At 50.1% G+C, this 102,406-nt stretch overlaps 5 protein-coding genes and 1 long non-coding RNA gene across 22 annotated transcripts; all 6 read right to left on the reverse strand.

Annotated features, from left to right (window-relative positions):
* Positions 1–4,585: 4,585 nt before the first annotated feature.
* LOC311633546 (leukocyte immunoglobulin-like receptor subfamily B member 3) lies at positions 4,586–14,723 on the reverse strand. 3 transcript variants are annotated; one of them, XM_084906308.1, is made up of 14 exons: positions 14,584–14,723; positions 14,218–14,385; positions 14,064–14,099; positions 13,609–13,896; positions 13,167–13,466; positions 12,089–12,391; positions 10,413–10,700; positions 9,954–10,259; positions 9,466–9,747; positions 8,877–9,176; positions 7,109–7,225; positions 6,526–6,581; positions 5,623–5,787; positions 4,586–5,498 (listed from the first exon to the last, which is right to left on the reverse strand). In XM_084906308.1, exons 2-14 carry the CDS (start codon positions 14,249–14,251, stop codon positions 5,355–5,357), a joined length of 2,619 nt encoding a protein of 872 aa, XP_084762434.1. In that variant the 5' UTR covers positions 14,252–14,385; positions 14,584–14,723; the 3' UTR covers positions 4,586–5,354. The 3 variants fall into 3 exon arrangements, with proteins under 3 accessions (XP_084762434.1, XP_084762435.1, XP_084762436.1); XM_084906309.1 differs by lacking the exon at positions 14,218–14,385 and having other exon boundaries at positions 14,584–14,712; XM_084906310.1 differs by lacking the exon at positions 14,218–14,385 and having other exon boundaries at positions 14,675–14,697.
* A 5,346-nt stretch (positions 14,724–20,069) lies between these two features.
* LOC311633636 (leukocyte immunoglobulin-like receptor subfamily A member 5) lies at positions 20,070–24,559 on the reverse strand. 3 transcript variants are annotated; one of them, XM_084906599.1, is made up of 7 exons: positions 24,512–24,559; positions 24,275–24,360; positions 23,762–23,975; positions 23,511–23,546; positions 23,001–23,327; positions 22,557–22,859; positions 20,070–21,154 (listed from the first exon to the last, which is right to left on the reverse strand). In XM_084906599.1, exons 3-7 carry the CDS (start codon positions 23,808–23,810, stop codon positions 21,033–21,035), a joined length of 837 nt encoding a protein of 278 aa, XP_084762725.1. In that variant the 5' UTR covers positions 23,811–23,975; positions 24,275–24,360; positions 24,512–24,559; the 3' UTR covers positions 20,070–21,032. The 3 variants fall into 3 exon arrangements, with proteins under 3 accessions (XP_084762725.1, XP_084762724.1, XP_084762723.1); XM_084906598.1 differs by having other exon boundaries at positions 23,762–23,950; positions 24,512–24,531; XM_084906597.1 differs by lacking the exon at positions 24,512–24,559 and having other exon boundaries at positions 24,275–24,417.
* Positions 24,560–29,650: 5,091 nt separating this feature from the next.
* On the reverse strand, positions 29,651–97,519 carry LOC311633911 (immunoglobulin superfamily member 1-like). Its single transcript, XM_084906917.1, has 29 exons — positions 97,391–97,519; positions 97,034–97,169; positions 96,879–96,914; positions 96,414–96,698; positions 95,966–96,268; positions 95,462–95,758; positions 94,942–95,244; positions 84,542–84,829; positions 84,097–84,396; positions 83,584–83,880; positions 83,016–83,318; positions 47,210–47,536; positions 46,766–47,068; positions 45,245–45,362; positions 42,272–42,327; positions 39,325–39,444; positions 39,138–39,173; positions 38,688–38,972; positions 38,241–38,543; positions 37,730–38,026; positions 37,173–37,475; positions 35,418–35,705; positions 34,961–35,266; positions 34,467–34,748; positions 33,867–34,166; positions 32,044–32,160; positions 31,515–31,570; positions 30,613–30,777; positions 29,651–30,476 (listed from the first exon to the last, which is right to left on the reverse strand). Exons 1-29 carry the CDS (start codon positions 97,391–97,393, stop codon positions 30,345–30,347), a joined length of 6,345 nt encoding a protein of 2,114 aa, XP_084763043.1. The 5' UTR covers positions 97,394–97,519; the 3' UTR covers positions 29,651–30,344.
* On the reverse strand, positions 47,788–48,804 carry LOC311633680. The gene is made up of 3 exons (XR_014796997.1): positions 48,741–48,804; positions 48,484–48,568; positions 47,788–48,159 (listed from the first exon to the last, which is right to left on the reverse strand). It is a non-coding gene; the product is annotated as an uncharacterized lncRNA (long non-coding RNA).
* Positions 54,239–69,040, reverse strand: LOC311633634 (leukocyte immunoglobulin-like receptor subfamily A member 5). Of its 12 annotated transcripts, none has more exons than XM_084906585.1 (6): positions 68,902–69,040; positions 68,397–68,585; positions 57,935–57,970; positions 57,464–57,751; positions 57,020–57,322; positions 54,239–55,616 (listed from the first exon to the last, which is right to left on the reverse strand). In XM_084906585.1, exons 2-6 carry the CDS (start codon positions 68,443–68,445, stop codon positions 55,495–55,497), a joined length of 798 nt encoding a protein of 265 aa, XP_084762711.1. In that variant the 5' UTR covers positions 68,446–68,585; positions 68,902–69,040; the 3' UTR covers positions 54,239–55,494. The 12 variants fall into 12 exon arrangements, with proteins under 12 accessions (XP_084762711.1, XP_084762712.1, XP_084762715.1 ...); XM_084906586.1 differs by lacking the exon at positions 57,935–57,970 and adding an exon at positions 68,160–68,195; XM_084906589.1 differs by lacking the exons at positions 68,397–68,585; positions 68,902–69,040 and adding exons at positions 58,698–58,782; positions 59,197–59,214 and having other exon boundaries at positions 54,240–55,616; positions 57,935–58,399.
* LOC311633656 (leukocyte immunoglobulin-like receptor subfamily B member 5) lies at positions 77,444–83,206 on the reverse strand. 2 transcript variants are annotated; one of them, XM_084906632.1, is made up of 7 exons: positions 83,090–83,206; positions 80,938–81,054; positions 80,525–80,567; positions 80,397–80,434; positions 80,113–80,165; positions 79,206–79,349; positions 77,444–79,120 (listed from the first exon to the last, which is right to left on the reverse strand). In XM_084906632.1, the coding sequence occupies exons 2-7, from the start codon at positions 81,038–81,040 to the stop codon at positions 78,974–78,976; spliced, it is 528 nt and encodes a 175-aa protein (XP_084762758.1). In that variant the 5' UTR covers positions 81,041–81,054; positions 83,090–83,206; the 3' UTR covers positions 77,444–78,973. The 2 variants fall into 2 exon arrangements, with proteins under 2 accessions (XP_084762758.1, XP_084762757.1); XM_084906631.1 differs by lacking the exon at positions 83,090–83,206 and having other exon boundaries at positions 80,938–82,980.
* Positions 97,520–102,406: the final 4,887 nt, after the last annotated feature.

Here is a 102,406-nt window from a genome sequence, read left to right on the forward strand (position 1 = left end):
CCGTGCATGAATTTCATGCACTGGGCCTCTAGTTGATAATAAAACTCCAACGTTCCCCTGACTGCACAGAATTTCTAAACAACTCCGTTTCTGAGTGTGGTTTGGTGTGGAGGGGAGTGTGGGTTACTGGGTGAGTTGGGTTGTGGAGGGAGAGTCGTGTTTGCTGGGGCTGGAGAGTTTAGCTCAACCTGACCATTCACAGCCTTGAATATCAGATGTGCAACTTGGATCTCTTTTGAAGGTGAAAACTGGTGAAGGGGTGCAGCAAGCAGGCTCAGACCAGATGGGGCTATAGGAAGGGTCCTCAGGAGGTGGGCAGAGGAGAGGAGTGGAGAAGGAGTGGTGCCTGGGTTGGAGGACCAGAAAGGAGGCTGATTGAATGACACAGATGAGACATCTTGAATCTGTGGTGGGTGGAGGCACTGCTCAGAAGGGCTCAGTGGGTCCATGGAGTGAGTTGATGGTCTCTGTTAAGTGCTCCAATGAGGAAGTGAAGACTGCTCTACTCTCATTGGTGTCTGGAGGTGTCAGGGAGGACACCACCCCAGGGGAGAGGGAGGCCTGTGAGGTGCTGAGAAGACTGATTTCCATTTCTCAGAGGAAAGCGGGGCCCCACTGAGACTGTGGACTTTCCACACACACACTTCCCTTCTCTGACTTCCTGTTTCTGTAGGTCAGCACCAGCTGTTTCTTCATGGCTCTTCTTTGAAACCTCTGAGTTATTGCTGCCTCTTCTGGGCCCCTCCTCCCCTGAGCAGAGCTTCTCCCTCACACACTGGGAAATCTGTCTCCAGCACTGGGCAAGCACCCACATGAACGGCAACCCAGATTTCAACATGGACACAGACAGACTCGGGGACCTGCCACAATTTATGTTATTGATCTCCCAGCAAAGGACAATGATGTCAATGAAGAAAAAACAGATTTGAACAATTAGATAGTGACCATTTCACTAATTTGTTGAGTCATACATTTACACAGTCAAGGTACTCAGCTATAAATATTTGAAGCCCAGTCGGTGTGGTTCAGTGGTTGAGTTGACCTATAAACCAGGAGGTCATGGTTCCATTCCTGGTGTGGGCTTGATCTCCAGTGTGGAGCATGCAGGAGGCAGCTGATCAATGATTCTCTCATCATGGATGTTTCTCTCACCCTCTTTCTTCATCTCCGAAATCAATAAGAATGTCTTTTAAAAGTTTCTCTCTTTGTCTTTAACCTTTGCCTTTTTAATTATGATGTGTCTTGGTGTGGGCATCTTTGGGTTTTTCTTGTTTGGGACTTCTGTGTCTTTTTTCGTCACTAGTTTAAGGACATTTTTGGTCATTATTTCTTCAAATAAGTTCTCAATCCCTTGCTCTCTCTCTTCTCCTTCTGGAACCCCAATGATGCTGATGTTGTTCTACTTCATGTTGTCCCAAAGGTCCCTTTAAGCTATCCTCATTCTTTTCATTGTTTGCTGTTCTGATTGTTTTTTCCTACCGTGTCACTCATTTGATCTTTTATTTAACCTATGGTTTATTCCTTCCAGTGTATTCTGTTTTCAAAATTCTCAACTGAGGATATGCTTTTTAAAAGTTTATTTATTTTATTTTTGTTAATCCTGCCCAGAGGATATGTTTTCCATTGCTTTTCAGAGAGAGTGGAATGGAGGTGGGGGCAGGGAGGGGCTTGTGGAAGAGAGAAACAGTGCCCTGATTGGGGAATCAAACCTGCAACTCAGGTACGTGTTGAACCTGAGACTCTGTGGTGCAGGGGCCTATGCTCTACTCACTGAGAAACACCTGCCAAGGCTAAAAGTGAGTTTTGGGAGAGGAAGGGAATGAGAGAGGGAGAGAGAGAGACATTGATTGTTTGCAGCCTGTATGTGCTCTAACCAGGGACCAAACCCACAATTAGGTATGTTCCCCAAGTAGAAATTGAACCCACAGCCTTTGGTATATGTGACAACGCTCTAGTTGAATGAACCACCCAGCCCCGGCCAGCGTATTCATGATGTCACGTATTGTATTCTTCATTTCTGACTTCAAAAAAATTTTTTGTGTGTGCTATTATAACTTTTCCTAAGTTCCTGGAACATCTTTACAACCATTACTTTGAACTCTATATCTGATAAACTGTTTGGTTCTATTGGTTTAACTGTTTGTTTATTTTTTTAGATTTCTACTGTTTTTTTTTTTTTTTCTTCATTTGGGGCCTGTTTCTCTGTCTTCCTATTTTGGTTGCCTCTTTGTGTTTCTGTGTATGAGCTAGTCTGCCATGACTCCCAGCTTGGTGGGGTGGCCTAATGTGGTAGGTGTCCTGTGGGACCAAGTGCTGTAGTCTCTTTGATCACCTAAGCTGGGTGCTCTAGGAATGTCCCTTGCGTGGATTATGTGGGCCCTCCTCTTGTAATTGAGTCTGTAAATATATATATATATTCTGTCAACATTTATTAGTCTCGGCCCGACCTCTCCCCGCCCCCGCCCCTGGCTTCACCTCCGTCCCTGACTCCACTCCTGGCTCCCAGCATGCCCCTTCCCCACATTCCGATACCTCCCCCACCCCCCCCCATCACCAGTCCCTCATCTTCAATCTCTCATCTGCACAGACAACTAGTTAACTCACTCCCAGAAAGAAAATTTGGGCTGGCCATCTGGTTGACCCAGTCTCTTATGGTCCCCAGTGCTGCTTGAGACTAAATCCAGGCCGGCCATCTGGTTGACCCCATCTCTCACAATCTCTACTGCTGCTCAAGACTGTCGCGGCCCGGCCATCTGGTCGACTGGAGGTGCGCAAAGATCCATCCCCGCGGCCGCTTTGCAGCAGCAGTTTTGGGAGTGCTGGTTGACAGGGTTCCTCGGAGGAGGAGGAAAATATGGGGAGGAGGGAGCCGGACCTCGGCCCCCCTGGGAAAGGGGCCATGTTCGCCGCCACCCATACCCACTTCCCTGTCCCAGTCCGGAGCCAGAAGGCCCTGGCGGGGACACAAGAGGAGGCGATGGTCGCTGTGCCAGGAGGGAAAGGAAGGAAAGGAAGGGGACCCCGCCTTCGGCTCCGCGTGTGCGTGGTTTCCCGACCTCCCCTGTCCCTACCTCAACCTCCCACTCACTGCCCTGGGGAAGGAGAGAGGCCAGAACTAGACAAACCCTGTGTCCAGGTCTGACTTTCAGTAGATTGCAGCGAGGGACCTGCTCTGCTAAGTGTGAAACCCGGACCCATAATGGCTCAGCACCAGGTTCCCCAGGAACCTTCATTGTGAGAAGGGTGTGGGGGCGGCCCCCTTTCCTCGATGAAGGGCTGTCCACATGGGACCCCGTGTAATTGAGTCTTGATGGCTACTGTGTTTGTGCGGGGGACCGACCCTCAGGCAGGCTGACTGGGAGGCTCAGCCCCAAACATGGCCTGCAAGCCGCTGAGCAGATGTTGACTACACGAAGTGACATTCGCCTCAGCAGGGTCTGCTGTCTGGAGATCTCCCTTTGGATGTGCTGCTTGTGAGGCTAGTTGGGTCCTGCTCTGATGTCCTCTGAGGCTGGCCATGGTGGGTTGGTTCTGGGCCTCTTGGGAGGCACTCTGGTGCAGGCCAAGGTCAGCCACTGCCTGTGAGACAGGGCGGCCCTTTTCCTGTGCCTGCCCCACCTGCTATGGATCCTCGGCTCTGTGACTCCTCCTCAGCCAGTTTCCAGGTGGTCATTCAGGGTGATTGCTCCTTCATTTAGTTGTGATTCCAGGTTGGTCCTGGGCGGAGGTGCTTCCACATACTCCGCCTCCACCTGGAAATCTGCATCTGCAGTTCACACGGGAGGCCCCATGGAAGGACTGCAGGAAGAGGAGCACAGCAGCGTGGCGCACACCTGGTCAGCCTCAGCCTTGTAGGGCTTTCTATGCTACTGGGGGCCTGCAGGCGGGTCAGTGAGGCCAGAGGCGGGGAGGGGGAGGGGAGGAGAGCTGCGGTAGGGCCGTCCTGGCAGCTGCTGCCCATCACTCAAAGCGTCCTCTTGCTTCTGTGTTGTTCTAAGTTCACACATTGATTATTGAGAAGTCTTGCTTTGATTTAAAAATGTAGGCATATGGTTATAGAACCAGTGACTCCCAGAGGGTGCCAGGAGCAGCCAGGTCCACGTCTGGTCTCCAGGCTGCTGTGGTCAGGAGCCTCACCCTACAGCTCTGGCTCTAAGCCAGGCGTGGGCTTCTGTTTGTCGTATGTGCAATGACCAGTGGTTTTTGCTGTGCTGTCTGGGGGTGAGGAAGACATGGTTCTGCTTCCCCTTGGTCTAAAACGGGAAGTTTGAAGTGCCATTGGCTTTTAGATGTTGATGATGTATCTTGTGACATTGGAATCATTCTTTTCAAATTAGAATAATAGATCTTTATACTATTTTAGATATTGTGTGTGTGTTTGTGTGTATGTTGGTGTATATGTCCATGTGCACCCATGTATATGTCTGTACATGTTTGTGTATATGTCCGTGTGTGCCCATGTGTATGTCCAAGTATATATGTGTATGTATTTCATACATGCATGTGTATATATGTGTGTATTTCATACATACATAAGTGTTAAGAAGCATTTAGCAGTGAAACTTTCTGAACTTTAGTCACTTTGCAGGAAAGATTAAAAAAGATATATTTTTTATTGATTTCAGAGAGGAAGGGAGAGGGAGAGAGAGAGAGATACAAACATCAATGATGAGAATCACCTCTGGAGATCGTGCCCGAAATCCAGACCTGTGCCCTTGACTGGAATCGAACCTGAGACCCTTCAGTCCACAGTCCAATGCTCTTTCCACTGAGACACACCAGCCAGGGCTGCAGGAAAGTTTTTCCTTACAGCTTCAATGTATTTAACATACATGACAGTTCCAAGTTTCATACATCACCCACATGAGTGAAATCATGCGGTTCTTATCGTTTTCTGTATGATTTTCCTCACTTAGCGGGATGCTCTCCAGATCCATCCATGTTGTGGCAAATGGCAGTATTTCATGTTTTATGCTGAGAAATATTATGTTTGTATAGTTACCACGTCTTTACCCCATTATCAGTTCAAGGACACGTAGGTTGTTTCTCTGTTCCATTTCATAGGTTTGATGTATGATATTTACATTGTCATTCACTTAAAGCATTCTCTCACTTTCGTTTTGTGCTAAATTCACACATTGATTATTGAGAAGTCTTGCTTTGATTCCAAAATGCAGGCATATTGCTTATAGAACCAGGTGACTCCCAGAGGGTGCCAGGAGCGGCCAGGGGAGCACATCTGGACTCCAAGCTGGCTGGGGTCACTAGCCGAGTATCCCTGGAGGAAGTACCCATGGCTTCTGGGGTCCTACAGGCCCCTCCCCCTGGAGTATGGGGTCTGGGTCTTTCCTGAGCTAGTGGAAGGCTAGAGCAGCGTACAAGCTGGGCTCTCCTGGGGGCTCCTCTGATGGGGAGGATGAGGGTGCAGTTGTCTGCTGTCTAAGGTTCAAGAGGTTCAGCTGGGCGTAGGTCACATCCTGGGAGTCATCAGGTGCAGCCTGTAGCAGGGGGGGGGGGAGAGAGAGAGAGAAAGAGAGAGAGAGAGAGAGAGAGAGAGAGAGAGAGAAATGACACTTGGTTGGGGTTGGGGAAACCTGGAGGTCTGCAGAGAATGGGACTCACCGGACTGTCCATCTGTCTGTCCTCTTTTGCTTGTCTGCCCTTTGTGTCCAGCACTTCCTTTGACTGGGAGGAAGGAGAGGCAGCCGTTCCCTGCGTGGGTCTTGGTCTTGAGCGGTTCACCTGGGCATACGTCACTCCCTGGGGGTCTTCATCCTGCCTGTTCTGCTGGAGACAGTGCCTCCTGTCAATCATCCTCATGTTGCCAGGGAGATGGCTTACACTTTAAATAGACCAAGTCCTTCTCCTGGTGGAACCTGCAGGGCCTTCCTAAGACCTGGGGCCTCTGGTTCTGACTCTCATCCTAACGCGCTCTCTCTTGCTCACTGGGCTCCAGCCTCATGGCCCTCCTCCTGAAGAAGCAGGCCCTGCCTCAGGACCTCTGCACCCCACTCTTTTCCTGTCCCCCACCATGCACTCTATCCCCTCCTCTTGCTGTATGTTCCTTCAAGCACTGTGCTCTCTGGGACACTGTCTGCTTGTTTGCATATTGTCTCCCTCGTCCACAGGTGAGCTCGAGGCACGTGGAGACAGCGTGGCTCAGGACGGCACCGTGGCCCCTAAATGAAGCCGGTAAACAGGGAGCCCCTCACATCTGCTGGGTGAATGAATGAAGGGGTCCTGGGGACCTGTGGTGAGTCACTCACTCCTGCCTCCTCCTGAGACTTGGGGCTGCACAAGGTCAGACAGGGGACGAGGGGCCAGCAAAGGGGGCCCCGTAGGAGGGGCTATGGGGTCACAAGGAACCCAGGAGGAGTGAGTCACAGCAGGACAACCTGAGGGCCCAGAGGGGAGGTCAGTATGGAAGCTGCTGAGAACCAGGTGAGGTGGGACAGGGAAGGGTCCAATGGATTAAACTGGGCAACAGAAGGTCCTTGGTGGCCTGGGCAGGAGCAGGGGTCTCACCCGAGGGTCCAGCTCCACTTTCTCTCCAGGCTGCTGGTTCTTCACAGAAGCATCTGCTGGGGAAGAACAGGGGGTGTCTCCTGGCAGGTCTCAGGGCTGCAGACCCCGCCTGCTCCCAGATGGGCCACTAACCCAGGGTGAGGTGAGGCACCAGGTCACACAGTGTGGGTCTCAGTCCTTCTCACCCAGACTCCCATTCTCCCAGCCTAACCCTCTCCATCCCCTCCTGAAATCCCTGTGCTCCTCCCTCAGGGCAGCTGTCTCTTCCTCTCACAGAGGGGTTCCTGCTGGGTGTCAACAGCAGGGCTGCAGCTGGGGGTGGAGCCAGGAGAGTTGAGTGTGTGTGTGTGTGTGTGTGTGTGTGGGGGGGGGGGGGTGGGGTGGGGGGTGGGGGTAAGGTTAGGGAAAGCCTGGGGTCCTTGGAGCAGGCTGACACTTTATCTGAGCCAAACCAGCTAGGGCTCCACATTTCCTGATTTGAGGTTCGAGAGAAATCCACTCAGCTTACCTTCCCCAGCTGTTTGGCTTTCCTGTGGCAGGTGCTCTGAGGCCCCCTCCTGTGACCCAGGTCATCCCTACTCACCAGATGTCCTGCCTCTGCTCTGACGCCGGAATCGGAGGAAGAGGAAGAGAAGGAGGGAGAGCAGCAGGACCAGGGCCACCGAGACCCCGATCAGGATGATCAGTTTCCAGTTGAAATCTTGAACACAAGTGATGTAATGAATGAGCCAATGAGGTAATAAATGAGCACCTACTGTGTGTGAGGCCCATGCTGGGTCTGTCATTCATTTCTTCTAACCTCACAGCAGTCAGGTGACAGGGATTGCTGACCCTACCACCTACTCACTGAGGCTCAGAAAGGTTAATCACGTGCCTCATGTCACCCAGCCTGGGCGGGGCAGCCTGGGACTGGAACCCGGGACAGGGGGATCCCTGTGTGTTGTTGTTACTATTATTATTGATTTAATCCTAACCCAAGGATATTATTTCCATTGATCTTTAGAGAGACAGTAGAAGTCAGGGGCTGGGGGAAGAGAGAGAGAAAGAGAGAGAGAGAGAAACATTGATGTAAGACAGACAAATTGACTGGTTGCCTCCCACATGTGCCCTGACCAGGGTGGGAGATCAAATCTTCAACTAAAGTTTGTGCCTTTGACCAGGGTCCAAGCCTGACACGCGTTAGTCTGAGGGCTGATGTTCTAATGGGAGGAGCAAAACTGGTCAGGGTATTATTACTATTGTTGTTATTGTTATTATTATCAGTATTATTCATGCTGTCCTCGTACCTGCAGGTAGACCCACCCTCTCCATATCAGCCCAGATCCTTGTCCCACTCTGCAGCCTGATTGCGCCCCCCTCACCCCCGCCACCCACAGGGGGGCCTGTGCACATGGGATGCCTCTGGAGAGGGCAGGAGGGAGGAGGGAAGGCTGGTCCTTCCTGAGCTCTAACTGGGCCGGGCTGCGTGCTGAGGGCCTTCCCTTTGGGGGAAGTGGGGCCTGACCCACAGCCCATGGACCAGGACTCGGAGGAACAGACGTGTCCAAGGCCCCACAGGCGGGCGGGAGCAGAGCTGGGACTTGGACCAGGGCTGAGGCTTCTCCTCCTGACTTCACGGCTGTGGAGGAGGCTCAGACACCACCTGAGTCCGCAACACACACACACACACACACCACACACACACATATACATGCACACACAGACGCGAGCACACTAAGTGTTCAGCCTTTGGAGAACTTGGTCCCAGTGAGAAGGAGGAAGTCTCCTCAGGCCATTACCCAGGAAGTGGCTGAGCCAAGACCAACACTGAGCTCCTCCCACCCACCACCTCCCCCCAGACCTTCACTTAGTCCTCTGAGGCCTGACCTCCCATTGGGGACCCATCCCCAGAGGCTGCTAAAGCAGGAAGGGAGGAGGGGGTGGGGGCTGCTCCTCCCTGGAGGTCCCCCAGCATCTCCATCCCCCCAACCCCTCTGGGAGACGGGCCGAGCCCAGCAGGGGTCCTGCTCTCTGTGGGGATCCGGTCTCTGCAGGTCACACTCCTGTCTTGGTCTCTGGCTGAGGCCACAGGACTGGGGACGAGGGTCGGGATGGGCGCCCCTGGCTTTTCCTTCTGGTCAGCCCATCCTCGCCAGCCTACCTCCGCCCACAGGGGCATGTCTGGGCCTCAGGGAGGAGGAGGAGGAGGAGGCAGGGATGGGAGTGGCTCTGGCTCTTTCCATCCCCTGGAGGTGAGAGTCCCCTCTGGGTGGCCCTCCACCTGGTACTCACTCAGCCCATTGCAGCCCAAGGTCCTCTGGGGACAGGGCCTGACTGACTGAGGACACAGGGGCGGAGCTGGGGCTCCTCACCTGAGACCACCAGCTCCAGGGGGTCGCTGGGGTGTGACAGCAGGTAGGGGGCGGAGCTGTTGGAGCCATAGCACCTGTAGGTCCCCTCGTGGTCTGAGGTCACAGGACTGAGGGTGAGGGTGGCCTGGGAGGGCACAGACGTGTTCTGTAGACGAAGGTGCTGGGGAGGATCCAGTGACTTCTCCTTGTGCAGGTAGAAGGTGTCCAACAAGCTCTCAGCCCCACACTGCAGGGTCACGGTCGCTCCCGTGACCACTGAGGGTCCCGGCTGGGCTGAGAGGGAGGGTTTCCTGTACAATCCTGGGGAGAGGAAGGCTGTGATGTACAGAGAGCCACCCCTCCCTCACGCCCTTGACCCTGAGCTGAGGGACCTTGTCTTTCTCTAGAGACTGTGTCTGTGACCCCTCCCAACTCCTGTCAGTCATTCTTGGGGGTGTCCTTTATTTTCATGAGCTCACCCCCATTCTCCCTCCCTCCCCTAGGCGTCTGCCCAGCTCAGCCTCTGCTCCAGGCCCCTCTCCTGGACCCCATCACCCCCAGGTGACCCTGGGCCCAGAGCCCTGAGCACAGGGGCAGGCTGGCTCCTCACCTGCCACCAGGATGTCCAGGGGGGCACTGGGGGCCGACCACAAAGAGGAGAGGTGGTGTCCACTGTAGCATCTGTACCGGCCCGCGTGGGTGCGGTTCACGTGGCCCAGGAGGAAGTCGGGGCTGAGCTGCCCATCGAGGTGCTGGGGGTGTGTGTGGCCCTCGTCCTTGGTCAGCGCGAACCTGTCAAAGCCGGCCTCCGCGTGGCACTGGAGGGTCAGGCTGTGTCCAGACAGCACCAGCGTGCCTGGCTGGGCCGTGAGGGCGGGCTCCTTGTGCACACCTGAGAGGAGGGGACAGTGGCACCAGGGGGCACCCCACATTGCCCACTGGGCTGCAGTGAGCGGTCTCCCATGTCCCTCCCTGAGCCTCCCGCCAGTGGATCTGTTCCCAAGAGGCCAGTGTCACTGACCCCATGAGCCCAGGGCCACAATGGACAGTCATTTTGGGCCCAGGAAACAGATGGGGATGCACCCGGTTTGTCCTCACCTGTGACCTCGATGTGCAGAGGGGCACTGGGCTGTGACCACACGTTGGGGTTGAAGTTGGAAGTACGATAGCATCTGTAGGTGCCCCCATGGGTGGTGTTCACGGGGCCCAGAGGGAAGATGGCTTGCCACCTCCCAGCATGGTTCCTCCATTCAGATTTCATGCTTCGGGTTGGGTCAGCCCCTCCCTCCTTCAGCAGATGGAAAGTGCCCAATGTGACATTAGAGCTACAGGAGAGGGTCACGTTCCCTCCTGAGGCCACCACAGGGCCTGGCTGGGCTGAGAGGGAGGGTGCATCACCCACTCCTGAGGGAGGAGAAAGAGTCTGTGTTAAAGGGACCGTCACCCTCAGGCCGCAGGTGTGTGCTGTGAGAGGTGGGGTCCCCTGAGGCCACACTTTATTCTCTCTGCCTGTGACCTGGAGCCCACAGAGGAGAGGGGACATTTTGTCTCCCTTACCTGTCACCACCAGGAGCAGGGGGTCACTCCAATGTGACAGTATGTCCTCAGCGGTGTAATATACGCACTGGTACAGCCCTGCGAGGTGTGAGGTGGTGGCTTCAATGAGGAAACCTGCCTTGTTGCTGGAGTCCTGTGGGATCCTCGTTTTCCAGGGCTCAGAGCCCCCCTCTTTATACAGAGCGTAGGCACTAGCCTGCAGAGCCCCCTGACACCAGATGGTCACAGAGCTCCCGTTGGTGACGATGGGGCCTGGGTCAGCCCAGATGGAGGGTTTGGGGATGTCTCCTGGAAAGGAATCAGACATGAAAGGTCCTGGGAGCCCTCCTTCCCCCTCATGATGTCATGAATGAGCCAGTCATGCACCAGGGATTGCTGACCCCACCACCCACCTCACTGAGGCTCAGAGAGGTTAACCACATGCCCCAGGTCACCCAGCCTGAATGGGGCAGAGCTGGGACTGGAACCAGGACTGTGGGTTCCCTGTGCCGTCCTCACATTGCCCCCAGGGAGACACCAGCTTCATGTCCACGCCTGATCTGAAGGTGAGGGTATTTCCTCATTATGTGCCCCCAGCACAGCAGGGACAGGGAGGGGCAGGGTGTGGGCTGGATTCTGTGTCTTTCCTGGGTCCCTCTCCACCCTGCATGCCCTGTTGCTCCTTGGGAAGGTGGGGCTGGGCTGGGGGCTCTGCCTTCCTGAGCTCTGTGAGGCCCTTCTGTCACCTCATCTCCCAGCAGCCTGTGAGCAGGATGGGACCAGGGATGAGCAGACAGGCACCTGACACTCAGAGAAGAGAAGGGACCCCCAGCCCCACAGCAGGAGTAGCAGAGCCAGGAGCTGAGCCATGGCTGATCTACCCTGTTCCCTCCTCTGAGCTGAGCCTAATCAGGGGGGTGGGGGAGTTAGGGGAGAACTGGGGACCTGGACCCTTGTCCTGGTGCCCTTCCCTGTACAGAGGGGACAGGCCCCATAACATCACGTCCAGAGGGCTTCCCTGTGAGGTCAGGGCCAGAACTGATAGGAAATGTAAGCTCAGGACAGGATTTCTCTCCTTTTACACCTGCAGACACTGAGACCCAGACAGGGAATGGAGAGATTTCAGAGGGTCTATGTTAAAGGGACCGGAACCCTATTATGGCTAAGCCCCTGCCTCCATAGAGTCACCTGCCACCTCCTCACAGAGGTCCCCAGTTCCGCTATGAGGGCCTGACTTTCTTGGTTGGGGAGACCAATCTTCTGAGCCCCTGGGGACCAGCGTTCCCTGAAATCTGTCCCAGCTCCTAGCAGCCTTAGGACAGCCTGCCCCTAGTGCATGGGCGGCATTAGATCCTCAGACTCAGAAATGCCCAGGGTGCTGATTCCCTCTGAGGAAAGAGCAATCACTGGGTGAGGTCCTGCGTCCCTTGGTCCTGAGAAGGACAGGAGGAGGGGAGAGTTTGGGGCTGACCCTGGAGTCCCCCCGTTCCCCGAGTCCTCACTAAGTCACTCCCACTGCTCACCTGGCACCTTCTGGACCAGGTGTGGGATTGGGGTGGAGACGGGGAAGGGAGTTCCCGAGGGTCTGATCTCCTCTGGGTGACCATCCTTGAGCCCCTCCCTCCCTTTCAGCCCATGATTGTTCTGGAGACGGGACCCTGAGCTGACAGCTCAGCAGACAGGGTCAGGGCCCTCACCTGAGACCAGGAGCTCCAGGGGCTTACTGGGGTGTGACAGCAGGAAGGGGGAGGAGCTGAGTGAGCTGTAGCAACTGTAGGTGCCCCTGTGGGCTGAGGTCACAGAATTCATGGAGAACTTCGCCTGGTAATTCCAAGCTTGTTGCTCCAATCTCATCCGCAGCGGGGGGTCAGCTGCCCCCTCCTTGGACAGAAGGAACGTGTCCCTCTGGCTCCATGACTGACACAGCAGGGTCACGTTCTCCCCTGAGGCCACCCTGGGGCCTGGATGCACTGAGAGGGAGGGTGTGTCAGACAGGTGTCCTAGAGAGAGAGAGAGAGAGAGAGAGAGAGAGAGAGAGGGCTGCCTGTGCACCTTGTTCTGTCCTGAGAGTCACCAGGCCTCTCTCTGAGGACCCTCCTCTCTGTCTGTCTCTGTTTCTGTGTCTCCCCCTCGCCCCTAACACCTCCATTTCTCTGCCTCCCTCCCTCCCTGGGGCTCTACACTTTCATTCTGGCCTGACCACTAGAGACCCCCAGCAGGGCCTGTGCAGAGTCTGGGTTGATGACTGAGCCCACTGGCTCCTCACCTGCCACCAGGATGTCCAGGGGGTCGCTGGGGGCTGACCACTCAGAGGAGAGGTTGTATCCACCATAGCATCGGTACTGGCCCTTGTAGGAACTACTCACAGTGCCCAGGGGGAAGTGGGCCTGAGAGACCCCAGCCTGGGGCTGCAGGACAAGGCTCTGGGGGAGGTCCTGTCTCCCCTCCTTGTGCAGAGCGAATCTGTCATAGCTGACATCAGAGCGACACTGGAGGGTCAGGCTCTGTCCAGAGGCCACGATGGGGCCCTGCTAGCTCAGGAGGGAGGGCTTCCCAGACTCACCTGGGGACAGCAGACATGAATGACAGGGGCTGCTCCTCCCATAAACTCCTCTCCTGGCCTGGCTCCCAGCTGTCACTGTCTCTCTGTGTCCCTAACCCAGGAGCTCCTGTGCTCCCCTCACCACACCCCCTCACATGGGCTCCCCTCACAGCAAAGATGCCAATAATGTGTCTGGTGTCTCAATCCATGGATGAGACAATAATGGGACTCACCTGAGACCAGCAGCTCCAGGGCATCACTGGGGTGTGAGCACACCTGGGGCTTGTTCTTGTAGCAGCCATAACATCTGAACGTCCCCCTGTGGCTGGGGATCACGGGGCCCACCGAGAACAGGGCCTGGGACTGCCCACTGGTGTGTTGTGAGTCCAGGGCCCAGAAGAACCTGTGATCTCCTTCCTCAGTCAGAATGAACCTGCCAAATCCCTGCCCTGAGCCACACTGGAGGGTCACGTTCCCTCCTGAGGTTACCACAGGGCTGGGCAGGGCTGAGAGGCTGGGTTTGCTGTAGAATCCTAGGAGAGGAGGAGGCAGCGTGTAAATGGGCTCATCCTTCCCTCATGTCCCCCAGGGCTGGGCTGTGAGAGGGAACACCATGAGAGCAGACCCCCTTCCTGAGGGCAGAGCCTTAGACTGGGACCCTGAGTGTCCTCTCACCTGTGGTCACCACCAGCTCCAGGGGGTCACTGGGCACTGACCAGCCAGTGGGGCTGAGATAGTAACAACGATATATCCCCGCATCATTGTCTGTCATGTGTTTGATGGAGAACTTGGCCTTGTCCCCAGGATGCTGTGGCTTCTGACTATCCCATGATGATGGGCTTTTCTCTTTCTCAAAACGGTACTCCTCAGCCCCTGGGGTCCCCTGACACCAGATGGTCACAGGGCTCCCCCGGGGGTTCACAGGGCCTGGCTCAGCCCAGAGGGTGGGCTTGGGGAGAGGCTCTGGAAGGAATCAGAGGTGGGTCACAGGACATTCCCACCCCTGGTCCAACAGTCGGTCCCAGATGCACCCCATCTATCAGACAGATCAGTACCCCTTCCCCTACTGCCGTGAGGGCAGTCCTTGTCCCAAGGGAGGAGCGGGACCCGGGACGCCTGGGGAGACTCACCTGCCTGCACTGGGGTCCTGAGGCCCACGCTCAGCCCTGGAAGAGAGTCCCTGTGAGAGATTTGCCCTGAACCCTAAACAGCTCACTCCTCCCCATGAGCCTCTCGAGTCCTGGGACCTGACAGACCAGGGCTCCCCTCCCCCTTCCATCTCACCGAGGCAGAGCAGGACCCTGAGGGCGAGGGTCATGGAGTCTTCTCCCAGAGTCCTCAGTTGAGCAGATGAAGGAGACCACAGGGCCCACAGGATGGACAGACAGATACACTGGTAAGTGGTCACTGGGAGGCAGGCCTTGCCCGTCACGAGGTTGTTATGTCAGCAGCCTATAGGTGAGGGCACAGCCTCTCTAGCAGCCTGGCTCTCATATTCATGGTGAAGCAGGAAATATTGATAGACCCAGAGCCTTCTTAGCCGCCCCTTGTAGCCGAGGTGACCCAGACACGTCCTTCCCTGTCAGAGCCTCCCCAACGGAGGCTCCTTCCTCCTCAGCCTGTCCATCAGCACCTCCCTGGGGTCCTCACTATGGACAGTGCCACCCGGGCCCTGGAGACGCTTTAGGAAGACGTGGGCCCCTGTGGCCTGCAGAGCTCAGATCAGCAGGGACACGCTCACCCTCTCCGTGTGCAGCTCAGGGCGATGTCCCTGTGACAGTGAGCACAGAGGGAAATGCAGGGCAATAAGGGAAGGAAACAGGTCCCTTCAGTGGCCCCAGAATCTGTTTTTTTTTCTTTCACATGTTTTGTCATGAACTTCCCTTTTCTCAGCCACAGCCTCCAGCCCCTCCTTCCTGGGAACACGCCTCAGGGTCACTTTCCCCTGAGGGCCCCTCATTCCTCAGGCAGAGCTGTCCCCCTGGGGCCATGGCTTGTCCTAGACATTAAGAAGGTGTCTTCTGGGCTAGAGCTTTGATTTGTTGATTAAACCCCCTTTATTTAAATACTTGTGTCCCACCTGCTTCCTGTGTGCACTGAGCAGCAATGTCTCAATCAGGTGTTTTCTTTTCTCTTATTCTTTTTTACAAGAGAATGTTCATTGTCATTTACTTGCTTTTCAATGAGTTTAACTACTGGAGGGTCACAGCATTACAGGAACTCAGGACCCAATGGTCTTAGTAGGATGGTTGCTCTGGAATTTGGCAGGAACCATCCACTGTCCCCATGAGCACCAGTTCCCTCTCCCCAGGTGCCTGTGTGTTTGTGGGGTTTGCCACCAGGAGTCACTGTGCTGCTCTTTGCTTTGTACCTGGAGCTCATCTCTTACCCAGAGTTCAGATTCAACTCTGGCACCAACACCTTCAGCTTTAAGGGCAGCTGTGAGCTCCCTCTGCCCCAAGATCCTGCCTGCAACCTGTAGAGCTGGTCTGAACCACAGCTCCCACACATATTTGTGCACATAACAGTCCTGCTCCCAGCGGGCCCCACGTCCAGCGGCGGGAGCACCACTCACACACTGTTCTTTATTCTCCCCGCCCCTCCCCCCCAACAAGTTTGAAAATATATATACATATCTTTATTGAATTCAGAGAGGAAATGAGAGGGCTAGAGAAAAGTGAATGGTGAGAGAAAATGACTCATAGGCTTTCTAGTGCAAGCCCCAAAAGAGGGATCTGGCCCAGCACCTGGCACGTGCACTGACCAGGAATGGAACCCTGACCTCCTGGTTGACAGATCATGTACAACAACTGAGCCAGGCCGGCTGGGCTGATTCTTAAGTAAAGAGTCCTCCATTGTCCATCAGGTGTGTGACCTTCACCCTCAACATACAATCCCTTGAGTCTCAGTTTCCTCTCGTGAAGCAGGTCGTCAAGAATTCAACTCCTTAGAGTGGTTGTGGGGCTGGTGCCCTGGGACCTAGTGGCAGCCATCCTGGTTTGTTTCCACACCCGACTACGCCTGTGTTGTGAGCCCTGAGCGGTGTTATTTAGAACTCTGCAAGAATGGGATGATTGCTAAACCCACGTACACATCCCCAACTGCTCCTGATGCTGAGAAAGGCCATGCACACTGTTTCTGAAACATGTGGCCATCTTCAATGCCCAAAAGGGGAAGTGGAAGTTCCCTAGATGGAGAGGGAAGCAGAATAGACAACCACTGTTGAGTGGCTACTGGGCCTGGGTTCAGCCAGAAGTCACCAGCGTGGAGTTTCTCACCCCTGTGTGGACAAGAGAGGGACCCAGGGAGGCCCCACACAGGGAGGGGATCTCGACTCAAGGTGAAAGTTGGAGCAGGGTTGCCCCCTCCACATGCTTTGGATATGGGCACTGGACTGTCTCTTCCCACAGACCAAGCCCATGGTCAGCACGGAGCCAGGTCCCCTTTGTGTGTGTGAAATGGATTCAATCCATTCTAGCTGTTCATGGGCGTCTGTCCAGGTGTGAGCGTGAGGCTCACCATTGGGGTTGGCCCTGCTGGACATATCACCGTCAGTTCCTAACTTAGGGCGAGAGGATGCCACAGGGCAGGCCAGATTCCACTGTCAACCTCTTTGTTTTGGGAACATCATACAGCTCTGGGAGGGACTCTCTGTGGAGAAGCAGGGGTGTAGGTGGGGAGCGTCTGATAGAAATGGATTGCAAAGGGAATCCCAGAGTGGTAGAGGCCAGGAAGAGCTTTTTTACTCTTCACCATCCCCTTTCTCTCTGCTCCAGTCCCTGTCTGCCTGTCCTACCTTCCCCTCCCTTGCAGGATGGGAGCACCAGGGTATTGACTGGGAAAGGTTTGGGCTTTAGCTGACCAGAACTGTAAGGTGTCCTGAGGAAAGGGGAATTGTTCATTGCTTTGTGTCTTGTGCATATACCCAGAATGCATTGTAGGTATCTCTGAGGAACTTGAACGTGGCTGTTTCTTCTCCAATGCTTCACCACACCCATAGTGCTTTGCTGGACAGCAGGACCTGTGCAATAGGGTCCTGTGGGCTATAAAATCTGAAGACAAGGACAGACATGGTGCATTTTAAAAAAATCATTTTAAGCCCAGTACATGGATTCCTTTCTGTGGTAAAGGGAAACCAGCATTATTCACCTCAAACCTGCCTGAGGCTGCCCTTGGAAGCATTTGGAAGCTGAGTGGTTTGGGCCCTAGTTCGATGCTCACAGAGATGAATCTGCAGGTGCCATGTGCTTGGTGGAGGGCACAATGAATAAAGCACCTGTGCCCATCTCCTGGCCTCCAGCCTTGTGCCACCTGCTTAAGAGGAAAGCGTGGGTTGGATCCCCTGCAGAAAAGCTAAAGAGGATGGCATATTTCTGGACACTGTTAAGGACATGGATGGGTTTGTGTCTGGATTGGAAATTTGTAAAATCTTTCTGGAAACACGTTTAGCTTCTACCTGACTAGCCTACCTTTGGGTGTTATGTGATCCTGTGGGAAGCTTTCAAAGGATATGTTTGCCTTTGGTTTTCACTAAGTCAATCAGAAGTTAATAAGGGCATTGATCCTCCTCACATTTTTACTTTTGAGATGCTCCCACCACCCGGCAGAGCCCGTTTAGGAAAGAGCACCATAGGATCCAGTCCTGCTACAGATTTCTCTGCTCTTAAGGAGCTAGATGCTCTCAACAATGACACTGTTGACCTAAAGAGGGAAAAGATAATGTGCAAGATGACTTAAAGGAGAAAGAAGGTACTCTATTTAAAAAAAAAATTCTCACCCGAGGACATTCTTAGAGAGATTGGGAAAGAGGGAGGCAGAGAAACATGGATGTGACAGGGAAGCATTGATAAGTTGCCTTCTGCATGCACTCTGACCAGGGATTGAACCCTCAACCCAGGTGTGAGTTCTGATCGGGAATTTAACAAGCACTCTTTCGGTGCACAGGATAATGCTCAAACAAATGTGTACCTCCAACTGGGTGAAAGTTGTACTCTTCATCAGAGAACGGCAAGGGTCTTCAGAATGAAATTCAAAGGGCAAATGCTAATCTGCAAAGACTACAGGCCCAGACACGGCAAGGACAGGGTCTCCTTAATGGGCTGGATCAGCAGGAAGCCCAGCTGCAGGAGCAACTCAGAAAGGTGCTGAGGAGGCCCAGCTGGTCACATCCCGGGCAGCTGAAAAGATTTGTTAAGAGTCACCAATCTGCACTTCTGAGGAAGAGCTGGCCACACTAGGGAAGAGTGGAGTGGCCTACAGCAAGGAACAGCAGGATTAGTGGACAGTGTAGAGTCAAGGAAGGACCAGCTGGGACTTCCTCACGGGCACATGTATGGTTCATAGCAGGAAATCAGTTCAATGCACATGGATGAAAAGGAAAGGGATAGAAAGGAAAGAGCTGGAAACCCGTAGTCATCAATGAAATTGGTACAGTCACTGCTCATCAGAGAGACACAAAATAAAACACAGTGAGGTATCTATCACCCCTCCTGTCAGAATGGCTATCACCAACAAATCAACAATTGACACTTGTGGGTGAGGATGTGGAGGAAAGGGGAACTCTGGCCCACTGCTGGTGGGAATGCAGATTGGTAAAGTCATTATGGAAAACTGTATGAAATTTCCTCAAATAATTGAAAATGGGATTTCCATTTGGCATAGTGATGCCACACCTGGAATATATCCAAAGAACCCTGAAACAGCAATCAGAGAGAACATGTAAACTCCTATGTTCATAGAAGCCCAATTCACAATAGCTAAGATCTGGAAACAGCCCAATGGCCCATCAGTAGATGAGTGGGTAAAAAGGCTGGTACATTCACATGATGAAATGCTATGCAGCTGTAGAAAAGGATTTCTTACCCTTTTGAGACAGCATGGAGGGACCTGGAGAGTATTATGCTAAGTGAAATAAGCCAGTTAGAGAAAGGTAAGTATGACATGATCTCACTTGTATGTGGATTCCAAGGAACAATATAAACTGAAGAACAAAACAGATCAAGAGACATAGAAGCATGGAACAGACAGTGGAATCTCTGAGGGAAAGAGGAGGTGACTGGGTTAGTGAGGAGAAATTTACTGGTGGACTTATATGCATATACGCACAGCTCAGGAACACAAACATTACTGTGGGGAACCTTGGCTCATGAGAATGGAAAGGAGATGAAGTTGCCAAGAAAAAGTTTGTCCTGAATTCAACAGTGAGGAAGACCAATCTGTGGAGAGCGCTTACAGCATTCAGATAGCTTCAAGCCTGGGACTAATGAGAGGGCATTATCCTCTCCTGGCAAAGCCGTGTGCAAGTCCCAGCACAACTATAGCCAAACCTTATGGTCTGAACCTGTGGGCTGAACCACATGGCTGAGTCATATGGGCTGCAGGAGGTGCAGCAAGTAAGCAAAGCTTGATCAGGTGCATGTAATTGAGTAAATTCCAAGCCCAAGGTACTACTGTAAACATCTTGACTATGGCCTTATTTTGTCTCCTGGAATTTGGCTATAAAATAAAGACATGGCTTACAGGCCTTGGTGCTATCTCTCCATCAGAGAGAGCAGCATCCCACCTAGCCCCAGTTTTATTCCCCTGTATCTTTTGTACATCCTTTACTGCTCCCTCTTAGTTTCACCCATGGCCATGGTGGCTCTGCACACCCATCAACTGTAGAATCAAGGTCACTGGCAGATCCTGGTGCTGCTGCAGATTAGGATTTTTTTTTTCCAGTTTGATTTTTTTTGGGGGGAGGAGGGAGGGCAGTGATCATTGCAAGGCCTATCCTTTTGGGGAAATTGGTCTATGTAAAGGTGGACTTTTCAAAGATTCATATCTACGTTCATTCGGCAACTATCTCAAGTAATCTTCTCCTGACCTGTGGCCATGTCTGCTGTAGAGCCTTTCTTACAGCTGGCATCAGCAGTGACCCTTTGGTAGAAACACTGAGGCACAGTGATTTTATTGCTCCAGGTGGAAGATTGTTATTGCAGATAGTGATTGACACACAGACCCATTTACCATATTAACAATGGTGGGAACTATTCCTATTGGGAATGCTTGTGTGACTTCCAAACTGATTGATGTAAACATATAAACCAAAAAAATCTGAATCAATTTAAAACACGTCTTGAAAGTGTTTAAAAAGCCACTTAAAACAAACCTTATGTATTACTTAAATAAAATGATGCCAACAATTCAAAATTACTTATTTATTATCAAAATATTATGACTTCTGCTCAAGATAGCAGAGGAAGTAAAGGAAGTACTAAAATCCCCCCCATGATAACAGTAAAATCCCAACTAAACTACTGAGCAACCAGCATTAAGAACCAGCATTGGAATCTAGGTGAACAGAAAGGCCCAGGTAAGGATACAAAGAAGAAGCCGCATGGAGATGGTAGAAGGGGTGGAGATGTGCAATGAGCTGGACCACCTGGAGCAGGTTTCAGGGCTTTTTTTTTCTTCTTCTTCTTTTTCCTACTTAGTTCTTCTTGGTTTAAAAATAATCCCACAGCCCAGCAAGTGAGGCTCAGTGGGTGAACATCGACCTCTGAGTCAGGAGGTCACTAGTTGAAATCCCTGTCTGGGCACATGCCTGCATGGTAGGCTCCATCCTTCAAAGGGGTAGTGCAAGAGGCAGCTAATATTTTTCTCTCCTCAATGTTTCTATTGTCTATCACTCCTTTCTTCTCTCTCTAAAATTAATAAAAACATAGTTAAAAAGGTAAAAGTGAAATAAAATTAAAAAAAAAAAAACTATCCCAGGGTTATGAAGATACCATATTTTGTTGTTGTTGGGATGGATGTGGCCCAGCATGAAGGGGTGTATAGATGCTAATCCAAACCAGCCATGTGGGATGGACACTCATGTCACAGGGTGAGAACAGAGGGCGATGGAGGAGAGTCAGCAAGGTCAGGGAGGGAGGAAGAGCAGGGACGTGGCCCATGTTCTCCAGCACCCAAACGTTTCCTACTATGTCTTCTGCCCTGAACGTTCTCAGGAGACAGTTGCTCCAATTATGGTCCATATTGTCTTTGAGCACCTTCTGTGGTCATCAGATGGGCTCTCAGGTACCCCCACTCTGAATGGTGCGCTGTTTCCTGTGTGTTCACATCCTGGCTGCTTGGAGGGCCATGTGGGTGTCATTTCGAGCCTGAAATAGCAGCACCCCGAGCACCACCAGGACCAAACCAGCCACGCCCATCCGGATGAGATTCTCCACTGCGTAGCCTTGGGGAGGGGAAAATAAGAGTTGTAGTTAAGGAAGTCTAAGAGGTCAGGCAGACCCAAATCTCTGGGATTCTAGTGTCTTCCCTAGGCTCCCACTTCCCCTTCACATCAGCATCCCAGTGGCTCCTGAACTCTGCACCTGCTCTGAGTCACCTTGTAAGAGCTGTCTCCAGGAACTGAGGATGAGAAAGGATGTGATGAAAATTCAGATATAACTAAGAGCTGTGTGTTCTGTGTTCAGCCTGAGCCTCAAGGCCCCATGAGCTTATTCCCCTACAGCTGAGAGATCCCCATTCTCAACAGCTGGGGCCCCAGGGTCCATGGAGGAGGGATGGTGTGAGGGGCTCCTGAGTCTCAGGAGCATGAAGGGGTGAAAGTCTTGGCCGGATATTCTTCACCACCCCACCTAGGCCCCCCTTCTCAGAGGTCTGCATTTTCATCCTCAACTGGAATTGTTGATCTATTTATTCTCCTATTGACATATTTATTTATTTGTTAAAATATTTTAATTGATCTCAAAGAGGAAGAGAGAGGCAGAGATAGATAGAAACATCCATGATGAGAGAGAGCCATTGATTGGCTGCCTCCTGCTCACCCCCTACTGGGGACTGAGCCTGCAACCCTATTATGTGCCCTTGGCCAAAATATTGGGCCCTGTATTCTATAGGCATAAGTTGTTTTATTAGGGGATGCTGTGGCCCATTTAGTCGGTCATTCCATCCTGTGGGATGTGGAGGGAGAAAAACAGGTATGCCATCAGGAATAAAGAAGTGGCATTCCCATTTCTGCTGGGGATTATCATTTTATATCAGAGGATCAACTGAAAAGCAGCCCACAGGGGGAGAGCCTTTGGGAGGCTAACAGGCCAAGACATAAGTGTGTCCAAACAAGAGCTTTCCTATGTGCACTCACTACCATTTAGAAAACCTACAGGAATCACACCGCTTACTCACAAATTACAATGTTAGGTGTGCAATTCTCTAAGTGGGCTGCACATTGACTCAATTGTACAAATAGTTGTCACATGCTTCTAAGGTTCATGAATAAAGCTAATTTGAAAATGTGTGTGAGAAGAAGCCTATAGAAATAAGAAGTTATTCTCCATAACAAATATCTGGTACTAATCCTCTCCCAACGAAAAGTGTAATGGAATGTTCATATTTCTATCTGGGCTCCATATAATGTAAGTTAAATTGTGAGCTCATAGACTGAAGTATGGCCTGATGGTTCCCTAAAAGGAGCCATAATAAACCCATGTGCCCAGAAACCCTGAGCAGAGGTGGATGAACAGAGTCTGGGCAAGAGGCCCCAGGTCCCATGACCTCAGGGCCCCCAATGGACACCTAGCACAGCCATTTTGGGGCCCAAAAACAGATGGGGATACGCAGGGGTCAGTCCTCACCTGTGACCTGGATGTGCAGAGGGGCACTGGGCTGTGACCACAGGCTATGGGACGAGCTGGAACGATAGCACCTGTAGGTCCCCCCATGGGAGGGGCTCACGGGGCCCAGAGGGAAGATGGCCCGCCACCTCCCAGCATCCCGCTTCGGTTCTGCTTCCATGTGTCGGGTTGGGTCAGCCTTTCCCTCCTTCAGCAGATGGAAGGGGCCCGATATGAGGTTCGAGCTACAGGAGAGGGACACGTTCTCTCCTGAGGCCACCACAGGGCCTAGCTGGGCTGAGAGGGAGGGTGCATCACCCACTCCTGAGGGAGGAGAAAAGGGACAGTCACCCTCAGGCCCCAGGTGTGTGCTGTGAGAGGTGGGGTCCCACTAAGGCCACACTTCATTCCCTCTGCCTGTGACCTGGAGCCCACAGTGAAGAGAGGACCCGGTGTCTCCCTTACCTGTCACCACCAGGAGCAGGGGGTTACTCCGCTCTGAGAGTGTGTCCCCAGTGGTGGAATATGCACTCCGCTCTGAGAGTATGTTCCCAGCAGTGTCATATGCACACTGGTACAGCCCTGCATGGGATGAGGTCGTGGCTCCAATGAGGAAACTGGCCGTGTTGCTGGAGTCCTGTGCGATCCTCGTTTCCCAGGGCTCAGAGCCCCTCTCTTTGTACAGAACGTAGGCACTAGCCTGCAGAGCCCCCTGACACCAGATGGTCACAGAGCTCCCGTTGGTGACGATGGGGCCTGGGTCAGCCCAGATGGAGGGTTTGGGGATGTCTCCTGGAAAGGAATCAGACATGAAATGTCTGGGACGTCCTTCTCCCCACTTTTCCCAGCTGTCACTCCCAGCCCCCCCACTACCCCCAGTTTGGTCACCATTATTCCAAACCTAGTGTTTCCCCAGCTGCCCAGGAAAGTTTTTGCTGAAGCAAGAGTTTGGAAGTGTGGGATGGGGGTACTCACCTGCCTGTACCTCATTCCAGGGGCCCTGACATAGTCCTGGAAGAGAAACCCTGTGAGAACCGTCCCCAAGCACACACAGAAGCTCCAGGCCTGGTGTGGGCCCCTGAGCACTGGGGACAGACCTGGGGCTGAGCACATTTCCTCCCCCCGAAGTCCAGTCCCCACTGAGCCTCCTGGGTCCTGAGGTCTCACAAGACCAGGACCTGAGAGAGGAAAGGACCCCATCCCCCCTCCTTTCCCCACCAACTCACCAAGACCCAGGAGGACAATGAAGGTGAAGGCTGTGGTGCTGTCTGCCATGGTCCCCAGTGGCACTGATGATGGATAAAGACTACAGAGCTCAGCAGGACAAACAGATGCAGGGATGTGACAGGGTTCCAGCTCCAGGTGACAGGTCCCTGTTTCCTCATCAACCTCACTCTGCTCTTCCTGAAGGATGACTGAGGACACAGCAGGTCCAGGGACCTTCATGACCAGAACTGAGTCTCAGCAGAACCCCCATACTCTGCTTCCACCTCCTGTCTAACCCCAATCCAGAAGGTGACCCTGGTCCTAGTACTGATGGTGCAGGGCCCAAGCCAGAGCAAAAGGAATCACCACTTGCTGCCTCTCACAGAGTCTATGTGATCTTGGGAGTTCCCTTCTCTTTGCAGAGACTCCACCCATGCTCCGTTTTCTCCCTTCCCTTCACCATTCCCTCAGCCCAGTGATGGCTACCTAGCTGTTAATCCCAGCTCCCAACCCATCCTTTCCCCAAAGCTCACCGAGGCCCAGAAGGGCAAGTAGGTTCTGGATCAGGGTGCTTTCTCACATGCTCCCCAGTGTGCAGACCACATAAACTCCACAGAGCCTGGGGAACAAAGGCAAGAATGGGCTGTGACAAGATCCAGTCCCTATGTGATACATCACAGGTTCCTCATCAGTGGCCTCACAGGAAGGAAGTAGTCCCTCCCTGAAGGATGGGCTTAGGGGACAGCAAACTGTGGACTTCTGAGACTGACCTGAGTCTCACCAGACCCTACAGGCTCTGCCTCCATCTCGTGTCAAATCCAAATCCAAACCCAAATCCAGAGGGTGACAGTCATCCAAGGTGAGGAGTGTGGAGTAACAGGGCAGGAGAGGATTCTGGGCCAATTCTGACTCTGCCTTTTCTAGAACTTCTGTGAGCTTATGTAGGACACTTCCCTTTCCTGAGCCTCTGTCAGTGCAGTTCTCTTTCCTTTTCTCACTGGTTAGGCAATCAGGCAGTACTTACTGAGCAGTAATCCGCTCCATCATTGGCCAGGCCATCAGGCAGTATGTACTGAGCAGTAACCCATGCTGTCATTGGCCAATTTCTGGAAAGTCATAGCTGAAGCTCAGGGATCCCTTCCATGGACTCATGGGGCTAGGGTGAATGAAGCAGATGTTACAGATATTTAGGCGGCAGACAATTCAGTTACCGTCTCAGATACCCATTGGGATAGTAAAGGAAATGAGAAAATGAGGTTCAATAACTGGTAGATGTCATGCAACCAGGGTCCTGGATGAGGGGGTCCTTCTCAGGAAAGGACTTACTCAAGGCATGAGCAGGGACCAGCCCAGAGGATGGGACCAGAAAGATCTGGAGCTGTCTTCAGAAATGAGAGCACTCAGGCGAAGCCGCAGGCTGGTCACACAAGCGCTAGTGCACCATGCAAATATTTGGAATATATTCTTGAAGTCTTGTGCATGTACCCAGAATGCATTGCAGGTATCTCCGAGGAACTTGATCCTGGCTGTTCCTTCACCAACACTTCTCCACACCCATAGTCCCTTGATCGACTTTTGGGCCTCTGCATCAGGGTCCCTTGGGCTGTAAAATCTGAAGAAAAACGTCAAAAAATGGTGCCATTTTTTTTTTTTATTGTTTTATGCCCTGTACATGGATTTCTGTCTCTGATAAAGGGAAACCAGTGTTGCTCACCGCAAAGCTGCTTGAGGCTACTCTTGGAAGCATTTGAGAGCTGAGTGCTGTTGGCCCTGGCATGAAGCTCACAGATATGAGACTGCAGGTGCCATGTACTTTGTGAAGGGCACATTGGAAAAAGCCCCTGTGCCTTTGTCCTGGCCTCCAGCCTTGTGCCACCTGCTAATAGGAAAGTGTGGGTTGCTTCCCCTACAGAAAAGCTAAAGAGGATGGCATCTTCCTGGGCACTGATAAGGACATGGATGAGTTTGTGATTGGATTGGAAATTTGTAAAATCTTCTGAAGACAGATTTAGCTTCTACCTGACTAGCCTACTTTTGGGTTTTTATGTGACCCTGTGGGAAGCATTGAAAGGACATATTTGCCTTGGCTTTTAACTCAGTCAATCAGATGATAATAAGGGCATTGGTCCTCCTCACATTTTTACTCCTGATCTGCTCCCACCATCAGACAGAGCCCGTTTAGGAAAGAGCACCATAGAATTCAGTCCTGCTACAGATTTCTCTGCTATTAAGGAGCTAGATGCCCTGAACAATGAAATGATTGACTCAAGGAGGGACAAGAATAATGCGCAAGATGACCTTAAGGAGAAAGACGGTACTCCATTTTATTTTTGTTTATCCTCACCGGAGGATATTTTTTCCATTGCTTTTCAGAGAGAGTGGAGGGGAGGGGAGAGAAGGAGGATGGGTAAGAGAGAAACATCAGTGTGAGAAAGACACATGGACTGGTATCCTTCCTCCCATGCCCTAACTGGGGTTGGGGATCAAACCTGCTACCCAGGTATGTGCCATTGACCTGGAATTGAACCTGAGACTCTGTGGTGCAGGGACCTATGCTTTACCCATTGAGAAATACCAGCCAAGGCTAAAATTGATTTTTGAGACAAAAAGGGAAGAAGAGAGGGAGAGAGAAACATTGGTTGGCTGTTTCCCACATGCACCCTATCCAAGGACCTAACCCACACCTAGGTATGTTCCCCGAAGAGGAATGAAACCCAGAGTCTTTGGTGTATGTGACAATGCTCCAACTGAACGAGCCACCCAGCCCTGCCTAGTGTATTATTCATGATGTCATATATTGTATTTTTCATTTCTGTCTTTTAAAAAAGTGTTTTCTTCGTGCTGTTATAACTTTCCCTAAATTCCTGGAACATCTTTATAATCATTACTTTGAACTCTATATTTGATAAACTGCTTGCTTCTATTTGATTTAATTGTTGTTGTTTTTTGGAGATTTCTACTGTTCCCCCCCCCCCCCCCCCCCCCCCACACACACACACACTTGGGGCCTGTTTCTCTGTCTCCCTATTTTGGTTGCCTCTTTTGTTTGTTTCCGTGTATGAGCTAGGTCTGCCATGACTCCCAGCTTGGTGGGGTGGCATAATGTGGTAGGTGTCCTGTGAGACCAAGTGGCATAGTGTCATTGATCACCTAAGCTGGGTGCTCTAGGGATGTCCCTTGCATGGATTATGTGGGCCCTGCTTTTGTAATTGAGTTTTTTTTTAAATATATATATATACCCTGTCAACATTTATTTTCTTTTAGTCCCAGGCCTGGCCATACCCTGTTACTGCCCCTGGCCCTGCCCCTGCCCCTGCCCCTGACCCCGGCCCGTCTCTGCCCTGCCCCTTATCCGGCTCCCAGCCTACCCCTCTCCTTTCTCTTCCCCCGCCCCAATCACCAGTCCTTTGTCTTCCATCTCTTATTTGCACAGATAACTGGTCAACTCGATCACTCATACCCACTCCCAGAGAGAAAGTCTGGTCCAGGCCATCTGGTTGACCCTGTCTCTTATGGTCCCTACAGCTTTGAGACTGGCTGGCTATCTGGTTGACCCAGCCTCTTATGATCTCCACTGCTGCTCAAGACTAAGTCCTGGCTGGCCGTCTGGTCAACCCTAATCTCATAGTCTCTTCCATTGTCCAAGACTAAGTCCGGGCCAGCCAACTGGTAAACCCCAATCTCACAATCTTCATGCTGCTCAAGACTAAGTCCAGGCCAGCCATCTGGTCGACCTCGATCTCATAGTCTACACAATTGCCCAAGACTAAGTCCGGGCCGGCCGTCTGGTCGACCCCGATCTCATGATCTCTACTGCTGCCCAAGACTAAGTCCGGGCTGGCCATCTAGTCATCTAGTACACTGGAGCCACGGCGCAACCTTAGGTTCCTGAGGCTGCCCTGTGCATACAGTTTTGGGAGTGCTGGTAGACCCGGTTTCTAGGAGGGGGAGGAAAATATGGTGGAGGGAGCCACATGTATATTTACCTGGGAAATGAGCCATGTTTACCCACCCCCACTTCCCAGTCCCAACCCAGAGCCCAAGGCCCTGGCAGGGTCAGGAGAGGACGCTGAGGTCCCCAAGGGACCCCACCTTCAGCTCCACATGTGCGCGGTTTCCCGCCCTCCCCCTTCCTTACCTCAACCACCCACCACACTGCCCTGGGGAAGGAGAGAGGCCAGAACTAGACAAACCCTGTGTCCAGGGCTGACTTTCAATAGATCGAAGCGAGGAACTTGTTTTGCTAAGTGCGAAACCCGGACTCAGAAGCAAGTTGTCTGCCAATCGTTCAGCACCAGGTTCCCCAGGATCCTGCATTGCGTGAATGGCAAGGGGGTGGACCCCTTTCCAGCCATGCCCCCTTTCTGGCCACACCCCATTTCCCTGGATGAAGGGCTCTCCCCATGGACCCGTGTAATTGAGTCTTGATGGCTGTAGTGTTTGTGTGTGGAATGGACCCTGAGGCAGGCTGACTGGGAGGCTCAGCCCTAAACATGGCCTGCAAGCTGCTGGGCAGACACTGACCACAGGAAGTGGCATTCGCCTCAGCCAGGTCTGCTGTCTGGAGATCTCCCTTTGGATGTGCTGCTTGTGAGGCTAGTTGGGTCCTGCTCTGATGTCCTCTGAGGCTGGCCATGGTGGGTTGGTTCTGGGTCTCTTGGGAGGCACTCTGGTGCTGGCCAAGGTCAGCCACTGCCTGTGAGACAGGGCGGCCCTTTTCCTGTGCCTGCCCCTCCTGCCAGTCGCCATGTGGCTTCTTCTGTGAATCCTCGGCTCTGTGACTCCTCCTCAGCCAGTCTCCAGGTGGTCATTCAGGGTGATTGCTCCTTCATTTAGTTGTGATTCCAGGTTCTTCCTGGGCGGAGGTGCTTCCACATACTCCGCCTCCACCTGGAAATCTGCATCTGCAGTTCACATGGGAGTTGTCAGGAGGCCCCATGGAAGGACTGCAGGAAGAGGAGCACAGCAGCGTGGCACACACCTGGCCAGCCTCAGCCTTGTAGGGCTTTCTAGGCTCCTGGGGGCCTGCAGGAGGGTCAGTGAGGCCAGAGGTGGGGAGTGGGGAGGGAGGAGAGCTACTGTTAAGGCCGCCCTGGTAGCTGCTGCCCAACACTCACTTAAAGCGTGCTCTTCAATGTGTGAACTTAGAACACTGTTTTGTTCTAAGTTCACACATTGATTATTGAGAAGTCTTGCTTTGATTTAAAAATGTAGGCATATGGTTATAGAACCAGTGACTCTCAGAGGGTGCCAGGAGCAGCCGGGTCCACATCTGGTCTCCAGGCTGCTGTGGTCAGGAGCCTCACCCTATAGCTCTGGCCCTAAGCCAGGCATGGGCTTCTGTTTGATGTATGTGCAATGACCAGGGGTTTTGCCGTGCTGTCAGGGGGGTGAGGAAGACATCGTTCTGCTTCCCCTTGGTCTAAAACGGAAAGTCTGAAATGCAATTGGTTTGTAGATATTAATGGTATATCTAGTAGCATTGGATACATTCCTTTCAAATTAGAATAATAGATATTTATACTTTTTAGATTTTGTGTGTATGTATATGTCCGTGTATGTATGTGTGTGTTTGTTGGTGTATATGTCCATGTGCACCCAATGTATATGTCTGTATATGTTTGTGTATATGTCCATGTGTGCCCATGTGTATGTCCAGGTATATATGTGTATGTATTTCATACATGCATGTATATATATATATATATATATATATATATATATATATATATGTGTGTGTGTGTGTGTGTGTGTGTGTGTGTGTGTGTGTGTGTATTTCATACACATAAGTGTTCAGAAGCATTTAGCAGAGAAATGTTCTCAACTATAGTCACTTTGAAGGAAAGTTTATATATATATATATATAAATTTATTGATTGATTTCAGAGAGAAAGGAAGCGAGAGAGAGAGAGAGAGAGAGATACAGACATCAATGATGAGAATCACCACTGGAGATTGTGTCCAAAACCCAGGCCTGTGCCCTTGACTGGAAGAGAACCTGAGACCCTTCAATCCACAGCCCAATGCTCTTTCCACTGAGACACACCAGCCAGGGCTGCAGGAAAATTTTTAATTACAGCTTCAATGTATTTAACATACATGACAGTTCCAAGTTTCATACATCACCCACATGAGTGAAATCATGCGGTTCTTGTCCATTTCTGTGTGAGTTTCCTCACTTAGCGTGATGCTCTCCAGATCCATCCATGTTGTGGCAAATTGCAGTATTTCATGTTTTATGACTGAGAAATATTCTGTTTGTATAGTTACCACGTCTTTACCCCATTATCAGTTCAAGGACACGTAGGTTGTTTCTCTGTTCCACTTCATAGGTTTGATGATGATATTTACATCGTCATTCACTTAAATCACTTGTGTTTTGTGCTAAGTTCAGGCATTGATTATTGAGAAGTCTTGCTTTGATTCCAAAATGCAGGCATATTGCTTATAGAACCAGGTGACTCCCAGAGGGTGCCAGGAGCTGTCGGGGGAGCACATATGGACTCCAAGCTGGCTGCGGTCACTAGCCGAGTATCCCTGGAGGAAGTACCCATGGCTTCTGGGGTCCCACAGGCCCCTACCTGGAGTGTGCAGTTTGGGTCCTTATTGGAAGGCTAGAGCAGCGTACAAGCTGGGCTCCTCTGATGTGGAGGATGAGGGTGCAGTTGTCTGCCGTCTAAGGGCCAAGAGGTTCAGCTGGGCGTAGGTCACATCCTGGGAGTTGTCAGGTGCAGCCTGCAGCAGGGGAAGAGAGAGAGAGAGAGAGAGAGAGAGAGAGAGAGAGAGAGAGAGAGAGAGAGAGAGAGAGAGAGAGAAATGACACTTGGTTGGGGTTGGGGAAACCTGGAGGTCTGTAGAGAATGGGACTCACCGGACTGTCCATCTGTCTGTCCTCTTCTGCTTGTCTGCCCTTTGTGTCCAGCACTTCCCCTGACAGGGAAGAAGGAGAGGCAGCCGTTCCCTGCGTGGGTCTTGGTCTTGAGCGGTTCACCTGGGCATACGTCACTCCCTGGGTGTCTTCATCCTGCCTGTTCTGCTGGAGACAGTGCCTCCTGTCAATCAACCTCATGTTGCCAGGGAGATGGCTTACACTTTAAATAGACCAAGTCCTTCTCCTGGTGGAACCTGCAGGGCCTTCCTAAGACCTGGGGCCTCTGGTTCTGACTCTCATCCTAATGCACTCTCTCTTGCTCACTGGGCTCCAGCCTCATGGTCCCTCCTCCTGAAGAAGCAGGCCCTGCCCCAGGACCTCTGCACCCGCTCGTTCCCTGTCCCCCCACCATGCACTCTATCCCTCCTCTTGCTGTATGTTCCTTCACAGCACTGTGCTCTCTGGGACACTGTCTGCTTGTTTGCATATTGTCTCCTTCGCCCACAGGTGAGCTCGAGGCGTGTGGACACAGTGTGGCTCAGGGCGGCACCATGGCCCCTAAATGGAGCCGGTACAGTGAGCCCCTCACATCTGCTGGGTGAATGAATGAAGGGGTCCTGGGGACCTGTGGTGAGTCACTCACTCCTGCCTCCTCCTGAGACCTGGGGCTGCACAAGGTGAGACAGAGGACGAGAGGCCAGGCAAAAGAAACCCGTAGGAGGGACCATGAGATCACAAGGAACCCAGGATGAGTGAGTCACAGCAGGACGACCTGGGGGCCCAGAGGGAAGGTCAGTGTGGATGCTGCTGAGAAGCAGGTGAGGTGGGACAGGGAAGGGTCCATTGGATTAAACTGGAAAACAAGAGGTCCTTGGTGGCCTGGACAGGCGCAGGGGTCTCACCCGAGGGTCCAGCTCCACGCTCTCCCCAGGCTGCGGGTCCTTCACAGATGCATCTGCTGGGGCAGAACAGGGGTTGTCTCCTGGCAGGTCCCTGAGACCTCAGGGCTGCAGACCCCGCCTGCTCCCAGATGGGCCACTAACCCAGGGTGAGGTGAGGCACCAGGTGACACAGTGTGCATCTTAGTTCTTCTCACCCCTGACTCCCAGCCTCCCAGCCTAACCCTCCCCATTGCCTCCTGAAATTCCTGTGCCTCCTCCCCCCACTCAGCAGCTGGACTGCAGCTGGGGGAGGAGCCAGGAGAGTTAGGTGTGTGTGTGGGGGGAGGTGGGGTTGGGGGAGGGAGGTTAGGGAAAGCCTGGGGTCCTTGGGGCAGGCTGACACTCTATCTGAGCCAAACCAGCTAGGGCTCCACATTTCCTGATTTTCGGTTCTGGAGAAATCCACTCAGCTGACCTTCCTCAGCTGTTTGGCTTTCCTGAGGCAGGTGCTCTGAGGCCCCCTCCTGTGACCCAGGTCATCCCTACTCACCAGATGTCCTGCCTCTGTTCTGACGCCGGAATCGGAGGAAGAGGAAGAGAAAGAGGGAGAGCAGCAGGACGAGGGCCACTGAGACCCCGATCAGGACAATCTGATTCATGTCGATATCTTGAACACAAGTGATGTCATGAATGAGCCAATGAGGTAATAAATGAGCACCTACTGTGTGAGAGGCACATGCTGGGTCTGTCATTCATCTCTTCTAACTTCACAGCAGACATACGACAGGGATTGCGGACCCCATCACCTACTTCACTGAGGCTCAGAGAGGTTAATCACGTGCCTCATGTCACCCAGCCTGGTGGTGGTGGTGGGGAGGCAGGGCTTTGACTGGAACCAGGGATAAGGCTATCCCTGTGTCTTATTGTTATTATTATTATTATTATTATCATTTTAATCCTCACCTAAGAATATTTTTTCCATTGATCTTTAGAGAGACATTGGAGTCAGGGAGGGAGGCAGGAGAGAGAGAGAGACAGAGAGAGAGAGAGAGAGAGAGAGAGAGAGAGAGAGAGAGAGAGAGAGAGAGAGAGAGAAACATTGACGTGAGACAGACAAATTGACTGGTTGCCTCCCGCATGTGTCCTGACCAGGGTGGGGGATCGAATCTGTAACTTGACTGGGGACCAATACTGCAACGCTATTATTCTAAAGTTGATGCTCTAACTGATGGAGCAAAATTGGTCAGGGCATTATGACTATTGTTGTTGTTATTAGTATTGTTAATATTCATGCTGTCCCTGTACTTGTAGGTAGACCCACCCTCTCCATCCCAGCCAGATCCCTGTCCCACTCTGCAGTCTGACTGCCCCCCCGTCACCCACAGGGTGGCCTGTGCACATGGGACGCCTCTGGAGAGGGCAGGAGGGAGGGCTGGTCCTTCCTGAGCTCTAACCGGGCCAGGCTGCGTGCTGAGGGCCTTCCCTTTGGGGGAGGTGGGGCCTGACCCATAGCTCATGGACCAGGACTCAGAAGAACAGACGTGTCCCAGGTCCCACAGGAGGGCGCAGACAGAGCGGGGACTTGGACCAGGGCTGAGGCTTCTCCTCCTGATTCCACGGCTGCTCCTTGGAAGGCTGTGGAGGAGGCTCAGGCACCACCTGAGTCCGCAACACACACACACACACACACACACCACACACACACATATACATGCACACACAGACGCGAGCACACTAAGTGTTCAGCCTTTGGAGAACTTGGTCCCAGTGAGAAGGAGGAAGTCTCCTCAGGCCATTACCCAGGAAGTGGCTGAGCCAAGACCAACACTGAGCTCCTCCCACCCACCACCTCCCCCGAGACCCTCACTTAGTCCTCTGAGGCCTGACCTCCCATCAGGGACCCATCCCCAGAGGCTGCTAAAGCAGGAAGGGAGGAGGGGTTGGGGGCTGCTTCTCCCTGGAGGTCCCCCAGCATCTCCATCCCCCCAACCCCTCTGGGAGACAGGCCGAGCCCAGCAGGGGTCCTGCTCTCTGTGGGGATCCGGTCTCTGCAGGTCACACTCCTGTCTTGGTCCCTGGCTGAGGCCACAGGACTGTGGACGAGGGTCGGGATGGGCGCCCCTGGCTTTTCCTTCTGGTCAGCCCATCCTCGCCAGCCTACCTCTGCCCACAGGGGCATGTCTGGGCCTCAGGGAGGAGGAGGAGGAGGAGGCAGGGATGGGAGTGGCTCTGGCTCTTTCCATCCCTCTGGAGGTGAGAGTCCCCTCTGGGTGGCCCTCCACCTGGTACTCCCTCAGCCCATTGCAGCCCAAGGTCCTCTGGGGACAGGGCCTGACTGACTGAGGACACAGGGGCGGAGCTGGGGCTCCTCACCTGAGACCACCAGCTTCAGGGAGTCGCTGGGGTGTGACAGCAGGTAGGGGGCGGAGCTGTTGGAGCCATAGCACCTGTAGGTCCCCTCGTGGTCTGAGGTCACAGGACTGAGGGTGAGGGTGGCCTGGGAGGGCGCAGACGTGTTCTGTAGACGAAGGTGCTGGGGAGGGTCCAGTGACCCCTCCCTGTGCAGGTGGAAGGTGTCCAACAAGCTCTCAGCCCCACACTGCAGGGTCATGGTCGCTCCCCTGACCACTGAGGGTCCTGGCTGCGCTGAGAGGGAGGGTTTCCTGTACATTCCTGGGGAGAGGAAGGCTGTGATGTACAGAGAGCCACCCCTCCCTCACGCCCTTGACCCTGAGCTGAGGGACCTTGTCTTTCTCTAGAGACTGTGTCTGTGACCCCTACCAGCTCCTGTCAGTCATTCTTGGGAGTGTCCTTTATTTTCATGAGCTCACCCCCATTCTCCCTCCCTCCCCTAGGCATCTGCCCAGCTCAGCCTCTGCTCCAGGCCCCTCTCCTGGACCCCATCACCCCCAGGTGACCCTGGGCCCAGAGCCCTGAGCAGACCCTCAGCACGGGGGCAGGCTGGCTCCTAACCTGCCACCAGGATGTCCAGGGGGGCACTGGGGGCTGACCACACAGAGGAGAGGTGGTGTCCACTGTAGCATCTGTACCGGCCCCCGTGGGTGCGGTTCACATGGCTCAGGAGGAAGTTGGGGCTGCGCTGCCCATGGAGGCGCTGGGGGTGTGTGAGCCCCTCGTCCTTGGTCAGCGCAAACCTGTCAAAGCCGGCCTCCGCGTAGCACTGGAGGGTCAGGCTGTGTCCAGGCAGCACCAGCGCACCTGGCTGGGCCGTGAGGGCGGGCTCCTTGTACACACCTAGGAGGAGGGGGCAGTGGCACCAGGGGGCACCCCACATCGCCCACTGGGCTGCAGTGTGAGTCTCTCATGTCCCTTCCTGAGCCTCCCGCCTGTGGATCTGTCTCCAAGTGGCCAGTGTCACTGGCCCCATGAGCCCAGCTGAGCTTCCAGCTTAGATCAGGTCTTTGGGTCCAGGGAACAGATGGGGATGCACCTGGGTCTGTCCTCACCTGTGACCTCGATGTGCAGAGGGGCACTGGGCTGTGACCACACGTTGCGGTAGGAGCTACGAGCACCATAGCATCTGTAGGTGCCCCCATGGGTGGTGTTGACGGGCCCCAGAGGGAAGATGGCCTGCCACCTCTGAGCAAATGTACTCCATTCAGATTTCATGCTTCGGGGTGGGTCAGCCCCTCCCTCCTTCAGCAGATGGAAAGGGCCCGATGTGATCTTAGAGCTACAGGAGAGGGTCACGTTCCCTCCTGAGGCCACCACAGGGCCTGGCTGGGCTGAGAGGGAGGGTGCAATGTACTCTCCTGAGGGAGGAGAAAGGGCTGTGTTAAAGGATGGTCACCCTCACGTCCCAGGTGTGTTCTGTGAGGGTTGGGGTCCCCTTGAGGATACACTTTACTCTCTCTGCCTGTGAACTGGAGCCCACAGTGAGGAGGGACCCGGTGTCTCCCTTACCTGTCACCACCAGGAGCAGGGGGTCACTCCAATGTGACAGTATGTCCTCAGAGGTGTAATATGCACACTGGTATCGCCCTGCGAGGTGTGAGTTCTTGGCTTCAAAAAGGAAACCGGCCTTGTTGCTGGAGTTCTGTGGGATATCCGTGTCCAAGAGCTCAGAGCCCCCCTTTTTATACAGAACGTAGGCACTAGCCTGCAGAGACCCCTGACACCAGATGGTCACAGAGCTCCCCTTGGTGACAATGGGGCCTGGGTCAGCCCAGATGGAGGGTTTGGGGAAGTCACCTGGAAAGGAATCAGATATGAAAGGTTCTGGGGGGCTCTTCTTCCCCCTCATGATGTCATGAATGAGCCAGGGATGCCATTTAATGAACACCTACTGTGTGTGAGGTACATGCTGGGGTCTGTCACTCATCTCCTCTCACCTCACAGCAGTCATGCACCAGGGATTGCTGACCCCACCACCCACCTCACTGAGGCTCAGAGGGGTTAACCACGTGCCACAGGTCACCCAGCCTGGACGGGGCAGGGCTGGGACTGGAACCCAGGACTGAGGGTTCCCTGTGCTGTCCTCATGCTGCTCCCCAGGGGGACGCCAGCTTCATGTCCATGCCTCATCTGAAGGTGAGGGTCTTTCCTCATTATGTGCCCCCAGCACAGCAGGGACAGGGAGGGGCAGGGTTTGGGCTGGACTCTGTGTCTCTCCAGAATCTGTCCACACTCTGCAGCCACTGATGCCCCTTGGAAAGGTGGGGCTGGGCTGGGGGCTCTGCCTTTCTGAGCTCTGTGAGGCCCTTATGTCACCTCATCACCCAGCAGCCTGTGAGCAGGAAGGGAACAGGGATGAGCAGACAGGAACCCGACACTCAGAGGAGAGAAGCGACCCCCAGCCCCACAGCAGGAGCAGCAGAGCCAGGGCTGATCCACCCTGTTCCCTCCTCTGCGCTGAGCCTGAGCTGAGGGGACCACTGGGGGCCCATACCCTTGTCCTGTCCATCCCTCCCTGTACAGTGTCACCGGCACTGAGACAGAGGGGACAGGCCCCGTAACATCATGTCCTGGGGGCTTCCCTGTGAGGCCCTCTCCCAGGAGGTCAGGGCCAGAAGCGACAGGAAATGTAAGCTCTGGACAGGATTTCTCTCCTTTTACACCTGCAGACATTGAGGCCCAGGCCGGGAACGGAGAGATTTCAGAGGGGCCTGAACCCTATTATGGCTAAGCCCCTGCCTCCATAGAGTCACCTGCCACCTCCTCACAGAACTTCCCAGTTCCCTCTATGACGGCCTGACTCCCTGACTTGGGGAGACCGATCCTCTGAGCCCCTGGGGCCCAGCGTTCCCTGAAATCTGTCCCAGCTCCTAGCAGCCTTAGGACAGCCTGCCCCTAGTGCATGGGCGGCATTAGATTCTCAGAAACTGAGAACTGCCCAGGGTGCTGTGTCCCTTTGAGGAAAGAGCACTCACTGAGTGAGTTCCTGAGTCCCTTGGTCCTGAGAAGGACAGGAGGAGGGGAGAGTTTGGGGCTGACCCTGGAGTCTCCCTGCTCCTCGAGTCCTCACTAAGTCACTCCCACTGCTCACCTGGCACCTTCTGGACCAGGTGAGGGGGTGGGGTGGAGATGGGAAGGGGAATTCCTGAGGGTCTGATCTCCTCTGGGTGACCATCCTTGAGCCCCTCCCCCCTTTCATCCCATGATTGTTCTGGGGACGGGACCCTGAGTTGATAGCTCAGCAGACAGGGTCAGGGCCCTCACCTGAGACCAGGAGCTCCAGGGGCTCACTGGGGTGTGACAGCAGGAAGGGGGAGGAGCTGTGTGAGCTGTAGCACCTGTAGGTGCCCCTGTGGGCTGAGGTCACAGGGCTCAGGGAGAACTCTGCCTGGTTCTGCTGAGCTCGGTGCTCTGATCTCAGACGCAGTGGGGGATCGGCTGCCCCTGCCTTGGACAGAAGGAACGTGTCTCTCTGGCTCCGTGACTGACACAGCAGGGTCACGTTCTCTCCTGAGGCCACCCTGCGGCCTGGCTGCACTGAGAGCGAGGGTCTCTCATTCAGGTATCCTAGAGAGAGGGAGGGAGGGTGAGGGCTGCCTGTCTACCTGTTCTGCCCTGAGAGTCAGCAGGCCTGTCTCTGAAAAACCTCCTCTCTGTCTCTGTTTCTCTGATTCTCCGCCTCCTCCCATTTCTCTCTCTCCTTTCCTCCATGAGGCCTGCATTTTCATTCTTTCCTTACCCCCACCCCCCTTCCCCAGCCGAGACTCCCAGCAGGACTTGTGCAAATTCTGGGTCCCTGATTGAGCCCATGGGGTCCTCACCTGCCACCAAGATGTCCAGGGGGTCACTAGGGGCCGACCACTCAGAGGAGAGGTTGTATCCACCGTAGCATCTGTACCGGCCCCCGAGGGAGCTGCTCACAGTGCCCAGGGGGAAGTGGGCCTGAGAGAGCCCAGCCTGGGGCTGCAGGACAGGGCTCTGGGGGAGGTCCCGTCCCCCCTCCTTGTGCAGAGCGAATCTGTCATAGCCGACATCAGAGCGACACTGGAGGGTCAGGCTCTGTCCTGAAACCACGATGGGGCCCTGCTGGCTCAGGAGGGAGGGCTTCCCAGACTCACCTGGGGAGAGCAGACATGAATGACAGGGGCTGCTCCTCCCATAAACCCCTTCTCCTGGTCTGGCCCCCAGGTCTCACTGTCTCTCTCTGTGTCCCTAACCCAGGAGTCTCTGTTGTCCCCTCACCTCACCCTGTCTCATGGGGCTCCCCTCAGCAAATAAGCCAACAATGTGTATGGTGCCTCAATCCATGGATGGGACAATAATGGGACTCACCTGGGACCAGCAGCTCCAGGGAATCACTGGGATGTGAGCACACCAGGGGTCTGTCCCTGTAGCAGCCATAGCATCTGAACATCCACCTGTGTTTGGGGGTCACAGGGCCCAAAGGGAAGAGGTCCCGGGACTGCCTACTGGGCTGTGGCTGTGAATCCAGGGTCCAGGAGAGATTATGATCTCCTTCCTTAGTCAGAATGAACCTGCCAAATCCCTGCTGGGATCTACACTGGAGGGTCACGTTCTTTCCTGAGGGGACGACAGGGCTGGGCAGGGCTGAGAGGCTGGGTCTGCTGTAGGATCCTAGGAGAGGAGGAGGCAGTGTGTTAAATGGGCTCACACCTCCCCCATGTCCCCCAGGGCTGGGCTGTGAGAGGGAGAGTCCCTGAGAGCAGACTCCCTTCCTGAGGGCAGAGCCTGAGGCTGGGACCCTGAGTGTCCTCTCACCTGTCACCACCAGCTCCAGGGGGTCACTGCGCTCTGACCAGCCACCATGGCTGTGATAGTGACAGCGATATTTCCCTGCATCACGCTCTGTCATTTGTGTGATGGAAAACTTGGCCTCGTCCCCGGGCTTCAGTGGCTTCTGTGTTTTCCATGGTGTTTGGCTTCCCTCTTTCTCCATACGGTACTCCTTTGCCCCTGAGGTCCCCTGACAACAGATGGTCACAGGGCTCCCCAAAGGAATCACAGGGCCTGGCTCAGCCCAGACAGTGGGTTTCGGGAGGGCCCCTGGAAGGAATTAGAGGTGGGTCATAGGACATTCCCACCCCTAGTTTCAACTCTCCTTCCCAGAAGCCCCATCTGTCACATAAATCTGCACCCTTTCCCACATGCCTGGGTGTGGCTCCTTGTCCCCAGTAAAGAGGTGGATCTGGTATACCTGGGGAGACTCACCTGCCTGCACTGGGGTCCTGAGGCCCACACTCAGCCCTGAAAGAGATTCTTTGTGAGAGATTTGCCCTGAACCCTGAGCAGCTCCCTGCTCCCTCCTTCCTCCTCCTTCCTCCCTCCTCCCTCCCTCATGAGCCTCCTGAGTCCTGGGGTCCTCACAGACCAGGGAACCCTCCCCCTCCCATCTCACCGAGGCAGAGCAGGGCCCTGAGGGCGAGGGTCATGGAGTCTTCTCCCTGTGGTCTCAGCTGAGAAGATGAAGGAGATGGCAGGCCAGCAGGATGGACAGACAGACCCACGGGTGTGCTCACTTAGAGGCCGATCCTCTCTGTGTCACATCAGCAGCCTATAGGCGAGGGCACAGCCTCTCTAGTAGCCTGGTTCTCATTTTCATGGTGAAGCAGGAAACAGACCCGGAGCCTCCTGATATGCCCCTTTCAGGTGAGGCGGCCCAGGGCACGTCCTTCTCCGTCAGAGCCTCCCCTATGAAGCCTCCTCCCTCTTCAGCCCATCCATCAGCACCGCCCTGGGGTCCTCACCATGGACAGTGCCACCCGGGCCCTGGACACACTTCATGAAGACGTGGGTCCCTGTGGCCTGCAGAGCTCAGACCAGCAGGGACACGCTCACCCTCTCCGTGTGCAGCTCAGGGCGATGTCCCTGTGACAGTGAGCACAGAGGGGAATGCAGGGCAATAAGGGGAGGAAGCAGGTCCCTTCAGTGGCCCCGGAATCTTTTTTTTTTCTTTCACATGTTTCTTCATGAACTTCCCTTTTTGTCAGCCACAGCCTCCAGCCCCTCCTTCTTGGGAACACGCCTCAGGGTCACTTTCCCATGAGGGCCCCTCATTCCTCAGGCAGAGCTGTCCCCCCTGGGGCCATGGCTTGTCCTAGACATCAAGAAGGTGTCTTCTGGGATAGAACTTTGATTTGTTGATTCAACCCTCTTTATTTAAATACTGTGTTCCACTTGCTTCCTGTGTGAACTGAGCAGTAATGTCTCAATCAGGTGTTTTCTCTTATTCTTTTTTACAAGAGAACAAACCTCTGTCATTTACTTACTCTTCAATGAGTTTAACTCCTGAGGGGTCACAGCAGTACACGGATTCAGGACCCAGTGGTCTTAGCAGGACAGTTGCTCTGGAATTTTGCAGGAACCATCCACTGTCCCCATGAGCACCAGTTCCCTCTCCCAGGTGACTGTGGGTTTGTGGGGTTTGCCTCCAGGAGTCACTGTGCTGCTCTTTGCTTTGTACCTGGAGCCCATCTCTTTCCCAGAGTTCAGTTTTAATTCAGGCACCCACACCTTCAGCTTTAATGGCAGCTGTGAACTCCCTCTGCCCCTACAACCCACCTGCAACCCGCAGAGCTGGTCTGAACCACAGCTCCCACACATATCTGTGCGCATAGCCGTCCTGCTCCCAGCGGGCCCCACGTCCAGCGGCGGGAGCACCACTCACACACTGTTCTTTATTCCCCCAACCACCCCAACAAGTTTGAAAATATATATACATATCTTTATTGATTTCAGAGAGGAAATGAGAGGGCTAGAGAAAAGTGAATGGTGAGAGAAAATGACTCATAGGCTGTCTCATGCAAGCCCCACACTGGGGATCTGGCCCAGCACCCGGCACGTGCACTGACCAGGAATGGAACCCTGACCTCCTGGTTGACAGATCATGTACAACAACTGAGCCAGGCCGGCTGGGCTGATTCTTAAGTAAAGAGTCCTCCATTGTCCATCAGGTGTGTGACCTTCACCCTCAAGGTACAATCCCTTGAGTCTCAGTTTCCTCTCGTGAAGCAGGTCGTCAAGAATTCAACTCCTTAGAGTGGTTGTGGGGTTGGTGCCCTGGGACCTAGTGGCAGCCATCCTGGTTTGTTTCCACACCCGACTACACCTGTGAGGTGAGCCCTGAGTGGGGTTGTTTAGAACTTGGCAAGAATGGGATGATTGTTAAACCCACGTAGACATCCCCAACTGCTCCTGATACTGAGAAAGGCCATGCTCACTGTTTTTGAAGCATGTGACCATCCTCAATGCCCAAAAAGGGAAGTGGAAGTTCCCCAGATGGAGAGGGAAGCAGAATAGACAACCGCTATTGAGTGGCTACTGGGCCTGGGTTTAGCCAGAAGTCACCAGCGTGGAGTTTCTCACCCCTGTGTGGACAAGAGAGGGACCCAGGGAGGCCCCACACAGGGAGGGGATCTGGACTCAAGGTTATATTTGGGACAGGGTTGTCCCATTCACATGCTTTGGATATGGGCACTGGAGTGTCTCTGCCCAAGGACCCCGCCCATGGTCAGCACAGAGCCATGTCCCCTTTGTGTGTGAAATGAACTCAATCTATTCTAACCGGGCATGGGCATCTGTGCAGGTGTGAGCATGAGGTTCACCATTGCTGTAGGCAATTCTGGGCACATCACATTAAGATGCTAAATTAGGGAGAGAGGACTCCATGGGGAGGGCAGATCCCACTGTCCACCTCTTTGCGTCCTGGATAGCTCTGGGAGGGACTCTGTGTGGAGAAGTCACCATATGGGAGGGGAGCATCCTATAGGAATGGATGTGAAGGATAAATCCTGTTGGGTGGGTGGAGGGAGGGGCTTGCCTCCCATGCACCCTCTCCTTCCTCCCTGCTCCTGCCTGCCTGCCTGTCCTTCCTTTCCCTCCCACACAGGATGGGAGCACTATGTCTGTGCAGACCTAGGTCTCCCTGAAACAGTCAAGTGGGACCCCTTCATGTGAAAAATGCTACAGAAAGGGTGGTGCAGGCCATCCCTCAGGGTATTGGCTGCTGATGCTGCTGCTTTCCTGAACATTTCAGACTCCCAGATCTGACACTGGGAAGGTTTGGGCTTTAGCTGACCCAGAAGGCAAAGGTGAATTGTTCATTGCTCTATGCCTTGTGCATGTACCCAGAATGCATTGCAGGTATTCTGAGGAAATTGAACCTGGCTCTTCTTCCACCAATACTTCACCACACCCTTAATCCCTTGCCGGGCAGCGGGACCTCTGCAACAGCCACCCATGGGTTGTAACATCTGAAGACAAAGACAGACATGGTGCCATTTGTATCCTTTTAAGCCCCATTCCTGGATATTTGTCTGTGATAGACGTAAAACAGTGTCGCTCACCTCGCAGCTGCCTGAGGCTGCCCTTGGAAGCATTTGGGAGCTCAGTGGTCTTGGCCCTGGTGTGAGGCTCACAGAGATGAGTCTACAGGTGCCATGTGCTCGGTGAAGGGCACATTGGAGAAAGCCCCTGTGCCCATGTCCTGGCCTCCAGCCTTGTGCCACCTGCTAAGAGGAAAGCGTGGGTTGGATCCCCTGCAGAAAAGCTAAAGAGGATGGCACCTTCCTGGAAACTGAGGAGGACAGGGATGAGTTTGTGTCTTGATTAGACGTTTGTGAGATTTTCCTGAAGACAGTTTAGATTCTATCTGACTAGAGTACCTTTGGGTGTTATGTGACCCCGTGGGAAGTTTTCAAAGGATATGTTTTCCTTGGCTTTTCACACAGTCAATCAGATGTTAATAAAGGGCATTGATCCTCCTTTCATTAAAAAATTTTTTTAAATAAATATTTTATTGATTTTTTACAGAGATGAAGGGAGAGAGATAGAGAGCTAGAAATGTCGATTAGACAGAAACATCCACTAGCTGCCTCTTGCACACCCCCTACTGGGGATGTGCCCGCAACCAATGTACATGCCCTTGATCGGAATCGAACCTAGGACCTTTCAGTCCGCAGACCGACGCTCTACCACTGAGCCAAACAGGTTTCGGCTTTTTAAAATTTTTATTAAATTATTATATGTGTACATATCTTATCATTGCCCTCCTGAGATGCTTTTACCACCAGACAGAGCCGATTTACCAAAGAGCATCATAGGACCCAGTCCTGCTCTCAAATTTCTCTGCTATTAAGCAGCTAGATGCCCTTAATAATGACACCATTGACCTAAAAAGGGACAAGAATAATGTGCAAGAGGACCTTAAGAAGAAAGAGGTTAATCTGTTTCTAAAAGGAACAATGTAAACAGAAACATAAAACAGAGACATGTAAGCATGGAACAGACTGTAGAATCTCCCAGAGAAGGAGGAGGTGGCTGGGTTGGTGAGGAGAAATTCACTGGGGACTTATATGCATATGTGCAAAACTGAGGGAAACAGACATTATTGTGGGGAACATTAGCTCATGAGAATGGACTGGTCATGCAGTTACCAATAAAAAGCTTGTCCTGTGAGGAAGTGAGGAAGACCTATCTGTGGAGAGCGGCTACAGCATTCGGACAGGTTCCAGCCTAGAACTAATGAGAGGGCAAAGCCACATGCAAGTCCCAGCACAATTATAGCCAAAGGCTATTGTTGTAAGCTTGACCTTATGGTCTGAACCTGTGGGCCCATGTGGCTGAGTGATATGGGCTACAGGAGGTGCATGTAATTGAGTAGATTCCAAACTCATGAGAACACTATAAACATCTTGACCAAGCCGTTACTCTGTCTGGTAGAATCTGGCTATAAAATAAACACGTGGCCTGCTGGCCTTTGTGTTGTCTCTTCATCAGAGTGAGCAGTATCCCACCTAGCCCCAGCTTTATGCCCCTGTCCCTTTTCACCATCCTTCACCACCCCCTCTCAGGTTCACCCATGGCCGTGCTGGCTCAGCACACCCATCAACTGTACCATAAGGTCACTGGCAGATCCAGTTGTTGATATAGATTAGAATTTTTTTCCAGTTTGATTTTTTTTCTTGCGGGGGGGCAGTGACCCTTTCAAGCCCTATCCTTTTGGGGAAATTGGTCTATGTAAAGGTGGACCTTTCAAAAGTTCATATCCACATTCATTGGACAACTTTCTCAAGTAATCTTCTCCTGACCCTGTGGCCATGTCTGCTGTAGAGCCTTTCTTACAGCTGGCATCAGCAGTGACCCTTGAGTAGAAACACTGAGGCACAGTGTTATTATTGCTCCAGGTGGAAGATTGTTATTGCAGCTAGTGATTGACACACAGACCCATTTAACATATTAACAATGGTGGGAACTATTCCTATTGGGAATGCTTGTGTGACTTCCAAACTGATTGATGTAAACGTACAAACCAAAAAAAATCTGAATCAATTTAAAACATGTCTTGAAAGTGTTTAAAAAGCCACTTAAAACAAACCTTATGTATTACTTAAATAAAATGATGCCAACAATTCAAAATGACTTATTTATTATCAAAATATTATGACTTCTGCTCAAGATAGCAGAGGAAGTAAAGGAAGTACTAAAATCCCCCCCCCCATGATAACAGCAAAATCCCAACTAAACTACTGAGCAACCAGCATTAAGAACCAGCATTGGAATCTAGGTGAACAGAAGGTTTCCGGTAAGGATACAAAGAAGAAGCCGCATGGAGATGGTAGAAGGGGTGGAGATGTGCAATGAGCTGGACCACCTGGAGCAGGTTTCAGGGTTTTTTTTTCTTCTTCTTCTTCTTCTTTTTTTTTCTCCTTAGTTCTTCTTGGTTTAAAAATAATCCCACAGCCCAGCAAGTGAGGCTCAGTGGGTGAACATCGACCTCTGAGTCAGGAGGTCACTGGTTGAAATCCCTGTCTGGGCACATGCCTGCATGGCAAGCTCCATCCTCCAAAGGGGCAATGCAAGAGGCAGCTAATGTTTTTCTCTCCTCAATGTTTCTATTGTCTATCACCCTCCTTTCCTCTCTCTCTAAAATTAATAAAAACATAGTTAAAAAGGTAAAAGTGAAATAAAATTAAAAAAAACAATTCCAGGGTTATGAAGATGCCATATTTTGTTGTTGTTGGGATGGATGTGGCCCAGAATGAATCTAAACCAGCCATGTGGGATGGACACTCATGTTACAGGTGAGAACAGAAGGGCAATGGAGCAGAGTCAGCGAGGTCAGGGAGGGAGGAAGAGCAGGGACGTGGCTCATGTTCTCCAGCACCCAAATGTTGCCTACTATGTCTTCTGCCCTGAACGTTCTCAGGAGACAGTTTCTCCAATTATGATCCATATTGTCTTTGAGCACCTTCTGTGATCATCAGATGGGCTCTCAGGTACCCCCACTCTGAATGGTGCGCTGTTTCCTGTGTGTTCACATCCTGGCTGCTTGGAGGGCCATGTGGGTGTCATTTCGAGCCTGAAATAGCAGCACCCCGAGCACCACCAGGACCAAACCAGCCACGCCCATCCGGATGAGATTCTGCACTGTGTAGTCTTGGGGAGGGGAAAATAAGAGTTGTAGTTCAGGAAGTCTAAGAGGTCAGGCAGACCCAAATCTCTGGGATTCTAGTGTCTTCCCTAGGCTCCCACTTCCCCTTCACATCAGCATCCCAGTGGCTCCTGAACTCTGCACCTGCTCTGAGTCACCTTTTAAGAGCTGTCCCCAGGAACTGAGGATGAGAAAGGATGTGATGAAAATTCAGATATAACTAAGAGCTGTGTGTTCTGTGTTCAGCCTGAGCCTCAAGGCCCCATGAGCTTATTCCCCTACAGCTGAGAGATCCCCATTCTCAACAGCTGGGACCCCAGGGTCCATGGAGGACGGATAGTGTCAGGGGCTCCTGAGTCTCAGGAGCATGAAGGGGTGAAAATCTTGGCCGGATATTCTTCACCACCCCACCCAGGCCCCTCTTCTCGGAGGTCCGCATTTTCTTCCTCAACTGTAATTGTTGATCCATTTATTCTCCTATTAACATATTTATTTATTTGTTAAAATATTTTAATTGATCTCAGAGAGGAAGAGAGAGGCAGAGATAGATAGAAACATCCATGATGAGAGAGAACCATTGATTGGCTGCCTCCTGCTCACCCCCTACTGGGGACTGAGCCTGCAACCCTATTATGTGCCGTTGGCCAAAATATTGGACCCTGTATTCTATCGGCATAAGTTGTTTTATTAGGGGATGCTGTGGCCCATTTAGTCGGTCATTCCATCCTGTGGGATGTGGAGGGAGAAAAACAGGTATGCCATCAGGAATAAAGAAGTGGCATTCCCATTTCTGCTGGGGATTATCATTTTATATCAGAGGATCAACTGAAAAGCAGCCCACAGGGGGAGAGCCTTTGGGAGGCTAATAGGCCAAGACATAAGTGTGTCCAAACAAGAGCTTTCCTATGTGCACTCACTATCATTTAGAAAACCTAGAGGAATCCCACCGCTTACTCACAAATTACAATGTTAGGTGTGCAATTCTCTAAGTGGGCTGCGCATTGACTCAATTGTACAAATAGTTGTCACATGCTTCTAAGGTTCATGAATAAAGCTAATTTGAAAATGTGTGTGAGAAGAAGCCTATAGAAATAAGAAGTTATTCTCCATAACAAATATCTGGTACTAATCCTCTCCCAACGAAAAGTGTAATGGAATGTTCATATTTCTATCTGGGCTCCATATAATGTAAGTTAAATTGTGAGCTCATAGACTGAAGTATGGCCTGATGGTTCCCTAAAAGGAGCCATAATAAACCCATGTGCCCAGAAACCCTGAGCAGAGGTGGATGAACAGAGTCTGGGCAAGAGGCCCCAGGTCCCATGACCTCAGGGCCCCCAATGGACACCTAGCACAGCCATTTTGGGGCCCAAAAAACAGATGGGGATACGCAGGGGTCAGTCCTCACCTGTGACCTGGATGTGCAGAGGGGCACTGGGCTGTGACCACACGTTAAGGGACGAGCTGGAACGATAGCACTTGTAGGTCCCCCCATGGGAGGGGCTCACGGGGCCCAGAGGGAAGATGGCCCGCCACCTCCCAGCATCCCGCTTCGGTTTTGCTTCCATGTGTCGGGTTGGGTCAGCCTTTCCCTCCTTCAGCAGATGGAAGGGGCCCGATATGAGGTTCGAGCTACAGGAGAGGGACACGTTCTCTCCTGAGGCCACCACAGGGCCTGGCTGGGCTGAGAGGGAGGGTGCATCACCCACTCCTGAGGGAGGAGAAAAGGGACAGTCACCCTCAGGCCCCAGGTGTGTGCTGTGAGAGGTGGGGTCCCCCTAAGTCCACACTTCATTCCCTCTGCCTGTGACCTTGAGCCCACAGTGAAGAGAGGACCCGGTGTCTCCCTTACCTGTCACCACCAGGAGCAGGGGGTCACTCCGCTCTGAGAGTGTGTCCCCAGTGGTGGAATATGCATTCCGCTCTGAGAGTATGTTCCCAGCAGTGTCATATGCACACTGGTACAGCCCTGCGTGGGATGGGGTCGTGGCTCCAGTGAGGAAACTGGCCATGTTGCTGGAGTTCTGTGCGATCCTCGTTTCAAAGGGCTCAGAGTCCCCCTCTTTGTACAGAACGTAGGCACTAGCCTGCAGAGCCCCCTGGCACCAGATGGTCACAGAGCTCCCGTTGGTGACGATGGGGCCTGGGTCAGCCCAGATGGAGGGTTTGGGGACGGCTCCTGGAAAGGAATCAGACATGAAATGTCTGGGACGTCCTTCTCCCCACTTTTCCCAGCTGTCACTCCCAGCCCCCCCACTACCCCCAGTTTGGTCACCATTATTCCAAACCTAGTGTTTCCCCAGCTGCCCAGGAAAGTTTTTGCTGAAGCAAGAGTTTGGAAGTGTGGGATGGGGGTACTCACCTGCCTGTACCTCATTCCAGGGGCCCTGACATAGTCCTGGAAGAGAAACCCTGTGAGAACCGTCCCCAAGCACACACAGAAGCTCCAGGCCTGGTGTGGGCCCCTGAGCACTGGGGACAGACCTGGGGCTGAGCACATTTCCTCCCCCCGAAGTCCAGTCCCCACTGAGCCTCCTGGGTCCTGAGGTCTCACAAGACCAGGACCTGAGAGAGGAAAGGACCCCATCCCCCCTCCTTTCCCCACCAACTCACCAAGACCCAGGAGGACAATGAAGGTGAAGGCTGTGGTGCTGTCTGCCATGGTCCCCAGTGGCACTGGTGATGGATAAAGTCCACAGAGCCCAGCAGGACAAGCAGATGCAGGGATGTGACAGGGTCCCAGCTCTAGGTGACAGGTCACTGTTTCGTCATCAACCTCACTCTGCTCTTCCTGAAGGATGACTGAGGACACAGCAGGTCCAGGGACCTTCAGGACCAGATCTGAGTCTCAGCAGAACCCCCACACTCTGCTTCCACCTCCTGTCTAACCCCAATCCAGAAGGTGACCCTGGTCCTAGTACTGATGGTGCAGGGCCCAAGCCAGAGCAGAAGGAATTACCAGTTCCTGCCTCTCACAGAGTCTATGTGATCTTGGGAGTTCCCTTCTCTTTGCAGAGACTCCACCCATGCTCCATTTTCTCCCTTCACTTCACCATTCCCTCAGCCCAGTGATGGCTACCTAGCTGTTAATCCCAGCTCCCAACCTATCCTTTCCCCAAAGCTCACCGAGGCCCAGAAGGGCAAGCAGGCTCTGGGTCAGGGTGCTTCCTCACATGGTCTCAATGTGTAGATGACATAAACTCCACAGAGCCTGGGAACAAAGGCAAGAATGGGTTTGACAAGGTCCAGTCCCCAAGTGATACGTCACTAGTTCCTCATCAGTGGCCTCACAGGAAGGGAAGTAGCCCCCTTCCCCCCATCCCCCCAGGGTGGGTCTTAGGGGACAGCAAGGTGTCGGAACTCTGAGACTGACCGAGTCTTACCAGACCCCACAGGCTCTGCCTCCAACTCGTGCCAAACCCAAATCCAGAGGGAGACAGTTGTCCCTGGTGAGGAGTGTGGAGTAACAGGGCAGGAGAGGATTCTGGCCCAATTCTGACTCTGCCTTTTCTAGACCCTCTGTGAGCTTGTGTAGGACACTTCCTTTTTCTGAGCCTCTGTCAGTGCAGTTCTCTTTCCTTTTCTCATTGGTTAGGCAATCAGACAGTACTTACTGGGCAGTAACCCATGCTGTCATTGGCCAGGCTCTGGAAAGTCATAGCTGAAGCTCAGGGATCCCTTCCATGGACTCATGGGGCTAGGGTGAATGAAGCAGATGTTATAGATATTTAGGCGGCAGACATTTCAGTTACCATCTTATGTACCCATTGGGAGAGTAAAGAAATGAGAAAATGAGGTTCAATAACTGGTAGATGTCATGCAACCAGGGTCCTGGATGAGGGGGTCCTTCTCAGGGACTGACTTACCCAAGGCATGAGCAGGGACCAGCCCAGGGTATGGGACCAGAAAGATCTGGAGCTGTCCTCAGAAATGAGAGCAATCAGGCGAAGCCGCAGGCTGGTCACACAAGCGCTAGTGCACCATGCAAATATTTGGAATATATTCTTGAAGTCTTGTGCATGTACCCAGAATGCATTGCAGGTATCTCTGAGGAACTTCATCCTTCACCAACATGATTTTTGTGCCTCTGCATCAGGGTCCCTTGGGCTGTAAAATCTGGGGGGGGGGAAAGGTCAAACATTGTGCCATTTTTTATTGTTTTATGCCCTGTACATGGGTTTCTGTCTCTGATAAAGGGAAACCAGTGTTGCTCACCTCAAAGCTGCCTGAGGCTGCCCTTGGAAGCATTTGAGAGCTGAGTGGTGTTGGCCCTGGTGCGAAGCTCACAGAGATGAGTCTGCAGGTGTCATGTACTTGGTGAAGGGCACATTGGAGAAAGCCCCTGTGTCTATGTCCTGGCCTCCAACCTTGTGCCACCTGCTAAGAGGAAAGCATGTGTTGGATCCCCTGCAGAAAAGCTAAAGAGGATGGCATCTTCCTGGGCACTGATAAGGACATGGATGAGTTTGTGATTGGATTGGAAGTTTGTATAATAAAATCTTCTGAAGATAGATTTAGCTTCTACCTGACTAGCCTACCTTTGGGTGTTATGTGACCCTGTGGGAAGCTTTCAAAGGACATATTTGCCTTGGCTTTTCACTCAGTCAATCAGATGTTAATAAGGTCATTCATCCTCCTCACATTTTTACTCCTGAGATGCTCCCACCACCAGACAGAGCCCATTTAGGAAAGAGCACCATAGGATTCAGTCCTGCTACAGATTTCTCTGCTATTATTAAGCTAGGTGCCCTGAACAATGACATGATTGACTCAAAGAGGAATAAGAATAATGTGAAAGAATAAGAATAAGGAGAAAGAAGGTACTCCATTTTATTTTTGTTAATCCTCACCAGAGGATATTTTTTCCATTGCTTTTCAGAGAGAGTGGGCGGGAGGTGGGAGAGGGAGGGTGGGTAAGAGAGAAACATCAGTGTGAGAGAGACACATGGACTGGTAGCCTTCCTCCCATTCCCTAACTGGGGCTGGGGATCAAACCTGCTACCCAGGTATGTGCCATTGACCTGGAATTGAACCTGAGTCTCTGTGGTGCAGGGGCCTATGCTCTACCCATTGAGAAATACCAGCCAAGGCTAAAGTGATTTTTGAGACAAAAAGGGAAGGAGAGAGGGAGAGAGAAACATTGATTGGCTGCCTCCCCCATGCACCTTAACCAGGGACCAAACCTACATCTAGATATGTTCCCCAAGAGAAATTAATCTGAGAGTCTTTGGTGTATGTGACAATGCTCCAACTGAATGAGCCACCCAGCCCCACCTAGTGTATTATTCATGATGTCATATATTGTATTTTTCATTTCTGACTTTTAAAAGTGTTTTCTTCGTGCTGTTATAACTTCCCCTAAATTCCTGGAACATCTTTATAACCATTACTTTGAATTCTATATCTGACAAATTGTTTACTTTCATTTCATTTAATTGTGTTTTTTTGTTTTGTTTTGTTTTGTTTTTGAGATTTCTACTGTGGTTTTTTTTTCTTTTCTTTTTCTTTCCTTTTGGGCCTATTTCTCTGGCTCCCTATTTTGGTTGCGTCTTTTGTTTGTTTCTGTGTATGAGCTAGGTCTGCCATAACTCCCAGCTTGGTGGGGTGGCCTAATGTGGTAGGTGTCCTGTGGGACCAAGCTCCATAGTCTCTTTGATCATCTAAGCTGGGTGCTTTAGGGGTGTCCCATGGATTATGTGGGCCCTCCTCTTGTAATTGAATCATATATATATGTCAACATTTATTTTCTGTTAGTCCCAGGCCTGGCCCCACCCTGCTCCTGCCTCTGACCCCGACTCCGCCCAGCCCCCCGCACCTGGCCCCGCCCCATCCCTGCCCCGCCCTTTACCTGGCTCCCAGCCTACCCCTCTCCTCTCCCTCACCACCCCCCCCTGCCTCAATCACCAGTCCCTTGTTTTCAATCTCTCATTTGCACAGATAACTGTTCAACCGATCACTCTTATCCACTTCCAGAGAGAAAGTCGGTGCCAGGCCATCTGGTTGACCCTGTCTCTCATGGTCCCTGCAGCTATGAGACTGGCTGGCTATCTGGTTGACCTGGTCTCTTACGATTTCCATTGCTGCTCTAGACTACATCCGGGGCGGCCATGTAGTCGACCTGGATCTCAGTCTCCATTGCTGCTCCAGACTAAGTCCGAGCCAGCCATCCGGTCAACCCCGATCTCACGATCTCTACTGCTGCCCAAGACTAAGTCCGGGCCAGCCATCTGGTCAACCCCGATTTCACAGTCTGCACTGCTGCTCAAGACCATGTCCGGGCCAGCCATCTCGTCGACCCCGATCTCACGATCTCCACTGCTGCCCAAAACTAAGTTCGAGCCAGTGATCTAGTCATCTAGTTGCCTGGAGCCACCACGCAACCCTAAGTCCCTGAGGCCGCCTTGTGCCCGCAGTTTTGGGAGTGCTGCTAGTCCTGTTTCCTAGGAGGGGGAGAAAAATACGGGGAGGAGAGAGCGGGCCCTCAGCCCCACTGAGAAAAGGGCCATGTCCGCAGCCACCCACCACCAGTTCCCAGTCCCAGCCCATGGCCAGAAGGCCCTGGCGGGATCAGGAGAGGAGGCTGAGGTCCCCGTGCCAGGAGTGAAAGGAAGAAAAGGAAGGGGACCCCACCTTCAGCTCTGCGTGTGCGCATGTTTCCCACCCTCCCCCTTCCTTACCTCAACAGCTCACCGCACTGCCCTGGGCAAAGAGAGAGGCCGGGACAAGACAAACCCTGTGTTCAGGGCTGACTTTCAATAGATCGAAACGAGGGATCTGCTCTGCTAAGTGCAAAACCCCCACCAGAAGCAGGTCGTCTGCCAATGGTTCAGCACCAGGTTCCCCAGGAACCTGCATTGCTGAATGGCGAGGGAGGGGTGTGTTGGGATCTGGCGGGAGCCACCCTGGTTTATTTACACACCTGACTAAACCTGTGAGGTGAGCCATGAGCGGGGTTGTTCAGAACTCCTCAAGGATTGGGTGATTGCTATACCCAAGTACAGTTAGACGGAAATGTGTTGAGGAGGCCCAGCTGGTCACATCCCTGGAGTTAAAGGAACTAGTCAAATGTCGCAGATCTATACTTCTGAGGAAGAGCTGGCCAAGCTGGGGAAGAGTGGAGTGGCCTACAGCAAGGAACAGCAGGATTGAGGGAAATTGTGGAATCAAGGAAGGGCCAGCTGGGACCTCCTCAGAAGCACCTGCATGGTTCATAGCAGGACTACAGTTGAATGCTAATGGATGAAAAGTAAAGGGACAGTAAGGAAAGAGCTGGAAACCCATAATAATCAATGATATTGGTACAGTCACTGCTCATCAGAGAAACACAATATAAAACACAGTGAGGTCTCATCTCACCTATCAGAGTGGCTACCACCAACAAATCAATAAATAACTTGTTGGTGAGGATGTGGAGAAAAGGGACCCCTGGTTCACTGCTAGTGGGAATGCAGACTGGTGAAGCCATTATGGAAAACTATGTGGAGGTTCCTCAAATAATTAAAAATGGAACTGCCTTTCTCCTAGTGATTCCACACCCAGAATATATCCTAAGAATCCTGAAACAGCAATCAGAAAGAACATACATACATTAATGTTCATAGAAGCCCTATTTACAATAGTTAACATCTATTGTAGAAACAGCTCAAGGGCCCATCAGTAGATGAGAGGGTAAACAGGCTGGTAAATTCACATGATGGAATGCTATGCAGCTGTAGAAAAGAAAGATTTCTTACCTTTTGGGATAGCATTTAGGGACCTGGAGACTGTTATACTAAGTGAAATAAGCCAGTTAGAGAAAGGGAACTATGACATGATACCACTTGTATGTGGATTCTAAGAAACAATATAAACTGAAACATAAAACAGAGACATGGAAAGATGGAACAGACTGTGGATTCTCCCAGAAAAGGAGGTGGTGGCTGGGTTGGTGAGGAGAAATTCACTGGGGACTTCTATGCATATGTGCACAACTGAGGGAAACAGACATTATTGTGGGGAGCATTAGCTCATGAGAATGGACTGGTCATGCAGTTACCAATAAAAAGGTTGTCCTGAATTCAACAGTGAGGAAGACCTATCTGTGGAGAGCGGCTACAGCATTCGGACAGGTTCAAGCCTAGAACTAATGAGAGGGCAAAGCCACAGGCAAGTCCCTGCAGAATTATAGCCAAAGGCTATCGTTGTAAGCTTGACCTTATGGTCTGAACCTGTGGGCCCATGTGGCTGAGTGATATGGGCTACAGGAGGTGCATGTAATTGAGTAGATTCCAAACTCATGAGAACACTATAAACATCTTGACCAAGTTGTTACTCTGTCTGGTAGAATCTGGCTATAAAATAAACACGTGGCCTGCAGGCCTTGGTGCTGTCTCTCTGTGAGAGAGAGCAGCATCCCACCTAACCCCAACTTTATTCCCCTGTCCCTTTTCACCATCCTTCACCACCCCCTCTCAGGTTCACCCATGGCCGTGCTAGCTCGGCACACCCATCAACTGTACCATAAGGTCACTGGCAGATCCAGTTGTTGATATAGATTAGAATTTTTTTCCAGTTTGATTTTTTTTTCTTGGGGGGGGGCAGTGACCCTTTCAAGGCCTATCCATTTGGGGAAATTTGTCTATGTAAAGGTGGACCTTTCAAAAGTTCATATCCACATTCATTGGACAACTTTCTCAAGTCATCTTCTCCTGACCCTGTGGCCATGTCTGCTACAGAGCCTTTCTTGCAGCTGGCATCAGCAGTGACCCTTGGGTAGAAACACTGAGACACAGTGATCTTATTGCTCTAGGTGGAAGATTTTTTTTTAAATATATTTTATTGATTTTTTTTACAGAGAGGAAGGGAGAGAGATAGAGAGCTAGAAACGCCAATGAGAGAGAATCATCGACCAGCTGCCTCTTGCACACCCCCTACCGGGGATGTTCCCGCAACCAAGGTACATGCCCTTGACCGGAATCGAACCTGGGACCTTTCAGTCCTTAGACCGACGCTCTACCACTGAGCCAAACGGGTTTTGGCTAGGTGGAAGATTGTTATTGCAGCTAGTGATTGGCACACAGACCCATTTACCATATTAACAATGGTGGGAACTATTCCTATTGGGAATGCTTGTGTGACCTCCAAACTGATTGATGTAAATGTACAAATCAAAAAAATCTGAATCAATTTAAAACACGTCTGGAAAGTGTTTAAAAACAAGCCTTATGTATTACTTAAATAAAATGATGCCAACAATTCAAAATTATTTATTATCAAAATATTATGTCTTCTGCTCAAGATAGCAAAGGAAGTAAAGGAAGTACAAAAATCCCCCCATGATAACAGTAAAATACCAACTAAACTACAGAGCAAGAGCATTAAGAACCAGCATTGGAAACTAGGTGAACAGAAGGGCACAGGTAAGGATACAAAGAAGAAGCCGCATGGAGATGGTAGAAAGGGTGGAGATGTGCAATGAGCTGGACCACCTGGAGCAGGTTTCAGGGCTTTTTTTTTTTTATCTCCTTAGTTCTTCTCAGTTTAAAAATAATCTCACAGCCCAGCAAGAGAGGCTGAATGGTTGAACATCGACCTCTGAGTCAGGAGGTCACTGGTTGAAATTCCTGTCAGGGCACATGCCTGCATGGCAAGCTCCATCCTCCAAAGGGGCAATGCAAGAGGCAGCTAATGTGTTTCTCTCCTCAATGTTTCTATTGTCTATCACCCTCATTTCCTATTTCTCTAAAATTAATAAAAACATAGTTAAAAAGGTAAAAGTGAAATAAAATTAAAAAAAAACTATCCCAGGGTTATGAAGATACCATATTTTGTTGTTGTTGTTGTTGGGATGGATGTGGCCCAGCATGAAGGGGTGTATAGATGTGAATCCAAATCAGCCATGTGGGATGGACACTCATGTCACAGGGTGAGAACAGAAGGGCGGTGGAGGAGAGTCAGCGAGGTCAGGGAGGGAGGAAGAGCAGGGACGTGGCCCATTTTCTCCAGCACCCAAACGTTTCCTACTATGTCTTCTGCCCTGAACGTTCTCAGGAGACAGTTGCCCCAATTATGGTCCATATTGTCTTTGAGCACCTTCTGTGGTCATCAGATGGGCTCCCAGGTACCCCCACTCTGAATGGTGCGCTGTTTCCTGTGTGTTCACATCCTGGCTGCTTGGAGGGCCATGTGGGTGTCATTTCGAGCCTGAAATAGCAGCACCCCGAGCACCACCAGGACCAAACCAGCCACGCCCATCCGGATGAGATTCTCCACTGCGTAGCCTTGGGGAGGGGAAAGTAAGAGTTGTAGTTAAGGAAGTCTAAGAGGTCAGGGAGACCCAAATCTCTGGTATTCTAGTGTCTTCCCTAGGCTCCCACTACCCCTTCACAAAAGCATCCCAGTGGCTCCTGAACTCTGCACCTGCTCTGAGTCACCTTGTAAGAGCTGTCTCCAGGAACTGAGGATGAGAAAGGATGTGATGAAAATTCAGATATAACTAAGAGCTGTGTGTTCTGTGTTCAGCCTGAGCCTCAAGGCCCCATGAGCTCATTCCCCTACAGCTGAGAGATCCCCATTCTCAACAGCTGGGGACCCAGGGTCCATGGAGGAGCGATGGGGTCAGGGGCTCCTGAGTCTCAGGAGCATGAAGGGGTGAAAATCTTGGCCGGATATTCTTCACCACCCCACCTAGGCCCCCCTTCTCGGAGGTCCACATTTTCATCCTCAACTGGAATTGTTGATCCATTTATTCTCCTATTAACATATTTATTTATTTGTTAAAATATTTTAATTGATCTCAGAGAGGAAGAGAGAGGCAGAGATAGATAGAAACATCCATGATGAGAGAGAACCATTGATTGGCTGCCTCCTGCTCACCCCCTACTGGGGACTGAGCCTGCAACCCTATTATGTGCCGTTGGCCAAAATATTGGACCCTGTATTCTATAGGCATAAGTTGTTTTATTAGGGGATGCTGTGGCCCATTTAGTCGGTCATTTCATCCTGTGGGATGTGGAGGGAGAAAAACAGGTATGCCATCAGGAATAAAGAAGTGGCATTCCCATTTCTGCTGGGGATTATCATTTTATATCAGAGGATCAACTGAAAAGCAGCCCACAGGGAGAGAGTCTTTGGGAGGCTAACAGGTCACGACATAAGTGTGTCCAAACAAGAGCTTTCCTATGTGCACTCACTACCATTTAGAAAACCTACAGGAATCCCACCGCTTACTCACAAATTACAATGTTAGGTGTGCAATTCTCTAAGTGGGCTGCGCATTGACTCAATTGTACAAATAGTTGTCACATGCTTCTAAGGTTCATGAATAAAGCTAATTTGAAAATGTGTGTGAGAAGAAGCCTATAGAAATAAGAAGTTATTCTCCATAACAAATATCTGGTACTAATCCTCTCCCAACGAAAAGTGTAATGGAATGTTCATATTTCTATCTGGGCTCCATATAATGTAAGTTAAATTGTGAGCTCATAGACTGAAGTATGGCCTGATGGTTCCCTAAAAGGAGCCATAATAAACCCATGTGCCCAGAAACCCTGAGCAGAGGTGGATGAACAGAGTCTGGGCAAGAGGCCCCAGGTCCCATGACCTCAGGGCCCCCAATGGACACCTAGCACAGCCATTTTGGGGCCCAAAAAACAGATGGGGATACACAGGGGTCAGTCCTCACCTGTGACCTCGATGTGCAGAGGGGCACTGGGCTGTGTCCACACGTTATGGGACGAGCTGGAACGATAGCACCTGTAGGTCCCCCCATGGGAGGGGCTCACGCGGCCCAGAGGGAAGATGGCCCGCCACCTCCCAGTATCCATTTTCGGTTCTGCTTTCATGTGTTGGGTTGGGTCAGCCTCTTCCTCCTTCAGAAGATGGAAAAGGCCCGATGTGACATTAGAGCTACAGGAGAGGGCCACGTTCTCTCCTGAGGCCACCACAGTGCCTGGCTGGGCTGAGAGGGAGGGTGCATCACCTACTCCTGAGGGAGGAGAAAAGGGACAGTTACCCTCAGGCTCCAGGTGTGTGCTGTGAGAGGTGGGGTCCCCCTAAGGCCACACTTCATTCCTTCTGCCTGTGACCTGGAGCCCACAGTGAAGAGGGGACCCGGTGTCTCCCTTACCTGTCACCACCAGGAGCAGGGGGTCACTCCGCTTTGAGAATGTGTCCCCAGCGGTGTAATATGCACACTGGTACAGCCCTGCATGGTATAAGATCGTGGCTCCAATGAGGAAACTGGCCGTGTTGCTGGAGTTCTGTGCGATCCTCGTTTCAAAGGGCTCAGAGCCCCTCTCTTTGTACAGAATGTAGGCACTAGCCTGCAGAGCCCCCTGACACCAGATGGTCACAGAGCTCCCGTTGGTGACAATGGAGCCTGGGTCAGCCCAGATGGAGGGTTTGGGGATGTCTCCTGGAAAGGAATCAGACATGAAATGTCTGGGACGTCCTTCTCCCCACTTTTCCCAGCTGTCACTCCCAGCCCCCCCACTACCCCCAGATTGGTCAACATTATTCCAAACCTAGTGTTTCCCCAGCTGCCCAGGAATGTTTTTGCTGAAGCAAGAGTTTGGAGGTGTGGGATGGGGGGACTCACCTGCCTGTACCTGGTTCCAGGGGCCCTGACATAGTCCTGGAAGACAGACCCTGTGAGAACCGTCCCCAAGCACACACAGAAACTCCAGGCCTGGTGTGAGCCCCTGAGCACTGGGGACAGACCTGGGGCTGAGCATGTCTCCTTCCACTGAAGTCCAGTTCCCACTGAGCCTCCTGGGTCCTGGGGTCTCACAAGACCAGGACCTGGGAGAGGAAAGGACCCCATCCCCCCTCCTTTCCCCACCAACTCACCAAGACCCAGGAGGACAATGAAGGTGAAGGCTGTGGTGCTGTCTGCCATGGTCCCCAGTGGCACTGATGATGGATAAAGACTACAGAGCTCAGCAGGACAAGCAGATGCAGGGATGTGACAGGGTTCCGGCTCCAGGTGACAGGTCCCTGTTTCCTCATCAACCTCACTCTGCTCTTCCTGAAGGATGACTGAGGACACAGCAGGTCCAGGGACCTTCATGAGCAGAACTGAGTCTCAGCAGAACTTCCATACTCTGCTTCCACCTCCTGTCCAACCCCAATCCAGACGGTGACCCTGGTCCTAGTACTGATGGTGCAGGGCCCAAGCCAGAGCAGAAGGAATCACCAGTTTCTGCCTCTCTCAGAGTCTATGTGATCTTGGGAGTTCCCTTCTCTTTGCAGAGACTCCACCGATGCTCCGTTTTCTCCCTTCGCTTCACCATTCCCTCAGCCCAGTGATGGCTACCTAGCTGTTAATCCCAGCTCCCAACCTTTCCTTTCCCCAAGCTCACCGAGGCCCAGAAGGGCAAGCAGGCTCTGGGTCAGGGTGCTTCCTCACATGGTCCCAATGTGTAGATGACATAAACTCCACAGATCCTGGGTACAAAGGCAAGAATGGGTTTGACAAGGTCCAGTCCCCAAGTGATAAGTCACTAGTTCCTCATCAGTGGCTTCACAGGAAGGGAAGTAGCGCCCCCCCTCCCCCCGCCTGCAGGGTGGGTCTTAGGGGACAGCAAGCTGTGGGAACTGAGACTGACTCAAGTCTCACCAGACCCCACAGGCTCTGCCTCCAACTCGTGCCAAACCCAAATCCAGAGGGAGACAGCCGTCCCTGGTGAGGAGGGTGGAGGAACAGGGCAGGAGAGGACCCCACCCAGTTTCTGCCCCAATTCTGACTATGCCTTTTCTAGACCCTCCGTGAGCTTGTGTAAGACACTTCCCTTTCCTGAGCCTCTGTTAGTGCAGTTCTCTTTCCTTTTCTCATTGGTTAGGCAATCAGGCAGTACTTACTGAGCAGTAACCCATGCTGTCATTGGCCAGTTTCTGGAAAGTCATAGCTGAAGCTCAGGGATCCCTTCCATGGACTCATGGGGCTAGGGTGAATGAAGCAGATGTTACAGATATTTAGGCGGCAGACATTTCAGTTACCGTCTTATGTACCCATTGGGATAGTAAAGGAAATGAGAAATGAGGTTCAATAACTGGGAGATGTCATGCATCCAGGGTCCTGGATGAGGGGGTCCTTCTCAGGGACTGACTTACCCAAGGCATGAGCAGGGACCAGCCCAGAGGATGGGACCAGAAAGATCTGGAGCTGTCCTCAGAAATGAGAGCAGTCAGGCGAAGCCGCAGGCTGGTCACACAAGCCCTAGTGCACCATGCAAATATTTGGAATATATTCTTGAAGTCTTGTGCATGTACCCAGAATGCATTGCAGGTATCTCTGAGGAACTTGATCCTGGCTGTTCCTTCACCAACAGGATTTTTGGGCCTCTGCATCAGGGTCCCTTGGGCTGTAAAATCTGAAAAAAAATGTCAAACATTGTGCCATTTTTTATTGTTTTATGCCCTGTACATGGGTTTCTGTCTCTGATAAAGGGAAACCAGTGTTGCTCACCTCAAAGCTGCCTGAGGCTGCCCTTGGAAGCATTTGAGAGCTGAGTGGTGCTGGCCCTGGTGCGAAGCTCACAGAGATGAGTCTGCAGGTGCCATGTACTTGGTGAAGGGCACATTGGAGAAAGCCCCTGTGTTCATGTCCTGGCCTCCAACCTTGTGCCACATGCTAAGAGGAAAGCATGTGTTGGATCCCCTGCAGGAAAGCTAAAGAGGATGGCATCTTCCTGGGCACTGATAAGGACATGGATGAGTTTGTGACTGGATTGGAAGTTTGTATAATAAAATCTTCTGAAGATAGATTTAGCTTCTACCTGACTGGCCTACCTTTGGGTGTTATGTGACCCTGTGGGAAGCTTTCAAAGGACATATTTGCCTTGGCTTTTCACTCAGTCAATCAGATGTTAATAAGGTCATTCATCCTCCTCACATTTTTACTCCTGAGATGCTCCCACCACCAGACAGAGCCCATTTAGGAAAGAGCACCATAGGATTCAGTCCTGCTACAGATTTCTCTGCTATTTTTAAGCTAGGTGCCCTGAACAATGACATGATTGACTCAAAGAAGGATAAGAATAATGTGAAAGAATAAGAATAAGGAGAAAGAAGGTACTCCATTTTATTTTTGTTAATCCTCACCAGAGGATATTTTTTCCATTGCTTTTCAGAGAGAGTGGGCGGGAGGTGGGAGAGGGAGGGTGGGTAAGAGAGAAACATCAGTGTGAGAGAGACACATGGACTGGTAGCCTTCCTCCCATTCCCTAACTGGGGCTGGGGATCAAACCTGCTACCCAGGTATGTGCCATTGACCTGGAATTGAACCTGAGTCTCTGTGGTGCAGGGGCCTATGCTCTACCCATTGAGAAATACCAGCCAAGGCTAAAGTGATTTTTGAGACAAAAAGGGAAGGAGTGAGGGAGAGAGAAACATTGATTGGCTGCCTCCCCCATGCACCTTAACCAGGGACCAAACCTACATCTAGGTATGTTCCCCAAGAGAAATTAATCTGAGAGTCTTTGGTGTATGTGACAATGCTCCAACTGAATGAGCCACCCAGCCCCACTTAGTGTATTATTCATGATGTCATATATTGTATTTTTCATTTTTGACTTTTAAAAGTGTTTTCTTCGTGCTGTTATAACTTCCCCTAAATTCCTGGAACATCTTTATAACCATTACTTTGAATTCTATATCTGACAAATTGTTTACTTTCATTTCATTTAATTGTGTTTTTTTGTGTTTTGTTTTTGTTTTGTTTGTTTTTGAGATTTCTACTGTGGTTTTTTTTTTTTTTTTTTTTTTTTTTTTTTTTTCTTTTCTTTCCTTTTGGGCCTATTTCTCTGGCTCCCTATTTTGGTTGCCTCTTTTGTTTGTTTCTGTGTATGAGCTAGGTCTGCCATGACTCCCAGCTTGGTGTGGTGGCCTAATGTGGTAGGTGTCCTGTGGGACCAAGCTCCATAGTCTCTTTGATCATCTAAGCTGGGTGCTTTAGGGGTGTCCCATGGATTATGTGGGCCCTCCTCTTGTAATTGAATCATATATATATGTCAACATTTATTTTCTGTTAGTCCCAGGCCTGGCCCCACCCTGCTCCTGCCTCTGACCCTTACTCCGCCCAGCCCCCCCGCACCTGGCCCCGCCCCATCCCTGCCCCGCCCTTTACCTGGCTCCCAGCCTACTCCTCTCCTCTCCCTCACCACCCCCCCCTGCCTCAATCACCAGTCCCTTGTTTTCAATCTCTCTCATTTGCACAGATAAGTGGTCAACCGATCACTCTTATCCACTTCCAGAGAGAAAGTTGGGTCCAGGCCATCTGGTTGACCCTGTCTCTCATGGTCCCTGCAGCTATGAGACTGGCTGGCTATCTGGTTGACCTGGTCTCTTACGATTTCCATTGCTGCTCTAGACTACATCCGGGGCGGCCATGTAGTCGACCAAGATCTCAGTCTCCATTGCTGCTCCAGACTAAGTCCGAGCCAGCCATCCGGTCAACCCCGATCTCACGATCTCCATTGCTGCTCAAGACTAAGTCCGGGCCAGCCATCTGGTCAACCCCGATTTCACAGTCTGCACTGCTGCTCAAGACCAAGTCCGGGCCAGCCATCTCGTCGACTCCGATCTCACGATCTCCACTGCTGCCCAAAACTAAGTTCGGGCCAGTGATCTAGTCATCTAGTTGCCTGGAGCCACCACGCAACCCTAAGTCCCTGAGGCCGCCTTGTGCCTGCAGTTTTGGGAGTACTGCTAGTCCCGTTTCCTAGGAGGGGGAGAAAAATACGGGGAGGAGAGAGCTGGCCCTCAGCCCCACTGAGAAAAGGGCCGTGTCCGCAGCCACCCACCACCAGTTCCCAGTCCCAGCCCACGGCCAGAAGGCCCTGGCGGGATCAGGAGAGGAGGCTGAGGTCCCCGTGCCAGCAGTGAAAGGAAGGAAAGGAAGGGGACCCCACCTTCAGCTTTGCGTGTGCGCATGTTTCCCGCCCTCCCCCTTCCTTACCTCAACAGCTCACCGCACTGCCCTGGGCAAAGAGAGAGGCCAGAACTAGACAAACCCTGTGTCCAGGGCTGACTTTCAATAGATCGAAACGAGGGATCTGCTCTGCTAAGTGCAAAACCCCCACCAGAAGCAGGTTGTCTGCCAATGGTTCAGCACCAGGTTCCCCAGGAACCTGCATTGCTGAATGGCAAGGGAGGGGTGTGTTGGGATCTGGCAGGAGCCACCCTGGTTTATTTACACACCTGACTAAACCTGTGAGGTGAGCCATGAGCGGGGTTGTTCAGAACTCCTCAAGAATTGGGTGATTGCTATACCCAAGTACAGTTAGACGGAAATGTGTTGAGGAGGCCCAGCTGGTCACATCCCTGGAGTTAAAGGAACTAGTCAAATGTCGCAGATCTACACTTCTGAGGAAGAGCTGGCCAAGCTGGGGAAGAGTGGAGTGGCCTACAGCAAGGAACAGCAGGATTGGGGGAAAGTGTGGAGACAATGAAGGGCCAGCTGGGACCTCCTTAGGGGCACCTGCATGGTTCATAGCAGGAAATCAGTTGAATGCTAATGGATGAAAAGGAAAGGGATAGTAAGGAAAGAGCTGGAAACCCATAGTAATCAATTAAATTGGTACAGTCACTGCTCATCAGAGAGACACAAAATAAAAAATATTGAGGTCTCATCTCACCTATCAGAATGGCTATCACCAACAAATCAATAAATAACTTGTTGGTGAGGATGTGGAGAAATTGGAACCCTGGTCCACTGCTAGTGAGAATGCAGACTGGTGAAGCTATTATGGAAAATGATGTGGAGGTTCCTCAAATAATTAAAAATGGAACTGCCTTTAGTCTAGGGATTCCACACCCAGAATATGTCCTAAGAATCCTGAAACAGAAGTTAGAAAGAACATACATACACTTATGTTCATAGAAGCCCAATTCACAATAGCTAAGGTCTAGAAACAGCTCAAGGGCTCATCAGTAGTTGAGTGGGTAAAAAGGCTGGTACATGATGGAATGCTATGCAGCTATTAAAAAAAGATGGATTTCTTACACTTTGAGACAGCATTGTGGGAGAGTATTATGCTACGTGAAATTAGCTAGTTAGAGAAAGGTAAGTATGACATGATTTCACTTGTATGTGGATTCTAAGGAACAATATAAACTGAAGAATAAAACAGATCTAGAGACATAGAAGCATGGGACAGACTGCGGAATCTCCCTGTGAAGGAGAAGGTGGCTGGTTTTGTGAGGAGAAATTAATTAGTGGACTTATATGCAAATATGCACAGTTCAAAGACACAGACATTAGTGTGGGGAACATTGGCTCATGAGAATGGAAAGGTGATGCAGTTGTCAAGAAAAAGTTTCTCCTGAATTCAACAGTGAGGAAGACCCATCTGTGGAGAGCGGCGACAGCATTCGGACAGGTTCAAGTCTGGAACTAATAAGAGGGCAAAGCCACGTGCAGGTCCCAGCACAATTATAGCCAAAGGTTATCATTATAAGCTTGACCTTATGGTCTGAACCTGTGGGCTGAACCACATGGCTGAGTGATATGGGCTGCAGGAGGTGCAGCAAGTAAACAAAGCTTGATCAGGTGCATGTAATTGAGTAGATTCCAAACTCATGAGAACACTGTAAACATCTTGACCAAGCCCTTACTCTGTCTGGTGGAATCTGGCTATAAAATAAAGACTTGGCCTGCAGGCCTTGGTGCTGTCTCTCTATCAGAGAGAGCAACATCTCACCTAGCCCCAGCTTTATTCTCTTGTCTCATTTCACCATCCTTCACCACCACCTCTCAGGATCACCCATGGCTGTGCTGGCTCGGCACACCCATCAACTGTAGCATCAAGGTCATTGGAAGATTCAGTTGTTGATATAGATTAGAATTTTTTTCCAGTTTGATTTTTTTTTTTTGGCAGTGATCCTTTCAAGGCCTACCCTTTTGGGGAAATTGGCCTATGTCAAGGTGGATCTTCCAAAAGTTCATATCCACGTTCATTGGACAACTTTCTCAAGTAATCTCCTGACCCTGTGGCCATGTCTGCTACAGAGCCTTTCTTGCAGCTGGCATCAGCAGTGACCCGTGGGTAGAAACACTGAGGCACAGTGATTCTGTCACTCCAGGTGGAAGGTTGTTATTATAGCTAGTGATTGGCACACAGACCCATTTACAATACTATATTAACAATGGTGGGAACTATTCTTATTGGGAATGCATGTGTGACCTCCAAACTGATTGATATAAATATATAAAACAAACAAATCTGAATCAATATTAAACAGGTCTGGAAAGTGTTTAAAAAGCAACTTAAAACAAACCTTATATATCACTTAAATAAAATTATGCAAACAATTCAAAATTACTTAATCATTATAAAAATATTATGACTTCTGCTCAAGAGAGTCAGGAAAGTAAAAGATGTACTCAAATCCTTCCATGATCACGGTGAAATCACAATTAAACTACACAACAATCATCATTCAGAACCAACTGAAATCTAGGTCAACAGAAGTTCTCAAGTAACGATACAAAGAAAAGGTCCCATGGAGATGGTAGGAGGGGTGGAAATGTGCAATGGTCTGGTCCACGTGGAGCAGGTATCAGGGTTTTATTATTCTATTTTACTTTGTTCATTTTGATTTGAAAACAATCCCGGGGTTATGAAGATACCACAATTTCTTGGGATGGATGTGACCAAGCTTGAAGGGGTATATAGATGTGAATTCAAACCAGCCATGTGGGATGAATCCTCATGTTTTCAGGAGAGAACAGAAGAGCAGTGGAGGAGAGTCATTGAGCACAGGGAGCAAGAGACAGCACCCCATGTGGATGGAGGAGGCAACTTCCATGTTTTCCTGCACCCAGATCACACCTACCAAGTCTCGCCTGGACATTCTCAGGTGACAGTTTCCCCAATTATGGTTCACATTGTTTTTAAGCACCTCCTGAGCTCATCGGATGGGCTCCAGGGGTGCCCCATTCTGAATAGTGTGTTGTTGCCTCTGTGTTCACATCTTGGCTGCATGATGAGTCATTCTGGTATCTTTTCGAGCCTGAAATAGTAGCACCCCAAGGACCACCAGGACCAAGCCAGCCACGCCCATCCGGATGAGATTCTCCACTGTGTAGTCTTGGGGTTTGGAGGCTGGAAAATGTGGATACAAAGGTCAGAAAGGTCAGAGTAGAACAAAATCTCCAGGGTTCTGGTGTCTACCCTGGTTCCCATCTCTCCTTGACATCAGCGTCCCTGTGATGTCTGAACTCAGCACCTGCTCTGAGTCACCTTGATAAGAGTTAGCTGTGCCCAACTAACTCTTATCAAGAACTGAGGGTGAGGGGAAAAATGGTCCCAATTCAGAAATAACTAAGAGCTGTGTGTTCTGTGTTCAGCCTGAGACTCAAAATCTCATGATCTTATTCCCCTAAACCTGACAGATTCCCCCATTCTCAACAGATGGGGACCCAGGTTCCATGGAGGAGGCATTGGTGTCCGGGGCTCCTGAATCTCAGGAGCAGGAAGGGGTGAAAGTCTGGGCTGGATCTCCTTTACCCCAGCCCACCCAGGCCCCTCCTCTCTGAAGTCCGCATTTTCATCCTCATCTGTAATTGTTCATCTATTGATTCTTCTATTAACTCATTTATTTATTTATTAAATATATTTTTATTGATTTTAGAGAGGAATGGAGAGGGAGAGATAGATAGAAACATGAATGATGAGAGAGAATCATTGACTGGCTTCCCCCTGCACAGTCCCTATTGAGGATTGAACCTACAACCCAGGCGTGTGCCCCTGACCAAAATCGACAGTGGGATCCTTCAAGTTCATAGGCCTACACTCTATCCACTGAGCCAAACCAGCTAGGGTTTAACTCATTTATTCTACAATTATACAAATGAATACATACAGTGTAGATATAGTCACCAAATGAGAAATGTGGGCATATGGGTGCTAATGGTGTGAGCTTTTGCTTTATCTCAAAGCACAACAAAGGTCATAACCAAGGATGTCCACACTTGTGGCTCAAACTTTCAGTCACAGAGAAAACCCCCCTAATTTCATTACTGAGTGAGTACCCAAACTAGGGAATCTTGTCAATCTGTTACCCTATTTTGCTATAAAACCTGAGATATAAACAAAATTAGGGACTTCTCATTACAGTGACCCATGCAATAACTGTAAATGTCAGCTCCACAATTCAGAAAATGCACACGGATGATCAGCGTCACTCAGTTGAGTGAATATCCAAATGGGTGACACCAAGAAGCCTTTGTAATGGGTGTCATGTGATTAAAGGTCAGAGAAAAAGTAATTAGTGGGGATGTGCATCTGTCAGGATAGAAAGCCTTCCTAGTAAACCCTAATGAAACAGAAGAATGGATTGGAACAAAAGGGCCATAGTGCTTCCAATATAAAATGCAAATTTGTAAGTAGATTTGCATTGACATAACTTTGCGTGTGAATGAAGCTGTTTTCCGGAGGTGAAGCTATGGCCCATTTTCGTCCATCATTCCATCCTATGGGACATGGAGGGAGTAAAATAGGTATGCCATCGGGAATAAAGAAGTGACTTTCCCTTTGACTGCTGAGGGTTATCATTTTATATCAGAGGATCAACTGAAAAGCAGCCCACAGGGAGAGTCTTTGGGTGGTTCACAGGTCATGATATAAGTGTGTCTGAACAACAGCTTTCCTATGAGCACTTACTACGATTTAGAAAACCTACAGGAATCACACCGCTTACTCACAAATTACAATGTTAGAGGTGCAATTCTCTAAGTGGGCTGTGCATTTATTCAACTTTACAAATAGCTGTCTCCCATGTCCCTCCCTAAGCCTCCCGCCTGGGGGTCTGTCCCCAAGAGGCCAGTGTCACTGACCTTTTTGAGCCCAGGGTCCCAGTTAACACAAAGTACAGTCATTTGGAGCCCAGGAAACAGTTGGGGATGCACCCGGACCTGACCCTCACCTGTGACTTCGATGTGCAGAGAGGCACTGGGCTGTGACCACAAGTTGGGGTTAGAGCTGGGAGAACCATAGCATCTGTAGGTCCCCCCATGGGTGGGCCTCACGGGGCCCACAGGGAAGATGGCCTGCCACGTCCCAGCATGGTTCCTGGGTTCTGCCACCATGTGTTGGTTTGGGTCAGCCTCTCCCTCCTTAAACAGATGGAAAGGGCCCGATGTGAACAGTGAGCTACAGGAGAGAGACACAATATCTCCTGAGGCCACCACAGGACCTGGCTGGACTGAGAGGGAGGGTGCACCATAGAATCCTGAGGGAGGAGAAAAGGTCTGTGTTAAAGGGACCGCCATCCTCATACCCCAGGTGTGTACTGTGAGGGGTGGGATCTCCCCAAGCCCACACTTCATTCCCTCTGCCTGTGACCTGGAGCCCACAGTGAAGAGGGGACCCAGTGTCTCCCTTACCTGTCACCACCAGGAGCAGGGGGTCACTCCGCTCTGACAGTATGTTCCCAATGGTGTAATATGCACACTGGTACTGCCCTGCGTGGGATGAGGTCGTGGTTCCAATGAGGAAGCCAGCCTTGCCACTTGAGTCCTGTGGTTCTTTCGTTTCCCAGGGGTCAGAGCCCCCCTCTTTATACAGAACGTAGGCACTAGCCTGCAGAGACCCCTGACACCAGATGGTCACAGAGCTCCCCTGGGTGACGATGGGGCCTGGTTTAGCCCAGATGGAGGGTCTGGGGACGTCTCCTGGAAAGGAATCAGACATGAAATGCCTGGGACGTCCTTCTCTCCACCTTCCCCAGCTGTCACCATTGTTCCAAACCCCGTGTCTCCCCAGCTGCCCTGGGGGGATTGTCCTGAAGCAGGAGGTCAGGAGGAAGTGGGGTGGACTCACCTGCCTGTACCTGGTTCCACGGGCCCTGACACAGCCCTGGAAGAGAAACCCTGTGAGAACCATCCCCAACCACACACAGAAGCTCCAGGCTTGGTCTGGGCCCCTGAGCACTGGGGACAGACCTGGGGCTGAGCATGTCTCCTCCCCGAGGAGTCCAGTCCCCATTGAGCCTCCTGGGTCCTGGGGTCTCACAAGGCGAGGACCATGGGTTCCCTCCCCACTTCCCCACCAACTCACCAAGGCCCAGGAGGACAATGAAGGTGAAGGCTGTGGTGCTGTCTGCCATGGTCCCCAGTGGCACTGGTGATGGATAAAGTCCACAGAGCTGAGCAGGACAAGCAGATGTATGGATGTGACAGGGCCCCGGCTCCAGGTGACAGGTTCCTATTTTCTCATCAGCCTCACTCTGCTCTCCCTGAAGGATGACTGAGGACACAGCAGGTCCAAGGACCTTCAGGACCAGATGTGAGTCTCAGCAGAACCCTCCCGAGCTCTGCCTCCACCTCCTGTCCAACCCCAATCCAGAGGGTGACCCTGGTCTCAGTACCCGAAGGTGCAGGGCTCAGGGTAGAGCAGAAGGAACCACCAGTTCCTGCCTCTCACAGAGTCTGTGTGAACTTGGGAGTTCCCTTCTCTTTTCAGAGACTCCACACATGCACGTTTTCTCCCTTCCCTTCACCATTCCGTCAGCCCCATGATGGCCACGAGCTGTGTCTTCCCCACCTTTTCCCCTGGAGCTCACCGAGGCTGAGAAAGTCAGGGAGGTTCTGGGTCGAGGGGTTTCCTTACATGATCCCCAGTGTGTAGACGACGTAAAATCCACAGAGCCTGGGGAACAAAGGCAAGAATGGGCTGTGACAAGGTCCAGTCCTCAAGTGATACGTCACTGGTTCCTTACCAGTGGCCTCACAGGAAGGGAAGTAGCTCCTCCCTGAAGGGTGGGCCTTAGGGGACAGCAAGTTGTGGGACTTCTGAGACTGACCTGAATCTCACCAGACCCCACAGGCTCTACCTCCAACTTGTGCCAAACCCAAATCCAGAGGGAGACAGCCTTCCCAGGTGAGGAGGGTGGAGGATCAGGGCAGGAGAGGACCCCACCCAGTTTCTGGCCCAATTCTGACTCTGCCTTTTCTAAAACCCTTTGTGAGCTTGTGTAGGACACTTCCCTTTCCTGAGCCTCTGTCATTGCAATTCTCTCCCCTTTTTTCACTGGCCAGGCTTTTCCCACTATCAGGCAGTATTACCGAGCAGTAACCCTGGTCCATCACTGAGAAGTAACCCTGGGCCATCACTTGCTAGGCTATCAAGCAGTACTTACTGAGCAATAACCTTTGCCCGTCATTGCCCAGGTGATCCGTTAGTATTACTGAGTAATAACCCTGGCTGCACTGCCCAGGCACTGAGTAGCTGAAGATCAGGGATTCCTTCCCTGGACTCATGGGGGTGAGAGGAATGAAGCAGATGCTGCAGATATTTAGGCAACAAAGAGTTCAGGATCCAAGATGGCTGCTCGGGTAGGCAACTAGCCGCAGCCGCACACAACAATTTCAATAAAATACAACTAAAATATAAAATGGACATTACCCAGAACTACAGGAAAGTCGACTGACTGGAAATCCTACAACAAGAAGCAAGGAGAAAACCAGAAGGAAGCGCGGAGGAGCTGTAAAAGCCTAAGGTACGGAGACACGCGGCGCTCGGAGAGGACGGAGCCGGAGAGGAGGGAGGCCGAGTGCCTGGCTGGCATTCCCTAGCGGAAAGGAGATAAAACTCCGACTGTGCTGGGCCCCTGACTGCTCTGAACCCCAGTTCTGGGCCAGACCCCGGGGACTCAGGCTCAGCCATAGGGAGCTGGGCTGTAAGTCGGAACCCCGGGGTAGCGGAGAAAGGAGGTCCCGGAGGCGCGCACACTGCCCCCAGAGAAGGGACGGTCGGCTGTGCCGCGGGATTGCCCTGACGGGAAGGAGACTGGGGCTCCAGACTGCTCTGAACGCCACCTCCAACTCCACTTCCAACTGAACTGAACCCCAATACCGGGCTCATTGTGGGAGAGCATAGACTGTTTGGCAGCAGGCGAAAATCGAGGGCACCTTTCTCTCAGAGGCGCCAGCAGCGAGCACTGAAGGACCCGCATAGGGCGGGGCTGACGGAAGCCAAAGCTGCAGGCTCCACCCTGAAACCCCGTCCCATCTGTAACTGCGAAATGCGACAACAAAATAGATCACAAACGAAAGAAATGGAGGACAAAAAGTGTCTGGATATAGAGTTCAAATCTACGCTTATAAGGTTTTTCAAGAATTTCCTAGAAAAGATGGATAAGGCCTATGAGGATATGAAAAGAGATCAACTAGAATTAATAAGGAGTCAACAAGAAATGATAAGGGATCAACAAGAAATAAAGAATACATTGTCTGAAATAAAAAATATTCTACAGAGTCCTAAAAACAGAAGGGAAGATTGCAAGAATCAAGTCAAAGATTTGGAACATAAAGAGCCAGAAGACACTCCTCCACAGAAGCTAGAAGGCAGGAGAATCCAGAAAATTGAAGATAATGTAAGAAACCTCTGGGACAACTTCAAGCGAACCAACATCAGAATTATGGGGGTTCCAGAAGATGGGAGAGAGCAAGATATCGAAAACATACTGAAAGAAATAGTGACAGAAAACTTCCCCCACCTGGTGAAAGAATTTGACTTACAAGTCCAGGAAGCGCACAGAACTCCAAACAAAAGGAATCCAAAGAGGACCACACCGAGACACATCATTATTAAAATTCCAAGAGCAAAAGATAAAGAGAGAATATTAAAAGAAGCAAGAGCAAAGAAGGTAGTAACTTATAAAGGAGCACCTATACGATTGTCAGCTGACTTCTCAACAGAAACCATGCAGGCCAGAAGGGAATGGCAAGAAATATTCAAGGTGATGAATAGCAAGAACCTACAGCCCAAAATAAGCTACCCAGCAAAGCTATCACTCAGAATCGATGGCCAGATAAAGAGCTTCACTAATAACAAAGAGTTCAGTTACCGTCTCATGTACCCATTGGGAGAGTAAAGGAAATGCGATAATGAGGTTCAATGACAGGTAGATGCCATACAACCCGGATCCTGGCTGAGGGGGTCCTTCTCACGCATGAACTGACCCAAGGCCCAAGAGAGAGGCCCAGAGGTGGTGGGCTGGGGGAGGGGTCGTCCTTGGCCAGAAAGATCTTGAGCTGTGGTCAAAAGTGAGAGCTGTCAGGCGAAGGCGAAGGCTAGTCACACAGGTCTAGTGAACCACACAAATATTTGGGATTTTTTAGCTCCAAGTCAATGGGATAAATTTAAATCAACATATTGTATGAAAAGATTTCTGATTTAAAAAGGCAACCATGATATGAAAATGTCATGCAGAACGGCTCTATTGATTGTTAATGCTATTGATAATAAAATTCCAACGTTCACCTGGCCCCTGGATGGTCTGTTGGTCAGTATCTTAAGTTACTGATGTGGTTTTTGCATATAACTCTTACAAAAACCTTTAACACGAAGTCCATTTTCAGTTGAGTCAGATGAGACAGGATGGGTCTTGGTCCTGGAGGTTGGAAAGGAGAAAGAGAGAGAGAGGGAGAGAGAGAATTGTTGTTCCACTTATTTATGCATTCGTTGCTTGATTCTTGTATGTGGTCTTACCAAGGATTGAACTTGCTACCTTGGCATATCGGGATGATGCTCTAACCAACTGATTCACCCAACTGCACAGAATTTGTAAACAGCGCAATTGCTGAGTGTGGTTTGGTGTGGAGGGGAGTGTGGGTTACTGGGTGAGTTAGGTTGTGGAGGGAGAGTCGTGTTTGCTGGGGCTGGTGAGTTTAGCTCAACCTGACCATTCATAGCCTTGAATATCAGATGTGCAACTTGGATCTCTTTTGAAGGTGGAAACTGGTGAAGGGGTGCAGCAGGCAGGCTCAGACCAGATGGGGCTATAGGAAGGGTCCTCAGGAGGTGGGCAGAGGAGAGGAGTGGAGAAGGGGTGGCGCCTGGGTTGGAGGACCAGAAAGAAGGCTGACTGGATGACACAGATGAGACATCTTGAGTCTGTGGTGGGTGGGTGGGAGTCACTCCTCAGAAGGGCTCAATGGGGTCCATGCAGTGAGTTGATGGTCTCTGTGAAGTGCTCCAATGAGGAAGTGAAGGCTGCTCCACTCTTCTTGGTGCCTGGAAGTGCCAGGGAGGACCACCCCAGGGGAGAGGGAGGCCTGTGAGGTGCTGAGAAGACTGATTTCCATTTCTCAGAGGAAAGTAGGGCCCCACTGAGACTGTGGACTTTCCCTACACACTTCCCTTCACTGACTTCCTGTTTCTGTATGTCAGCACCATCTTTTTCTCCATGGCTCTCCTTGGAAACCTCTGAGTCATTGCTTCCTTCTTTGGGCCCCTCTTCCCCTAAGCAGGTCTCCTCCCTCACACTGGGAATTCCATCTCTAGCATTGAGCAAGCACCCACGTGGGGGGTGATCCATATTTCAACATGGACACAGACAGACTCGGGGACCTGCCACATTTTATGTTATTGATCTCCCAGCAAAGGACAATGATGTCAATGAAGAAAAAACGGGTTTGAGGAAATAATCAGCTATTTCACAAATTTGCTGAAAGTCATACATTTTCATGTTTAAGGAACCCAGTTATATATCTTCATGTCCATGGCAATATTGGTCATCATCAAACAGTCAAACTAGTAAAAATAAATTGCAAAGATCCAGAGAAAAATGGCACATTTCATACAAAGGAAACATGATTGAAGTGATTATAGGTTTCCTATCAGAAACCATTGTGGTCGGTAGATTTTTATTTTATTTTATTTATTTATTTATTTATTTTATTATTATTTTTTTAATATATTTTATTGATTTTATACAGAGAGGAAGGGAGAGAGATAGAGAGTTAGAAACATCGATGAGAGAGAGTCATCGATCAGCTGCCTCCTGCACACCCCCTACTGGGGATATGCCCGCAATCAAGGTACATGCCCTTGACCGGAATCGAACCCGGGACCCTTCAGTCCCCAAGCCGACGCTCTATCCACTGAGCCAAACCGGTCCCGGCGTGGTCAGTAGATTTTTAAAGTCCTGGGAGAAAAGAGGAGTCAACCTGGAATTCCTCTGGATGTATTCTTCAGGAATGGATGCAAAATATTCTCAGAGGAAGGAACACTGAGCAAATTTATTGCCAGCAGATGTGCTTAAAAGCAGTGATAAGTTATTCTGGCAGAAAGGAAAACATCCTAGAGGGACACTTGGAAATTCAAGAATAAACAGAGAACAAACCTATCTAAATAAATAGCTAAGTAAATGTCATAGCATATTTTTCTTCTCTAACGTCTAAAAAACTATGCATGGTTGCCTAAAGCAAATAATAAGTCGCATGATCTGGTGGGATGTTTAATGTATGTAGAAGTTACACATGTCACAACGATAGCATAAAGTAGTGAGGGTAGAAGGACCTACACGGCTGTAAAGCTTCTGCATTTTCCTTGAAGAAGTAAAATGTGAACTCTGTGTAGAATTTGTGAAATTGGGTGTCTATATTGTAATACTTACCACAGCCCCTTCAAAAAACATCATGCACACAGTTATAATTAGAATACCAGAAAATACATTAGAATGGAATAAAAAAACAAAAAACACTAAAAAGAAAACTAAAAAGAGGAACAGTAAGGGAAAAACAGAAGAGCAAGTAACAGGGGTGACATGCAGAAACAACGAATAATATGGGACACCTAAAAACAGCATGGCTAATAGTCACATTAAATGTAAATGCTGAAAGCACAGTTAAATGGCAAAGATTTTTTTAAAATATTTTTTTATTCATTTCAGAGAGGAAGGGAGCGGGAGAGAGAGATAGAAACATCAATGATGAGAGAGAATCATTGATTGGCTTCCTCCTGCACGCCCCCAACTGGGGATTGAGCCTCCAACCCAGGTATGTGCCCTTGACTGGAATCGAACCCAGAATCCTTCAGTCCGAAGGCTGATGTTCTATCCACTGATGCTCAAACCAGCCAGGGCAATGGCAGAGATTTGGGGGCTGAATCAAGAAGTTAGAGCCAACTATTTCTGATTGACAAGAGGTTAACTTTATTTTTTTATTTCTTTTTTTAATTATTAATGCTCACCCATGGAGATACATTTTCATTGAATTTAAGAGAGAGAGAGAGAGAGAGAGAGAGAGAGAGAGAGAGAGAGAGAGAGAGAGAGAAAGAGAGAATAGAGATGAGAAGAGAAATCCGTTAGTTTCCACTCACACCCTGATTACACCTATAATGTAGGTATGTGACCTGACTCAGAACTCAACCCACCACCTTTTGCTGCACTCCAACAAACTCAGCCACTGGGCCAGGGCGGCGAGGTTCACTTTAATATATGGTGCCAATCAGTTCAAAGCAAAACGATGAAAGGATGTATGATGCAAGCATTAGGCAAGAGGAAGCAGAAGTCTCTGTGTTGGTTTCCTATTGCTGCTGTAAGAAATGAGCAGAAACCTCGTGGCTTTAAACAAGATAATTTCTTATCTCCGGGCTCTGGAGGTCACAAGGACACAGTCAGTCTCCCTGGGCTGCCCTGGGGTGAGAAAGTGTCCCTGTTTCTTCTCGCTTCCAGGAGCTGCCTGTGGTTCTTCGTGCCTGACCCTTCCCTCCATCCTAACAACCTCCTGATTTCATCATCCTGTTTCTTGGTCTCTCCCCTGTGAAGACACTGGACTCACCCAAACCATCCAGGTTCATGTCCCCATCGCAAGAACCTTCGTTTCATCATGTTCCCTTTGGAAAGGTGTATTATCCTATTCATTGCCCACTTATCTGCCAACAGAAGGCATTTTCTCTCAGAGTTCCCGAGTGAAGCTGTGGAGCACCCGTATCCCAAAACATCACACCAACCAGACAGGACCCAGCAGTGGACAGTGGAGGGAGAGGCATCCCTTGTGTGGGCAGCTGTGTATCTAACATTTTGTGTGACTTCCCTTCACCCTCTGGAATCTCTGGTTATGGCACCAGGTTTACCTCTCTCATCGGACACTGGATGGCTACCTGGTGACAATACCCTCCTCAGGTATAGTTCCAGTTGCAAAGACCCTGGATATCATCGAGTTGTTCCTGGGAACCAGTGGCACATCAGGAGCAACTTTCTAAATGGCATTTAGCTCTCACCAGGCCGATGTGACTCAGTGGTTGAGCATTGACCTATGAGCCACAGGTCACAGTTTGATTCCCGGACAAGGCATATGCCCAATCCCAAGTGTGGGGTATGCAGGAGGCAGACTATCAGTGACTCTCTCTCTCATCATTGATGTTTCTACCTCCTTCTCCCTTTCTCTCTGAAATCAATAAAAATATATTTAAAGTAATGATAATAAATAGCATCTAGATCTCTATTGCAGGTGATGTGATGCCATAAACTCACAGGGGCTCAGCAGAGAATTCACACAGACCCCCTGCACACCAGATACTGCTAGCAGTATGGGGGCTGGCTGGTCCCATGGCCATGGGCCCAGGTTCCTGGAATGGGGCGCCATTCAAACCCACAGCCTTCTCAGTCACCTGGTAACTGACAAATCTGTCTTCTTAAGTATACCTGACATATGCTGCTTCCCACACCCAGAGTTGCACCCAGTTCTTTGTGTGTTTTTTTTTTTTGTGTGTGTGTGTGTTTTTTTTGTGTGTGTGTGTGTGTTTTTCTGTTAGTTTCCCCCACTTAGTTGGGTTATGATATGTCTTGGTGTGGATGTCTTTGGATTTAACTTATTCTGAATTTATTGGGTTTTATGAATATGTAGGCTTATGACTATTGACAATGATGGGGAAACTTCATCCATCATTTCCTGAGTAGTTGAAGTCTCATCCTCTGCTTCTAGGACTTTGGCCACATGGATTTTAGAGCATCCTGTGATGTTCCCAGTTTGTAGCTTCCTTGTTTGAATTTCTTATTAATTTATTTCTAGCCTGGTAAACTGTGTTGTGGGATGTGTCTTCCTTGTCTACTTCAGGAGAAGCTTGTGTAAGTATGTTGAGTGTGTGTATGTCCGTGTGTGTGTGTGTGTGTGTGTGTGTGTGTGTGTGTGTGTATTTAATACACGTATAGTATTCAGAAGCATTTACCAGGATATTTTTTAAGAAAATAAAAGAAGAAAAAGGTAAAGATAAAAATTATGAACAACAAAAAGACATCAAATACATACTTACCAACAAGTGAATCTAAAAATCAAATGAATAAAAAGTTTGGAGAACAGAATGGACTGGTGAATATAATGAAATCAGGGACATAGAAAGGGAGTAGACTGACAATTTCCAGCAGGAAGGGAGTCTGAGGGGTGTGGGAAGACATTGGACAAAAGTCTTATATCTATGGATGAAGACAGTAGTGGGAGGTAAGGGCATGGGGTGGGGTACAACATAGTGGGTACACAATTATATACTTTACAAACTGATCCCCTCCAATATTTCCAGTACCCACTTGGCAGTATACATAGTTATTACAATATTATTGACTTTATTTCCCATGCTTACTTTACACCCCTGTGACTGTTTTGTAGCTACTAATTTGTACATCTTAACCCCTTCACTTTTTTTCACCCAGTCAGTCTCCTAAGCCCCCTTCCCTCTGTCCATTCAGTCTTAATCCCTTTTCTAAAGAACCTTTATTTATTTGGTTGGTTCTTCCAGTGCTGAATAGAAATAGTGATGGTGAATATTCTTGTCACAGTATCGATTGCAGGCAAAACAACTTCTAGTTTTACCTTTAAACATTGTCTAACTACACTAATAAAAGAGAAAAATGCTAATTGACCATACCTTTGCTATGCCCACAGCCAATCAGAGTGAATATGCAAATTAACCCAACAAGATGGAGGTTAATTTGCATAAGCAGACCGAGAAGTGTGAAGCCTGCTGTGAGGGGAAGAGGGGTGGTGGAGGGAGCTACTGGAGTAGCTCCAGACAGAAGTGAGGACTTGCTGGGAGTGAAGCCAAGGGCCTGTTCTTGTACGAATATCATGCAATGGGCCTCTAGTATAATATATATATAAAAGGCTAATATGCAGTGTCCCCTTGGGAATTTGATTCCTGCACTGACCATCAGTGGGTGGCGTGGAATGAAGGAAGGCCCCAGCAGGCAGCTGGAAGGCCCCAATTGGCCATGATCACCAGCCAGTCCTAGGGACCCTACCTATGCACAAATTTTGTGCACTGGGTCTCTAGTTTATTTTATAAAGAGTTTTAAAGACACTTGGACAAAAGACATTGGACAAAAAGAACTCTCTTTTATTTTCTGAGGAGTTTTTTATCACAAGTTGATTCTGTATTTTATCAAAACGTTGCCTCTGTGAATATAAAAGGTACTTATTCTTTTGATAAAAGAGATATTTATTCTCTGTTGATATTTTGTCTTTTAATATTTGAGTTGTATTGATTAACTTTTTGAAATATGAAACCCACTATGTCTGCCTGAAAACACACACCTGTATGGTCATATTAGATTATCCACTTTATGTATTGACAGATCTTGTTTAGGTATATAGGTTTTATTTTTTAGATCATTTTATTTAATTAGTTATTCAAATTTATCTGTATTATTGAAAATATTACAGATGTCCCCATTTTTTCCCCATTGACCCCTCCTCCCTGCCTCGGTTCCCTCTCCAGGCCTTCACCTCACTACTGTCTTGTGTCCATGGGTTTATGAATATATGCATATAAGTGCTTTGCTTGATCTCTACCCTTCCCTTTGAGGATCATCAGTCGGTGGCAAGCTTCTGCCTGAGTATTTTGTTGAGGATTCCCTATCTAAGTTCCTGTGAGAGGGCTTCCTGTGACCTTGCCAGTTTGCAGCTTCCTCATTTGAATTTCTTATCAATTTATTTCTAGCCTGATAAACTGTGTTGGGCAGATATGCCTTCCTTCTCTATTTCATGAGAAGCTGGTATAAGTTTGTTGTGTGTGTGTGCATGTCCATGTGTATGCCCCTCTATGTGTGTGTGTGTGTGTATGTGTGTGTGTGTGTGTGTGTATCTGCGCATGTCTATGTGCATGTCCATATGTGTGTGTGTCCGTGTGTGTGTGTGTGTGTGTGTGTGTTTCATACATGCATAAGTGTTCAGAAGCATTTACCAGCGAGGCTTTCCCGACTCCAAGTTCACTTCGCAGGAAAGTTTTAAATTACGAGTCAATGTATTTAATATACGTGACAGGTCAGAGTTTCAGGTTTCACACACATATGAGTGAAATCATACGACTCTTGTGCTTTCCTGCCTGAGTTACTTCACTTAGCGTGCAACTCTCCGGATCCATCCCATGTTGTAGCAAATGGCAGTACTGCATCTTCTTTTTATGGCCGAGTAGTATTCCATTGTATATTTGACCACATCTTCATTCAGTCAGCCGCTGAAACACACGTTGGCTGCTTCTTTGTGCTCCCATAATGCGTTTCCAGTATATTCATTCATGGTTCTTAATTGTCCATTTCATAGGTCTGATGTGTAATATTTACATTATCATTCAGTTAAAGCATTCTCTTATTTCCGTTTTGGTACTAAAGTCACACATGGATTATTGATAAGTCTCTCTCTCTGTGTGCTTTTTTTAATTACAAAAAATAGAGATATTATTTATCTTCAATTGTAGAATCTGGTGACTCCCAGTGGGTCCCAGAAGCTGCTGGTGGCCACATGTGGTCTCCAGGCTGGCTGTGGTCATGAGCTAAGTGTCTATAAGAGCAGTTCCCATGTCTTCTGGTGGGGGGGTCCCTGCCCCTCCTTGGAATGTGGGGTCTCCCCTTTAGGCTAGTGGATGGCTAGAGCAGCATACACACTGGGCTCATCTGGGGGCTCCTCTGATGGGGAGGAAGGGAGTGTGCATGTCTTCCTTCTGAGGGTTGAGGGGTTCAGATGGGCATAGGTCACATCTTGGGGGATGTCAGATACAGCAGCCTGGAGCAGGGGAGGGGAAAAGAGAAAGATGACACTTGGTTGGGGTTAGGGGAGCCTTGGAGGTCTGGCAGAGAATGGGACACACCGGAATGTCTACCTGTCTGTCCTCTTCTGTTTGTCTGCCCTTTGTGTCCAGCAGTCCCTGTGTCAGGGAGGAAGGAGAGGTGGCCATTTCCTGCCTGGTTCCTGGTCTTGAGTGGCTTACATGGGGGCCATCATCCTGCCTGGACTGAAGGAGACAGTGAGACAGAACAGTGTCTCCCTCTATTCCACAGTAGAAATCCTCCTGTCAATCATCCGTATGTTGCCAATTATCCATCTCCTGGTGGAATCGGCAGGGCCTTCCCGAGCCTTGGGGCCTCTGGATGCTTCTGTGGTTCTGACTCTCATCCTAACGCGCTCTCTCTCGCTCACTGGGCTCCAGCCTCATGGCCCTCCTCCTGAAGAAGCAGGCCCTGCCTCAGGACCTCTGCACCTGCTCTTTCCCTGTGCCCCACCATGCACTCTATCCCCTCCTCTTGCTTTATGTTCCTTCACAGCACTTTGCTCTCTGGGACACTGTCTGCTTGTTTGCATATTGTCTCCCTAGCCCACAGGTGAGCTCGAGGCGTGTGGACACAGTGTGGCTCAGGGCAGCACCATGTTCCCTAAATGGAGCCGGTAAACAGTGAGCCCCTCACATCTGCTGGGTGAATGAATGAAGGGGTCCTGGGGACCTGTGGTGAGTCACTCATTCCTGCCTCCTCCTGAGACCTGGGGCTGCACAAGGTCAGACTGAGTACGAAGGGCCAGCAAAGGGGGCACTGTAGGAGGGGCCATGAGGTCACAGGTAAACCAGGAGGAGTGAGTCACAGCAGGATGACCTGGGGGCCCAGAGGGGAGGTCAGTGTGGACGCTGCTGAGAAGCAGGTGAGGTGAGACAGGGAAGGGTCCACTGGATTAAATGGGAAACAGAAGGTCCTTGGTGGCCTGGACAGGAGCAGGGGTCTCACCAGAGGGTACAGCTCCATGCTCTTCCCAGGTGGGTCCTTCATGGCAGCATCTACTGGGGCAGAACAGGGGTGTCTCCTGGAAGGTCCCCGAGATCTCAGGGCTGCAGACCCTGCCTGCTCCCAGATGGGCCACTAACCCAGGGTGAGGTGCAGAGCCAGGTCAGGCAGTGTGCATCTCAGTCCTTCTCACCCTTGGCCCCGCAGCCTCCCATCTGATCCCTCCCCCATCATCTCCTAAAAACCCTGTGACACCCCCTGCCCAGGCAGCTGTCTCTTCCTCTCACAGAGGTGCTCTTCCTGGGTGTCCACAGCTGGGCTGGAGCTGGGGTGGGGGTGGGGGGAAGACAGGAGAGTTAGGGGCAGAGCTGGGCCACAGGATCTGGATGTTTGGGGACTTTGGGGCAGGAATTACCTGATCTGCTGGCCTCTGTCCTTGGGCTCTGGGTGTGTGGTCCCTGCAGGAAGTTGGACATGAGTCCCTCTCTGGGCTGATCAAGAGGGACAGTCTCAGCCCTGGGAGGTTAGAAACAACCCCCCCCCCCGCCCAACCCCACACCACCCCATCCCGTGATTCCACTGAAAACGAAGAAACCTTAACATACCGTGTGTGTAAGTTTCCTACTGCGTGGCATTGACAATAATGAAAGGTTAGCTTAGATACAAACACCTGTGCTGACATTGAGTGCTTTCTTTCTACATTTTCTGGTTTGAGCTTCTGGAGAAATCCTTTTCTCAGCTCACCTTCTGCATCTATTCGGTTTCCTGTGGCAGGTGCTCTGAGCCCCTCTCCATCCTGTGCCCCAGGTCACCCCGTTCCCTACTCACCCGACATCCTGCCTTTGCTCTGACATCGGTGTCGGAGGAGGAAGAATAGGAGGAGGGAGAGCAGCAGGACCAGGGCCACCGAGACCCCAATCAGGATGTTCATGTTCCATTTGGGACCTTGGGCATGAGTGACGTCATGAATGAGCCAGTGAAGCCATTGAATGAGCACCTACTGTGTGTGAGGCCCATGCTGGGGCCTGTCACTCATCTCTCACCTCACACAGTCATGCACCAGGGATTGATAACCCCATCACCCACTTCACTGAGGTTCAGAGAGGTTAACCACGTGCTCCAGGTCACACAGCCTGGACTGGGTGGGGCTGGAAGCCAGGACTGTGGGTTCCCTGTGCTGGCCTCACGCTGCCCCGAGGGGGACACCAGCTTCATTTTCTGGCTCCTCCTTTGCAGGGGCCTGTCCACGTCTCATCTGGAGCTGAAGGTCCTTTCTCATTACCCGCCTCCAGCACAGCAGGGACAGGAGTGGCAGGGTGAGGGTTGGACTCTGAGTATCTCCTGGATCCCTCTCCACCTTGCATGCCCTGATGCCTCCTTGGGAAGGTCAGGATGGCCTGGGGCCTCTGCCTTCCTGAGCTCTGTGAGGCCCTTATGTCACCTCATCTCCCAGGATGGGACCAGGGATGAGCAGACAGGAACCTGACACTCAGAGGAGAGAAGGGACTGCCCAGCCCCACAGCAGGAGCAGCAGAGCCAGGAGCTGACCCAGGGCTGATTCATCCTGTTCCCTCCTCTGAGCTGAGCCTGAGCTGAGGGGGAGGACTGAGGGCCCAGACCCTTGTCCTTCCTATCTCTCCCTGTACAGTGTCACTGTCACTGAGACAGAGGGGACAGGTCCCGTAACATCATGTCCTGGGGGTTTCCCTGTGAGGCCCCTCTCCCAGGAGGTCAGGGCCAGAACCGACAGGAAATCTAAGCTCTGGACAAGGATTCTCTCCTTTTACACCTTTAGACACTGAGGCCCAGACAGGGGAAGGGCGGGTCAAAGTCAGTGTCTCTCAAGGGTTGTAAATCTTTTCATGTCTCAGTCCCTGTTCCCCATGGAGGGAACCACAACCTCCCTACCAAGAACCTCATTTAAGCCTAAACCGGTTTGGATCAGTGGATAGAGCATCAGCCTGTGGACTGAAGGGTCCCGGGTTCAATTCCGGTCAAGGGCATGTACCTTGGTTGCAGGCACATCCCCAGTAGGGGGCGTGCAAGAGGCATCTGATTGATGACTCTCATCGATGATTCTGACTATCTCTCTCCCTTCCTCTCTGTAAAAAAATCAATAAAATATATATTTAAAAAAAGAAAAAAGAAAAAAAAAAGAACCTCATTTAAGCCTCTGTAGGCCTGACTCAATGGGGCAGAGGGGACCGATCCTCAGAGCCTCCTAAGGATCAGGATGGATGAGGGTTTGGTGCTGCCTTCTCCCAGTTGAGTCCAGCCCTCCCTCCAACTCTCCCTCCCCCACAATTCCCTCTGCCATGACCACCCACCTGTCTCCTGCCTCACTTCCCCCTTTTAGGCCTGATTCTGTGGTGGAGGAAGGGTGAATTTTCAGAGTCCCTGGAGGCCTGCGGTCCCCCTGAAATATCTCCTGGAATCCCTGCATCCCTCCCCTGGGACATAAGCCTATCTTAGGTGTCAGGAGGTCATTAGGTCCTCTGAGAGACTCAGAACCATCCTGGGGTGCTCTAGCTTCCTTTGAGCAGAAGGGACCCAGGGGCTTATCAGCTGTGGGCATGGGCCATGTGGGTGGGGTGCTGGGGTCCCAGAGGTTCCTGGGAAGGAGGACAGAAGAGGGTAAGAATCTGGGACGGACCCTGGAGTCCCCACCTCACTCAAACTCCTCCTGCATCTGCACTGTGGCCACTCAAACCCTCCCACTGCCCACCTGGCACCTTCAGGATTGAGGTGAGGGGGCGGGGTGCATGGGACGTTGGGAAGGGTCTCTGAAGTGCAAATGTCTTCTGGGTGACCAGCCCTAGTGTGCCCCCACTCCATTCCAGCCCATGATTGTTCTCAGGATAGAACCCTGAGCTGACAGCTCAGCAGACAGGGTCAGGGGCCCTCACCTGAGACCAGGAGCTCCAGGGGCTCACTGGGGTGTGAGAGCAGGAAGGGGGAGGAGCTGAGTGAGCTGTAGCACCTGTAGGTTCCCCTATGGGCTAAGGTCACAGGACTCATGGAGAACTCTGCCTGGTAGGGCCAAGCTCGGTGCTCTGCTTTCAGACGCAGCGGGGGGTCGGCTGCCCCCTCCTTGGACAGAAGGAAAGTGTCGCTCAGGCTCTGTGACTGACACAGCAGGGTCATGTTCTCTCCTGAGGCCACCCTGGGGCCTGGCTGCACCGAGAGGGAGGGTCTGTCAGACAGGTATCCTAGAGAGAGGGAGGGAGGGAGAGTGAGGGCTGCTTATCCCCCTTGTTCTGCCCTGAGAGTCATCAGGCCTCTCTCTGAGGACCCTCCGATCTGTCTGTCTCTGTTTCTCTGAGTCTCCCCTCTCCCCTCCCACCCACAGCCTCTCTGTCTCTCTCCCTCCCTGGGGCCTGAACTTTCACTCTGGCCTCACCACCTGAGACACCTCCACCCCCAGCAGGGCCTGTGCAGAGTCTGGGTCCCTGACTGAACCCACTGGCTCCTCACCTGCCACCAGGATGTCCAGGGGGTCGCTGGGGGCCGACCACTCAGAGGAGAGGTTGTATCCACCGTAGCATCTGTATCGGCCTCCCTGGGAGCTTCTCATAGTGCTCAGGGGGAAGTGGGCCTGAGAGAGCCCAGCCTGGGGCTGCAGGACTAGGCTCTGGAGGAGTTTCCATCCCCCCTCCTTGTGCAGAGCGAATCTGTCATAGCCGACATCAGAGCGACACTGGAGGGTCAGGCTCTGTCCAGAGGCCACGATGGGGCCCTGCTGGCTCCGGAGGGAGGGCTTCCCAGACTCACCTGCGGAGACCATAGGTGAATTGCAAGGGTTGCTACTCCCATAAACCCTTTTACCTCTCCTGGCCGGCAGGTCTCACTGTCTCTCTCTGTGTCTCTTGTCCAGGGTCCTCTGTACCTACCTACCACCCATCTCTCACAAGGGGCTCCTCTCCCAGCAAAGAAGCCAATAATGTGTCTGGTGCCTCAATCCATGGATGGGGCAATAATTGGACTCACCTGAGACCAGCAGCTCTAGGGGCTCACTAGGATATGACCACACGTGGGGTCTGTCCCTGTGGCAGCCATAGCATCTGAACGCCCACCAGTAGCTGGCAGTCACTGGGCCCACAGGGAACAGGGCCTGAGTCTTCCCACTGGCGTATTGTGAGTCCAGGGCCCAGGAGAGCCTGTGATCTCCTTCCTTAGTCAGAATGAATATGTCAAATCCCTCCGATGTGCCACACTGAAGGGTCACGTTTCCTCCTGAGGGCACGATAGGGCTGGGCAGGGCTGAGAGGCTGGGTTTGCTGTAGGATCCTAAGAGAGGAGGAGGCAGCATGTTAAATGGGCTCACACCTCCCTCATGTCCCCCAGGGCTGGGCTGTGAGAGGGAGACACCCTGAGAGCAGAACCCCTTCCTGAGGGCAGAGCCTGAGGCTGGGACCCCTGAGTGTCCTCTCACCTGTGGTCACCACTAGCTCCAGGGGGTCACTGTGCTCTGACCAGCCAGCAGGGCTGCGGTAGAGACAGCCATATCTCCCAGCATCACGTTCTGTCATGTATGTGATGGAGAACTTGGCTCTGTCCCCAGGCTCCAGTTGCTCCTGTCTTTTCAATGGTCGTGGGCTTCTCTCTTTCTCTAGATGATACTCCTTAGCCCCTGGGGTCCCCTGACACCAGATGATCACGGGGCTTCCAAAATGGATCACAGAGCCTGGCTCAGCCCAGATGGTGGGTTTGGGGAGGGTCCCTAGAAGAAAGCCAGTTGCTGGGTTTTAAGACATTCCCACCCTCAGTTCAGAGCTCTCAGCCAAGGACTTTCCCCAACATTCCCCGTCTGTCAGCTCAGAACTGCTCTTCTCCATCCCAGGCTGCCTGTGGTGCGGTCCCTCTTCCACAGTGAAGAGTGGGACCTGGGACACGTGGGTAGACTCACCTGCCTGCACTGGGGTCCAGAGGCCCACACTCAGCCCTGGAAGAGAGTCCCTGTGAGAGATTTGCCCTGAACCCTGAGCAGCTCCCTCCTCCCCATGAGCCCCCTGAGTCCTGGGGTCCTGACAGACCAGGGCTCCCAGCTCCCTCCCCCCCCCCCCCAACTATCTCACCGAGGCAAAGCAGGGCCGTGAGGGTAGGGGTCATGGTGTCTCCTCTGTCTGTACCGTGCTGAGCTAATGGAAGAGGCCACAGTGTCCTCTGAACAGACAGACACAAAGGGTGTGGCCCTCGGAGGCGGGCCTTCCTGGTCACAGGCTCTCATGTCAACAGCACCACAGAAAGAGGAACATTCGCCTCCCAGAGCCTGCTTCTGGTTTCCATGGTGAAGCAGGATATAGATCTGCAGAGTCTTGAGATGCGCCTTGCAGGTGTGGTGGCCCAGGGCAAGTCCTTCCCTGTCAGAGCCTCCCCCACGGGGTTTCCTTCCTCCCCAGCCCATCCATCAGTACCTCCCTGGGTTCCTTACCATAGACAGTGCCACCTGGGTCCTGGAGATGCTTCAGGAAGACTTGGGCCCCTGGGGCCTGCAGAGCTCAGATCAGCAGGGACACATTCACCCTCTCCATGTGCAGCTCAGGGTGATGTCCCTGTGACAGTGAGCACAGAAGGAAATGCAGGAAAATAAGGGAAGGAAAGACGTCTCTTCCGGCCCTGAGTGTGGCTTCTTCTTCTTTTTTTTATTTTTTATCACAGCCTCCCTCTTGGACTTCTCTCTCTTATCCTTGGCCACAGCATCTACCGAAACTTCTTGGGGACAAGCTTCTGAGTCATAGTTCCTCCTCAGTGCCCCTCATTTCCTGTGTTAAAGTCTCCCCTTCAACCTGTGGTCCAGCCTTCAAGCATTAGGGCATGTTGATTTGGGTTATAGTTATGATTTTGACTTAAATAAAATAAAATATGTATTAATTATGTAATATATTTACTTAGTTGTGTTTTAGTATTATTTTTTCACTGCCTACAAGAGACCCTGGAAGCTCTCATTAAGATCCTTGAGTAACCTTATAACCATTATTTTGAATTCTGTATCAAGTAGTTTGTTTACTTCCCTATCATTAAGTTCTTGAAGAAGAAGAAGAAGAAGAAGAAGAAGAAGAAGAAGAAGAAGAAGAAAAGGTAATAAATATGAGTGATAAAATGGCAATAAATACATATCCTTCAATAATTGAATCTAAAGATCAAAATAAATTAAAAAGCTGAATGGATACAAACTCACAGATTCAGAAAACAAATTGATTCTCACCCGATGAGAGGGGGCGTGGGTGATGGTTGGAAAAAAGTGAGGGGATTAAAAAGCACAAATCAGTTGTTACAGAAGAGTCATGGGAATGTATGCACAGCATAGAATAATTATAGTCAATAATATTCCAATATCTATGTATGGTGTCAAGATGGATATAAGATTTATCAGGATGATCACTTAGGAAATTATATAATGTCTCATCACCAGGCTGTACACCTGAAACTAATATTGAATTGTATATCAACTGTAGTTGAATAATAAAAAAATGATTAGAGAACTTTAATTAAAGGTTAAAAGCTACTTGACAGAAAACTCCTACTTCAATAAGAGGTAGTAGCTATTAAAATGTTTTAACTTATTACCAAACATTAAAAGATTAATGGACTGGCTCAAGGGTTAGGTCAGAGAACACCCAACAGCAAAATCAGATGTATGCAGCCATCCAATCTGATCCCAAACAAAATCATTAAAGGGTACATTGAATAAATAACAAATGTGTTGTCATTATTTAATAACATTAGCTGGTTGCTATATAAATATTCAACAATATGATACAAAAATGTGTTATAAAATTCATTTTTTTTAAATAAATTTTTATTGTTCATATTATTACAAAAGTTCCTTTCCCCCCCCTTCTCACCCCACCTTCTGCCCTTTCCCCACCCCCCATTGTCCTCAGCCATAGGTGCACAGTTTATGTTCAGTCTCTTCCCACATCCCCCTCTCCACTTTTCCCCAAGAATAAACAGTTCACTCCCCTTCCATACCTCTGATTCTATTATATTCAACAGTTAATATTGTTCCTCAGATTTTTTTTTTTTTTAGTTTCCTTGGTTTTTAGATTCACTTGTTGATAGTTACGTATTTGTTGTTCATAATTTTTATCTTTATTTACTTTCTTTTCTGAAAGAACCCCCTTCAGCAATTCATATAATTCTGGTTTGGTGGTGATGAACTCCTTTAGCTTTTTTTTTATTAGTGAAGCTCTTTATCTGACCTTCGAATCTGAGTGATAGCTTTGCTGGATAGATTATCTTTGGCTATAGGTTCTTGCTATTCATCACCTTGAATATTTCTTGCCATTCCTGTCTGGCCTGCATGGTTTCTGTTGAGAAATCAGCTGACAATCGTATAGGTGCTCCTTTATAGGTAACTACCTTCTTTGCTCTTGCTTCTTTTAATATTCTCTCTTTGTCTTTTGCTCTTGGAATCTTAATTATGATTTGTCTTGGTGTGGTCCTCTTTGGATTCCCTTTGTTTGGAGTTCTGTGCGCTTCCTGGGCTTGTAAGTCTAATTCTTTTATCAGGTGGGGGAAGTTTTCTGTCACTATTTCTTTCAGTATATTTTTGATATCTTGCTCTCTCTCATCTTCTGGGACCCCCATAATTCTGATGTTGGTTCGCTTGAAGTTGTCCCAGAGGTTTCTTACATTATCTTCAACTTTCTGGATTCTCTGGCCTTCTTGCGTCTGCGGAGGAGTGTCTTCTGGCTCTTTATGTTCCAAATCTTTGACTTGATTCTTGCGATCTTCCATTCTGTTTTTAGGACTCCATAAAATATTATTTATTTCAGACAATGTATTCTTTATTTCTTGTTGATCCCTTATTATTTCTAGTTGATCCCTTTTCATATCCTCATAGGTCTTGTTTATTTTATCGGCCTTTTCTAGGAGATTCTTGAACAACCTTATAAGTGTGGTTTTGAACTCTATATCCAGTCGCTTTTTGTCCTCCATTTCTTTCGTTTGTGATCTATTTGGTTTAGGCATTTTCGCAAGCAGCTTTCCTGATGGGGTGGGGTTTCAGGGTGGAGCCTACAGCCTTGGCTTCCGTCAGCCCCGCCCTTTGCGACTCCTAAGACTCAGGGTCCTTCAGTACTTGTTGCAAGTGCCTCTGAGAGAAAGGTGCCCTCGATTTTCGCCTGCTGCCAAACTGTCTATGCTCTCCCCCAATGAGTCCGGTATTGGGGTTCAGTTCAGTTGGTAGTGGGATTGGAGGTGGCGTTCAGAGCAGTCTGGAGCCCGTCTCCTTCCTGTCAGGGCAATCCCGCGGCACAGCCGGCCGGCCCTTCTCTGCGCACAGTGTGCGCGCCTCCGGGACCTCCTTTCGCTGCTTCCCCGGAGTCCCGCCTTACAGCCCGGCTCCCTATGGATGAGCCTGGGTCCCCAGGGTCTGGCCTAGAATTGGGGTTCAGAGCAGTTGGAGCTGGGCCCAGCACAGTCAGAGCTTTTCTCTCCTTCCCGCTTGGGACCACCCGCCAGGCACTCGGCCTCCCTCCTCTCCGGCTCCGTCCTCTCCGCATGCTGTGTCTCCGTACCTTGGGCTTTTCCAGCTCCTCCGCGCCTCCTTCTGGTTTTCTCTTTGCGTCTTGTTGTAGAATTTCCAGTCAGTCGACTTTCCTGTAGTTCTGGGTAATGTCCATTTTATATTTTAGTTGTATTTTATTGAAATTGTTGTGTGCGGCTGCGGCTAGTTGCCTACCCGAGCAGCCATCTTGGATTCTCTCTATAAAATTCATTTTTGCTTTAAAAATACTATGTGAAGCAGCCACTGATCTTATGACATGTCCTTGAAGTACAAAAAGTCTGTAGATAATTGGAGACTGAACTGAACATTTATAAGATCAATGGAATGGGTGGGGAAAAAACTTTTTATAAAAACAAATGACATAAATTCTTGATCTAATATGTACAAATTATAAAGCTTTGTATTATACACATTATACAAATATGCATAAAATTATTTGTAATAGATAAATAATAAAGTAATGTATGTAGCAACGGGAGGAATTTGTGTATTTAAGGCTCTTATTGTACCTACAGTATTTATCATGTAATAGGCTAATCAGACAGTCTCTTTACATCTGTTCAAACTGCTCTCACATACGTTACATTCCTAAGAATGTTGCAATTTAATTAGCAGTCAGCCCTAAGAAGATATGAAAAGTCTCAAACCAGCCTGAAATAAGTAACATGTGAAATCAGAAAATAGTTGCCTGAATTTATGTATGATTAGGGAAGAGAATGATGGACTTATATCATATCAAAACTTGGAAGCTGTCAGAAAGGAAGGGCAGACATCCAGAGAGACATTAGCAGGCCTGCAGAACAAGGGATTTCTACCGCCATGCCTTCATTCAACATCAATTCTGACCACCACCCACAGATGAGGGTTCCCTTGTGGAAGTGTGGGAGTCTAGCAGAGAAGGTAGAACACTTGGCCAGAGCAAAATTTTGAGAATATACACATGGAAGAGGATATGAAGAAGAGTTTCTTTCAGAACCAATCCCAATCTGGAACCACTCCAGGGGTGTGACAGAACAGCACCACCTGATGGATGTGAACCCTATCAATGGAATCACGCCCCCACATCCACAATGCTGGGCTTGACAACAGTTCAGATCCTAGGGCCATTGTGGGGCCGAAGCTCTCATGGACCTCATTCAAATTCTCTTTTTTAAATATACTTTTTTTTTTAAAAAAAATTATTGATTTCTGAGAGGAAAGAAGAGGGAGAGAGAAATGAGAGCATCATTGTTGAGAGAATCATTGGGAAGCTGACTCCTGTATACCCCCTCCTGAGGATCAAGCCCTCAAACTAGACACGTTCCCTTGACTGGATTAGAACCCAGGACCCACCAGTTCCTAGTCCCATGTTCTATCCAATGAGTCAAATCGGCTAGGTCCCAGTTTAAATTCTGAATGGCATCTCAGGTGCTATTGGCCATTTGCTTCCTTCAGGGCCCCAGTTTCTCACCCGGAAAGACTCCCTGTGGGATTGGACTCAGGTGTGACTGATGAGACAGGGGAGGCCATGGGTGTGGAAAACACAATGTGGACATGGGAAGGGTTTGCTGCTGCACGTGATCAACAACCACTTGGTGGTTGATGTGGTCACTCGTGAAGGGTGTGGTTGCCCCTCTCCCCCAGTTCGTCTGCACCCCACTAACTTGTGTGGGAAATAATGAGGGTCATAGAACAGAAATGCTCTATCTGTGAGTAGTGACTAGTAGACTTATGAGTCATCAAATGAGCGTTGAGAAGAAAGCGGCCATGATTCCAGAAGACTCTGTGGTTTCCATCCTGAACAAAACCTGCCAACATTTTCTAACTTGTAACCATCATCATGGATTTCCTGGAATTCCTTTATTTCTTTTATTTGTGTGGTTTATCTTAGTTATCTGTTCCTAAATAATACACAATGTCTTCTTTTCTTTAATGTCTCCTTTTTATTTTTACTTTTATTTCTTGAAGGTTTTTCTTTCTTTTGTTTCTTTAATTAATTTCTTTATTGATTAAGGTATCACATATTTGTCCTCAACCCCCCATTCCAATTCCACCCCCCCCCACTCTTGCCCCCACCCCCCTTTTGTTCTTGACCACTGGTTAGGCTCGTATATGTGCACATAAGTCCTTTGGTTGATCTCTCCCTTTTACCCCTCACTCCCTTTGAGGTCAAACATTCTGACCCATGGCTCCTTATCTCTGGGTCTGTTCTTGTTCATAAGTCTATGTTGTTCACCATGCCTTTCAGCATAACGATTATTGCTTGTCTCATTTTTGATTCTTATAAGTATATCCAGTAGGACACAATCTCACTCATCTAATGCCTCCTTTTTAATGTTGGGTAAATAGAATAGTTCCAAACACATAGTTTTATTTTCTTCTACCTGTATTAGCTATGATGTGTGAACGTGGATATACATGACCTTTGTGATTTCAATTTGTACGTGTTGGTTGACATAAACTATCTGAATTTTTACACATAACACCAACGTTTCCCTTTTCTTTTCTGATGCATGTAATTTTATAGTGGTTTTCTTGGTGGAGAGGGTTGGGGGGAAAAAATAACTCTTTTCAATGTCCTTGTGTGTGATGCACATGTGCACATTTTCTCTATGGTATGTACTTAAAGTCGAAGCTGTGTGTCTCTAGCTAGATGAGTGTCATGTGGTCTCTGAATTGTTGAATACAATTGACACTCCTATAAGTCATGCAGTAGGATTCTATGGACTCACGATTCTCTCCCACAAGTGATATTAAGACATTCCATTGTGCATCTCACCTGGATAGGTGGGGTTTGTGCTCTTGTGTTTTCACAGGAACTGTGCCCAAACCTTCAAGTAGAAACCATCCTGACACATCAATGGGAAGGGGCATAGACGCACTGTGGGGCGATCAGTGTGGTGTTAATGTTGTCCCACATCGGCTTGTACCACTTTTGAAAGTCAGTTCGTGCATTACCTACCAAGTCTGCGTGAGGACCTCACATGGGCACTTGACCTTGGCCACGAAGGGGGCATATACACCAGAGAAAGTGGCAAATGACAGGAATGAGCGATTTTTTATATTAAATTTATTGGGGTGCCATCGGTAAATGACATGACATAGGTTTCCAGGGGCACGTCTGTAACACATCATCTGTGTGTTGTACTGTGTTATGGACAATGGGGTTTTCAGAGGCAGCGCAGACCAGGCAACCCCTTCAAACAACCAGGTCTCCATCCCAAAGGTTGAGGCTTCTGCAGAAAGCACACAGGTGGCCTCAGAGGCAGGTGAGGGGCGTGTGGAGCTCCTGTGGGGTTCTCTCTTACAGGATGGATTGTGTAGTCTATAGCAGTGTTTTTCAACCTTTTTTGGGCAAAGGCACACTTATTTCATGAAAAAAATCACGAGGCACACCACCATTAGAAAATGTTAAAAAAAATTAACTCTGTGCCTATATTGACTATATATAAAGTAATTCTCTTGAATAGGAATCAAATAAACACAAAGAAAGTATTTTATAATTACTTTATTATGAAATATTAAGTAAACAAAATAGTGAAAAATTATAAAATTCTTGTCTTGTCTGCACCTACGGCACACCAGGCAAGATCGCGGAACAGCGGTTGAAAAATGCTGCTCTATAGATGGAGGACAGTAGATGGCATGCTCTGAACTCAGGTGAAGAGGACTCCATATAGACACGAAATTCCATGTAAATAGAAATAAAAGAAAATGTATTCCATGAAAGTGTAGGGATTTGTGGGATGTACCTACTCTATGGGATAAATGCTAATTTCACCAAAATGGGGAGAGTCAGGAACCAGGGACAGGCCTCACTGTGGTCGGGAGGGGAAGGGCCACAGTTCAAGGGCAGAAGGTCCAGACCTTGTTCCTGCACATGAGTGATGACTCCTCCACCTGCAAGGAGCAGCAGACAGGTCCCCCAAGTATATGTCTCACATGATCTTCCAGAACTTCCCCAAGATACCCCTCTCTGAACCATGCATTGTTCCCCTCCTTGTTCACGTCCTTGCTGCATCCTGGGTCTGATTCTGGCTGTTTTGAGACCAAAATAGCAGCACCCCGAGTGCCATCAGGACCAATCCAGCCATGCCCATCTGGATGGAATTCTCCACGGTGTAGTCTGGGAATTGTAGAGGAAAGGGGTCACAGGGGTCAGGGCAGGACGAGCTCACCCCTGGGCCCTGGATGTCCACCCAGGGAATCCTCTCCCCTTGACAGGACATGAACCCATAACAGAACTTGTCTCCTACTCACCACTCTTGGGGTCTGAGTTGTTCTGTGAGGGGGTGATGGTGTCGGCTGCTCCTGAGAACCAGAAAGGAGTGAGGCTGTGTGAGGAGTTGATGCCACTCCAGCCCAGGGTCCCCATCCCTCTCCCATTTCTCATGACCTAACTGCTACCAGTCCCTCCATGAACCCTTTCCCTGGAGAAGGGTCCTGGCTGCTTTCATTGATTCTTTCAGGCTCTCTGGAAAATTTAAGTTTAGACTTTGCTTCTGAGTTACTTTGAAGCCGTAAGGATTGGGCAGAAATATAGGCTCATGATTGGGAAAATAGTGAGCCTTTAATTATTTAAAATTCTCACCAGAGGTAATTTTTTCCATTGATATTCAGAGAGAGTAAAAGGGATGAGGGGATGAAGAGAGAGGGAGAGGAAGAGAAAAACATTAATGTGTGAGAGACCCATGGATCGGTTGCCTCCTCCACAAGGCCTGACAGGGGCTAGGGATCAAACCTGTGACCCATTGACTGGGAATCAAACCCTGGGCGCTGTGTGGGGCATGCAGGAGGCAGCCGATAAATGATTCTGCCTCATCATGGATGTTTCTGTATATCTCTCCCTCTCCCTTCCTCTCTAAAATCAATGAAAATGTATTTTTAAAAATTTAATGTTTTGAAGCTACCTATATAATAAAGGATGATATACAAATCGAATGAATGGTGGAAGGACTGTCACTATATTGCACACTGACCAACAGGGGGCAGACACTCAAGGAGCTGCCCCTTGGTGGTTAGTGTGCTTCCACAGGGGGAGCTCCACTTAGGCAGAAGGCCTGAGCCAGGCTTCCGGAGGGATCCTGGACTGCATGAGGGTGTAGGCCAGGCTGAGGGACCCACCCAGTGCACGAATTTCATGCATCACGCTTCTATTCTTTTATAAGAAACTTCAAGTAAACAAACACTTGTTCTTCATAATAAAACATAAATTTAATATTATCTCAGTTAAAATAAGAATAAATCTATGCTCTCGAAGGCATTAATGCTTGCAGATTAAAATGATATATGCAAGTATTGCCTACAACTTCCCAGCAAAAAAGCATTAACCGAGAGATAGGCACAGAAAACACAAAGAGCAAACGTGGATTTCACACAGAGTCTGGGCAGGAGCCCCCAGTTCCTCATGAGCCCTCCATGGTCCCCCTGAGTCTCAGGTGAGCACTGAGGGCCTGGAGGCCGCCAGGGGGGCACAGGGCCTTGCAGAGCGGTGCTCACAGGTGGGGACACTTCTCACTGCAGCAGGGTGTCCAGTGGGGACGGCACCATCAGCCACAGCAGGTGCCACCTTGGCCAGAGCAGCCACCTGTCCTGCTCTGAGAAGGCTCACGGCCCCACCTGTGTGGTGAGGGCTTCCACCCAAGGGAATCTGGAAATGAGCAGCTGAGGGAGTGTCCCCCTGTCCTCTCTCCACCTCTCTGGCCTCTCCTCCCCCATCAGCTTGGGCCTGCCCCCACATCTCCCTCTGCCATGAACACTCCACCTATCACTTGCCTCACTTCTCACTCTTTGGCCTGACTCCATGGGGTGGGGGTGAATCCTCAGGGATATTGGAACCCTGTAGTTCCTCGAAATTTTTCCAGGAATCCTAGCTCCCTGGGGCACAAATAGTCTTAGGCATTGCGGGGGGCAGAGGAAAGGGAGTGATGTTAGATCCTCTAAGAGACTCAGAAATGCACTGGAGTGAGCAGTGCACTCTCTGAGCAAAGGGGACCCAGGATTCATGAGCTGTGGACATGGTCCCTGTGGTTGGAGAGGTGGGATCCCATAGGGTCTTGGGAGGGAGGACAGAAAGTGTGAGACTTGGGGGCCACCCTGGAGTCCCCACCTCACTCAGATCCTCCTGCCTCTGTCATGAGGCCCTCAGACACTTCCACTATCCACCTGGAACCTTCTGGACCCAGGTGATGGGGAGGGCTGAGCAGGGGCAGAAGGGTCTCTGAGTGTCAGATCTCCTCTGGATGTCCATCCCTAGAGACCCTCCGTCCCTTTAAGGCCATGATTGTTCTGAGAGAAGACCCAGAGCTGACAGCTCAGCAGACAGGGTCAGGGCTCCTCACCTGAGACCAGGAGCTCCAGGGGCTCACTGGGGTGTGACAGCAGGAAGGGGGAGGAGCTGAGTGAGCTGTAGCACCTGTAGGTGCCTCCGTGAGCTGAGGTCACAGGACTGATGAAGAACTCTGCCTGGTACTGCTGAGCTCGGTGCTCTGATCTCAGATGCAGGGGAGGATCGGCTGTCCCCTCCTTGGACAGATGGAAAGTGTCCCTCGGGCTCTGTGACTGACACCTCAGGGTTACTTTCATGCCTGTGGTCACCCTGGGGCCTGGCTGCACTGAGAGGGAGGGCCTGTCAAGCAGCCATTCTAGAGAGAGAGAGAGGGAAGGTGAGGGTTGCCTGCCCACCTTGCTCTGCCCTGAGAGTCACCAGGCCTCTCTCTGAGGACCCCCCTCTCCCACCCCCTGTCTCTCTGTCTCTCTCCCTTCCTGGGGCCTGCACTTTCATTCTGGCCTCCTTACCAGAGACCACCAACAGGGCCTGTGCAGAGTCTGGGTCTGTGACTGAACCCACGGGCTCCTCACCTGCCACCAGGATGTCCAGGGGGTCACTGGGGGCCGACCACTCAGAAGAGAGCTTGTATCCACCGTAGCATCTATACCGGCCCCCCTGGGAGCTTCTCACAGTGCCCAGGGGGAAGTGGGCCTGAGAGATCCCAGCCTGGGGCTCCAGGACAAGGCTCTGGGGGAGGTCCCGTCCCCCCTCCTTGTGCAGAGCGAATCTGTCATAGCCGACATCAGAGCGACACTGGAGGGTCAGGCTCTGTCCTGAGGCCACGATGGGGCCCTGCTGGCTCAGAAGAGAGGGCTTCTCAGACTCACCTGGGGAGAGCAGACATGAATGAGAGGGTCTGCTTCTCCTATAACCCCATTCTCTCATGCTGGCCCCCAGGTCTCGCTCTCTGTGTGTGTGTCTTGTCCAGGAGCCCCATAATCCCCTCACCCCTTTGCTCTCACATGAGGCTCTCCTCCCAGCAAAGATGGCAACAATATATGTGGGACCATGCATGGGACCAGGAAGGTACTCACCTGGGATCAGGAGCTCCAGGGCATCACTGGGGAGTGACCACACCAGGGGGTTGTCCCTGTAGCAGCCATAGCATCTGAACCTCCACATGTGACTGGAGGTCACAGGACCCACAGGGAACGGGGCCTGGGATCCTCCACTGAACTGTGGCTGTGAGTCCAGGGCCCAGAAGAGCCTGTGATCTCCTTCCTCAGTCAGAATGAACCTGTCAAACCTCTCCCCTGAGCCACACTGAAGGGTCACTTTCCCTCTTGAGGTCATGACAGGGCTGGGCAGGGCTGAGAGGCTGGGTTTGATGTACAATCCTAGGAGAAGAGGAAAAAGCCTGTTAAATGGGGCTCACACCTCCCACATGCCCCCCAGGGCTGGGCTGTGAGAGGGAGACACCTGAGAGCAGACCCCCTTCCTGAGGACAGAGCCTGAGGCTGGGATCCCTGAGTGTCCTCTCACCTGTCACCACCAGCTCCAGGGGGTCACTGAGATCTGAACGGCCAGTGGAGCTGCCATAGTAACAGCGATATATCCCTGCATCCTGCTCTGTCATGCATGTGATAGAGAACGTGGCCTTGTACCCAGACTCCAGTAGATCCAGTCTTTTCCATGGTGCTGGGCTTCCCTCTCTATCCAGATGGTACTCCTCAGCCCCTGGTGTCCCCTGACACCAGATGGTCACGGGTCTCCCAAAAGGGATCACAGGGCCTGGCTCAGCCCAGAGGGTGGGTTTGGGGAGGGGTCCTAGAAAAAAACCAGTAGCTGGGTTCTAAGACATTCCCACCCTCAGTCCTAGCTCTCAGCTCAGGACCTTCCCAGGTGTTACTTGTCTGTTACCTCAGAGCACTGTCCTTCTGCTGCTACCTATGGGGTGGCCCTTGTGCCCAGGGAGGAGCGGGACCTGGCACACCTGGGGAGACTCACCTGCCTGCACTGGGGTCCTGAGGCCCACACTCAGCCCTGGAAGAGAGTCCCTGTGAGAGATTTTCCCTGAACCCTGAGCAGCACCCTCCTCCCCACGAGCCTCCTGAGTCCTGGGGTCCTGACAGACCAGAACTCCATTCACCCTCCCATCTCACCGAGGCAGAGCAGGGCCCTGAGGGTGAGAGTCATGGTGTCTTCTCTCTTTCCACCGAGCCATGCAGATACAGGAGGCCAAGGTGTCCTCTGGACAGACAGATACACAGAGGGTGGCCGCTGGGAGTCTGGTCCTCCCTATGATGAGGTTTTCACATCAGCAACCCCAGGAAGGGGAACATTCCCTTCCCAGAAGCCTGCATCTGGTTTCCATGGTGAAGCACGAAATAGACAGAGAGATTCCTGAGACGCCCCTTGCAGGTCAAGTGACCCAGGGCACGTCCTTACTGGTCAGAGCCTCCCCCACGGGGTCTCCTTCCTCCTCAGCCCATCCATCAGCACCTCCCTGTAGTCCTCACCATGGAGAGTGTCTCTCAGGCCCTGGAGAAGCTTCAGGAAGACGTGGGTCCCTGTGGCCTGCAGAGTTCAGATCAGCAGGGACACGCTCACCCTCTCCCTGTGCAGCTCAGGGCGATGTCACCTTGACACTGAGCACGGAGGGAAATGCACGGAAATAAGGGAAGGAAACAAGTCACTTCTCCTGGCCCCAGAGTGTGGCTTCATTTCTATCCTAGCCACTTTCTTCTTCTTCTTTTTTTTCTGTCACAACTTCAACGGCACTTTCTTGGGGACAAGCTTCTGAGGCAATTTTCCTCCTCTGTGCCCCTTGTTTCCTGGGGTTAAAGTCTCCTCCTCCTCCCATGGTCCAGCCTTCAAGCTTTGTGGGATGCTGATTTAGATTAGAGTTATGATTTTGACTTAAAACAGAATATTTATTTATTTATTTATATTTATTATTTTTGTTGTTTACATGAGACCCACTTTTTTTTTTAAATGCTTACTGTTGAAAGTATTACAGATATCACACTTTTTCTCACTATTGTGCCCCTCCACCTGGTTCCCGCCCTGTCCCAAGCCTTCATCACCCCATTACCTGTGTCCATTGGTAATGTACATGTTCCTATAAGTTCTTTGGCTAATGTCTTTCTGACCCCTGCCCTCTTCCCTCTGAGATTCACCAGTCTATGCCTCAAGTTTTCTTTTATTCTCATCAGTTTATTTTGTTCATTAGATTTCTGGATCGTTTATTTTGATTTTTAGATCAACTGTTGATAGATATGTATTTATTGCCATTTTCTTGTTTCTTCTTCTTCTTCTTCTTCTTCTTCTTCTTCTTCTTCTTCTTCTTCTTCTTCTTCTTCACATTTCATATTAGTTTGGTGGTGATGAAGTTCTTTAGCCTTTTCTTCTCTGTGAAGCTCTTTATCTGACTTCCAATTCTAAATGAGAGCTTTGCTGGGTAGTGTAATCTTGGTTGTAGATCCTTGCTATGTATCACTTTGAGTATTTCATGCCATTTCCTTCTGTTCTGCAAACGTTGTGTTGAGAAATCAGCTGACAGTCATATGGGCGGTATCTTGTAGATAACTGCTTTTCTCTCTGCTTTTAAGATTATATCTTTTTCTTTAACCCTTGGAATTTTAATTATGTTGTATCGTGGTGTAGGACTCTTGTGGTTCCTTTTGTTTCGGACTCTGTGATTCCTAGACTTGTAAGTCTATTTCTTTCACCAGGTAGGGGAAGATTTCTGTCACTGTTTCTTCCAATAGCATTTCCATATCTTGTTTTGTCTCTTCCCCTTCTGGCACCTCCATTATGTAAATGTTGCTATGCTGGAAACTGTTCCCAAGGCTCCTTAGACTATCATCAAATTTTTAGATTCTGTTTGCTTTTCTGATTGGGCGTTTTATGCTCCCTCATATTTCAAATTGCTGACTTAATTCTTGACATCCTGTACTCTGCTGATGAAATCTTGTAAATGATTCTTTATTTTAGTGAGTGTATGTATAGTTTCTAACTGGTTCTATTTAGTGTCTTTGATGTTCTCACTAAGATCCTTGAAATTCTCATTAAGCCCCTGGAAGCTCTCATTAAGATCCTTGAACAACCTTATAACCATTGTTTTGAACTCTGCATCTAGTAGTTTGTTTGCTTTCATTTCATTTAGTTCTTTTCCTGGAAATTTCTTCCCTTCCTTCATATGGGACATGTCTCTCTGTCTCTGCATTTGTGCTGCTTCCCTGTGCTTGTTTCTAGGTATTATGTAGAGCTGCTATGTTCCCTGGAATTGGTAGGGTGACCTTCCATAGTTGGTGTCTTGTAGGGCCCAGTGGCTCAGCCTCCCAAGTTACTTGACCTGGCACTCTAGATGCACCCATGTGTGGGCTTTGTGCACTGTCCTGTTGTAGTTGAGTCTTGATTGCTATTGACAACACTGGGAGGAATTGACCTCCAGGCCAGATGTAACTAAAAATGAGAAGCAGCTATGTCCGAGGTACCCCTTGGAGCAAGACTTGCTTCAGTGGGGCTTAGGTGATCACTGAGTCTGCTTCTTGAGTATGTCTCTGGGGGATGTGTAGAATTGTATTATCTGAAGCTGTTCACTGGATGCAGTGGTTCTGAGGCCTCCAGGGAGGTGTAAAGTGAGGCAATGCCTGGGCCACCTGACAGGAGCTACAGAGTGATCTGTAGATGGTTGCTTCTTGTGTTGGGCTTGGAAATGCCCAGGAGAGACCAAGCCATGAAGCCAGGCAGGCTGCTTCTAGTGCTAAGTCTTGTGTCTCCTATGAGTGTTATGTAGCATAGGAACACCAGCTGCTGCTTGTTTGAGAGATTTTAGGAAAGACTGAGCCCTGAGGCAGGACTAGCCAATCTTAACAGCTTGGGTGAGGCTGCAAAATGGGTGGAGTGGGGTTACTACCAAAACTGTATTGCAGGAAATTTTAAAGGGTCTTCTTGAAGAAGAAGAAGAAGAAGAAGAAGAAGAAGAAGAAGAAGAACGAGAAGAAGAACGTGAAGAAGAAAATATGAGTGATAAAATGGCAATAAATACATATCCATCAACAATTGAACCTAAAGGTCAAAATAAATTAACAAGCTGAATGGATACCAATTCATAGACTCAGAAAACAAATTGATTCTCACTAGATGAGCCGGGAGTGGGGCTGGGTGAAAAAGTAAGGGTATTAATAAGTACAAATTGATTGTTACAGAAAAGTCTATGGGAATTGTAAGTACAGCATAGAGAATATAGTCAATAATATTCCAATATTTATGTATGGTGTCTGATGGGTATAGGATTTATCAGGATGATTACTTAGAAAATTATACAATGTCTAATCACCAGAGTGTACACCTGAAACTAATATTGAATTGTGTGTCAACTGTAGTTGAAAAATTAAAAATGATTGAAAATCTTTCATTAAAGGTCAAAAGCTACTTAACAGAAAACTCCTACTTAAATAAGAGGTGGTAACTATAAAAATGTTTTATTACGAACATTAATAAATTAATGGACTGGCTCAAAGGTTAGATCAAAGGACACATACGGGCCAGTAAAACCAGATGTATGCAGCCATACACTCTTATCCCAAACAAAATCATTAAAGAGTATGTTGTATGAATGAAGAATGTGTTATTATTATTTAATACAATTAGCTGATTGCTATATAAACATTCAACAATATGATGCAATAGTGTGTTATAAAACTCATTTTAGTTTTTAAAATACTATATTAAACACTCATCACATGGACCTTGACATCCATAAAGTCTGTACAAAATTGGAGAGTCAACTGAACATTTATAAGACCAAGGAAATGGATGAAAAAAGCTTTTTGTAAGAGCAAATGACAACTACGCCTGGTCTAATATATACAACTTATTAATCTTTGTATTGTTTATATTATATAAATATGTACAAAGTTATTTGTAATATGTAAATAAAGTTATGCAAATAGCAACAGGAAAAATTCATGTTTAAGACAAATATTTATCATTTAATTGGCTAAACAGATAGCTTCTTTGCATATGTTCAAACTGCTCTTATATACATTATGTACCCTGAGTAGGTTGCAGTTTAATTAGCAGTCAACCCTAAGAAGACATGAAAAGCCTCAAACCAGCCTGAAATAAGTGATACGCTAAGTCAGAAAATAGTTGCTTGAATTTATGTATTATTAAGGAAGAGAATAATGGACTTATATCAAGACTTGGAGGCTGTCAGAAAGGCAGGGTAGACAGCCAAAGAGACATCAGGAGGATTGAATAAGCAGCGATTTCTACCATCATGCCTGAATTCCACATAAATTCTGACAACCATCCACAGATGAGGGTTCCCTTGTGGAAGTCTGGGAGTCTAGCAGAGAAGTGACAGCCCTCGGCCGGAGCACAAAAATTGAGGATAAATACATTAAAGAGCACATGAAGAACAGTTTCCACTGGAACCAGCCTCAATCTGAATCCTCTCTTGGGGTGTGACTTAAACCACCACCTGATGGTGGTGAACCCCACCTCTGAAATCACCCCAGATCCACAAAGCTGGGCTTCATGCCAATTCACATTCTAGGGCCATTGTGGGTCAGAGTCTCCCATGGGCCCAGTTTAAATTCTGAATGGCATCTCAGGTGCTATTGGCCATTTGCTTCCTTCAGAGCCCCAGTTTCTCACCTGGAAAGACTCCCTGTTGGATTGGACTCAGGTGGGGCTGATGAGACAGGTGAGGCCATGAGTGTGGAAAACACAATGTAGACATGGGAAGGGTTTGCTGCACGTGATCAGTAACCACTTAGTGGTAGATGTTGTCACCCGTGAAGGGTGTGGCTGTCCCCCCAGTTCGTCTGCATCCCACTAACTTGTGTGGGAAATAATGAGGGTCATAGAACAGAAATGCTCTATCTGTGAGTAATGACAAGTAGACTTATGAGTCATCAAATGATCATTGAGAAGAAGGCGGCCATGATTCCAAAAGACTTTGTGGTTTCCATCCTGAACAAAACCACTCAACACTGCCCAACTTGTAACCATCATGGATTTCCTGTAATTCTTTTCATTCCTTTATTTGTAAGGTTTATCTGAGCTATATATTCTTTAATAATATACAATGTCTCCTTTACTTTAATGTCTCCTCTTTATTTTTTTAAAATTTGTTTTATTGATTTTTCACAGAGAGGAAGAGAGAGGGATAGAGTTAGAAACATCGATCAGTTGCCTCTTGCACACCCCCTACTGGGGACGTGCCTGCCACCAAGATACATCCCCTTGACTGGAATGGAACCTGGGACCTTTCAGTCCCCAGGCCAACACTCTATCCACTGAGACAAACCAGTTTCAGCAATGTCTTCTCTTTAATGTCGGGTAAATGAAATGATTTTAAAAAAACTAAAAACATAGTTTTATACTCATCTAAATGTATTAGTTATTATATGTGATGATGGATATACATGACCCTTGCAATTTCAAGTTGTGCATTTTGATTGATAGATACTATTTATTGGATAATTTTTTACCCAGGACACCAAAATGTCTCTTTTCTT

The sequence above is a fragment of the Pipistrellus hanaki genome, assembly GCF_964339955.1.
Source record: "Pipistrellus hanaki genome assembly, chromosome: 15".
Classification (NCBI taxonomy): Eukaryota; Metazoa; Chordata; class Mammalia; order Chiroptera; family Vespertilionidae; genus Pipistrellus; species Pipistrellus hanaki.

What these genes read in the sequence shown, in the direction of transcription:
- LOC311633546 (XM_084906308.1), bottom strand. Translation starts at nt 14,251, where the DNA reads ATGACCCTCGCCCTCAGGGTCCTGCTCTGCCTCG. An exon ending in CCTGCTCCTGGTGGTGACAG is followed by an intron (nt 10,260 to 10,412) that starts GTAAGGGAGACA and finishes CTCCTCCCTCAG; the next exon opens with GAGTGGGTGATGCACCCTCC. An exon ending in CCTGGACATCCTGGTGGCAG is followed by an intron (nt 9,177 to 9,465) that starts GTGAGGAGCCAG and finishes TCCTCTCCCCAG; the next exon opens with GATTGTACAGGAAACCCTCC.
- LOC311633636 (XM_084906599.1), bottom strand. Translation starts at nt 23,810, where the DNA reads ATGGCAGACAGCACCACAGCCTTCACCTTCATTGTCCTCCTGGGTCTT. An exon ending in CTGGAATGAGGTACAGGCAG is followed by an intron (nt 23,328 to 23,510) that starts GTGAGTACCCCC and finishes ATTCCTTTCCAG; the next exon opens with GAGACATCCCCAAACCCTCC. An exon ending in CCTGCTCCTGGTGGTGACAG is followed by an intron (nt 22,860 to 23,000) that starts GTAAGGGAGACA and finishes CTCCTCCCTCAG; the next exon opens with GAGTGGGTGATGCACCCTCC.
- LOC311633634 (XM_084906589.1), bottom strand. Translation starts at nt 58,070, where the DNA reads ATGCTCAGCCCCAGGTCTGTCCCCAGTGCTCAGGGGCTCACACCAGGC. An exon ending in CTGGAACCAGGTACAGGCAG is followed by an intron (nt 57,752 to 57,934) that starts GTGAGTCCCCCC and finishes ATTCCTTTCCAG; the next exon opens with GAGACATCCCCAAACCCTCC. An exon ending in CCTGCTCCTGGTGGTGACAG is followed by an intron (nt 57,323 to 57,463) that starts GTAAGGGAGACA and finishes CTCCTCCCTCAG; the next exon opens with GAGTAGGTGATGCACCCTCC.
- LOC311633656 (XM_084906632.1), bottom strand. Translation starts at nt 81,040, where the DNA reads ATGAACATCCTGATTGGGGTCTCGGTGGCCCTGGTCCTGCTGCTCTCC. An exon ending in CACCCAGGAAGAGCACCTCT is followed by an intron (nt 80,166 to 80,396) that starts GTGAGAGGAAGA and finishes GTTCTGCCCCAG; the next exon opens with TAGATGCTGCCATGAAGGAC. An exon ending in GCATGGAGCTGTACCCTCTG is followed by an intron (nt 79,350 to 80,112) that starts GTGAGACCCCTG and finishes TGTCTCCTTCAG; the next exon opens with TCCAGGCAGGATGATGGCCC.
- LOC311633911 (XM_084906917.1), bottom strand. An exon ending in CAGGACCCCAGTGCAGGCAG is followed by an intron (nt 96,699 to 96,878) that starts GTGAGTCTCCCC and finishes GTTTTTTTCTAG; the next exon opens with GACCCCTCCCCAAACCCACC. An exon ending in CCTGGAGCTCCTGGTCTCAG is followed by an intron (nt 35,706 to 37,172) that starts GTGAGGGCCCTG and finishes ATTCCTTTCCAG; the next exon opens with GTGACTTCCCCAAACCCTCC.